The sequence below is a fragment of the Callithrix jacchus genome, chromosome 14, assembly GCF_049354715.1.
Source record: "Callithrix jacchus isolate 240 chromosome 14, calJac240_pri, whole genome shotgun sequence".
Classification (NCBI taxonomy): Eukaryota; Metazoa; Chordata; class Mammalia; order Primates; family Cebidae; genus Callithrix; species Callithrix jacchus.
Genome location: NC_133515.1, coordinates 34,698,339 through 34,842,517, shown reverse-complemented (window position 1 = coordinate 34,842,517; position 144,179 = coordinate 34,698,339). Strand labels below are relative to the sequence as shown.

At 35.1% G+C, this 144,179-nt stretch overlaps 1 pseudogene; it reads right to left on the bottom strand.

The window, feature by feature from the left end:
• Positions 1 to 106,695: 106,695 nt before the first annotated feature.
• LOC100393230 (PHD finger-like domain-containing protein 5A pseudogene) lies at positions 106,696 to 107,022 on the bottom strand (annotated as a pseudogene).
• Positions 107,023 to 144,179: the final 37,157 nt, after the last annotated feature.

The window sequence follows — 144,179 nt, the reverse complement described above, 5'->3', positions numbered from 1 at the left end:
AATATTTTTTGTTTGTTTGTTTTAGTTAAGGACAGTACAAAAAAAAACCCACAATAGCTCAATTTCACATTAAAAACCAGAGGTAAGTTGCAGATAAAATATTAGCTGAGCTAAATTAGAGAGTGTAATATCAGAAAATTATTTAAACACTGTATTATAAAATTGAAAGATAAAAATAATCAAATATTATGAAATGAAGAAAAAGCAATTGAAAATATTCAAAATATGTTCTTGAATTTAAAAAACTCAGCCAAGGACAATTAGAAAAAACTTGTTTGACTTGATAAAAACGTTTTTTTAAAAATAAAAACGTTAAAGTTTTGCTTGCTTAAGAAACATTCTCATCAAATTCAAGAACAAAAGAGGGTAAAACTGTCACTGGCTTATTGTGTAGCCTTTTAATTAACTAGAGAGCATCCGAAGCTCAAAAGACCCATTTACTAAAAATAAAAATGAAAATAAAAAAGATCAATTAGTTGAAAATTTTCAAACTTTACTAATTTTCTAAGAAAAATAAATTATTTTTGCAACTAGGATCATTTTACATGTATTGCATTTGCAAACCTGAAAGCATTGACAATATTATTCTTAGAAAAGATGGGTAAAACAAGAAGCCCTTACATCCTTGTATGAGATATCTAAGAATACACAGTAATATTGAAAATTATCAAATGAAGAATTCCCTTTATTTCTCTACACATTAGAAAACCATATAGATATGCAGACAATAACAAATACATGAAATTATGAATATTTTAAAAATTAAATATTTGAAAGCAACGTAAATGTCAATCAGTGTGAGCACTGATAAAGAAAATGTTATATATGTATAAGATTTTACTGGATAAAACATAAAAATGAATAAATTGTATATACACACACATATCTTTAAAATAATGAAGAGAAAATTGCAATTTGCAGGTTTATGCATATATTCATATACATATGTATGGTACATGATTCCAGCTATCTAAATAACAGTATATGTAAAACAATAATAAGTAATATTTATAAATATTTAGTAAAATATACACAAAAATTTTAAGTATTGAATTCATGGTAGAAGTTATCATTGAGGTGAAAAAGAAGGAAAGTTTAGATAAGAAAACACAGGTTCTCAATGATCTCTGTCATATTTTTTTTCCTAGAAGACCTGAAATAAATATGACATAATAACCAGTACTGGTAGAACTAGGACTGTGAAAGAGAGCTTGTTATATATATATTTTTTCAATCTTTTCTAACTAGCTAGAAATATTTCACAATGATTTTTTAAATGATTTATTTCAATTAAAATGTGTAAATAGTTTGTTATTTTTATTGGAAATAAAAATAAGACTTTTCTTCCAGAAAAATGGTGCTTGTAAACATTTGCACTGTCAGATTGCTGTTTTCGAGAAATCCTATTGGGATATCTACTATGATGCCAAAGAAAGCAGGAACAGATGTATCTGCAGCTGGAATAAGATACCCACACGTGCCGCATCGTCACACTTGGCAAGGAGAGAGGACATTGGAGTCTGCGTGGGCTCCCTCTTTTGTTTTTTTTTTTTTTTTATTATTTATTTTTCTCTTTAGTTAACAAGTGAGAGAAGCCTGAAGTTCCTTCCAAATGTCATCAAGTACAAGGAAGGCAAGCTGTGGTATCTAAGAGGGAAAAGTTGTCTCTTAATATTGCTTTGACTCAGTAATTTTACATTTTGGAGTATAATCCACATCAGCTGAGGAGTTAAGCTGCTTCTTCAGAAAGAATTAGCAACCTTTTCCATGTTATTATTTAACTTCTAAGATAGCTTATACTAAAAATGAGTAGAAGTAGTAATTCCTCCTATGCCAGTACCAAGTCCTCTTATTATTCTGCCCCCCACCTCAACTATGAAAGGAATAATTGGAGTTCTAGTATGTCGTGGCCTTGGCAAGAGAAGACTGTGCACCTGAGAGTCAATTTAAATAGTCATGGCGGGCGCAGGGGGGTGCACTAGGAAGGAGAGGAGGAGCTATTAGGCCAATCCATAGGGGCAACCACATAGAGTCTGGTTACAAATAATAAAGTTAAGAGTGATAATCCTGTTAATGCCAGGATGTAAGTTAGACTCATGAGTAGTTACTTTCCTGGAGATCTCGTTGGAAGAGCAAACGTAGATCCTCTAATGGCTTGTAGGTGTATGAAGTGTTGTCTCCTGGAACTTCAGACTGTCAAGTGAAAAGCCTATGATTTTCTTCAGGAGGTGTCCAAAGCTTCATTCAAGTGTGGTGAATCCACAAGTCAATTCCCACCACCTTAAATGCTGTTGGGGTAGATAGTATAACTGAAAATCGTCCTTCTCAAGATGCACCTAGAGAGGGACAGCCTGAGGGGAGAGACTTAACAAGCACCAAGTCTCCAGGGCAGAACAACTCTTTCCCTTTTTCCCTAGGGTGTCCTTCAGGTAAGGTTCTAAGATCCTGTTGGTACTTAGCCAAGGAGGTTGTATCTTTTATTAGATCTGCTGTTTCCTTGTCTAATATGAGATTATTAGTAAGAAAGGGCCATTCATACAGCATCTTATAGGGACTAAGTCCTATTTTCTGAGGGGAGTTTTCAGCCCTTAAGAGTGTTATTGGTAATAGAGAAGGCCATGGGAGGAGGGTTTCCGGTGCCAGTTTCTTTAAGCGTCACTTAAGAATTTTGTTCCTCTTCTTTACTTTCCATGAGAACTGAGGCCTTCAAGCACAGTATTCCTAATGCTTTGGAAATTGCTTGAGTCGCTACAGCTTTGAAGACAGGGCCATTATCGCTTTGAAGACAGCAGGGGAGTCTGAATCTAGGGATTATTTCATTAATCAGGTCTTTCAAATCCTCTTGGACTTTTTCTGTTCTACAGGGGAAACCCGCAACCCAGTTTATTTAGGTATCTACACATACTAACAGATATTGATATCCCTGACACTTAGGCATACCAGTAAAGTTCATTTGCCAGTCCTCACCTGTGTAATGACTGGTTCACTGTTCCCCAGGAGGAGCTTTACAATGTGCCAAAGGATTATTTTTCTGGCATATTTCAAATCATTTGACTATTTGTTGGACAACCTTGAAGAGACATTTTCCTGTAAATACAGATTTGGCCATTCTACATACATTCTCTATACCCATATGAAAGGTTTGATGTAGGGTTTTAAGTACTTTCCACTGGCTGGAGAAAGTAGGAATACTTTTCTCTCCTCCGTAGCTAGCCATCTTGAAGGAAGAAGATTATGTCCCTGGGAGGCTGCCGACTCTACCTCTTCTGATGAGTATTGAGGTCTAGTTCCCTGGAGAGGGTTTTCCCATATTAAAAGCCCTTCTATAAATTCTTGTTTAGCTGCCCTTTTTGCCTCTAGGTCAGCTCAGCCATTGCCCTCTGCTTCCTTCTCATCTTCTTTCTGGTGACCTGGCAGTACAAAACTGCTACCTCTTTGGGTTCTTGAACACTTGTAATAGGTCTAAAATTTTCCTATGATATATAATGAAAGTTCCGGATGAGGTTAGGAACTCTTTCCTTCCCTATGGTCGCATGGGCATGCAGAACCAGGTAAGCATATTTGGAATCTGTGTATATGTTTACTCTCTTTCCTTTTCCGAATTTTAGAGCTCCAGTGAGGGCTACTAGTTCTGCCAGTGGGGCACTGGTTCCAGGAGGAAGGGAATTACGTTCAAGCACTGTTGATCACTGACTACTGCATATCCTGCCTTTCAAATTCCATTTTCCATAAATGAACTTCTGTCAGTGTATAGGTTAAGGTCAGGATTGGATAGAGGAGTTTCTAAGAGATCCTCTCCAGCCACATAGTTCTGGTCTATAAGGTGCTGACAGTCATGTTCTTTGTCTGTTCCTTCCTCAGGAAGAAAAGTAGCTGATTGAGGGCTGCAAAGCCATAAGCCTCCTTTAGAGGCCAGAATTCCAGCTACATTATGTGAAGTCCATACAGTTAGATCTTTCCCTTGCACTATTTTTACAGCTTCTGAGACCAGTATAGCCACTTTGGCTATGACCTGCAAGCAGTGTGGCCAGCCTTTTGCTACTCCATCAACTTCCTTACTTAGGTATGCCACAGGTTGTGGTGTGGTCCCTCAAGTCTGGGTGAGAACCCCCATTGCAACTCCTGATGTTTCTGTAACATATAAGGAGAAGTTATTCCCTGTAGGAAGGCTTAGAGCTGGAGCCTGCAATAGTGCCTGCTTCAGGGTAAGAAAGGCTGCCTCAGCTGTAGGGTCCCATTGTATTAGATGGGTGTTAGCTGTTTGGGTTTCCTTAATCAGAGTGTTTAGGGGTTTGGCTATTTCTACAGATCTGGGAATCCACAATCGGCAGAAACTAGTTATTCCTAAGAATCCTCGAGACTGTTTTAAGGTTTTTAGATGGGGGAAGACCAGTATGGGTTGGTGACATTGTCCATTGAGGGCTCGAGTGCACTTAGACAAGACACGCACTAGGTATTTTCCCTCTTGCCTACAAAGTTGTGCTTTTAGTTTGAAAACCTTATATCCACAGATGGTTAGAAAGTTTAGGAGGTCCTGGGTGTCCTGCTGACACTGGGTTTCTAAGTTAGCAGTTAAAAGTAAGTCATCCATATATTGAAGAGCCAGGTTACTTGGATGTGAAAAATTACTAAGGTCCTGAGCTAAGCCTGGTCAAATAGGTCGGAGCTATCTCAAAAGTCCTGGGGTAACACTGTCCAGATGAGCTGAGAATTCTGGTCTAAAGGATCTTCAAGGGTGAACAGAAACTGGGAGTCACAACGTAATGGAACACAGAAAAAGGCATGCTTAAGGTCTAGGACTGTTAACCATTGTGCCTCTCCTGGTATTAGAGAGAGCAAGGTGTATGGGTTGGGTACGGCTGGGTATAAAGGTATTACAGCTTCATTAATAAGCCTGAGACCTTGCACCAGCCTCACTGTCCATTTTATACTCCTACAATTGGAGTATTACAAGGGCCGTTACAGGACTTTACTACAGTCTGAGCTTTTACGTTCCTTACAATATCCTGTAGCCCCTTTTCAACTTCCAATCTTAGGGAATACTGTCTTTGGTAAGGAAAAGAGGTGAAATCCTTTAGCCTTATTTGAATTGGGTATGTATTCTTTGCTCAAATTGTCCCCCCGTTTGACCAAACCTCAGGATTAATATCTTCTTTAATAATGGGCAGCAGAGAGGGATTGCCTCCTTGACAATGTTCATATAGATAATGGCTCCTGCTCTGGTTAACAGGTCCCACCCTACTAAGGGAGTGGGACTTTCTGGTCTGATAAAGAAGGCATGGGAGAAGAATATATCTCCTCAGTTACAACTTAGGGGCTGGGAGAAATATTGTGAGACTGCTTGTCCTAGGACTCTTCAGATAGTACCAGACTTGGAGGACAAGCATCCAGGACAGGAAAGCTAAACTGAGAAGGCAGCACCAGTGTCCAGGAGAAGATCAACCTCCTGGCCCTCTATGGTTAGCTTTACCTGGGGCTCGATTAGGGTGATGGCTTATGTAGCACTTGCCCCGGGCACTCTCAGTCCTACTGTTGGGTCATCTGGTTAGCCTCCCCAGGCCCTGGGAACCTTCATCCGCTGGGAGAGTGTGCTTTCCCGTGGTCCCCTTGGCACAGTGGGCAAGGACGAGAAGGTGGTCCATTCCTCTGAGGACAATGTCTCTCAAAGTGTCCTGGTAGGTCACAGTGCTAGCAAGTGCTGCTAGAGTGGTGGCTAAACCAAGCCTTTCTCTCTTCTGAGCCCCTTGGGTCTGCTTGCCTGAAGGCCATGAGTAGGTCTGTGGCCTTTCCCTAGTTCTTCCTGTTCCTTTCAGCCTGTTCCTCCTGTTCTTTATTATAGAACACCAAGGTTGCTAGACTTAATAATGAATCTGGACTCTTTTTGGGTCCCAGGGCCAGCTTCTGGAGCTTCCTCCTAATGTCTGCTGCTGATTGTGTAATAAATTTGTCTTTTAGCATTAGCTAACCTTTGATGTAATATTATGACAGGGGAGTACACTTTCTTAAGACCTCCCATAACTACTCAAGGAAGGCTGTTGGGTTTCCTTTCTTTCCCTGAGTTAGGTGGATAGCACTGCATAGTTCATGGGCTTCTTCCTAGTTCACCTTAATTCCTCAAGTATGCAGGTCAATAGGTGCCTATAACTCATCTCCCTATTCTGAGTCGGTATCCCAGTGAGGGTCCATGCTAGGGTCTGCTTGTCTACCTGTAGGAAATCTATCCTAAATGTGATCTAAACATAATATTTGAAAAGACCATTTAGATGATTAGATTACCCTCTGCATTAAACATAGGACTAGTTTAACCTTCAAGATACACAATAAATGTGTATCTTCATGAACTCATCTCTCAAACTGAGATTACTTTCTCACTATTTGAATATTCATAATTCTATATTTTTCTATTGATCAGATTGAATTTGCATTTTCTTTCAAAACCATTAATATGTTGTACAGTATACCAAAATGGTTGTCAAATATTTAAACAGCAAACTTTCTACTATTGGAGAAACTTTCTACTAATTGGAGGTCTTCAGTCATACAACAGAAGTTTATACAGCCCTGTGAAGAACTTTATTACTCAGACCTCGATCCTGTATGCACACTCTCAGTATCAGTGTCTATCCTCATAACGTAGTCAAATATATTAATCTATTTAGATGGTAAGATGTTAGGAACTTGGTAGAGGGTTTTTGTTCTTGATTTCAGGGCACTCTAGGAAAGAGTAAATGTGCTTGGCATTTCAATGTGCATAAATCTGTGAAACATATAATAATAATATTTGGAACAGAAAATATAAAAATAGTTGAAAACTCTTCATTTAACCTTTGAGTTTTTAGTGACTTGAGAATGACAGACAAATTAATTTATGAGTTCAGATGCAGAAGGTTAAGCATTTGACATAGACTAATGAGAACTTTCAAAGATTACTAGAGCATCACTAGCTGAAATAAAAAAATTAGAAGATTCAAATCGGATTTAGACCAAAGCTATTCCCATTGTTCTGTGCTGGAATCGTGGTAATTAGGTCTGTATATATGTTGTATTTTGTTATATTTAAAATACATATTTTGAATATGCCTATATGTATATTCTACATATATTACAATATATAATACTTTGTAATCATCTTTATATATAATTATTTGATTGAATGTATAAAGTTCTAAGCAAAGAGATATGTTAAAGAGAAGTACTTACATGAGTTCCAGTCAATATACAATTATATCAGCCTTCTGAGGTGCAGGTAAAAGTAAACGTTACAACTTTCAGACTATTACCTTAGCAAGATTAGTCCTTTTATCATTGTTTTCCAAGTTGTATTTACAAGAAAAAGACGTATGCAATGGTATGCATGAAAAGCAGAAAAATGTACAAATACATACACTTATTATGCCTCATACATTTAAGAAATATAGCAGAGAATGGTCACTATAAATGTCTCATCTTACACACACTTCTCTATTTAACAAGAAATGATCACATTATCATTTCGTATTAAATCAGAAGAGTCCAGAAATTTCACAGATTACCAAGTTCACAAATGAATCTTACAAGTGAATAACCAAGTAAATCTAATTAGGTATATACCAGAAATATGTATGAAGAACCATTATGATTTGGGAAACTCATAGGAGAAATAAATACAAATTGTTTTTATTTACAGGAGTATAAAACTAGAGGGAAATCAGACAAAGGAGACCATTTGAAGTAAAATAGAAGTCTACCTCTTTTAAGACTAAATTAATAAATGCTAAGGCTGAAGTAATAAAAAGACATCTTGTTGTAAGTGAACTAGAGTGAGAATAATATTAGCTAATCATAGTCAAGATTTTAGGCTATAGAAAATGCCTGGCAGGATTGCTATGGAACAGAATAAAAATTCCTTTTTTTCTTTTTTTTTTTTATTGGATTATAGGTTTTGGGGTACATAAGCAGAGCATGCAAGACAGTTGCGTAGGAACACACATGGCAGTGTGCTTTCTTTTCTTCTCCCCTTCACCCACATTTGGCATTTCTCCCCAGGCTATCCCTCCCCACCTCCCCCTCCCACTGGCCCTCCCCTTTTCCCCCCAATAGACCCCACTGTTTAGTACTCCCCTTTCTGTGTCCATGTGTTCTCATTTTTCATCACCCGCCTATGAGTGAGAATATGCGGTGTTTCATTTTCTGTTCTTTTGTCAGTTTGCTGAGGATGATGTTCTCCAGATTCATCCATGTCCCTACAAACGACACAAACTCATCATTTCTGATTGCTGCATAATATTCCATGGTGTATATGTGCCACATTTTTCCAATCCAGTCTATTATCAATGGGCATTTGGGTTGATTCCAGGTCTTTGCTATTGTAAACAGTGCTGCAATGAACATTCGTGTACATGTGTCCTTATAGTAGAACGATTTATAGTCTTTTGGATATATACCCAGTAATGGGATTGCTGGGTCAAATGGAATTACTATTTCTAAGGCCTTGAGGAATCGCCACACTGTCTTCCACAATGGTTGAACTAATTTACACTCCCACCAACAGTGTAAAAGTGTTCCTTTTTCTCCAGATCCTCTCCAGCATCTGTTGTCTCCAGATTTTTTAATGATCGCCATTCTAACTGGCGTGAGATGGTATCTCAATGTGGTTTTGATTTGCACCTCTCTGATGATCAGTGACGATGAGCATTTTTTCATATGATTGTTGGCCTCATATATGTCTTCTTTCGTAAAGTATCTGTTCATATCCTTTGCCCACTTTTGAATGGGCTTGTTTGTTTTTTTCCTGTAAATCTGTTTGAGTTCTTTGTAAATTCTGGATATCAGCCCTTTGTCAGATGGGTAAACTGCAAAAATTTTTTCCCATTCTGTTGGTTGCCGATCCACTCTAGTGACTGTTTCTTTTGCCGTGCAGAAGCTGTGGAGTTTCATTAGGTCCCATTTGTCTATTTTGGCTTTTGTTGCCAATGCTTTTGGTGTTTTGTTCATGAAGTCCTTGCCTACTCCTAAGTCCTGGATAGTTTTGCCTAGATTTTCTTCTAGGGTTTTTATGGTGCCAGGTCTTATGTTTAAGTCTTTAATCCATCTGGAGTTAATTTTAGTGTAAGGTGTCAGGAAGAAGTCCAGTTTCTGCTTTCTGCACATGGCTAGCCAGTTTTCCCAACACCATTTGTTAAACATGGAATCCTTTCCCCATTGCTTGTTTTTGTCAGGTTTATCAAAGATTGTATAGTTGTATGTATGTTGTGTTGCCTCCGGTGCCTCTGTTTTGTTCCATTGGTCTATATCTCTGTTTTGGTACCAGTACCATGCTGTTTTGATTACTGTAGCCTTGTAGTATAGTTTGAAATCCGGTAGTGTGATGCCCCCGCTGTGTTCTTTTTGCTTAGAATTGACTTGGCTATGCGGGCTCTCTTTTGGTTCCATATGAAGTTCATGGTGGTTTTTTCCAGTTCTGTGAAGAAAGCCGATGGTAGCTTGATGGGGATAGCGTTGATTCTGTAAATTACTTTGGGCAGTATAGCCATTTTCACGATATTAATTCTTCCTAACCATGAACATGGAATGTTTCTGCATCTGTTTGTGTCCTCTCTGATTTCGTTGAGCAGTGGTTTGTAGTTCTCCTTGAAGAGGTCTCTTACGTTCCTTGTGAGTTGTATTCCAAGGTATTTTATTCTTTTTGTAGCAATTGCGAATGGCAGTTCGTTCTTGATTTGGCTTTCTTTAAGTCTGTTATTGGTGTAGACGAATGCTTGTGATTTTTGCACATTGATTTTATATCCTGAGACTTTGCTGAAGTTGCTTATCAGTTTCAGGAGTTTTTGGGCTGAGATGATGGGGTCTTCTAGGTATACTATCATGTCGTCTGCAAATAGAGACAATTTGGCTTCCACCTTTCCTATTTGAATACCCTTTATTTCTTTTTCTTGCCTGATTGCTCTGGCTAGAACTTCCAGTACTATATTGAATAGGAGTGGTGAAAGAGGGCATCCTTGTCTAGAGCCAGATTTCAAAGGGAATGCTTCCAGTTTTTGCCCATTCAGTATGATATTGGCTGTTGGTTTGTCATAAATAGCTTTTATTACTTTGAGATACGTTCCATCGATACCGAGTTTATTGAGGGTTTTTAGCATAAAGGGCTGTTGAATTTTGTCAAATGCCTTCTCTGCGTCAATTGAGATAATCATGTGGTTTTTGTTTTTGGTTCTGTTTATGTGGTGAATTACATTGATAGACTTGCATATGTTGAACCAGCCTTGCATTCCCGGGATGAATCCTACTTGATCATGATGAATAAGTTTTTTGATTTGTTCTTGCAATCGGCTTGCCAATATTTTTTTGAAGATTTTTGCATCTATGTTCATCATGGATATTGGCCTGAAGTTTTCTTTTCTCGTTGGGTCTCTGCCGGGTTTTGCTATCAGGATGATGTTGGTCTCATAAAATGATTTGGGAAGGATTCCCTCTTTTTGGATTTTTTGAAACAGTTTTAGAAGAAATGGTGCCAGCTCTTCCTTGTGTGTCTGGTATAATTCGGCTGTGAACCCGTCTGGACCTGGGCTTTTTTTGTGTGGTAGGCTCTTAATTGCTGCCTCAACTTCAGACCTTGTTATTGGTCTATTCATAGTTTCAGCTTCCTCCTGGTTTAGGCTTGGTAGGACACAGGAATCCAGGAATTTGTCCATTTCTTCCAGGTTTACTAGTTTATGCGCATAGAGTTGTTTGTAATATTCTCTGATGATGGTTTGAATTTCTGTGGAATCTGTGGTGATTTCCCCTTTATCATTTTTTATTGCATCTATTTGGTTGTTCTCTCTTTTCTTTTTAATCAATCTGGCTAGTGGTCTGTCTATTTTGTTGATCTTTTCAAAAAACCAGCTCTTGGATTTATTGATTTTTTGAAGGGTTTTTCGTGTCTCAATCTCCTTCAGCTCAGCTCTGATCTTAGTTATTTCTTGTCTTCTGCTGGGTTTTGAGTTTTTTTGATCTTGCTCCTCTAGCTCTTTCAATTTTGACGATAGGGTGTCAATTTTGGATCTCTCCATTCTCCTCATATGGGCACTTATTGCTATATACTTTCCTCTAGAGACTGCTGTAAATGTGTCCCAGAGGTTCTGGCACGTTGTGTCTTCGTTCTCATTGGTTTCGAAGAACTTCTTTATTTCTGCCTTCATTTCGTTGTTTACCCAGTCAACATTCAAGAGCCAGTTGTTCAGTTTCCATGAAGCTGTGCGGTTCTGGGTCGGTTTCTGAATTCTGAGTTCTAACTTGATTGCACTATGGTCTGAGAGGCTATTTGTTATGATTTCAGTTGTTTTGCATTTGTTGAGCAGTGCTTTACTTCCAATTATGTGGTCAATTTTAGAGTAGGTGTGATGTGGTGCTGAGAAGAATGTGTATTCTGTGGATTTGGGGTGGAGAGTTCTGTAAATATCTATCAGGTTTGCTTGCTCCAGGTCTGAGTTCAAGCCCTGGATATCCTTGTTGATTTTTTGTCTGGTACATCTGTCTAATATTGACAGTGGAGTGTTAAAGTCTCCCACTATTATTGTGTGGGAGTCTAAGTCCTTTTGCAAGTCCTTAAGAACTTGCCTTATGTATCTGGGTGCTCCTGCATTGGGTCCATATATGTTTAGGATCGTTAGCTCTTCTTGTTGTATCGATCCTTTTACCATTATGTAATGGCCTTCTTTGTCTCTTTTGATCTTTGTTGCTTTAAAGTCTATTTTATCGGAGATGAGAATTGCAACTCCTTCTTTTTTTTGCTTTCCATTTGCTTGGAAATCTTCCTCCATCCCTTTATTTTGAGCCTTTGTGTATCCTTGCATGTGAGATGGGTTTCCTGGATACAGCACACTGATGGGTTTTGGCTTTTTATCCAATTTGCCAGTCTGTGTCTTTTGATTGGTGCATTTAGTCCATTTACATTTAGGGTTAGTATTGTTATGTGTGAATTTGATACTGCCATGTTGATGCTAAGTGGCTGTTTTGCCTGTTAGTTGTTGTAGATTCTTCATTATGTTGATGCTCTTTAGCATTCAGTGTGATTTTGGAATGGCTGGTACTGGTTGATCCTTTCTATGTGTAGTGCCTCTTTTAGGAGCTCTTGTAAAGCAGGCCTGGCGGTGACAAAATCTCTGAGTACTTGCTTGTTCGCAAAGGATTTTATGTTTCCTTCACTTCTGAAGCTCAGTTTGGCTGGATATGAAATTCTGGGTTGAAAGTTCTTTTCTTTAAGAATGTTGAATATTGGCCCCCACTCTCTTCTGGCTTGTAGTGTTTCTGCCGAGAGATCTGCTGTGAGTCTGATGGGCTTCCCTTTGTGGGTGACCCGACCTTTCTCTCTGGCTGCCCTTAGTATTCTCTCCTTTATTTCAACCCTATTGAATCTGACGATTATGTGCCTTGGGGTTGCTCTTCTTGCGGAATATCTTTGTGGTGTTCTCTGAATTTCCTGCAATTGAGTGTTGGCCTGTCTTGCTAGGTGGGGGAAATTTTCCTGGATGATGTCCTGAAGAGTATTTTCCAGCTTGGATTCATTCTCTTCGTCCCCTTCTGGTACACCTATCAAACGTAGGTTAGGTCTTTTCACATAGTCCCACATTTCTTGGAGACTTTGTTCATTCCTTTTTGCGCTTTTTTCTCTAATCTTGGTTTCTCGTTTTATTTCATTGAGTTGGTCTTCGACTTCAGATATTCTTTCTTCTGATTGGTCAATTCGGCTATTGAAACTTGTGCATGCTTCGCGAAGTTCTCGTATTGTGTTTCTCAGCTCCTTTAATTCATTCATATTCCTCTCTAAGTTATCCATTCTGGTTATCATTTCCTCAAATCTTTTTTCAAATCTCTTCTCAAGGTTCTTAGTTTCTTTGCATTGATTTAATACATGATCTTTTAGCTCACCAAAGTTTCTCATTATCCATCTTCTGAAGTCTAATCCGTCATTTCGTCACAGTCATTCTCCGTCCAGCTTTGTTCCCTTGCTGGTGAGGAGTTTTGGTCCTTTCTAGGAGGCGAGGTGTTCTGGTTTCGGGTGTTTTCCTCCTTTTTGCGCTGGTTTCTTCCCATCTTTGTGGATTTGTCCGCTGGTTGTCTGCGTAGTTGCTGACTTTTCGATTGGGTCTCTGAGTGGACACCCTGAATGTTGATGATGAAGTATTTCTGTTGCTTGGTTTTCCTTCTACCGTTCTAGCCCCTTTGCTGTACGAGTGCTGAGGTCCGCTCCAGACCCTGCTTGTCTGGGGTGCACCTCTAGCAGCTGTGGCACAGCGAGGGATGCTACCAGTTTCTTTTTCTGCTATCTTTGTCCCAGGATGGTGCCTGCCTAATGTCAGTCTTTTGGATATAGAGGGGTCAGGGAGCTGCTTGAGGAGACAGTTTGTACTTTATAGGGGTTTAATTGCTGAGCTGTGAGCTGTGTTGTTCATTCAGGGCTGTTAGGCTGCTATGTTTGATTCTGCTGCAACAGAGCTCATTAAAAAAACCTTTTTTTTTTTCTCAAATGCTCTGTGTTGAGGGGTTTGGGCTTTATTTTTGGATGTCCGTTGAGGTCCTGCCCAGCTAGGATGCAGACTAGCCACTGTTTGCCTGCCGAGGCTCCGCCCTGCTGTTGTGAGGCTCACCCTGGCTCAGCTGTTCTGCTGTTCTCCACCACGCCCTGCGGTGGAGTCTCTCTGTTGTAGCGGGTTGCCTCGGCAACGGCAGGCTGCGTCACAGTGGGTGTGTATCTCAGTTGGGGCGGGTTGCCTCGGTAATGGTGGCCGCCCCTCCCCCTCAGAGCGTCTCTGGCCGTCTGCACGTGGCTTGTTTGAAATCGCAGTTTTGTTCGTCCCACTGGGCCAATCCTAACTCTCTGTTCCTGCAATCCCCTGGGCTGGCCCACTGTCCAAGTCTAGCTCAGTCTCAAGTCCAGCCCTCTCACATCTCCGGTTGCCGGTTCAACGGGGCACCCGGACAAGTGCGCCCTGTGGGGAGCACTGGGTAGGGCCGGCCGCCGCCACCCCGGCTGCCGGCTTCGCCAGGTGGAATATCTGCCTGGCGTCCCGTGTCTCCTCTTCACTTGGGAATTTCCCCGTTCCGTGGGCAACAAAGATCAGTCTGGAAATGCAGCTCAGACTCACCTCTCCGCCGACGCAACGAGAACTCCCTTTTTTTCTTTAGAGACAGGATTTTGCTGTCTCTCAGGCTGGAGTGCAATATTGTAATCACAGCTCAGTGTAATCTGGAACACCTAGGCTTAAGTGAACCTCTCACTTCAGCCTCTCAAGTAGCCAAAACTACAAGCTAATTTGTTTTTCTTTTTAAGACAGTGTCTTGTCATATTGCTTAGACTGGTCTTGAACTCCTGGCCTCAAGTGATCCTCTCATCATGGCCTGCCAAAGCACTGGGACTACAGGTATAAGCTGATATTTCTGTTTAAATACTGGTGTTTTCAATGAGGCATGAGCCACTGAACCTGGTTGAAAATACTGGTATTTAAACATCAATTATTGCATTCGCTTCTTCAATATGAAGGTGGGTTAGAGCAGTGAGTTTATTTCAGTAGTTGCTGACTTTTTTACTTAGGAGATTTTTAAACATTTGTTTTAAAAAATTGGCAAATGTGTTTGTGTGGAAGAGATTTCAGTGAAATTTACAACTGATTTTTAATAAAGTGATAAATATTTGTTTTACCTTCTATGAACTGAGACTTGATTTTGGTGCAAAGGAGCCTCTAAATTTGAGGGAAAAAAAAGAATAAGTTAAATCACATCTTCAATAATAAAAATAATTTTTTAAAAACGTGTAAGAAGCATGAGTGAAGTGGGCCTGAACAGAATGTTGTCAAATAGGGATCCCACATCAGTGAGGGAAAAATTGATGAGATGTTAATTTAGGTAAAATACATGATTACTCCAGAATTGTCAAGATGCAAAGGCACAGGATTGCACAATGTACATAACGTCACTTTGAACAGCAGATATAACTGGGCATGGGGAGATAAATGCGGGATTCTCAACATAAGTTCTTTAGGACCAAAAATGTACTCAGAGAGGTAATTAAAATCAAACGTTTTGATAAAGTGCTGGAGACAGACTGTTAAATTAGTTGTGAATCAGAGTATACAAAAGAAGCACAAAAGTTGACACATTTTTGCCATGAAAGAAAATAAAGACAATTATGGTTGAGGTAAAAAGTTTCTTGTTTCTTGCTGGCTTTTTTGGTTGGCCGGTTTAATTTGTTTTCAACTATGGAGGAGACATTTTTAAAGAAGAAAAAAAAAAGGCAAATGATTGAAAAGTCTGGAAAGAGAATGTGTAATTGATGGAGCAAATTCCCTGAAGAGATAATAAGAGGTAGGGTCAAGAGATGAGGCAGAAAGTTTAGCCTTACAAAGGGGAAGGTTATACGAACGAGGGCTTACTTTGGGGTTGAGAGAGAAATGACTACAGCGGTGAATAAGGAGAAACCAGATGACTCTCGTTTCAGTAAGAATTTATTGAATGCATAAAACTTTGTTCTCAGCACTGTTGACACTGTACAAGTTCCAAGGAAGACTGCAGAGAAATAAAAGATGCGTTATGCCCTCATAATGTTTTCCAGTTATAATCTCAATCTTTTGGAGAGTTGAAGTGGTAGAGATAAGAGAAGTTATGGTTATTCAAAAGGGATCACAATTCAGATATTTGATTCAGTAGATGCAAGAAAGAAAAATAGTTCTAAAAAGTAAAGGTATTAATGACAACATAGCCTTAAAAATGGTCTGTAAGGGAAAAAGGGGCTTGCTTTTCTATTATTTACATCTTCTATCTTATAAAGTCAAGAAATATGACAGAGCTTTTCAAATGAATAGCCCTTTTTCCTCTCAAATAAAACTTTTCCATTTTGGAATAGATAATATCAAAAGTAAACATAAAATTATGGAAATGTGGGACTTTTCTTATTTCTATAGTATGACAAAAATGAATACTGGACCAAAGGTATTTTGTATCTTTGCTTTCTAATAGCTGAGTTTAAATTATAATTGTGTAAGGTCAAACTACATGTATATACAAATGTCTTCATCTTTTCTAAAGGGAATAGATTTAAACATATTTGTCACATGTTATCATGGACCGTAGCCTCACTATTCTAAATTATATTAAAATTTAAATATAGTAACTTTGCAAGACTCACTTAAAGCCACCAGATGTCACTGTTTTAGATATAATACCTCCATCACTATTCATATGTCCTAGGTATAAAGAAATTACCAAACTTTCCAGTAAAATAATTTTCAGGCCAAATCATGACAAGATAATTATGTTAGAATCTCATTAAAGGTCGCCCCCAAAGCTGTACATGATACTTATATACATGGGTCTGGAAAATCTCTGGGGCATTATGGTTTTATGATCATCTCAATTTTAATAACTATAGTCAGGGATTCTATCTAATTATTTGCCTTTCATCTTATTTTTCTATCTTTGTTTTTTAGATAGGGTCTCACTTTGCCACCTAGGCTGAAGTGCATTGGTGCTATCAGGGCTTACTGCAGCCTTGACTTCCCCTGCTCAAATGATCCTCCCACCTCAGCCCTCCAAGTAGCTGGAACTACAGGTGTGTGCCAGCACGCTGACTAATTTTTTAATGTTTTGTAGAGATAGGTCTCACTATATTCCTCAGGCTAGTCTTGAACTCCTGGGTTCAAGCTATCCTTCTGACTTGTGGCCTCCCAAAGTGTGTCTTTTATCTTAAAGAACATTTATAATAATTAGTCATTAAGAAACACTTAAAACAGTAGAATATTAGAAATGGGAAACCATTTTAAGGACTACTTAGAACAATTAACTCTTTTCCACATAGTAAACATAAAAGAGAGTTAGAACCGATCACTGTTCTAAAGGCAAAGATATATGAAAATTAAAATATTCAGCTAATTAGTATTCCTGACTAAATATTTTTTCTTGCATAATATATCACTTAATAATAAATTTCTTTTTATGAGAAACAACATGTTTGACCAGAAGAAAATAAGATACTGGCAATTAAAACATTTATAGATGCCATTAATATTTTCAAAATATATAAACATGGTTTAAAGAGAGGTATTTCTCATTTTTTATTATAAAAAATCTATATAGAACAATGGAGAAAAAAATGTTCAAAACTAGAAAAGACAAAGATATAGAGCATGATTAACATTTTCTTCTATATAATTCTTGTAAATTTTCAGGATTTAATATATGTATAATTTACTTATGTGGTTATAACATTCATATACATACACTGTTTAAATATCTACTTTTACTAAATAACAATATGACTACTTGCTCATGTTACCAATCTGGTCAAACCATCAACATCTCAGTTTTTGCCACTGACTAACTTATTCTATCAAGTCGGTAATTGTCTTTGGTCTTGCCATCAAGATGGAGAATTTAGTGTCTATGAGAATCCCCAAGCCAATGTATTATATGAAACTATTCAATTATTGTGAACATTACTTCCATACCACTCATTCATATGACCATATTTTGAGTGATTAAATAATCCTAAAATGTTTAAATCCAAAATATCACATTCAGTCATCTATTTTCTAAACCCATCTTTCTACATTTTCACCCATCACCCATTTGTTCTGAAGCACATAGGTCATCCATCCAAGGGGGTTCCTCATTCCCTTACCTCTACCTTTCTCCTAGTCAGACTCTCCTATTTTAATTTCTATACCTAGTTTGTAACATTGCTTTGAACAAAGCTCAACAATCCTTGTGTGAATCCACGACTTCTTGTTCCATTTTCCTTTTCTTTATATTCATCAGCAAACTTCTAGTCCTGGATTGATTTATTTGTCAGACACTCTGTGATTTCTCAAGATTCTACAGAAAATCAAGTACACATGCACATTGGATAATAAAAAGTTCATGGCCTACAGTTAGAGTTGAGATATGAATGTAATATGTCAATATTTGTATGGTCTTTGCATCATTTTTATCTCTTTCTATCCAGAGAAATATTTAAAACCATTAATGTGGATTGACATTGTGTTTCTCTCTCTCAAACAAAAAAACAATAGACTGAAAAAAAAAAAAGAGATCACTTCCCGAGAATGTCATGCTAATTCTCTATTTAAGCAGGTCAGAAAATGGAAAATATTAGGCAGATAAAAACTAATTTCTTGATGAATTATCAGCCCTACTGCTTGAGAATGAATCAACATGGCTCTTGGTTCTTCCCTTCTAGGATCTCGTCTCTACATCTTAAATAATCTATGATTTTTCATAAAAGATTATATTGCATTTGCAGCTAAGTTGTTTTCTCAGCTGGCTTCATGCCCATAGAAATTTGGGAACTCAAATTCTCTTTCCATTTTGTAATATCTCTTTCTCTTCAGTTCTACAGTTGGTCAGCATCATCTAACACAAAGGCAATTTTATAATACTGTTAAATATGTTGTGTAATACACTGAATACCATACTGAAAGTGAAAAACAAAATTGTTTTATGGGGAATCAAAGTACAGTTCTACTGAATGTGTATTACTTTCATACCATCATGAAGCTGAAAAGTCCTAAGATGAACCCTCATGAAGTCAGAGGCTATCTTTAATTTTGAGACTGTTTCAAAAATCTAGACTAAACATGGCCAAAGTAAAATACACTAACTAGATTCTACTAACAAGAAATTGACCCAGATAACAATGCGTAGGAAAACCAGAAAGGCAATGGGAAATTATTCAAATTTCTCATTAAACTCTGAGAGAAGTTTCAAGAGATAATAAATGTAATTGCAGATTAGTCAAAGTTGCAATAACTAAGAATATCTGAATTGATAAAACATAAGTTCATAGATGAGATGTTTATAAAAAGTGCCAAAAAATGTATGAAAAATAAACTCATACCTAGGTAACAAGGAGTGAAACTGAGAGTATCAATGTTAGAGAGAAAATATTGAAATCACCTGAAAAAAGCAAAATGATATGCAAAGATACAAAATTAGGATAATCACAGAATAATCACAGGATAATAGCAGAATGAACAATTCCAGATGTAAAATGGAGTATTGTCTTCAAAATGTTTAAGGAAAGTAACTATCACTTCATATTATATACTCAGCCAAATGTATTAATCAAGGTGCATATTTTCAGATATAGAAAAGCTACCGAAGTGTATTATCTTCAAAACCTCAAAGAAGTATTTAGTGTAGAATATATTTATAGGGAATAAAAAACAAAGACCGAAATATCAAATGAGAACCTAAAAACAACATGTGAAATAAATTCAATATAATTCAGTAAATCTATTTAATGACTATAGAAATGTATTTTGTGTTTATAAAGTAGAAATTATAATCTTATGTAACAATAACAAGATCTATGCGATGGGGAATTCATTGGGTAAATAAGCTGAATTAAAAGACATGACTAGGTTTGTGTACAAAGTCAAAGGAAACTAGAGTAAAATAAAGGAGATGTGTGAATAAAGAATATAAAGGCAAGAAGAGAAGAAAAGAGATGATAAAAATGTATGACAAAAAGAAAATAAAAATAAGAAAGTATGATTAAGTATATTCAGTAGTAATTGTAATATACCAAATTGATTACTTCACCTATTAAAAATAAAGGTTAATAAATCAAGCTAAAAATAAATGAAAAGAGAAACCCTGTTTTCTCTGTTTTACCTTAAACATAATAAAAGAACATAATCCCTGGCTTTGAAAGGAAAGTGATAGAATTTAAAAATTGGGAAAATACCATGGTAAGAAGAGGAATATTTTCCCATAGATGTCCATGTTCTAATTTCCAGAACATGTAATTATATAATGTTACATGGGAACGGGAAATAAATGTTCTGGTGTAATTAAGATTGCTAATTAGTTACCTTAAAAAGGGATTAACCTATATTACCCAAGTGGTTCCAGTATAATCATAAAAATCCTTTAAGGGAGAAGAAGGACACAGTAGAATACATTTCAAGTGATGCAATGTGAGAAAGACTTTACTGACTCTTGGGAACTCTAAAGACTGAGGAAGGAATCAATGAGCTTAGGGATGTAGGTAACCTCTAGAAGCAGGAGAAGGCACCAATATGAATTTTCCTCTGGAGCCTCCAGAGAGGAACATAGCTTTGCCAACACCTTAATTTGAGTCCACCAGAAGGCATTCAAGTGAGACCTCTTAGAACTATAAGATACGTCTTTTGTTGTATGCCATTAAGTTTGTGGGAATTTCATATATCAGTCATAGGTAACTGATACAAATAGCAATCAAAAAGAATAATATTGGGCCCGGCGCAGTGGCTCAAGCCTGTAATTCCAGAACTTTGGGAGGCCAAGGCAAGTGTATCACGAGGTCAAGAGATTGAAACCATCCTGGTCAACATGGTAAAACCCGGTCTCTACTAGAAATACAAAAAAATTAGCTGGGCGTGGTGGCGCAGGCCTGTAATCCCAGCTACTCAGGAGGCTGAAGCAGGAGAATTGCCTGAACCGAGGAGGCAGAGGCTGCGGTAGGCCGAGATGCGCCATTGCACTCCAGCCTGGGTAACGAGAGCAAAACTCTGTCTCAAAAAAAAAAAAAAAAGAATAATATGGTCAAATATTATCAAATATAATATCTTACAGCAAATAATATGTAACAGTAAATTAAGAAAAAGGAAAATGCTAATATATCATTTTCTTTAATTAAACACTAATCAGGCAAATCCCTTAGATGGTTAAAAATTAAATTAGAACATTTAAAATCTATGTTTTGTGCCATAAGGGTATATGTATGCATATTTGGGGATGGTAAGAGAGAGTACTCTACAGATAATGAGGTATATATTTTATTTAAGCCTCAAACACTTACAAAGTGTTGACTATACACTTTGTATAGATCCCAAAGTAAGTCATAACACACTTCAAAGAAATAAGTATATACAGACAATATTTTCTAAGCTCAATGCAATTTAACTGAAAAATTATGAAAAACTAGAATATGTGTTTGACTTTTATAAAGGTTTTTTTCAAATCTTATCAATTAAAAGGAAAGTCAAAATGTTTTAAATTTAGACACCACAGTATATATCAAAATTAATAGGTCCAAAATATCAGAATCTGTGCTCAACGTCCACTTTAGAACCTTAAATTAATTTATTGGAATATGCAAACTGAAAATAATGTTTTAATACTTCTCTTTTTAAAAGTTAACATTTTTTTAAAAAAGTTAACATTTCGTTGGAAGACTATGGTGTAAAGTGAACATTACCAATTTTCTGGAAATATTTCTAAAGCTATAATAATGAGGATGGAAAATACCTAATATAATCTGTAAACCAAATAAATAACTGATTAAACCAAAACACCCAAGAATGTTGTGATAGACATAAAATTATGACCAAATGTGTTGACTTTAAAAAAATATAAGTGAGCTATTATCTTTAAAAAGCCAGCAAAGTATATAACTAGGTATACAAGGTCTCATGTAGAAAATAGTGAGACACTGTCCAATGGCATGTGAACAAACAGAGGTAGCATTGAAAGAGATAGTATTAGAAAGACAAAGCATGTAAAGCTGGTGAAATGGGAGAGTTCCCTGACCCCCCTCACAGGATGTGTGACAGGGTTGTGGCCCATCTGTTTGGTCACCAAGCACCTCAAACTTCTTATGGGAGAGGGAGCACACAAAAGGGCAGGTGTAGGAGCCAGGGCAAGGGCCCTGGACTCGAGCTCCACAGCAGTGTTCAGGGGTGGAAGCCTGTGACTACCAAAGCCCAAGTGGGCACCTGTTACATTACACTGTTTTAGCCTTGCAGTCCATGGAAGCTTAAGTGTTAAACAGCTCAGTGCCCTCTTGGTATCCAGGTCCTTGTTTGGTGTCCAGGAAGAATCAAGTTGCATATGGACTTGAAAGATAAGTGTGGGGATTTTACTGAGTGCTGGAGGTGGCTCTTAGGGAGACAGATGGGCAACTGGAAGAGGGATGGAGTGGGAGGATGATCTTCCTCTGGAGTTTGGCTGTCCAGCATCCAGTCTCCTCTTTGACCATCCGCAGCCAAACTCCTCTTGGCATACATATGTTCCTTCTCTTTTCTCTGCGTGGCATTCTGCCATTCTTCTGCTCTTCTGTTCATCCTCATCTGCTTGTCTACTTGTGGAATTTGGGGTTTACGGTTTATGTGGGTAAAGGATAGGGACATGGTGGACCAAAAGGTAACTTTTGGGTGCAAAACAGGAATGCCTGGTCCCATTTAGGGCTGTGGGTTTCCAGGCTTCACAGTGGGGCTTTTAACAGGGAACTGCCTCTTCTATTCAGTATTTCCCTGTCTCCTGTCTCTATCAGTACTATAGAAAGGTAGTTTTGGAATGGTCACTACTAAGGAGAAAGAAAGGTACACAAATCATAAATTAGAATACTGAGCAAAATATTATGAACTGGATTAGGAAGAATTGGTAGATAATTAATATGTGCAAAGAAAATCCATCAGTAAACCACTGGAGTCTATCCATTGCCTCTCAAGAAAAGTAAATAATATATTAATACATAGAATATTTTCAAAGAAATAGAAGCTGAAAATCAACATGACAGTGGCCGTGGGTGTCATCAAAGCAATGGACAAGAAGGCTGCTGGAGCTGGCAAGGTCACCAAGTCTGCCCAGAAAGCTCAGAGGGCTAAATGAATATTATCCCTAATACATGCCACCTCAGTCTTAATCAGTGGTGGAGGAAGAATGGTCTCAAAACTGTTTGTTTCAATTGGCCATTTAAGTTTAGTAGTAAAAGATTGGTTAATGATAACAATGCATTGTAAAACCTTCAGGAGGAAAGGAGAATGTTTTCTGGACCACTTTGGTTTTCTTTTTTGCATGTGACAGTTTTAAGTTATTAGTTTTTAAAATCAGTACTTTTTCTTTTTTTTAAAATTTTTTTATTGGATTTTAGGTTTTGGGGTACATGAGCAGAGCATGTAAGACAGTTGCATAGGAACACACATGTCAGTGTGCTTTTCTTTCCTTCTCCCCTTCACCCACATTTGGCATTTCTCCCCAGGCTATCCCTCCCCACCTCCCCCTCCCACTGGCCCTCCCCTTTTCCCCCCAATAGACCCCACTGTTTAGTACTCCCCTTTCTGTGTCCATGTGTTCTCATTTTTCATCACCCGCCTATGAGTGAGAATATGCGGTGTTTCATTTTCTGTTCTTGTGTCAGTTTGCTGAGGATGACGTTCTCCAGATTCATCCATGTCCCTACAAACGACACAAACTCATCATTTCTGATTGCTGCATAATATTCCATGGTGTATATGTGCCACATTTTTCCAATCCAGTCTATTATCAATGGGCATTTGGGTTGATTCCAGGTCTTTGCTATTGTAAACAGTGCTGCAATGAACATTCGTGTACATGTGTCCTTATAGTAGAACGATTTATAGTCTTTTGGATATATACCCAGTAATGGGATTGCTGGGGTCAAATGAAATTTCTATTTTTAAGGCCTTGAGGAATCGCCACACTGTCTTCCACAATGGTTGAACTAATTTACACTCCCACCAACAGTGTAAAAGTGTTCCTTTTTCTCCACATCCTCTCCAGCATCTGTTGTCTCCAGATTTTTTAATGATCGCCATTCTAACTGGCGTGAGATGATATCTCAATGTGGTTTTGATTTGCATCTCTCTGATGACCAGGGACGATGAGCATTTTTTCATATGATTGTTGGCCTCATATATGTCTTCTTTCGTAAAGTGTCTGTTCATATCCTTTGCCCACTTTTGAATGGGCTTGTTTGTTTTTTTCCCTGTAAATCCGTTTGAGTTCTTTGTAAATTCTGGATATCAGCCCTTTGTCAGATGGGTAAACTGCAAAAATTTTTTCCCATTCTGTTGGTTGCTGATCCACTCTAGTGACTGTTTCATTTGCCGTGCAGAAGCTGTGGAGTTTCATTAGGTCCCATTTGTCTATTTATGACAAACCAACAGCCAATATCATACTGAATGGGCAAAAACTGGAAGCATTCCCTTTGAAATCTGGCACTAGACAAGGATGCCCTCTTTCACCACTCCTATTCAATATAGTACTGGAAGTTCTAGCCAGAGCAATCAGGCAAGAAAAAGAAATAAAGGGTATTCAAATAGGAAAGGTGGAAGCCAAATTGTCTCTATTTGCAGACGACATGATAGTATACCTAGAAGACCCCATCACCTCAGCCCAAAAACTCCTGAAACTGATAAGCAACTTCAGCAAAGTCTCAGGATATAAAATCAATGTGCAAAAATCACAAGCATTCGTCTACACCAATAACAGACTTAAAGAAAGCCAAATCAAGAACGAACTGCCATTCACAATTGCTACAAAAAGAATAAAATACCTTGGAATACAACTCACAAGGAACGTAAGAGACCTCTTCAAGGAGAACTACAAACCACTGCTCAACAAAATCAGAGAGGACACAAACAGATGGAGAAACATTCCATGTTCATGGTTAGGAAGAATTAATATCATGAAAATGGCTATACTGCCCAAAGTAATTTACAGAATCAACGCTATCCCCATCAAGCTACCATCGGCTTTCTTCACAGAACTGGAAAAAACCACCATGAACTTCATATGGAACCAAAAGAGAGCCCGCATAGCCAAGTCAATTCTAAGCAAAAAGAACACAGCGGGGGGCATCACACTACCGGATTTCAAACTATACTACAAGGCTACAGTAATCAAAACAGCATGGTACTGGTACCAAAACAGAGATATAGACCAATGGAACAAAACAGAGACACTGGAGGCAACACAACATATCTACAACTGTACAATCTTTGATAAACCTGACTAAAACAAGCAAGGGGGAAAGGATTCCCTGTTTAACAAATGGTGTTGGGAAAACTGGCTAGCCATGTGCAGAAAGCAGAAACTGGACCCCTTCCTGACACCTTACACTAAGATTAACTCCAGATGGATTAAAGACTTAAACATAAGACCTGGCACCATAAAAACCCTAGAAGGAAATCTAGGCAAAACTATCCAGGACATAGGAGTAGGCAAGGACTTCATGAACAAAACACCAAAAGCCTTGGCAACAAAAGCCAAAATAGACAAATGGGACCTAAAATCAGTACTTTTTAATGGAAACAACTTGACCAAAAATTTATCACAGAATTTTAAGACCCATTAAAAAAGTTTAATGAGAAAAAAAAATCAACATGTTAAAAGCAATTGCCTCATTTAAAATTACCCTCCAACACAGGCCAGTAAAGTTACTAAATTTTAAAACAAGGAAGAATATTTAGAACAACCAGACCAAATGAGGAAAAAGAGAAAAATGTATAAAGCTAGGTTCAGATTTCATCACAACATTATTTTGTATGAGAAAATAGTGGGACCATTCATTTAAACCCTCAAGAACTCTAACCCAAGGATGTTATACACAGCCAAGCTACTGTCCGTGGATAAAGGCAAGTGATAAGGTTTTGAAATGGGAAAATTCAAGACCTTTTAGAGGAGTCTTCTTCCTAAAAAAAATTATGAAAAAAAATCAGGGGTAAGCATCAGATTGTTTTCACTATAGGAAAAAAACTAAACAAATGTAGGATTATAAAGCAGAATTAAAGCCAAGCTCTGTATGAAAAACTGCATCAGAGCAACCAAAATAAAACAACATAGGATAATTCAGTAAGTTAAGTAAGTTAGCTACATAAACAAAATCGATAGCAATCATGTAATATAAATATATCTTTATCTCACTGTGCATACACAGAGAAAGTAAAAACCATTTTACCTATGTAATATGAAATCTTCATTTCAATATTAATGCAAAAGTTAATTCACCTAAAAAATAATGACTTGGCATAAAATGTATAAGCTCCCAATGAAGAAAAAATTTGATTGCAACTGAGGGCTGTCAAGGAAGACTTGAAAAACTAGAAAATTAAATCATTTTCTTATTCATGAAGACTGAAAACGATAGTATTAAGATAGGTCTAAGGGTATAATGGGACCTTGGAGAAAGGATAGAGTATGAAAATATTTTGGCTAATTACATTTCTTGATGGAACACATAAATACAATTAAAAATAAATGCTGTTTACACAAATAGTCTCTACTGTGGATATGTGGAACCTTGTCTTGAGAGTTAAAAGAAAATATTATAGAATGAAATACTGATAGAAAATAAAAGACATAATGATGAATGAATATACCATATATAGATGGACAAAATAAGTCATTGATTAAATAAAGTTTAAATATGAAAAAAAAACCTAGAGAGCAAAATGTTCATAACTGGCATTATGACTTAGTGTGGTAATATTTCTTAAGTGAGCACAGTGTTTCTTTACTGTTTAACATTTAATAGACATTAAATAGTCTCTTTATTATTTCCTTCTGGCTTTAAAGTGACTTCATTGACACTAAGTTAAAAAAGATTTTATAAAAAGTTTGGAATGGTAGTCTTTCCTGATAATAATGCAACTTAATTAGATAACACTTTTTTTTTTAAAGACTGCTTTCAGCTTTTTAAAGCTGGGGTTGAAAATTGACTCAGCATTGCACTGGTACTGTTTTTGTATGTGTCAACAACTTCTTCCATCATTCCCTATGGTTCACTGAGATCTCCTGAATCTATGTCCGATACATGTACTGTTCAGTCTTTATCTTGATTGTCTCCCACCTACTGAATTTGGCTTTACAGCAGTAATGATTCACATGTTTGAAATCCTATTCTTCCATATTGTTATTTCAGACTCCACAGGCAGGATGAATAATTTAAATATGACCTAACTAAAGGACATATATTGTAACTCAAATTTTGTAATAAACAAATGTGTGTGTGTGTGTGTGTGTGTGTGTGTCTGTGTGTTTGACTTAGGAGCCCTGATATTTAAATGAATGAATTCTGAATGTATAAATGTCCAGATAGATACCGGAAGTGATCCATATAATTTAGTAAAGCCTCTGATGATCCCACTGTTTTCAGAACACTTCTTTTGTTATCAAATAATAAAGTTAGATAGTAACTCATACTCATACACCTGCTTTGCACACCAACTAAAACGTGATGTGCAAAGCAGGTGTACGAGTAGGAGTCACTAACTTTAATAGATGAGCCCAAATATTCAAGAAATGTATTATATTATTCTCCAAAATATGTGATTGAATCGAATCGCATATTTTGATTCTATTGATTCTGCCTTGATATGAGTTAAGAACAGAAAACAGTAGTAACTTTACAAATTTTGAGAGATGGCAGAGTGGAAAGATAACTGGACTTGGGCATTATAAAACATGTCACCCTCACTCTGCCAGTTAGCAGTTGTGGACATTGAATAAAACCCACTAAACTTGGTTTCCTAACTTATATAATGAAACACAGGGAATACCTACTTCGCGTTTTTCACAGTTTTGCTGAGAAGATCAACTGAGAGAACATGAATGAAAATGTTTTGTCAATGAGACACATTAATAGTAGCATAGTAGAAAAGAGTGAAAGCTGTGGACTCAAGCTCCCTGGTTTTATGAAGCAGCTCAAACACTTTGATCAGGGCAAGAGACGTAACCTCTCTGGGAGCTAGGACTCTTGTGTACATGTATCCACCTCAAAGAATTAGTAAGATCATGGACTGAAAAATAGAAAACTTTCATATCAAGTACTAGATGTGCAGCCTGGAAAGCACTCTGTGGCTAGGCATGGCAATGTATGGGCAACTTGTGCATAATAGCTGTACTGTGCCTGTTGTAGTTGGGCACCAGGTGAAGGACTCCTCTCCTCTTACATGACAGATGTGTGTGCGTGTTGGTCTGCTTTTTATGTTTCCCTGCATCAGAATGGTTTGAACTAAGACTCAGGTTTGGGAATTAATGTAGGGGGAGATAACTAGAGCTTTGTCATGTTTAGTCCAAGATTGTCTAGGAGATGTCCCGGATGGTTGAACCTGCTTAATGTAGCTGTATCTCAGACTTTGGAGCCAAAAGCTCCAGCTAACAGTGTATTATTTTGCCTTGCATGGATTATATAGCTATCATCCCCCAAAACTATACAGGAAGTTGCTTATTTTGAAATGGAATTTGTACATTCTAAACTTCTGTAGGCAAAGCTGGAGAAGGGACATATTTATAGTCCCTTGAAAAGAACGCATTATTTGGACTCCTGGAAACTCCTGTACTTCTCACATTTACTTATCTCTCCTGAAACTCTGTTCTCCCCTAAACTGATTGTTTGGTATCTGGTGAGAGCCTCTCTTAGTTTCCAAGATGGCATCTTCTTGCTGTGGCCTCACATGGCAGAAAGGGCCAATGCTGTCTCTCCACCTGGTGGCTGACAGAACAGCATGGGGGATAGCTAGTTCCCTGAGTCTCTTTGATAAAAGATCTAATTCATCTATGAGGGTTGAGCCCTCTTGATTCAATCACCTCCTGAATGCCCCCACACTCACCTTAATACGATTGCCTTGTTGGTTAAATTTACAACATTAAGAATTTTAGATGGATAAATACATTCAAACTTCAGCAAACATTACATAGTACTCTTATTTAAGCTTTTGTTTTGGGCTTCAGGGACACATCTTCCAGTTGCCTGCCAATAACATTCACCTCCTCATTCTTTAATTACAGAATCTAGAACTTATTTAGAAATGCAAAAAGCCTGGCTAAAAGATGGCCCTTCCAGACACAATGTTCTCTGCCTCACCAGCAACAATGTATGGCATGAAACTACCTTCAGACCAATGAGATCTAAGCAGAAATGTGTGGGATTTGGGAAAAAGCCACATGTAGGACTAAGTTGGGAAGTGTGCTAACAGGTTTCGCCTACATCCTTCTTTCTGTCATTCTAGATCACAGAACAGTTAGAGCTTCCTCAGTTATCTATGAGCATCAAAGAACCTTTAAGATGGCAGCCAGTGCTGGGCTAGTGAAACAGAAATGAAGGCCCCTGATTTCCATAGAGCTGCTAAATCACCCTACTTTCAGTTTATTTCTTTTGTAAGAGACAAAAAAAAATACTTTTAAATTAATGTTAGTGTTACTTTGGGGCTAATGTTAACAACTAAATTAAAGCATACACAATTCCCCTGTTTATTTTGTCTCCACCTCCTATATTTCCAAAACAACACATCTCTCATTAGAGAAACTCTATATGACAATGTAGAGTTTGGAAGGGTCCTTCCTAAATGAATTTTTCAATACCCATTATCATTACTCTCATATTTAAATTTAAAATATTTTGTAAGTTTAACTTAGCATCTAATTCCTGGTCTTAAGTACTTGAGGGAGATAGCAAAGCTGGAAAAGGGAGAAGAGGCTTATACCTTCCTGTCCACTTTCTGTTCTAGTTAGTAACCCAGAAAAGGTTTTCCTTCATGATATAAAATTGTTATTTCATTTCCAACATTTCTTTGGTACTCCCATAATGAGTCTCATTACTTTCCCCAGTATTACAGTAAACTCTTGGGCAGATGTGCCTGTTGCGTGCGTATGTTGGGTTTGGGAAGAGCACAATGCAGCAAATTGCAATTTAATACACACCCAGGAGATTCTGATGCACACCTAGGTTTGCATACTGTCCAACCTGGACAATAATTTCTTCAATTTTTTTCTTTATGTATATCTGCTTAACATTTTCTAGACTTTTCTTTAACTCTCCCCAGTGTTATAAAAAGCCTCAAGCATGGCTACTTTCAGGAAGTTTCTGAAATCCTGGTCACATTTTATCTTGCTGTTTGCTTTTAGAATTTCTGAATGGATAGGACTCTGAGACTTCCCTTTATTTCAACCTGCATATCATTCTTCAGATTACCCATATTTATCTTTTGTGTCAATTCTCTTATTTCTCAGACCCTCATTTTACTGAATCATAAAATCATGCAACTTTCTGAAAAATAGTACATAGGCGGTACTTTGAGACATTAAATATTCTAAATATTCTAAAAGTTCTAACTTTACCTTATATATATGTAATTATTTTAAAAACCCTAAAATTCAAACCTAGAAATATCTTTTATATGTTCTGCTAAAAGGAAATATTACTTTTGAAACATCCAATGCAACTCTCCTTCACGAATGTTTGAAAGTAAACTCTTTCACCCCCTTCCCTTCCTTTCTGTTGTTTATCTTTAGAGAGATAGGTAGCTAGATCTTCTATCTTCTCTCTCTCTTTCTCTCTCTTTGTCTCTCCATATATATAGAGAGATATATCTATTTATCTATCTATCTATCTATATATGTATATATAGAGAGAGATAGAGAAGACAGATCATATATATGATAAGACATATATATATATATATATATTATCTTCTAGAATCTCATAATGGTATATTTGGAGATTCCATTTTTAGTTATCTTCTTGGGTCTTTTGAAGGTCCTACTGAAGTAAAGCCCCATATTTTTCTGTTACAGAATTTTTTTGTTGCATATTTTGTGATAATTTTATGATCTTCATTTTCTCTGTTCCTTCTTTCAAGCCTATTTACATGAGGTTAAACTTCTCCGATTGGATTTTTAGAATTTTTGCTTATATTGACAATGTTTGTTACTAGGATATTTCTACCTTCTGTGAAATACAGATTGCTTAAAATTCCAGCACTTCTGTGTTTTGGGGTAAGGGTTCAAATATTTAATCAACAAAATATTACTCTTGTTCTTTGAATATTCCAGATAAAATGTCTCTTTCTTTTTGGAGACTTTCCTGATGTTTTTGTAGAGAGCAGTGTGCTTTTAGGTTTTCTGATGATTCACTAATTTTCTCCACTTTGTTGTTCTTTTTTCAGGTATTTATTCTAAGTCATTATTTTCCCAGTTTGATGCTTCACTCAAATTTGGCTTACTATTTTCTTTTCCTTTGGATTTAATAATGGGTCACTAAAAAGAAAATCAGTTGCTGTTTATATGGGTAGTGTTTCTTGACTTCCTTTCCTCATCATATGTTAATTACCTATATTTTATTTTTATTTATTTGTTTTATTTTGTCGAAATGGGAGTCTTAATCTGTCATCCAGGCTAGAGCTCATTGCACAATCTGCAACCTCCGCCTCCAGGTTCAAGTGATTCTCCCTCTTCAGCATCCTTAGTAGCTGGGATTATGGGCACCCGCCATCATGCCTGGCTAATTTTTTGGTATTTTTTTAGAGATAGTGTTTCACAATGTTTACCAAGATGGTCTTGAACTCCTGACCTAAGATGATCTGCCCATCTTGGCCTCTCAAAGTGCTGGGATTATAGGCGTGAGCCACCATGCCTGGCCACGTCTAGTGTTTTAATGGGAAACCACTAAACATTAATACCTGGCTACTCACTTTTTTCCACCAATGACACTTCCAATTTCCAGTTTTGCACACTGCACTGTAGGAGTCAGTAAGATGAAATCAGCTCGTGTAAAATCTCACGACCATTCAGTATGCAGGTTTTGATTTACTGTCCCCTTTGCTTACTACCGTTGTTTTTGGTGTTCAAATTTCTATATTTTCTTAGGCACATCTTTTGCATATAGTAAATCTTTGTTATAGACCACTGCGAATGAGAAGCAATTATGTCTCTAGTGGGGGTTGTTTGTGGAAATCTTGGGAGTGTTAATTAACATACAAGATATCAATTAGATTTCTATTTTTCAGCTCCATGAACACTGAAGTTTCAGAGGTATTTTCTGCCACCAATTTCAGAGCCTATTTGGGTTCTTGAAATACAAAAACTTTTTGAGCGACCAGGTACAATAATCCAAGCACTTTGGGAGGCAGAGCCTGGCCAACATGGGGAAACTCCATCTCTACTAAAAATACAGCTAGAGGTGCTGCCACATGCCTGTAATCCCAGCTACTTGGGAAGCTGAAGCATGAGAATTGCTTGAACCTGTTAGATGGAGGTTGCAGTGAGCTGATGTCACGCCACTGTACTCCAGCCTGGGCAACAGAGACTCTGTCTCAAAGAAAGAACAACAACAAAAAAACTTTTTTTTAACTTCATTTCCCTGTAGACAGTTAAAACATTTCAACTTCCTCTGCTCTGCTCTTAGCAGGATTTACCTCCCTTTCTTCTATTTTCTATCCTCCAATCTTTTAAAGGAACTTATATGTTTTTGTCTTCTATATAGTTTTATTAGTCTATGTTAGCTTATACATTGTCTTGTATTTCTGGTTTATTATAATTTTTAAAAAAGAGGAAATGATTATATCCATTCTATTCAGCCTATAATCAATATTTTATTTCATACTTCTGTACATTCTTGATACTAAGTCTTTGTGGCTAGTTTTTCATTTTTATTACATTGTGGAATGTCCCATTCTGTGGTGGTAAGAATTTGAATCTTCATTGTTTCCTCAATTTTCAGTAATCTAAACACTTGGTAGTAATTTGAGATACCAGAGAACTTTCCATTGTTGAAAATTTATTCATTTTATTTTTAAATCTCATTTTTCTGTGCTGTTACAAGTGTGCTATTTGGAAAATGACAAAGGGGATAAATCCCACAGCTACTGTATTAAAGCTGTCTTTTTAAATATTGAGTCTGCAGAATTAATTCTAATAACCTTCTCTCCATGGAAGCACTTTTAAAGAATTAAGTTTGAGCCAAGACATTAGGTGTTGAGAAGTATGTAAGTCTTTCAGATGTACCATATGGTTCAGAATGCTCCTTATCTGATGGAAAAGGAGGCTCAAGTTTTGGCAACCACCATCTCTTTCATCTTTCTCTTGTTTGCCAAAATTATCTTTATTTGCCTTCCTTAATTATACTTCACTATCTAACATATTTATGACTATTTCTCATGATTCTTTTCCTTTTTGCTTATCCCTCACTTCATTTAGGTGACTGAGAAAATTACTGCTCTCAAAGGAGCTGTCTCTGATCCTGATGATTACATCTGAAATAGCACCTCTCTCTTTTCAATCTCTACCTGCTCACTCTGCCTTATTAACAGTACAACATAGAATGGGAAATGGTAGAGATTTATCAATATATTATATGCATTTCTCTCTCTTACACGTATTATGATGCCAAGGCCATTAGATTATAAAATTTGTTTTACTTGCTAATATGTCTTCAGCACTTAGAATAATGTTTGACACAAATGAGGCCACGATCAATAGTTGTTGGAGTGCATAAAGGCTGGGATGCATTTACCTCCATCTCACTTCAAAGTCTATCCACCCCCAACCTACATACACAAAACAAAAACAGAAAATAAGAAACACTGATGAATTTCTGGAAAATAAATAGAATACAAGACAAATTTGATAGTCACAACAGAGCAGAGAAAGTGTTAGCCCCAGAATAATACATATTCAAAACCAAAGAAACATGGCACACAGGGAAAAGGCAACTACAAATGTCAGACTATGTGATTTACTTGCTTAAAAATCCAAGTTATGAATACAGAGAGTAGAAAAGATTTTGGGGACAAATACTAAGGTAAATATTAACTACATTTTTTAAAGTTTTGCTACTGGAAAACTTCTCCTTAACTAGAGTCTGAGAATATGTCCTCAGGCTAAAGAAGTAGGAGCAGTAGAATCGCTCCATTAACCAACTCAATTTCTGTTCCAAATTGTGTTGTCAAAGGAGTTTGTTTGACAAAGAAAGAATCATCTTGGAATTCCTGACAAATTGTGATCTACAAAAATGTAGAAGAATTTTGTGTTAGGAAGAAAATGTTCAGAATGAAAGAAACAAACAAAAAACAATAAATAAGAAACACACAAAACATGACAAAAGGAAATTTCAGTGACTGTAATATATATAAATAAATAAAATTGACCTATTATAAAAATCTGTAGCTATTTATGTTTGCAAGAGGATCTCATGAAGAAAAAGAAGAATTAAACTAAAGCTAGGTCAGAAGAAAACATTCAACCTGAAGCACATAGAGGTAAAAGGATTTTTTAAAAAATAACTTTTTCACTGTAAAATAAAGAGGAATTATATTCCATAACTGTTAGGGCAAAGCAGAATAAAGACAAAGGAAATGTACAACAAAGAAGAAGTAATTAGGAAGAATACAGTGAATTTTCCTCATCCTTAAGTTGCTCCTATTATACTCAGATATATTTAGAATAGTTTGTTTTAGAGGTAAAATGAACCATGAGCAATCACTTACTATATCAGGTTATTTTTTAAGTAGAGGAAAACTTTATATGTGTTATTTGACTTTTCCAAAATCAATATAAGATGAGAGTAATTTTTAGTATCAGAAATTTTCAATTCTATCAGAGGCATCTTTCCTGGAGTAACATTATTCTAACATCTATGAGATTTGGAAGAAAAAAGGATTTTAGTAAAAGTAAATTCTCTTTGATGCAACTTTTCATCCTTGCTGAGATTTAGATGTTTAAAAAAATGACCTTCTTGGTTATCTGAAAAATTAATAGAAACCATATTTGGAAGCAATAAAGCTCATCCCCATGCGTTGAATTGCCAATTCAAGTCAGCTTTTACTACTTAAAGAGAATCCTGCCAGTTATCATCAGCTTTTCTATTCTCTCTTTTATGAAGTGTTTTGAAATCATTGTGATTTGTAAACCACCGCATACATGTATTTCACAAGCACATATTAATGGCTAAACATTATTTTTTTAATAGTAAATGAAAAGCAATGAAAAACAATAAATCACATGGAGAAGAAATAATGCACTACTAACATTTTAAATTACTTTGACGACAAATGAGAATTTGTATTTTAAATGTTACTTTAATTTCAATTCTATCCTTCTATAATAACAAAGAAAGAGAAGTCACCTCTGTACATGAGATGAAAGGAGTAGAAAAGAAAAAAACAACCAAAACAAAACAAAACAGTTGCTTAAGCAACTCATCAAATTAAATGATTCACACAGTGCTTTATTAGGTTAGGCATTCACTAAATAACCTTCCCAAGACCCAGTGGCATCTTTGTCAATTGTCCAGTGTCCTAAATCAGTGTGCAAGGATGTCACCTGAGGGAAGTAAATTAATTAAGAGCTCTTAATGAGTATAACAGATTGTTCATTTCACTAAGACATTTTATATGCTCTTTGAATACAATGTTACAGCCAGAAATATTAACAAAAAATTATAAAGCTGCATCTTACTCTACTTCATTGTTAATTTACATTTATTCCTGACATTACTGATTAAACTGTCAAATTGTTGAGGAAAGATATTCAAACTTATTCAAAAGTATGAATTTAAATATCACACAAGCTGGCATCAAGCACTTACACAGATTGAGGAAAAACATTATATAAAGTTGAAATCTGCAATTAAGTTAATCAATATAAATATATTTATTTTACTCCCAAACTTTGTTAATCATGTTTAAATGGCTTATTTTTTCTCTAACATTTAAAAGTTAAGGAGCAGCTTCTGAAGATATGTATTTCTAATAGATTAGATATCTGTTTTTAAAATGTGTATATACATAGAATGCATATCTCACATTGTGTGTACATTTGTATGTATATATATATATATATGTAGGTTATACATTAGATATATGTTTACATGATGTGAGGTATCAAATATATATATAATACACACACAGATACACACATACTTAACTTGTAACCATGAATTTGCAGTTTATGAGAAGAAATATTTCCAGAAGACTCACTTGAGTGTATTTACAATCAAGAATGATGTATACCCATCACAATATCCCCTTCAGTTCACACCTGTAGCATTCATGGACCCCATGAACTTTTACTTTTTAACTAGGAACCACTGACATGCAGGGAGAATTTCACATCTCTGCAATCATCTGTCACAAATTTTTGTCAACAGTCATATGTCTCTTATAACTGGTGAACTTCTCTTCATTCTGCCTATACAGACCAAAAGTTATTGACTGAATATATTGTAAATAATCTAATGTAATATTTTAGTTGCATTTTAGGTTTTAGGGTACATGTAAAGAACATACAAGATTGTTGCCTAGGTACACACATGGCAGTTTGATGTGCTGCCTTTCTCCCCATCTCTTATATCTGGCATTTAACCCCAAGCTGTCTTTTCCCAACTCCCCAACCCTTGCTGTCCCTCTCCTATTTCGCCCTGACAGATCCCAGTGTGTGATGCTCCCCTCTCTGTGTCCATGTGTTCTCATTGTTCAACACCCACCTATGAGTGAGAACATGTGGTGTTTGATTTTGTGTTCTTGTGTCAGTTTGCTGAGAATGATGGTTTCCAGGTTCATCCATGTCCCTATAAAGGACATGAACTCATTGTTTTTGATGGCTCCATAGTATTCCATGGTGTATATGTACCACATTGTCCCTGTCTAGTCTATCATTGATGGGCACTTGGGTTGGTTCCAGGTCTTTGCTATTATAAACAGTGCTGCAATGAACATTCATGTGCATGTGTCCTTACAGTAGAACAAATTATAATCCTTTAGATATATACCCAGTAATGGGATTGCTGGGTCAAATGAAATTTCCATTTCTAGGTCCTTGAGGAATCACCACACTGTCTTCCACAATAGTTGAACTAATTTACACTCCCACCAACAGTGTAAAAGTGTTCCTATTTCTCCACATCCTCTCCAGCATCTGTTGTCTCCAGATTTTTTAATGATCGCCATTCTAAATGGCTTGAGATGGTATCTCAATGTAGTTTTGATTTGCATTTCTCTAATGACCAGTGATGATGAGCATTTTTTCATATGTTTGTTGGCCTCATGTATGTCTTCTTTTGTGAAGTGTCTGTTCATGTCCTTTGCCCACTTTTGAATGAGCTTGTTTTTTTTCTTATAAATCTGTTTTAGTTCTTTGTAGATTCTGGATATCAGCCCTTTGTCAGATGGGTAGATTGCGAAAACCCATTCTGTTGGTTGCTGATTCACTCTAATGGCTGTTTCTTTTGCTGTGCAGAAGCTGTGGAATTTGATTAGGTCCCATTTGTCTATTTTGGCTTTTGTTGCCAATGCTTTTGGTGTTTTAGTCATGAAGTCCTTGCCTATGCCTATGTCTTGAATTGTTTTGGCTAGGTTTTCTTCTAGGGTTTTTATGGTGTTAGGTCTTATGTTTAAGCCTTTAATCCATCTGGAGTTAACTTTAGTGGTGTCGAGAAGGGGTCCAGTTTCTGCTTTCTGCAGATCGATAGCCAGTTTTCTCAACACCATTTATTAAACAGGGAATCCTTTCCCCATTGCTTATTTTTGTCAAGTTTGTCAAAGATCAGATGACTGTAGATGTGTGGCATTGCCTCTGAGGTCTCTGTTCTGTCCCATTGGTCTATATCTCTGTTTTGTTACCATATATGCTGTTTTGATTACTGTAGCATTGTAGTATGGTTTGAAATCTGGTAGCGTGATGCCTCCAGCTTTGTTCTTTTTGCTTGGGATTGTCTTAGCTATTCAGGCTCTCTTTTGGTTCTGTATGAAGTTTAAGGTGTTTTTTTCCAGTTCTGTGAAGAAAGTCATTGGTAGCTTGATGGGGATAGCACTGAATCTATAAATTACTTGCGACAATATGGTCTTTTCATGATATTGATTCTTCCAAATGATGAGCAAGGAATGTTTCTCCATCTGTTTGTGTCCTCTCTTATTTCCTTGAACAGTGGTTTGTAGTTCTCCTTGAAGTGGTCCTTTGCATCCTTTGTTAGTTTTATTCCTAGGTGTTTTTTTTTTGAAGACAGGTTTCACCATGTTGGTCAAGCTGGACTTGAATTCCCGACCTCAGGTGATCCACCCACCTTGGCCTCCAAAGGGCTTGGATTACAGGCGTGAGCTGCCATGCCAGGCAGGTATTTTATTCTCTTTGCAGCAACTGTGAATGGGAGTTTGCTCATGATTTGGCTCTCTGTTAGTCTGTTATTGGTGTATAGAAATGCTTGTGATTTCTGCACATTAATTTTTGTATCCTGAGATTTTGCTGAAATTGCTTATCAGTTTAAGGAGATTTTGGGCTGAGATGATAGGGTCTTCTAAATACATAATCATGTCATCTGCAAACAGAGACCATTTGACTTCATCTTTTCCTAATTGAATACCCGTTTGTTTTCTTCTTGCCTAATTGCTCTGGCTAGAACTTCCAATACTATATTGAATAGGAGTGGTGAGAGAGGGCATCCTTGTCTAGTGCTGGATTTCAAAGGGAATGCTTCAAGTTTTTGCCCATTCAGTAAGATATTGGCTGTAAGTTTGTCATAAATAGCTTTTATTGTTTTGAGATATGTTCCTCAATACCTAGTTTATCGAGAGTTTTTAGCATAAAGTGCTGTTGAATTTTGTCAAAGGCCTTCTATGTATTTATTGAGATAATCATGTGGTTTTTTTTTCTTTGCTTCTGTTTATGTGGTGGATTACATTTACAGACTTGTGTATGTTGAACCAGTCTTGCATCCCTGGAATGAAGCCTACTTTGCAGTGCTAGATAAGCTTTTTGATGTGCTGTTGCAATTGGTTTGCCAGTATTTTATTAAAGATTTTTGCATCTATGTTCATCATGGATATTGACCTGAAGTTTTCTTTTCTTGTTGAATCTCTGCTGGGTTTTGGTATCAGGATGATGTTGGCCTCATAAAATGATTTGGGAAGGATTCCCTCTTTCTGTATTGTTTGGAATAGTTTCAGAAGGAATGGTTCCAGCTCCTCATTGTACATCTGGTAGAATTTGGCTGTGAACCTGTCTGGACCTGGATTTTTTTTGGTTGGTAGGCTGTTAATTGCTGCCTCAACTTCAGCTCTTGTAATTGGTCTATTCAAGGTTTGAACTTCTTCCTGGTGTAGACTTGGCAGGGTGCAAGTGTACAGGAATTTATCCATTTCTTCTTGGTTTACTGGTTTATGTACATAGAGTTGTTTGTCGTGATCTCTGATTGTAGTTTGTATTTCTGTGGAACTGGTGGTGATATCCCCTTTATCATTTTTTATTGCATCTCTTTGATTCTTCTCCCTTTTTTATTAATCTGGCTAGTGGTCTATTTTGCTGATCTTATCAAAAAACCAGCTCCTGGATTTATGGATATTTCTGAAGATTTTTTTTTTTTTTTGGTCTCTATCTCCTTCCATTGTGCTCTGATCTTAGCTCTCTCTTGTCTTCTGTTAGCTTTTGAGTTTTTTTTTTTTTTTTTTGATCTTGCTCCTCTAGCTCTCTCAATTTTGACAATAGGGTGTTGATTTTAGAACTTTCCTCACTTCTCATGTGGGCATTTATTGCTATAAATTTCCCTCTAGACACAGCTTTAAATGTGTCCCAGAGATTCTAGTACGCTGTGTCTTCATTCTCATTGGTTTTGAAGAACATCTTTATTTCTGCCTTCATTTCATTGTTTATCCAGTGGACATTCAGGAGCCAGTTGTTCAGTTTCCATGAAACTGTGTGATTCTGAATCAGCTTCTTATTTCTGAGTTCTAATTTGGTAGCTCTGTAATCAGAGAGACTTTTTGTTATGATTTCCACTCTTTTTCATTTGCTGAGGAGTGATTTACTTCCAATTATGTGGTCAATTTTAGAGTAGGTGCAATGCGGTGCTGAAAAGAATGTATATTCTGTGAAATTGGGGTGAAGATTTCTGTAGATGTCTATTAGGTCCACTTGGTCCAGATCTGAGTTCAAGTCCTGGATATCTTTGTTAATTTTCTGTCTTGTTGATCTGTCTATTATTGACAGTGGAGTGTTCCAGTCTCCCACTATTACTGTGTGGGAGGCTAAGGCTCTTTGTAGGTCAGTAAGAACTTGCTTTATGTACCTGGGTGCTCCTGTATTGGGTGCATATATATTTAGGATCGTTAGCTCTTCTTGATGCATTGATCCTTTTACCAATATGTAATGCCCTTTTTTGTCTCTTGATCTTTGTTGATTTAAAGTCCATTTTATCAGAGACTAGGATTGCAACTCCTGCTTTTTTTTTTTTTTTTTTTGCTCTCCATTTGCTTGATAAATCTTCCTCCATCCCTTTATTTTGAGCCTATGTATGTCCTTGCACATGAGATGGGTTTCTTGAACATAGCACACCAATAGTCTTGACTTTTTATCCAATTTACCTGTCTGTGTCTTTTGATTGGGGCATTTAGCCCATTTACATTTAAGGTTAATATTGTTAAGTGTGAATTTGATCCTGCCATTTTGATGCTAGCTGGATGTTTTGCCCATTAGCTAATGCATTTTTTTTCACTGTGTTGATCGTCTTTACCATTTGGTACATTTTTGGAGTGGCTGGTACTCATTGTTCCTTTCCTTGTTTAGTGCTTCTTTCAGGAGCTCTTGTAAGGCAGATCTGGTGGTGGCAATATCTCTCAGCAATTGCTTGTCCATAAAGGATTTTCTTTCTCCTTCATTTATAAAGCTTAGTTTGGTTGGATATGAAATTTTAAGTTGAAAGTCCTTTTCTTTAAGGATATTGAAAATTGGCCCCCACTCTTTTCTGGCTTGTAGGGATTCTGCAGAGAGATCCACTGTGAGTCTGATGGTCTTCCCTTTATGGGTAATCTGATCTTTCTCTCTGGCTGCCCTTCACATATTTTCCTTCATTTCAACACTGGTGAATTTCACAACTATGTGCCTTGGGCTTGCTCTTCTTGAGGAATATCTTTATCGTGTTCTCTGTATTTCCTGGACTTGAATGGTGGCCTGGCTTGCGAGGTTGGGGAAGTTCTCCTGGAAAATATCCCGAAGAGTGCTTTTCAGCTTGGGTTCATTCTCTTCGTCACATTCAGGTACACCTATCAAACATATATTAAGTCTTTTCATATAATCCCATATTTCTTGGAGACTTTGTTCATTTCTTTTCACTCTTTTCTCTTTTCTTGCCTTCTCATTTTATTTCATTGAGTTGATCTTCAATCTCTGATATCCTTTCTTCTGCTTGGTCGATTCAGCTATTGAAACTTGTGTATGCTTCGCGAAGTTCTTGTGTGTGTTTTTCAGCTCGATCAAGTCATTTATATTCTTCTCTAAGCTATTTATTCTAGTTAGCATCTCATCTAACCTTTTCTCTAAGTTCTTAGTTTCTTTGCATTGGGTTAGCACATGTTCTTTTAGCTCTGAGAAGTTTTTTATTACCCACTTTCTGAAGGCTTTTTCTGACAATTCATCAGATTCATTCTCCAACCATCTTTGATCCCTAGCTGGTGAGGAGTTGTGATCCTTTAGCGGAGGAGAGGCATTCTGTTTTTTTGTGTTTTCATCCTTTTTGCACTGGTTTCTTCCCATCTTAGTGGCTTTATCTACTTATGGTCTTTGCAGTTGGTGACTTTCAGATGGGGTAGCTGAGTGGACATCCTTTTTTTACTGATGAAGTTATTTCTTTCTGTTTCTTAGTTTTCTTTCTAACAGCCAGGCCTCTGTGCTGTAGGAGTGCTGGAGGTCCACTCCAGATCCTGCTTGCCTGGGAATCACTGGCAGGGGCTGCAGAACAGTAAGCATTGCTGCCGGTTTCTTCTGTTGTCTTCGTCCCAGAAGGGTACCTGCCAGATGTCGGCCTGAGCTCTCCTTTATGTTGTGTCTCTTTGGGTATATGGGGGTCAGGGAGCTGCTTGAGAAGATGGCCTGTGTCTTATGTGAGCTCAGGTGCTGTGCTGGGATCTCTGTTGTTCTGTGCAGAGGTGCTGGGTGGGTACTTTTAAGTCTGCTGCAGTGAAACTCATAACTGCCTCTTTTCCCAGGTGCTCTGTCCTAGGAAGGTCAGCTTTATTTATAAGTTCCTGTCATGCTGCCTTTTTTCATAGATGCCCTGCCCTGTAAGGAGTAGTCTGGTCATAGTCTGCCAACAGAGGTGTTGCTGAGCTACCATAGGCTCTGCCAAGCTGCTGAGTGAACTACCTTGGTAGTGGTGGACTGCCTTGGTAGTGGTGGTCGCCCTTCCCCCCACTGAGCTGGACCATCCTGAGTCCAGCTTCCCTTGCTGCAAAACTCTCAGTCCAGAGCCTTTCAGATTGCTTGTTTTTTGGGGGTGGTACCGGCTGAGCCAGATACCCTGGCTTCCTGTCTCTGCCCGCTCCCTTTCTGTTGAATGGGCGGCTCTGTCTCCCAGGCATTCCAGACACCAGTTGAAACAGCCACCCAGATTTGTGTGAGTTTCTGTGTGCCAACCTGGCACCAGCTGAAACTGTGGCGCTGAAAACTCATGGTACTCTTCAGCCCAAGAATCTCCTAGTCTGTGGGCAGTAAAAATTTGTTTGGAAATGTAGTGAGCAGTCACCCTCTGTGTTGTTCTTGCTGGGAACTGCACTCTGGAGCTGTTCCTATCTGGCCAACTTAGATCAATCTCAGAAATATATTTTAACATTCATAGAATATTTTAAATTTACATAGATGCACAATTGATTTGCAGAGAAAGGTACTCAGACTTTTAAAATGAAGAAGAACTTATATTAAAAAATGACAGCAGAAATAATGTCTTGACTATATGATAGAACCTTTAAAGACCGTTTCTATTTTTTTTTTGAGTGAGTTGTTCAAAGGGCAAATCTCAAAAATATAGCCAGTGTATTGGATATGCTGACATTACCTGAACTGAAATATCATGATTTTAATATTGAAGTTTTCTTATTAAACTATGATGAAAGCTTTGGATAGCCAAATTTATATTATTTCTGGCACATGATGACTTTTTTGCTTAGAAAGACACCTAGTACATATTTAGAATATATTAAGAAACATTCAAATTCCATAAGAAAACATGAAAAAATGACTTATGAACTGAATAGAATGAGAGAATAATAGAAACATAATCATGCTGTCTCCCATATTGAAACAGTCAACCTCTTTGCCATATGTCCACTCTCATCCCAGCTGTTAAATATGCTACATTAGTAAAGTACTCGTGTGTTGAAAGAGCTAAAATTTCTCTTTACTGAGGAATACTCCTTACTTTCTGGTTTGTGTTCAACTAGAAAATAAAAACTATCAGGCATACATCTTTTATGATGAAGCTTAATGTGCAAGTACTTATTTAATATATTATACAAAGGAAACAAGGGGGTGTCAAAGATGACCAACAACTCAAGCAATTTATAAACATATATTATTTCTACCATATAGAATAATTTTTTCTGATTAGTTTATAAATATGACAATCTATGAACAAAGACATGTAATTTTATTTCCATGTTTACTTTTTTTGTTTTCTTTTTCTTTTTTTTTTTTTTTGAGATGGAATCTCACTCTGTCACCCAGGATGGAGTACAATGGCATGGTCTCGGCTAATTGCAACCTCTAACTCCCAGGTTCAAGCAATTCTCCTGCCTCAGCCTCCCAAGTTCCTGGGACTACAGGCATGTACTACCACACCTGGATAATTTTTATATTTTTAGTAGAGATGGGGTTTCACTGTGTTGGCCATGCTGGTCTCATGATCCGCCCACCTCAGCCTCCCAAAGTGCTAAGATCATACGCATGAGCCACCACACCCAGCTTGATTTCCATGTTTCTTAAGCAACAATTTATGAACTAGCAAACTTCCAAAAAAATATTAAGAAGGAATTAAGCAGGGAAAGGAGAGAGCCATCTTTGTCTTACAATTTTGCATGCCAATGCTACTTACCATAGTTATACACAAAAAATTATATAATCATAAATCATCTGGGCAGAGTGGCTCATGCCTGTAATCCTAGCACTTTGGGAGGCCAAGGAGGGTGGATGGTTTGAGCTCACAAAATCAAGACCATCCTGAGCAACATGGCAAGACCCCATCTCTACTAAAAATACAAAAATAATCTGGGCATTGTGGTGTGTGCCTATAATCCCAGCTACTCAGGTGGCTGAAGCAGGAGAATCACTTGCACCTGGAATTCAGAGGTCACCGTGAGCAAAGATTGGGCCATTGCATTCCTGACTGGGCTACAAAGCAAGACCCTGCCTCAAAGATAAACCAACAAACAAATATAATCATAAATACATGCAGTAAGTATAATATAATCATAAATAGACAACCTCTTATAAAGCCTTACAAACTTTTCAATCTAAATAGTAAAGAACTACTCTTTGTAAATTTATGTTCTCAATCTTTCTCTTTCTCAGAACAGGAAGTTTCCATTCTAATTGGATGTTTATGATACCAATAGTTTCAGTAATTGCGTGAACTAAAGAATTTGGTGTAAGTATAATAATAATGGTGATAAATCATGTGTCAAAAGTTTTTAAACAATTGCTCATATCTTTTAAGTAAATTATTTGTTTTTATTTAATTTTTATGAATATTCTAGGAGATTTTTTTTATTCAGAATGTATTATTAATGTGTGTGCCTTAGCCAAAATGTGATATGCTTAATGAGAGGTTTTAATAAGATTATAATTCTTGCTTTGTATGTGATAGAAACATAAGATTTGAAAATGTTTGAGTAAAAAATAATTAACTTCTTATAATTCCAAATGTGTTGTAGGATGATTTCAAGTAATAACAATGTACCCCGTGCTTTTGTTTTGTTTGTTTGTGGAGATAGGATCTTACTCTGTCCCCTTGCTGGAGTGCAGTGGCCTGATAATGGCTCACTTGCAGCCATGACCTGCTGGGCTCAAAGATCCTCCCACCTCAGCCTCTTGAGTAGCTAGAACCACCATATGCCCCACTACACATGGCTAATTTTTCTTCTATTTTATGTAGAGACAGGGTCTTGCTTGCTATGTTGCTCAGGTTGGTCTCAAAGTTCTGGGCTCAAGTGATTCCCCTGCCTTGGCTTCCAAAAGTGTTGGGATTACAGGTGTGAGCAGCCGTGTCTGGCCCTTGTGTTCTTTTTTTTTTCCAATTTATTTATTATAATTTAAGTTCTGGGGTACACATGTAGATTGTGCAGGTTTGTTACATCGGTATACATGTGCCATGATGTTGGACTTCTGCATCCATTGCCCTATCATCTACATGACATATTTCTACTAATGGTATCCTTCCCCAATTCCCCCACCCCCTGCTACTTCTCCCCTAATGCCCACCCATTAGGACCCGGTGTGTGATGTTCCCCTCTGTGTTCCTGTGTTCTCATTGTTCAACATCCACTTATGAGTGAGGCATTCTCTTTTTTTTTGAGACTGAGTTTCGCTCTTGTTACCTAGGCTGGAGTGCAATGGAGCGATCTTGGCTCACTGCAACCTCTGCCTCCTGAGTTCAGGCAATTCTCCTGCCTCAGCCTCCTGAGTAGCTGGGATTAGAAGCATGCACCACCATGCCCAGCTACTTTTTTGTAATTTTAGGAGAGACGGGGTTTCACCATGTTGACCATGATGGTCTCAATCTCTTGACTTTTTGATCCACCCGTCTCGGCCTCCCAAAGTGATGGGATTACAGGCGTGAGCCACCGCTCCCGGCTGGTATTCTTCTTTAAAGGTTACAGGTATGGTTTGACTTCTTATGGGCTGTTTTGCTGATAATTTATTTGAATACATAATGAAATTTTAATGAGAAAAATCTGAGAAAATTTGTTAATAGATTTTATCAGAATGTAGATTTAAGTCATAACCCTTGCTTAGGGTTGGAATGCAGGTAAAATTTCTGATTTAGGGTTTTCTCGTTTTTTATAAAAACAAACTTGTACTCTGCCAAAGATGAGACAATGATGTTATACATAGAATCTTACTACCAATACAAGTTAAACAAATCAAATCAAAACAGTAAAAACAGAAAAAAAAAATTATCAGTATCAATATAACAGTACGATTTCAGGTTTATGTCATAATATTTTTGAAATGGCATGCAGAAGTTAGAAAAAGAATTTGAAACCACTCAAACCAGCTTTTACCATCATAACCCTCAATATCTGCACACAGGAGTAATGTAAAAGTAATTTGAGTAGATAATTATGGTTTTATTTAGTAGTCACCAGTTTAGAACACTAGCATAAAGGAATGAAAATAAATAAAGCCAAATGCTAAGCAGAAGATATGGAAAAGAAGTCCTCGGTGGTGGAGAGAATCAGTCTTTATAGGAGAAACTAGTGAGATGATTCTGTGTTTTATAGCTATGGATTGTGGGCATGGTGGAAGGTTATGCAGAAGGAATTGAATATTGAACCACAACCTTAAACTTTCAATTAAAAGTAAAGATTTAAATAGGAATGTTGCTTACTGTAAATTATGATCCATGTGCCTTACTGAGAAAGATATTTAAGAGGAAACAGAAGTAAACATATGATAGAAAGCAAAGACTTGATTTATCATAACATAGTAAGGATGAAATTGAAGTTAGAGAGCCAGTAGAAAATTATTGGAAAAAGAAAATCATATTATATTAAAAAATGTTATGTAGAACTGAAAGAGAAATCATTTAGGAAGTAGAATTAAAAAGCACAAAAAGAGAAATACAGGGAGAACTTATGTGAAAATTGGTGTTTCAATCTAGGGGTTTCAGAAAGAGGGAACAGGAAAAAAAAAGATGAGCAGAAATTTGAAAAATTTAATATGCATCAAAATAATTATTAGTGCCCAGATTGAAAGAGCCTTCCAACCAATTGGTTTAATGAGAATGAAACATCTATATCAAGCTTATCACAGTGAAATTTTGGAACACTCAAATAAAAAGATCTTAAATCCTCAAGAGTGGTTTTTTTTTTTTTTCAAGCTACATATAAGACATATTAAAAGAAGTTCCCACAGTCTTCTCAGTAGTGTTACTGGAAGATGTAGGTTCACAATTCTTAAGAAGCTGTTTCCAATATATTCTTTAATCCTACAACTACTTGCAAAAAGCAAAAGCTTCTGTGTTCATTCTGAGTGCCAGGATACTACTCACTAGGCTTTAGCATTTTTCTGTCATCCACCTAGAGAGAAATTAATCATTTGAGGTGTGTCAAGTTCCTTGAGAATTCTCCTCCTCGATGTCTCAGAAAAAGTGAAATGTGAGTCACCCTCCAATTAGGTGAAATTTGAGTCACCCTCCAATTCTAAATCTAACATCACTTAATGTGTCCCTAGCAGAATTAAGCAGATAGTTCAGAGTATTTTGGTCTTGAGGACACTGGCAGTATCATGCTTGTCCAAACACAATTTGATGGGTACGACCACCATTTCTCCAAACTGCAGAAAATTAAGCTACTTTGGGTGAAAAGGGTAGGCAGAAGTTTGGTACCTCTTTTCTAAGTTAGAATGTTATTCAGTGCAATAGTTCCAAGTTCAATTTAGGCTGCTAAATTCTTGCTTTCTTAAATTATAGTTAAATTTTAAGTTATCATTAAAGTTGAAGAAATAATTTTATATCAACAACCATAATTTGCCCATGTTTAATAAAATCTTACTGTATGAATCTAAATAAGTATTATATTCTCATTGAGTATGTTAAAGCACTATATATGGAGTCAAATACTTAACAAATGTAAAGATCATTAAGCCTCATGTAAGCAATGAATTTTGCTATGGTTAGTAGTCTCAGACCTTTATTTCTCGGTTACCTCCCTGCAATGTTCTATATTACTGATGAAAAAGAATAACAAAAGATAAAACCATGACATTACAGGAAAATTTCCAGTGGAGTGTGTCTTTATTACAGAAGTTTAAGGCTTATTTTCAATCAAGTTCTTTTACTATCTTTCACGACTATTCATGGACAATAAATGGAACATCTCAGAATATTTTATTAATATTTATGAGCTTTTCACATGGCTAGTTACAAACCAAAGTCTTTCAATTTTTTAAACAAGAAAAGATCCTGCTATGAATTAGGTACTGATCATTTTATTTTAGCAAAATGGTGTAAATCAATGCTTTAGAAGTGAATGGTGTATTCAAATCATAGTGTTTATGCTTATTCAGATGCAGAACTGTAACAATTATCCACATCGCATAGATAGATGGCTACTTATACATTTTCTCCATACTTGGGTATTTTTTTCACCTCTACAATTTTATACCTTGATATAGTTTGCCCTAAAGCTGTTTTCCGTTTTCAGAGAATTATCAGTGCTGCTTGTCCATGGGAAAATCCCCATGAGTCTCCTGTGGCTGCCATAGTAAGTTGTTCATCCCTAATTATGACTGGAATTGTTGATCTTCAGCAAGAATATTATGTATACTGTTGATTATATTAGTAAAACATTAATCCATAAACATATGTATGTAATTCTGTAACTTAACTTGTGCACAGATGTTGCCAATCTATTTTAAAATTAAAAAACAACAACTATAAAATAGAATAAACATTAAAACTATTAAACCAAATTAAGGACTTCAAAAATGGATGTATTTTGTTGGATAAGAATTTTGTTGGTGATGGGCTTTAAAATAGTTTTTAATATAAGGCCTTTAAATCATATTATAATTTTATCACTGTGAATGACACAGATATACCAACATCATCTTCTTTATTAAAAGATTATAGCACATATAAGGACATTTTCAGTTAGAACTGAATCTTCTTTTCATAATAACCAATGTAATAACTGTATCAGGCAATTTCACTAATGGATGCTAACATTAATGGGCAAAAAATGTTGGGAAACCAGAATATTCACAAGGTCTCAAAGTATTACCACACAGATTACATTTAATTTTAAAAAAAGAAATATGCATTTACAATGGAAATGAAAATAGTTGATGGTATGGGCTTAACCTAACAGGTCTAGCTTGGCATTGCCATTGTGATGTAATGCAGTGGAAAAAGTACATGACTTATGTGTCACCCTTGCTGAAAATTATTGGCCTCAATTTAATCAAGTAAAAAAAAAAATCAGTTGAATTCCAATCGAATGTTGTCAGGAATACTGGCCTGAGTTTCTCAAAAGAAGTAAGCAATGGTGTTTTCTTTACTTGAGGAGGCAAATGAGACATAACACCAAATGCAATGTGTGGACATTGAATGAATTTTGAATTGAAAAACATGAAGGAGCTCTTGAAGGTATTTTGAAAAATTTGAATGTGGGCCATATGTTGGGTGATGACATTGAAATAATGCTGATTTTTTTAGATGCTTCATGTGATATAGTTTTGTAGAATAATTTAATTATTTGGGGGAACATTTAGGCATGGGCTATCAATACAGCTACAGTCTAACTTTAGATGAGTTAGCAAAAGGGAAGTGTTTGTGGGTGGATGAAAAGACATAGGTAGAGAGATAACGGGATAGGTAGATGCCAGATAAATGAACCTATATCTGTCATAGATCTATGTCTATATCTGATATACATAGGTACAGTTATTACATAGATGGATGTAGATATAGATGTAGGTACAGATAGAAGCATAGATATAGATAATATAGATTTAGCTATGGAGAGGTGGCAACATCTTAAAAGTTGGTAAATCTAAAAGACAAATGTTTGGGTATTTATTGTACTTTTCCTTAAACTTCACTGTGTGTTTAAAAATTCAAAATAATTCAATTACTGAGAAAATAAAATATCTGCTTTAGTCATTAGAATACATTACTCTTTAAGAAACGTTTACGTATACCATGTATCAGACAAAATATTAGCAATAAATTTACAAAGTGATCAGTTCTGAGCTAGAGAAGCAACCACCTGCTTGTTTGGTCAAGATTAGGGAAACACAAGAAAAAATCATATAGAATAAAATGAAATAAATAGTAATCTAAGCAAAAGGTAAATAACACTAGAAAAAAATTATGGGTCTTATTTAATTTCAATGATCTGGACTAAAAAAAGAAAAGAAAAACACCCATGAGAAAATATGCTCAGTACACTTCCAAATGAGGAAAAATACTGAAATACAGTCTCTGATTAGCAGAAATCCACAAATTTATTAATGTACTCTAATAAAGTATAAGGGCATAAATACCCTTCTGTATTGTAAAATAGAAAACCTTAATGATAAACATTTGACAAATAATATCTATCAATGCTCTTTAACTCAGCAATTCTCCCTCTAGGAAGTGGTATTATAGGTGCACTTGAAACTATATCTTAATGATTTATGCACAAATATGCAAAATGCTTAATTTTCACAGATATTATCACAGCATTTTTTGTAATACAAAAAGTTCAGAAATGACCTCAACGTCTTCCAGTAGGAGACTGATTAAATTCTGTAGTATTCATTTAAGATATTATATCGTTCTTTAGAATGTACTAAGTTGTTGATATATAACAATACTTGAGATATATAAATGCGTGTTAAAAAGCAAGGTTCAGACAGATGCTATAATTTCTGTTGTGACAGTCAAAAGTATATGTAGATATAGACATAGACATGAGATTGATCTACAGACAAAAATATAAACATAGATATACATATATATACACAATGGTCACTTATAGATATGTTATACAAGCATATTACTTTCCTTTTATTATTTTTCTTTCATTTTGTTCCTTTCAAAATAGTTAAGAATTTGAAGATAGGGTTGCTCTGTAGACAGAAATGGTCACCAGACAAAAGATATAGAAGAAAAATATTTTCCATTGAATTAGTTTATTATTATTTTATTGTACTTTAAGCTCTGGGGTACATGTGCTCATCCTGCAGGATTATTGCATAGGTACACACATGCCATGGTGGTTTGCTGTCTCCAACCCCCATCGCCTACATCAGGCATTTCTCCTGGTATTATCCCTCTACAATCTCCCCCACCCTGATGTCCCTCCCCTCCCCTGACCTCCCACCTTCTAATCTACCCCAGTGTGAGATGCTCCCCTCCCTGTGCCCATGTATTCTCATTGTTCGTCACCCCCCTATGAGTGAAAACACCCAGTGTTTGGTTTTCTGTTCTTCTGTCAGTTTGCTGAGAATGATGGTTTCCAGATTCATCCATGTCCCTGCAAAGGACACAAACTCATCGTTTTTTATGGCTGCGTGGTATTCCGTGGTGTATATGTGCCATATTTTCTTTGTCTATTCTATCATTGTTGGGATTTGGGTTGGTTCCAGGTCTTTGCTATTGTAAACAGCACCGCAACAAACATACATGTGCATGTGTCTTTATAATAGAACAAGTTATAAGCCTTTGGGTTTATACTCATTAATGGGATTGCTGGGTCAAATGGAATTTCTAATTATTTTTAAATAAAATGAACACATTTAACAGGCAGTGACTCATGCCTGTAATTCCAGGGCTGTGAGAGGTCAAAGTGGGCGTATTGGCTGAGCTCAGGAGTTTGCGACCAGCCTGGGCAACATGGTGAAATCCCTCTCTAATAAAATACAAAAAAATTAATCGGTTGTGATGGTGTGCGCCTGTAGTCCCAGCTACTCCAGGGCAGAGACAGGAGAATTGCTTGAACCCAGGAGGCATAGATTGCAGTGAGTCGAGATCTTGCCATTGCACTTCAGCCTAGACTCCATTTCAAAAAAAAAATGGCAAATATAAACATCAAGAAAGCACGGATGGCATAGAATGTCCAAAAACTTCAAGTATTGGGAGGCCAAGGTGGGTGGATCACCTGAGGTCAGGAGTTACAGGGCAGTCTGACCAACATTGCAAAACCCCATCTGTACTAAAAATACAAAAATTAGCTAGGCCTTGTGGCGCATGCCTGTAATCTCAACTACTCTGGACGCTGAGGCTGGAGAATCACTTGAACCAGGGAGGCAGAAGTTGTAATAAGCCAAATGGTACGATTGCACTCCAGCCTGGGCAACAAAAGTGAAACTTCATTAAAAAAAAAGTTGAAATAATTTATATCAAAAGAGGCATTAGAAATCAAAAGGGGACAAGAACGCCCAATTCCAAGACAGGTTAACCAGAGCAAAAAGTAAGTCTGGCACCAAGAAAATAAAATGGATGCTAATTAAATATAAACATATCATTCTCCCTCTTAGTTAAATATCTTAATTAAATATCTCTCTTAATTAAATATCTATGCATTTGCCCTCCCTCTTTTTGTTTTCCTTTGTTTGAAAATGACTGACTCTATTATAATTAAAATGCTATGATCCTGTACTATATCTTACTGTCACACTTTTTTAATATGAAGATTTTTCCTCATGTAAATTGTTGTTCTACTTTCAAAAATAGACATTTTTAAATCTCAAAAAACCTGAAATTATACATCTTTCCAAAATGCTCTTCTATTTCTTTATGCAGTGCAATTTGAGATGTATTCATTTCTGGTGATTCTTCAGGGCAGATCTATTCTTTGCATTATAGTCTTTTCCTCCAGTTTTCTAACTTAGAAGATTCTCTAAACCTGTTCTATCCATTCTGCCTGCTCTCAATATGAGGTACCAAATGAAGATGTGCCTGCCTGTGCTAGGAACACCACCCTTTGGAACTTACTAGGCCCTATTTGCCCAGGAGTGCTAAGAGTTATTCAAGTTTTTTAGTCAATTCCATTGTTTTGTTGTCTTCCTTTCCAAATCCCAGCACTCATCCTTGGAGGGGGAGAGGGGGATTTCCATAAGACTCACTGAAGGAGTATCACAAATATGTTCCCAAAGAGCCTTTCTGCTCTTTTCCTAGTGCACATGGATTCACTCCTCTGAGAGAGGATGTCAAAGAATTCGACATCTAGAGAAACAATTGTCAGAAGTCTGACCATCCTACCAATTTTCAGCATGGCACTTTTATCTTTGCTTTGCAGTATTTTCACTTTTCAGATGTGTCCTATGTAATATTTATTTGCTTTCTTAATGTTGGTACTTTTAGTATATATTCCAATATGTCAGAAATAGAGTATGGCCCCTCTCAGTGTTTTACTATTAGAATTACCCGTATTACAGTTTTCCAGACTTTCTGTTCACTTTATTGAGGTTCACATCATCTCTTCAGATCTGCAGCTGTATGACAGGTTGATATATGTGGCTTTTACTCTGATCCTGGAGTTTTCATACAGTGAAGACTCTGCTGGTCTCACTAATTAAATAAGTTGTTTTTTCAAAATTTGTGTGAATAAATTATATATCTATATCTATATTATATATATATATGGGGTACAAGAGAGATTTTATTGCAGGCATACAATGCATAATTATCATGTTAGGGTAAATGGGGTATATATCATTTTAAGAATCTATCATTTCTTTGTGTTATTCTAATTATTCACTTTTAGTTATTTTTAAATGAATAATAAATTATTGTTAACTGTAGTCACCCTGTTATGCTGTCAAATAATGCCTCTTATTCATTCTATCTAACCATATTTTTGTAACTGTCCAACATCCTCCCTACCCTCACCCCACTGCTTTTCCTAACTTCTAGTAACCATCATTCTATTCCCTATTTCCATAAATTCAACCATTTTAGTTTTTAATTCCCACAAGTAAATGTGAACATGCGAAGTTTGTCTTTTGATGCATGGCTTATTTCACTTAATATCCTCCAGTTACATCCATGTTGTTGCATATACTCCATTTGTTTGGCCTGGACAGCATCCAGATAATCTGCATTCTTAACGAAGTCCTCAGAAGATTCCCATTCAAGCTGATTTTGACCACAATTTGAAAATTATTGCACTCGAATGTTAGCTGATAATTTATGAACTGAGGGCAAGCATTATACACTCATGGATGATAATCCATGGATATTTAAAGCTGCTAGTTTGGTTTTGATGAAATTGCACTTGGAGGCTATCAGTGAGTATCAAGCTTATTACACCAATCCTATAATTAACTTTTATTTTAAGTATTACCTTTTTTCAATCCATACGTTATTTTAAAACAAAATTTTATATTTGGTGAAAGACAGGAATTGGTCTTGTTTTGGATCTTTGTGTTATAACTAGAGGACACAGAGAGCATCTGATTCAGTGCTGGTCTGCATACCAATACCACAGGTGTGGGATAAATTAAGGCTAAAAGACACTGTATTCCCTAAGGAGTTCCAGAAGGAAAAAGGTTTACATCACATTTGACAATAAAGAGATCAATGTCCTTCACATTAATAAATGAAAATTTGGATTTACCAAATTGGGTTAACATCAGGGAAAAGGAGAATTGTTTGTAAACAAGTTTTCTAACATACAAACCTCTGTGTAAAAAATTATTATAAAAATTATTATAACTGATATACATTGTACAGAAAATTATTGACCCAATAAAGAATATAAAATAGTAAACAATGAGATTTCTGAAACAAGAGGACCAATGAAACAACTACCTTTCAACCTTACTTTTATCATGTGACAAAATATAACACCGCATGTCTCCTGCAGCTGGCTATATAGCTTAGACGACAAAACAGTATCTTGCAGACAACCTGAGCTCTTTGAGAAATGTGGAAAGTAAACACAAAGCAATTATCAAAGTTATGTTGTAAGAATAAACTCCTTTGAAGAAAAGTCAAGGGCGTAAAAGACTGTATTATGATGAGATGGCAATGATAATGTGCATAAAAAAAACATGTTTATTAAATCATGCTTGCCAGTGAAGATCGTGTATAACTTCTATTGAAATAGCATGAGGCTACTCTCATTAAAGGTATTGAGGTGTAGTCTCTTGAAAATATGTCCTACTTCTAAATGCCTATAAAATGGAAACCACACTAACTCTTCTGAGTTATGGTTATAATTAGTGAGAAGTGTCTTATTCTGAAGTACTTCAAAAACAAATTATTCAGAGTGTCTACCAGGTGTTGTGGAAGGAAGTAAGTAAGTTTGGTTTTTGGTTTTTTTCAAGTCACCTTTAGGAGTTATTCCAGAGCTTCCGAAAGTGGTTTATCAGTGCACATTTGAATATTTTAATTATACACTTCAAAAAATACTTGAGAGTCATTTGACTAAAAGTGCAATTTGTGAATAACATTTTAGTACTTAAATCAACTATGAAATAGCATTTTAAATTAAAATCCAATACACTTTGCATTCACTCTGCTCCAAGAAAATTAAGCTAATTATAACTCTCAAATAAAGCAAGTCTAGGGGAGCTAACAATGTAATTTTTAGAATATAATACATTATTAGATGTAAAGATAACTATATTTGTATGCTAAACAAAAAGCCCAAAACTATCAGTGTGGTAAAGAAAAAGTGAAATGTAGGATGGAGGTAGAAACAAATCTTGTGAGAGCTTTGAAGAATAAATTTCTAAGCATTATGTGTGGAACTCAACTACTTGCCCCCTTTTCAAAGGTCCCTCTTTACTAGTTTACTAGGAGAAAACAGAGATTGATTTTAGCTCTTTACTAGGAAAAAACAAGGATTGATTTTTCCATATGATTCCACCTCAGTCCATGACTTAAAGGGCATCTCTGTTACTCAAACCTATGCTTCCAGCTAGTGTCATTACTGGTAAATAACTGGAAGTTGGTAATTTTATCCACACTTGAAATCCTGCTGCCCTCATAATTTTAACATCACTAGTGGTGTGCTGTGAGGAGATTACACTTCCCTGTATTGACTTGATTTCTCTTAACTACGCTATTGAACAATCATTGTTTATAAAAGTCTTTGTAGGTATTTCTAGTTGGTTAACTTCAATGGAAAATACCAAATGACTTTTCCAAAGTATGATAAAAATGTATACTTCACCCCATCTCTACTAAAAATACAAAAAATTAGCCGGGCATGGTGGCATGCACCACCAGCCTCTGCTACTTAGGAGGCAGAGGCAGGACAGGAGAATCCTTTGAACCCGGGAGGCAGAGGGTGAAGTTAGCAGAGATGGTGCCACTACGCTCCAGCCTGGGCGACAGAGCAAGACTCCATCTCAAAAAAACAAAACAAACAAAACAAAACAAAAACCAAAAAAACCTATATGCCACCTAGTAATATCTTATATTTTTTCCTTTACTTGCTTCCTTATTAACACTTCACATTATCGGGTATTTAAATGTTTGTGAATGCAGTGAAAGTATATTCTTACTGTCATTACATCAAATGTACTTTAATATTGATTAATATTTTATTACTCCTGCCTATTTTAAAAAATTACTATGAACTTATTATTTGGGCTGTTTTTATATTTTGTGTACAGATGGTTTATCCTTTGTTATATATAAATGTGTGTATATGTATATGTGTGATAGTATATGCACATACAATACAATATATGCATATTGTAAATGTATGTGTGTGTATCTATATATTTATATATGCATGTATATACACACATTTGCAATACATTACCCTAAAAGTGTTTAAATTTTTTTTTACACTTAAGTCCCAGTCCACTTAAATATGATTTTTGGATGTGGTGTCTCAATTGCCCATTTGGAGACAGACTGCATATGAAAACACACTATTCTATCTGTCTGCAATTTATTGACATCATACTTAATGAATATAATTTCATCATATTTTCTCAATATCTGATTTTATTCCCATATAAAAGTCAAAATCATGCATCAACGTCCCAGATAATGTCCTTTCAGATTTCAATTTAAAGTACATCAACTCTATAGAAAAAAATTACAGAGTATAAAGATCTTTATTATAATGATTCTTTATGATTATAGCATAACTTTTCATATTTAATTATTGCTAAATGTGTTTAATAGTTTTATAATTTTTTGTTTTACACATCCATTATTTCATTATTTTAAAAATGTTTTCTAAAGTTTCTTTATTGTTATAAATTATGATCTAGTAACCATATTTTTAAGATTTGTATCAAGGGTAAACAGGTGAATTTGAGACCTATTGACTGTGCTAGGCTTTATTATTTATTGTAGTATTTTCCCACAAATTTTGCATATTCTTTGTAGACAATTATGTTATATTTCCCAGTAAGAGTTTCATTTTCTCTTTTCAAATTTCTAAACTTTTTATTTAATTATCTTATTCTACATTGCAAACTGCAACTTCTGGTAACATGTTGAATAGATATGATGAAAACAATGATTGTTTTTTTCTTCTTGATCTTAAAGGGAATTCTTACATTAGATCACAATGCTAGATATATGAATTTTAAAGACCACTTTTTTTATTGATACCTGAGAGTTGTACATGTTTTTGGAATACATATAACATTTTGATACATTCATATAGTGTGTAAGGATCAAATAAAATAATCAGGATATCTATCACTTCAAACATTTATCTGATTTCTTACAATTTTAGGAACATTTGAATTATTATCTACTAGTTATTTTGAAATATACAATAAATTATTGTTAACCCTGGTTACCCTCTGAATTATGGATCACAAGTTCTTATTTCTTCTGACTGTATTTTTGTACCCATCAATCTACCTCTCTTCATCTTCCCTTTTCCCTTCTCTTCCCAGCCTCTAGTAAACATTCTATTTTCACATGAACCACTTTTTTAGCTCCTAGGTGTGAATGAGAATATGTGATATTTGCCTTTCTGTAACAGGTTTATTTCACTTAAACACATGATCTTCAGTTTTATTTATGTTTAGGCAATTATAGGATTTCCTTTCTTATGGCTAACTCATACTTGTTTGTGTATATATACCACATTTTAAAATTCATTCATGCATTGGCAGGCAATTAGAATGATTCTGTATCCTGGCTAACATGAATAGTGGCTACAATAAACAAGAGAGTACAGATATTTAGTCGATACATTTATTTATTTTCTCTTGCACATACATACAGCAGTGAGATTGCTTGATCCTATGGTAAATTATATTTTGAGTTTTTTTAAGAAAGCTTCACACTGTTTTCCATAGCTGAAATATTCATAATAGTATGAATACTGATAATCAATATGGTATGAATATTCTCCTCCTTCCTTCCTATCCTCACCACTATCCGTTATATTTTGTCATTTTAATAAGAGCCATTTTGATTAGAGTGAGATGATATCTCCCTATGGCTTTGATTTGCATTTCCCTGTCAATTAACATTGCTGGATATTTTATCATATACCTGCTTTCCATTTGTATTTTTTATCTTGAATATGTCTATTCAGATATGTTGTGTATGTTTTAATCAGGTTACTTTATTTTTCTAATACGTTTGAGTTCCTTATGTATTCTGGTTACTAACCCCTTCTCAGATAATTTGCAAAAATATGTTCTCCCATTCTATAGAATGTCTCTTCATGCTACTGATTGTTTCCTTTGCTGTACAGAAGATTTTTAGTTTGATGTAATTCCGTTTGTCTATTTTTTTTGCTTTTATTGCCTGTATTTTTTGAGATCTTATTCAAAAAATCTTTGCACAGTCATACTTTGTAAATCATTTTTCCCTATGTTTTCTTCTAGTAGTTTTATATACTTTCATGTCTTATATTTAAGTATTTCATTTACTTTATTTGATTTTTATATGTGGTGAGAGGTAAGGATCTAGTTTCATTCTTCTGTGAATGGTTATTCAGATTGTCTAGCACCATTTATTGAAGAGATTTGCCTTTTCCTAATATAAGTTCCTGGGACACTTGTCAAAAATAAATTGCCTGTGACTGTAGATTTATTTCTGAATTCTCTATTCTGTTCCATTGGTCTATGTGTCTGTTGTAAGCCAGTACTGTACTGTTTTGGTTAATATGGCTTTGTAGTATATTTTGGAGGCAGGTAGTATAATACCTCCAGCTTTGTTCTCTTTGCTCAAGACTGCTTTTATTATTCTGCGATTTTTGTGGTTCTAGGCAAATTTTAAGATTGCCTTTAATATTCATGTATATAATATCATTGACTTTTTGATAGAAATTACATTGAATCTGTAATTTTTTGTGCATTATTGACATTTTAATAATATTAATTCTTCCAATCCATGACATATCTTTCCATTTTTCTTTGCGTCCCCTTCAGTTTCTTTCATCAATGTTTTATAGTTTTCATTGTAACAATTTTTAACTTCTTTGGTAAAATTATTAGGTATTGTATATTTTTGTAGTTATTATAAATGAGATTGACTTTTTACTCCTTTTTAGATTGTTTGCTGTTAGCGTGTAGAAATACTACTAATTTTGTGTGTGATTTTTTTTTATTCTGCAACTTTACTAAATTCATTTATCAGTTCTAAACATTTTTGGTGGAGTTTTTAGGTTTGTCTAAATATAAGGAAATGAGGTTAGTTTGACTTCTTCCTTTCCAATTTGAATGCCCTTTATATCTTTTCATCTCTTAATTCTTCTGGCTGGGACTTCCAGCATTATATTCAATAAAAATGGTAAAAGTGGGTATACTAGTTTTATTCCATATCTCGAGTAAAGTTTTTCATTGTTCTTCATTCAATATGTTAACTGTAGGTTGGATATATGTGGCCTTTACTGTTTTAAGATATGTTCCTTCAATGCCTGGTTTTTAGAGAGTTTTTATCATGAATGAATGTCAAATTTTAGTAAATATGTTTTCAGCATCCATGAAATAATCATATACATTTTGTTATTGATTCCTGTGATATATGCCATTTGTTGATTTGCATATATTGAACTATCCTTTATTTCTAAGATGAATCCCATTTGATTATGGTGAATGGTCTCTTTAATGTACTAACTTTGATTTGCTTATATTTTGCTAAGGATTTTTGCAACTATGTCCATAAGTGACATTTGTCTGTAGATTTCTTGTGGCTTTGCCTGTTTTTGGTATAAAGATAATAATGGCCATCAATATGTATTATAAATTCAGAAATATCCCATCTACTTTGATATTTTTAACAATTTGAGTAGAATTAGTATTAGTTTTTTGTTAATTGTTAGGTAGAATTCAGAGTGAAGCCTGGGGTTTCTTTGGTGGGTGACTTATTGTTGCTTCAATCTCATTATATATTATTGGTTTGTTCAGGTCTTCTATTTATTTATGGTTCAATCTTGCCAGGTGGTATGTCTGCAGAAATTTATCCATTTTACCAAGTTTTTCCATTTTTTTGGCATATGGTTGTTCATACAATTTCCTAATGATTTTTTTTGTATTTCTGTGGCATTAGTTGTTATGTTTGCTCTTTTCATTTCTGATTTTATTTTTTCGTTCTGCTTGTCTAGATAAAGATCTATTGACTTTATCTTTTCAAAAAACCAACTTTTCATTTTATTATTCTCTCATATGGTTTGTTATTTAGTCTCAATTTTATTTATTTCTGTTATGAGATATATTATTTCCTTCTTTGTACTAATTTTGGGTTTAGTTTATTCTTGCCTCTTTTAGTTCCTTAAGCTGGATTATTAGATTGTTTATTTTTTTAAAAAAGTCTTTTTACTTTTTTGGCATAAGAATTTATTGCTATAAACTTCCCCCTTAGTACTGGTTCTTCTGTGTACCATAGATTTTGGTATGTTGTATTTCCATTTTTATTTTTTTCATTTTAAATTTGCTTCTTGCTTTCTTCATTGACCCATTAATAATTCAGGAATGTGTTGTTTAATTTCTACATACTTGTATAGTCTCCAAAGTTTTCTTTTGTTTTTGATTTCTGGTTATATTCCATTGTATCAGAAAACATAGTTGATATTATTTTTACTTTTTGTATCTGCCAACACTTGTTTTGTTATACGGTATATTCTGTATTATTATTGAAATACTAATGAAAGGAATGTGTATTCTGAGCTAGTTGAGTGAATTGTTAATTAAATGTCAAATGGGTTCATTTGATCAAGTGTGCAGTTTAACTTTGATGTGTTTTTGTTGATTTTCTCTCTGGATGTTGTGTCCTTTATTGAGACTGGGTGCTGATGTTTTGTATTATAGACTATTTCTCTTTAGATCTATTAATGATTTCTTTATATGTTTAGGTGCTCTGATGTTGGGTGCATATGGAGTTACATTTACTATATTCTTTCTTTGAATTTATCCTATATCATTATATAGTGACCTTCTTTGTCTCTTTTTACAGTCTTTGACTTGTTTATTATATCTGGTATGTGTACTCTTGTTCTTTTTTCTTTCTAATTGCATGAAATACGTTTTATTTTTATTCCTTCACTTTTGGTCTATGTGTGTCTTTTTTTTTTTTTTTTTTTAAATTTTTTATTGGATTATAGGTTTTGGGGTACATGAGCAGAGCATGCAAGACAGTTGCGTAGGTACACACATGGCAGTGTGCTTTGCTTTTCTTCTCCCCTTCACCCACATTTGGCATTTCTCCCCAGGCTATCCCTCCCCACCTCCCCCTCCCACTGGCCCTCCCCTTTTCCCCCCAATAGACCCCAGTGTTTAGTACTCCCCTTTCTGTGTCCATGTGTTCTCATTTTTCATCACCCACCTATGAGTGAGAATATGCGGTGTTTCATTTTCTGTTCTTGTGTCAGTTTGCCGAGATTGAGACACGAAAAACCCTTCAAAAAATCAATAAATCCAAGAGCTGGTTTGTTGAAAAGATCAACAAAATAGACAGACCACTAGCCAGATTGATTAAAAATAAAAGAGAGAACAACCAAATAGATGCAATAAAAAATGATAAAGGGGAAATCACCACAGATTCCACAGAAATTCAAACCATCATCAGAGAATATTACAAACAACTCTATGCACATAAACTAGTAAACCTGGAAGAAATGGATAAATTCCTGGACTCCTGTGTCCTCCCAAGCCTAAACCAGGAGGAAGCTGAAACTATGAATAGACCAATAACAAGGTCTGAAGTTGAGGCAGCAATTAAGAGCCTACCTCACAAAAAAAGCCCAGGTCCAGATGGGTTCACAGCCGAATTCTATGTGTGTCTTTACAGTTGATGTGGATTTCTTACAGGCAGTATATAGTTAAGTTTTGTTATTTAAAAATTTATTGAACCAAACTATACTTTTTATCTGGAGAATTTAGTTCATTTATATTCATTTTATTATTGACGATAAGGACTTAACCCACTGCCATTTTATTACTTGTTTTGTGGTTGTCTTATATTTCTGTCTTCCTTTCTTACTATCTTCATTCATGCTTAAGTGAGTTTATCTGGCAGTGTGTTTTAATTTGTTACTTTTTAATTTTATTGTATCTATGATAGGTTTTTGGGTTTTGTTTATGTAACGTTTTCCAATAATCTAATATACATAACAAGTTCTTTTAAACAGATGACAACTTATCTTTGATCACAGAGAATAGACACAGAGAAAAACTTAGTAAAATACTACAGTTTAAATACATATCCTCTGATATCTTGACTTTTTGTTGTCTCTATTTAGGTTTTTATATTGCCTATCTCTTAGTTGCTGTAGTTATTAATGTTTTTGATAGGTTTGTCTTTTAGTCTTTATGTCTAGAAACAAGTACATTACATACCACAATTATATTATTCGAATATTCTGAGTTTGTTTACTTTTATTAATGAGTTTTATAGCTTCAAATGTTTCCTTTTCGTATGTTAGTGACCTTGTTTTTCTGATTGAAATGCTTTCTTTAGCACTTCTTATAAAACAGGTCTGGGCAGTGATAAATTCTCTCAGCTTTTGTTTGAGAAACACATTATCTCTCCTTCCAGTTTGAAAGATAGTTTTGCTAGACAAAGCATTCTTAAGTAATAGTTTGTTTTTTATTTGTATTTTCATTTTTTCAGCCTTTTGAATATGTTCTTCTACTCCATTCTGGTATGTAATGTTAATTCTGAGAATTCCATTGCAACACAAATCAGAGCATTTTTTTCAATGTCCATAAATGCATTTTATTATTTTTTATTTTTAATTCTGTGACACATGTGCATACAGGATATGCACGTTTGTTACACAGGTAAATGTAAACGTGTGCCATGGTGGTTTGCTTCAGCTATCAAACTATCACCTAGATATAAAGCCCAGCATGCATTAGCTATTTATCCTGATGCTCTCCCTCCTCCAACTGCAACCCCTGACAGGTCCCAGTGTGTGTTATTTTCCTCCGTGTGTCCAGGTGTTCTCATTGTTCAGCTCTCACTTGTAAGTGAGAACATGCTGTGTTTGGTCTTACGTTCCTGCATTAGTTTGCTGAGGATAATGGATTCCAGATGCAGCTATGTCCCTGTAAAAGATCTGATTTCATTCCTTTTTATGGCTGCATAGTATTTCATAGTGTATGTGTACCATGTTTTCTTTATCTAATCTATTATAGGTGGGCATTTGGGATGATTCCTTATCTTTGCTACTGTGATCAGTGCTTCAGTGAACAGACATATGCACACATCTCTGTAGTAAAATTATTTATATTACTTTGTGTATACACCCAGCAATGGAATTGCAGGGTCTAATGGCATTTCTGGTTCTAGACCTTTGAGGAATCACCACACCATTTTCCGCAATGGTTGAACTAATTTACATTCCTACAAACAGTGTGAAAATGTTCCTATTTCTCCACAACCTCACCAGCATCTGTTGTTTCTTGACTTTTTAATAATCGCTCTTCTGACCATCATGAGATAGTATCTCATTGTGGTTTTGATTTTCATTTCTCTAATGATCTGTGATGTTGAGATATTTTTCTTTTTTCTTTTTATTTTAGGGGAATATCTGAACCAGGTTTTGACTGTGATGGGTTTGGATGACTGGGAAAGGAGAATACTCACAGTAAAGGAGGTGGGATACACACTAGTGAAATGTCTGATGCTAAACAAGAGTGAAGGAAACCTTCGAATTCCTAAAGAGGTGAGAGTAGGGTCACTGGTCCTGCAAATGAGAGCATCCTAATTTCACAAATGTTTTATTCTCTGGCATGATTGAGGAATAACATATTCAGATTAATCAAACATTCAGGTTAACAGAGAGTTGACATATGTACCAAAAAGAGATGCCAATGTTTAAAGTAGTAAAATATATTGGAGTACACAGAACCTAATTTCTTTCTTCTTTGACGAAGAAAGGACTTTGAGATGTGCCATGTCTCAGAGCCATGGCTTTGAGCACCTTTGGTTCCTTCTGGTGAGGTTCTGTGATGGAGCCTGAAAAGTTTCGTTTGTATTGACCTGTAAGAAGGGTATGTTCTCAAGCCTTTCTCCAGGGCTGTAGAATGAGAGCGTCCTAAGAAACTGATTCTTTTGGAGAGAATTTCTAAGTGGGAGAAATGCTTTCCCTTATAGTGCATTGAGTGCTTAAGAGCCCAAACTCATTTCCGCATCTGAAACTGGGGTAATAATACCAATCTCATATGGTTTTGGTAATTATTAAATGAAACTTGGTCAGGAAATATTGGTGCTCAATATTTGAATGAGCACTATAAATTAGTGTGGGCCTTGTAGCCAAGCATGCACCATTACTAATTTTTAATTTTTAAATCAGAATTACTAAACACCCTCTGATTTTTTTTCTTTCTTTCTTTTTTTCTTTCTTCTTTCTTTCTTTCTTTCTCTTTCTTTCTTTCTTTCTTTCTTTCTTTCTTTCTTTCTTTCTTTCTTTCTTTCTTTCTTTCTTTCTTTCTTTTTGAAAGAAAGAGACAAAAAGAGAAAGGGAAAGAGAGAACAGGAGTCTTGCTCTATTGCCCAGGCTGGAATGCAATCTAAAAATAGGTATTAAAAACCTCTTTTATGTCGATAGTTGTGCTTAACAGCAGAGACAGGAAGAAATAAGGGAAGAAAATAACAAACAGCCAACCAATATTTCATTTAAGTCTGTGAAATGTTCTGCAAATGCTGAAGAGTGATTTACTTCCAATTATGTGGGGTCACTTTCAAAACAGGTGTAAGGTGATACTGAGAAACATGTATGTTCTGTAGACCTGGGGTGAAGAATTCCATAAATATTTGCTGAGTTTACTTGTTTCAGGTCTGAGTTCAAATCATAGATGTTCTTGTTAATTTTCTATCTGGTTGATCCATCGAATATTAACAATGTGGTGTCAAAGTCTCCCGCTATTATTGTGCGGGAGTCCAAGTCTCTTTATAAGTAATTAAGAACTTGTCTTATGTATCTGGGTGCTCCTATATTGGGTGCATATATATTTATGATCATTGACTCCTGTTGATGCATTGATTGTTTTGCCATTACGTAATGTCCTTCTTTGTTTCTTTTAGTCTTTGTTACTATTAAAGTCTATTTTGTCAGAGATGAAAGTTACAACTCCTGTTTTTGTTTTTGTTTTTTCTCTCTCCATTTGATTGATAAGTCTTCCACCAACCCTTTGTTTTGAGTCTTTGTGTGTCCTTGGTTATGAGATGGATCTGAATACAGCGTACCAATGGGTTTTGACTTTTTATTCAATTTGCCTGTCTGTATCTTTGATTGGGGCATTTAATCCATTTACATTTAGGATTAATATTGATATTTGTGAATTTAATATTGTCGTTTAATGCTAGCTGGCTATTTTGCCCATTAGTTGATATAGATACTTCATTATGGTGATACTCCTTACCTTTTGCTAAGTTTTTGGGTTGGCTGATCCTGGTTGTTCCTTTCTGTGTGTAGTACTTCTTTCAGAAGCTCTTGTAAAGCAAGCCTGGTGGTGATGAAATCTCTGAGTGCTTGCTTGTTCGTGAAAAATGTTATTTTTCCTTCATTTATGAAGCTTAATTTGTCTGGATATGAGATTCTGGGTTGAAAATTCTTTTCTTTGAAGATATTGAATATTGACACCCACGCTCTTCTGGTTTGTAGGGTTTCTGCTTAGAGAGCTGCTGTGAGTCTGATAGGCTTCCCTTTATAGGTAACCTGACCCTTCTCTGTAGCTACCCTTAGAATTTTCTCCTTTATTTCAACCCTGGTGAATCTAATGATTATGTGTCTTGGTGTTGCTCTACTTGAGGAATATCTTTGTAGAGTTGAGCATTGTCCCGCCTTACTAGGTTAGGAAAATTTTCCTGAATAAGATCCTGAAGAATATTTTCCAGCTTGGATCATTCTCTTTATGACATTCAGGTACACCTATAAAATGTAAATTAGATCTTTTCACATAATCCCATATTTCTTGGAGACTTGGCTCATTCCTTTTTACTCTTTCTTTTCTAATCTTGCCTTCTTGTTTCATTTCATTAAGTTGGTCTTCAACCTCTGATATCCTTTCTTCTGCTTGATCTATTCGACTGTTAAAACCTGTGCATACTTCACGGAGTTCTTGTATTGTATTCTTCAGTTCAATTAATTCACTTATATTCCTCTCTAAATCATCTATTCTCATTAGGATTTTGTCAAACCTTTTTCAAGGTTCTTAGTTTCTTTACATTGGGCTAGAACATGTTCTTTTAACTCACAGAAGTTTCTTATTATCCACCTTCTGAAGCCTAATTCTGTTAATGGAACATGCTGATTCTCCATCAGGCCTTGTTCCCTTGTTGATGAGGAGCTGTGATCTCCTGTAAAGGGAGAGGCATTCTGATTTTGGGTATTCTCAGCTTTTTACGCTGGTTTCTTCCCATCATTGTAAATTTATCCACCTGTCATCTTTGTAATTACCGACTTTCAAATTTGGCCTCTGAGTGGACGTCCAGCTTGTTGATTCCCAGCACCAGAGTCTGAGCAACTCATTGCACCGGCTAAAACAGTGGCATTAAGATTCATGGTGCTTTTCTGCCCAGGAATCTCTGGTCTGATTTTCTTCTTGAATGCCTTTTTCAATCAACTGAATAGGCAACTCTGCCTTCCCGGAGCTCCAAATGTTGACCGAAAGGGGACCCAGTCCCATTTACCCTGCACCAAGTACTGCCACGCTGGGGCACTAGCAAAACTGCCGCACTGGCCATAAAAGTCATGCTGGCAACCCGTGAGGCTCCTCTACTGGGAATTTCCTGGTCTGTGAGCAACAAAAATTCATCTGAAAGTGTGGCATCCTTTCTCAGTCTCTGTGCTTTCACTGGGAGCTACAATCCTGAGCTGCTAGTAATCAGCCATCTTGCATCTCTCTCCCAAGATATTTTTCATATATTTGTTGGCTGCATGAATGTTTTCTTTTCAGAAGGGTCTGTTCACCCTTTTTGATCACTTTTTACTTTTTTTCTCGTTTGAGTTTGAGTTTCTTGTAGATTCATTTGTTTGAGTTTCTTGTAGATGCTTTTGGATTTTACATTTAAATTTTTAATCCATCTTGACTTAATTTTTGTATAAGGTGTAAGGAAGGGGTTTGGACGGGGTCCAGTTTCAATTTTCTGCATGTGGACCGCCAGTTTTCCCAGCAGAATTTATTAAATAGTGAATTCTTTCCCCATTGTTTGTTTTTGTTAGGTTTGTCAAAGATCAGACAATTGTAGATGTATGGTCTTATTTCCAAGTTCTCTATTCTGTTGCGTGGTCTATTTTTCTATTTTTGTACCAGTACCATGCTGTTTTGGTTATTGTAGCTTTAAAGCATAGTTTGAAGTTCAGTAGCAATATGCCTTCAGCTTTGTTCTTTTTGCTTAGCATTGCCTTGGCTATAAAAGCCCTTTTTTGGTTCTATATGAAATTTAATTTTTTTTAATTCTGTGAAGAATATCAATCATAGTTCAATGGGAATAGCATTGAATCTATAAATTATTTAGGGCAATATGGCCATTTTCATGATGTTGATTCTTTCTATCCAAGAGCATGAAATATTTTTTTTTTTGTATGTTTGTGTCCTCTCTGGTTTCCTTGAGCAGTGGTTTGTAGTCATCTTTGCAAAGGTTCTTCAGTTCCCTTGTTAGCTGTATTCTCTTTGTAGCAATTGTGAGACTTTATTTATGATTTGGCTTTCTGCTTGCCTGTTATCGATATACAGGAATGCTTGTGATTTCTGCACATTAAATTGGTATTCTGAGATTGTGCTGAAGTTGCTTATCAGCTTAAAAAGCTTTTGGCTGAGACAACAGAGTTTTCTAGATATAAGATCATATCATCTACAAACAAAGTCAATTTCACTTCCTCTCTTTCTATTTGAATGCCTTTTATTTCTCTTGCCTGATTGCCTTGGCCAGAAATTCCAATCAATACTATGTTGAATAGGAGTAGTATAAGAGAGGGTATCCTTGTCTTATGCCAGTTTTCAAGGGGAATGCTTCCAGGTTTTGACCATACAGTATGATATTGTCTGTGGGCTTGTCATAGATGAGTCTTGTTATTTTGAGGTATGTTCCTACAATCTAGTTTATTGAGAGTTTTTAACATGAAAGGATGTTTAATTTTATTGAACTGGGAATAAAACCAACTTGATCATGGTGGATAAGCTTTATGATGTGCTACTGTATTTGTTTGCCATATTTTAGTGAGAATGTTTGCATCGATGTTCATCAGGAATATTGGCCTAAAGTTCTTTGTTTTTTTTTTTTAATCTCTGCTAGGTTTTGATATCAGGATGATGCTGGCCTCATGGAATTAGGGATTTGTAGATTCGTTTACTTATTTTCAACATTTTGCAAACTTATTACTATAAATATCTTTTTAAGTTCTATGTTAGCTCATCACACTAGTTTATATAAAGCAACTCTGATAAAATAAGATAACGTTAAGATAATGTTAGCATTAAATAAGGATTGCTGCTGCAGGGTCTGGTAGACAGTCAAAAAATTGTGAGTGCCCAAAGTGTGAAAGGGGGATCGTCTGTCCCTGAACGAACACACATCCCACTGGAGAACCCTAAAGTCCAAACCATGGGAGAAGGATTTGACCTTACTTGGAGCTAAGACAAACATAAGAGAGTCATGCAAAATACAGTGGTAGAGAAAGCAGCAGGAAGAGACCTGAGGGCACTCTCCATCCCCAGGGAAGCCATTTCTGACTTTGTCTCACAGGTATCCTTCAGATGGGCTGCCAGTGGAATTGATGAAAGATCACAGACAGAAGGAAACCTCCAGTTTTACTTTGTAACAATTTCAAAAAATTGCAGAGTTTCATGGACAGAATTTGCAGGACAGTGTGAAAGGTGAGTGCAGACTCAGCTCAGAAGTTGTGGCAGACAGTGAGGTGCAAAACCTGAAAACCTTGCTTGCTTTCCCAGTGGGGAGGCCTGGAACCTGGGCCAAGTCCTCAGTCCTGCTCATTCACTGTCTGGCAATAAACTTGATGCTCTTGTGGGAGGCATGATGGAAGTGAGACTGGCCTTTCATACTGCATGGGAGCTGGATGAGGCCTATAACTGCTGGTTTCCCCCCATTTTCCTGGTGACCTGCGTGATACAGCAGAGGCAGCAATAATCTTCTCTGGGAACATAACTTGGTTGGCCTAAGAACCACACCCCATCCTTCAAAGAAGCCACAGTAAGCCAGGTCCAAGAAGACTATGAGCTCAGTCACACACAACCTTGCCCCCACTGGCACTGGATCATCTTTCTCTACCTGCCCTGGGAGCCAATAACAAAGGGTACAATTTTGAGGAGGTTTATGGCCCTGCCCACCACCTCAGAAACATATCCAGGCAACCCTAGGGCAAGATTATAGCCTCTTTATACTACCACAGCAGATGTTTTCTTGAAAGTGCCAACTTCTGGCTGGAGTCAAACCAACATAAAACTAGTACAATAAACAAAACTGCAACCAAGGACCCTCAAAAATCCATTTTGTATCCCTTTTACCTTCACCAGAGCAGGTGCTGGTATACACAGCTGAGAGACCTGAAGATTGATCACATCACTGGATTTTTTGTAGACACACCCCAGAAACAGCCCAAAGCCTGGTAGCTCCACGGGGCAGCTAGATCCAGAAGAGAACTAACAATCACTTCAGTTTGGCTCTCAGGAATCCACATCCCTGAGCACCCAAATCCAGGAAGCACCCTGTGGAATAAAAGAATGTGAAAAGCTGTTCTTGAGCCCAAGATCTTCCCTCTGATGTAGGCTACTAAAATGAGAAGGAATTAGAAAAACAATTCTGGTAATATATTGAAACAAGTTTCTTTAACACTCTCAAAAGATCACACTAGCTTATCCTCAATAGCTCAAAACCAAGAAGAAATCCCTGAAGTGCAGGAAAAAATATTTCATAAAGTCAGTTATTAGGAGGCACCAGAGAAAAGTGAATACCAACTCAAAGAAATTTAACAAAATAGCTACATGCAGTGGCTCATGCCTGCAATCCCAGCAATTTGGGAGGTTGAGGTGGGTAGATCACCAGAGTTCAGGAGTTTGAGACCAGCCTTGACAACATAACAAGACCCCATTTCTACAAAAATAATATAAAAATTAGCCAGGTACAGTGGCAGGTGTCTGTAGTTCCAGCTACCTGGGAGGCTGATGTAGGAGAATTGTTTTACTCCAGAAGCTGAGGTTGCAGTGAGCCAAGATCATGCCACTACAGTCTAGCCTAGGTGACAGAGTGAAACCTTGTCTCAAAAAAAAAAAAATAGTTATAGGATATGGATGAAAAAACCTCCAGAGAAATAGATAGCATAAATAAAAAACGATCAACTTCTGAGAATGAAGGACACACTTAGAGAAATGCAAAATAAACTAGAAAGTCTCAGCAATAGAATAAAACAAGCTAAAAGAAGAAATTCGGAGCTCAAAGATAAGGCTTTTGAACGAACCTAATTCAAAAAAGATAAAGAAAAGAGAACTTAAAAACATGAACAAAGTCTCTAAAAGTTTGGGACTATGTTAAATGACCGAATCAAAGAATAATTAGTGTTGCCAAGGAAGAAGAGAAATCTAAAAGTTTGGAAAACATATTTGAAGAAATAATTGGTGAAATCTTTCCTGACCTTGCTAGAGATAAAGATCTAGACATCCAAATACAAGAAGCTCAAAGAACACCTGTGTAATTCATCTCAAAAAGATCATCACCTAGGTACAAAGTTATCAGATTATCTAAAATCAAGAAGGAAAGAATCTTAAGAGCTGTGAAGCAAAGGCATTGGGCAACCTATAAAGGAAAAGCTACCCAATTCACAGAAGATTTCTCAGTACAAACCCTACAAGCTAGAAAAAATTGGAGTACTTTGCTTAGCCTCCATAAGCAATAATTATCAGCCAAGAATTTTGCTTCCTGTGAAACAGAAATTAAGCATCATAAATGAAGAAAAAATACAATCTTTTTCAGACAAAAAAATGTTGAGAGAATTTGCCACTGCCAAGCCAGCACTATAAGAACCGCTTTAAAAAGCTCTAAATCTTGAAAGAATTCCTTGAAATGCATCAAAGTAGAACCTCCTTAAAGTATACAATTACAGAACGTATAAAGCAGTAACAATTTTTTTAAAAAGTCTTCAGACAACAAATAGCAAAATGAATAAAATAGTGACTCACATCTCAATACTAACATTGAATGTAAATGGCCTAAATGATGCAATTAAAAGATACAAAATGGCAGAAAGGATAAAAATTCACCAACCAAGTGTCTTCTGTCTTTGTTATACTCGATGTTGTCAAAGTTTATCATAAGTTTGATGTCTCTAATAGATTGTGGGTATATATAATTAACAAACTGAGAGAGTACTATTCTGTCTTTAATTTATAAAGAATTATCTTTTTCATCATGTTAAGACAATTTAATTTTGCGTGTATTTTGTCATCTTTTAAGATGGTTTGCTTATTTAATCTGTATATATATATATATATATATATTACATTACATATGTGCATGTTCTACTTTAAACTTTGCTTGGTTGTAATGTAAAAATATAATGTATGTTTTTAAATTTAATTTACCAAGTGTTGTGTTAAGATTATTTGCATTGGCATTTATTGGAAACATCCTTAATTTCAGACTCTGCTTTTTTCAAGAGACTATGAAGGTCATAGAGTCAAAGAGATATATGTTCCAAACAATACAATCCCTTACGCTTTACCTGAGCTCTCACAATCTTTGAATGCCTTTCCGCAATGGCCTTGGTCATACTACCAGACTTGAGATAGCGTTTTCACCTATCTTTCCTCCTGAAGCTGAACTAATTTGTGGATGTGTATGCATGCCTGGATACAAGAGCCTGTACTTAAAGAACAGCTAATTTGGTGGTGTGTAGACAAAGCTTGCACGTGCAAACATGGATGTTGGCCATAAGTATATATAGAGCCATTCACTGTGCAATAAAGAAATGGTGTTGAAAGACAAGGGGTAGCTGATGACTAGAAAATAATTGGCTAGCTATCCCTAAAGTAATTTATTCCCACATGATACTCAAAAAAATTATTGAATTCTAAATATCAGTATAGCCACCTGGATCCTTACTAAAATGATATATCTTTTTCAAAGTATTAACAAATTAAAAATAGTAATTGAGTTTTTAAATTTGAGTTGTAGCTTTCAAATGTTTAGGTATATGTTACAGGTATTACCATTTGGATTATAGCCCAGAATTCCACAACTGTTAGTGGATGTCCTAATGTTTATTATTGAACATTAAAAAATACATTTTATCATATTGTTCTCATCAGCTTCCGTATCAAGATTACCTAATTTCATAAAATAAGATAGGCAACCTAAAATTTTATATCTCAGATATTATTCAAATAAAAATCATTAACTCTTGCTACATTTTTTAGTCTGGGCCAGTTAATTTTGGTGTGGAGGAGTTTGGTCACTAATTAAATATTTTAATTTATATTGACCATTGTAGAAAAATATCTTCTCTGTTGTGTTTTCATGTGTTCATGTATATATTTTAGTAGTATCTTTAATACATCTTGATTTTAATTGAACAGGTTTATGCTATTATAATTGAAAATATTAATTGTGTTTTTACAACAGAAAAAAACAACTTCTGATTGGTTACAAAACTGGATTACAATCTATTTTTACCACTAATCTACCTCATTATTTCTCTTTTCTTTCCACATTTTCTCCATTGTTCCTTTTTTTATTCTTGTCACTCTTACACCCTTTGGGATTATTTCTAAGAGTGTTTGGTGGTAATTTTAAATTGCATCTCCTTTTCTCTCTTGAATGCTAGTATTAGTAGGTATAGATTTCTGCATTGGCAATTATTGTCTCCCAGCCCTTTGAAGTTTTTACTTATCACTTGACATTTGACGTTTCTGCAGGAAGCCTGTTGTCTCTTTTCTCTTCCTCCATTGATAATCTGTCTTTTTACTCTGGATGCTTTTAAGGTTTTCTCTTTATCACTGATATTTTACAACATAGCTACAATGTTTCTGGGTGTGCACTTATTTTTATTTATGTGTGCTTTCTAACTGAGCACCTATCTTTCTTCAATCCAACTAACTTTATAGTCAGTTCTTCTTAAAATATTGCCTTTCCATCATTTTTCTATTACTTACTCTAGATATTTCACTCTATTTTTCATGCTGTTTCACTTTGAGGTTTTTCACCTCTTTTTTTCTATACTCCACCTTGAAGCACAAACATTGCCCTTTACATTATTAGCTATTCACAATTATTTTTCTTTCTTATTATAATTTTTAATCTCATTGTCTAACTACAATTCTGTCATTTATCTCTTGAAAACTTTGGAATATAATTATTGCAAGTCCTTTTCAGAGGCCTACCTTTTACATGCATTGCAATATTAATTCTCTAGCTTACTGAGGTTTTTACTTTTACTTTTTTTCTAAATTTTTTTTACATATTTTGACATGCATCTTTGCTAACATTCTGAATGACGTATGATTATTTCTTATCACCTTTAACTTTTAAGTCCTTTACATTTAATCCCCTGTTCTTACCAGCTCACCAATAGATATTAGTTTCGTGAACGATCTTACTTGTGAAAACTTCAGGAGATACTACGAGCTAAAAGCCTGTTTAGGGCAACCTCTAGATGAGTGGCTCTCTGCTTCTCACTACTCCCAAAAGAATTTTAGCAGCTGCAGAAATATCTGACAGAGGGTGCATTTCTTTTATGCCTGTTTGTAAAGCAGCTTCTATCCCTGGGACTTGAAATTTTCATTCAAGTCCCATGTTTGTATGAAGTTTGGTTGATGTCACCTCCACAAGGAATCCTTAGAGAAATAGAATTCTAAGTTACCTCTGCATAACTAATTCAATTTGTCCTGGAACTTCATACTGAATTATAACTTTTTACTGTGGGGAAGGGGGACAGGCCCACTGAGCTATCTGTATGGTATGGAGTACATAATGCTAGAAACATATATGTGTGTGTGTGTGTGTGTGTGTGTATGCACACAATATAGTGATTAGATCAGGGTGAATAGCATACTCATCAACTCAAACATTTATCATTTCTTTGTGTTGGAATCATTGAGTATCCTTCTAACTATTTGAAACCATATAATACATTTTTGTTAACTGTATTTTGTCATTCTACAATGCTATAGAACACTAGAACTTATTTCTCCTATCTGGCTGGAACTTTTTATCCTTTTATCCTTTAAAAAAAATCTCCCTATCACCTTCTTCCCAGGACTTTCCTCAGCCTCTTATAAACTGTTGTGCTATTTTCTTCTATGAGATCAACTTCTTTTAACCTCTGCCTGTGACTGAGAACATGCGGTGTTAACCTCCCTGTTCCTGGCTTATTTCACTTACAATGACCTCCATTTTCATTCATTTTGTTGCAAAAGACAGAATTTCATTTTTTTAAGTACTAAATAGCATTCTATTGTGTACGTATACATTTTCTTTATCCATTCACCTGTTTTTGGATGCAACAACATAAATTGTCTTCCTGATTTCATTGAAATGCAAAATATTTGTATTATGTTGTTTCTCCTGAGTATCCTTAAGATTTCAATGAAATCAGGAAGACGATCCTTAAGATACTCAGTGAGAAACAACATTTTTCTGGTATTTCATATATTTCCTTATGATTGGGGTCTGTTGTGTAGAATTATTGTGTTTCTTCAGAGATGCTCTGTGTTTTGTTTGATGTGTTGCTACATTGATTTCTACACATCTGGTGGAAAAGTTACCTTGTCTAATTATACGGAGTAGGTTTCACAGGGAAAGATTTACTTCTATGAATAGATCTGGGGTGTCAGTTTGGTGGATTACATTGGCTTTTTACTAGGTAGATGCAGTAGTGTAGTTTCCATGTAGTTTTTGTCAACTGTAATCCTTGCAACTGATGTTTGCATGTGTCTCAGTGGCTTAGGCTGAGAGAATTTGTGGTGAGGATGACATGGCATTTTTATGAATGGGCTTGTCATGCTATTTCCCAGGAGGGAGGCATGTGGGGCCCCAGAACTTGGGACCCCAAAGCTGTTATTGTGACCAGGAGCATGGGCAGGTGGTTGTTCAGTCATCCTGGTGGCATGCCTGCCATGAGCAGCCTGTATGGCAATTTCTCGGGTCCCAAACTTGATTGTACTGCTTTTTGACAGGGGGGTGGCCTGATGACAGTTTCTTATTAGGTTCCCTATGACAGCTAAAGAATGTTGGGCTTGCCTGGGGGCATGTCTACCAGGACTGACTCATGGAGCTTCTTCTTAGGCCTGCAACGTGGGGTGCAAGACTTCCAGGCCAGCCTATGAGTATGTCTACTAAGGCTGTTTGTAGTCCAAAAGGCTGTTTCTCAGGCTCAGGGTGTGGAAGCATACCTGTTCATCCAGCCTCTTCTCAAGTCTGGAACATGGGTGCAAGGCTGCTCCATTGATCTGGGAGCCTGCCCCAGAGGGGTGTCTGACGGGTATCTCTTTGGTATCTAGAGGTGGGCACACAGCTGTTTAGTGGTCCTGGGGGAAGGCTTATTGGGGAAGCTGCAGGATATTTTTCTCAGTCCTGGGGCATGGGTTTATGGCTGCTTGGCCTGAATGATTGAGTGTCTGCTGGGAGTGGCCTGTCTCGTCATCTGCAACTCAATGCTCTGAATAGCTACACACACTGCTATTATATCTTCCCATGTATCAATATTTACACACCTTATTCCAATGCTTTCTTAATATAAAATGCCTAGTACTTGCAGAACAACATCACATAAGATTTCTAGTACTTTTACAAATAAATATTGTACTGAATTTGTTTTTATATTTAAATTTACAGATGCATGTGCATGCACAGAATGTATATTTCAGAAAATAAATATTTATATTAATATAATCAAATTTATCAATCATTCTTATGATTCACTTTCGGAGTTTTGATTTAGAAAGCTCTTTATATCTTGTGGTATAAAGGCATAAAATCATATTTTTTTAAAACACTTTCTAATGTTGGTTTACATAGTATTACTTTAATAAATATAGATCTGCTTTTGTATGTAATATAAGGAATTAATCTAATCTCATGTTTTTTCATATATATAACTAATTTTTAATTATTTTCTGAATTGCTTTTCTTTTTCTCATTAGTCCACAATGGCAATAGTCATATATCAAATATACGTGTGTATGTGTTTGTTTATTGATTGATTAATTTCTGGAGTAACTATTTTACTTGGCTTTCTATTTATCTATCTCTGCATAATATGACTTTCAGGTGTTATATGACTTAATACATTGTGGTTTAAGCCACTGGTGTGGCTTAAAAATATTTTTGGTCCCTTGTATTTCACATGATTTTTATGTGTTGCATCAATATCCATTAAAATTAAGCTCTATCAGAATGTGATTGGAAGTTTCACATTTGCATGGGAAAAATAGTCATTTTTATAATATTGAGATTGCTTATCCATAAAAATGTTCTTTTAAAATTTTTAAATAGCATTTTAAAATATTCTTATAATAGTTATGGACGTATTTTCAACAAAGACATCAAAACAAGCCATTTCTGTTATACACAGGAAATATTCCTGTAAAAATTATTTTTTCTTTTACAATATAGTTATTTGCATTATAAGTACGAAACTGGTATGTGTAAGTTGTGAATGGTATATACAAAAGGGATGCAGGTAACTTCCACTTTATAATCTAAAAGAGGAAACTAAAGTCTCCTTGAACTAAAATGAAAAACTCGAATGAACTTATCAACCAGACAATGATTTTACATACTGTCAGTGATTGACAAAGAGAACTGGAAAAGTTTCTGTTTTTTAATTTCTATATTTAATTCTATTTTATAAAGATATCAGGGTTTGTTTACAATAATGATACACACCAAAATTGTAAATTCTCTCACAAGAATATCATATAAAAGTTTTCAGGCCGGGCGTGGTGGCTCAAGCCTGTAATCCCAGCACTTTGGGAGGCCGAGGAAGGTGGATCACGAGGTCAAGAGATCGAGACCATCCTGGTCAACATGGTGAAACCCAGTCTCTACTAAAAATACAAAAAATTAGCTGGGCATGGTGGCGCATGCTTGTAATCCCAGCTACTCAGGAGGCTGAGGCAGGAGAATTGCCCAAACCCAGGAGGTGGAGGTTGCAGTGAGTCAAGATCGCGCCATTGCACTCCAGCCTGGGTAACAAGAGCGAAACTTCGTCTCAAAAAAAAAAAAAAAAAAGTTTTCAGAACTTTAGGATAAAGTAGAAAGTAAATTTTACTGCTATTTTTTAATTAGTCATGCAATCAGAAATGCCAGTGATATTTTTCATGTGATTTGCTTCATTAAATGACATGAGCATCACACTTCAACCTCTTTTCTCACAAGTTCTCATCTGTTTCCTGATACTCCAGGCCTAGTGACCTTCAATCCGTTTCTGGAAGAGTCAAGTTGAATTAAACTCTATGCATGTCTATGTCTTGGAGCTATGTCTCACCACATATGCACGGGGCTATTTCCTTGGTCTGTAATACTCAGCCTCTAACTCTCTACACTTTATCTTGTCATTCAAGTCTCACATGAATTATAATTTCTTCAAAGGCCTCACTTTAGCCTCCAATCTAAAGCTGTCTCTCTGTCACTTTCCCTCTTATCACTCTGATTTATTTCTTTCATAGAATCCATCTCAGCCTGCAATTATCTTGTTCAATGACTCATTTATACATCTGCGTCTGATGTCCTCCTTCACTGAAAAGGAAGGGCCGTCATGCAGCACTAGATATATTATATTCACTGATGCATCCCAGGCACCTAAAGTGGTATCTGGCACATAAATACATTTAATAATTAACTTGTGAGTATATGGATAAAATTTCTAAATATTATTTAAATTAAATTACATATTTCATTATATTAGTGTAAGAAAGTAATGCCTACATCATAAATCCCAGAATTCTATTTTTGACACATCTGTAATTATTAATATACTTAGAGTATGTCTTTTCTTTGCCATGAACATTTTTTAAAGGGGTGATGAAAGGAGAAATTTTCTTATTCTTCTAAAAATATATATAAATAATAAATATGAAATATGTGTACAAATCCCCAAATTAATTAGAACAATGTGAAAAGTAATAATATGAGAAACAAATAACATAAAAATAATATTTTTAAAAGCTCATGTAGATTCTCCTTACTTCCCCCTGCATCTCATTGCTCTTTCCAAAGAATAAGTACCATGAACAAATTGATGTGATTGTTCTTGACATTTTCCTACAGATTTTTAACTGTGACTCTGTTTACATATATATCCATATATTTCTCTCCAAAGCCTTGGGGAGTTTAATATAATATATAAAAGAACAGTAAGAGATGAAAAATCAAGAAAGCAAACTATATATATGTATATGTATATGTGTGTGTGTATATATATATATATATATATATATATATATATATATATAATTTTTTAGAGCAAATGAAGCATTTGTTAAATTGATCAGCACCATTTTTGGCACAAGGTTTTAAAGAAAGCACGTTGGGAACTGGAGTGCACAATAGAGTTATAAGATTTCAAAGTAAATGGAAGTAATTTTCTTCAAATATGATTGAGTGAATGTGATATTTTTTCTAGTGTGTTAGTGTATTAGCATAAGGAAACTGACCTGAATGCATAAGTAATTTTTTCCTAAAATTTTTCTGTAATTGTCAGAGAAAGATTAATTAACTTTAAAATATTCCCTAAGCTCACATAAAATATATAAAATGCTGTTTATTTAGCGAGAGTAATTAATTTTCATCAGGGGCTAAAATCACATTCCCTAAAGCAAAATCATTCTGACATTATCAAATACCACAGTGTGTTTAAAGAACAATTATAAAGTAGGGCCGGGCGCGGTGGCTCAAGCCTGTAATCCCAGCACTTTGGGAGGCCGAGGCGGGTGGATCACGAGGTCGGCAGATCGAGACCATCCTGGTCAACATGGTGAAACCCCGTCTCTACTAAAAATTACAAAAAAATTAGCTGGGCACGGTGGCGTGTGCCTGTAATCCTAGCTACTCAGGAGGCTGAGGCAGGAGAATTGCCTGAACCCAGGGGGCGGAGGTTGCGGTGAGCGGAGATCGCGCCATTGCATTCCAGCCTGGGTAACAAGAGCCAAACTCCGTCTCAAAAAAAAAAAAAAAAAGAACAATTATAAAGTAATTTACAGAATAAATCTTATAACTTTTCAGAGACCTTTTGAATTAAGTGATAGAAAATGTTACCATATTTGATTTTCAGCCTTCTTTCCTCAAACAGTTGAACATGCAGAAATAAACAGTGAAATTTTGTCACCTATGAACTATTAAATTCTAATGACCTAAAAATAATACCTTTAGAAAATCATTGAGTATATTTTTTTCAAAACTTACTGCCATTTTTAAAATTGAAACTTCTAAAAAACCAAGATACTAGACTTTCTTCACAGTAATGTAGTTTTAATTTCTGAAAGGTTGTTAGGATTTAGTTGTCATCCATTGATTTCCTAAGATTAAAACAAATCAATGATTCATTAATTTGTCAATTGACTTTTTTCTATCAAAATTATTTGTTAAATATAGACTGTATTTAAAAACCCATCTAAAAAGCTGTGGACTGTTTAAAAAAAATATATACACTGTTGGGTGAGAATATAGATTAGTTCAACTCCTATGGAAAACAGTATTAAGATTTCTCAAATAATTAAAATTGGAACACTATTCAACCCAGCAATTCTGCTACTGAATACCTACCCAAAGGAAGATAAATTTGTTTTATGAAAAAGGCACCTGTACTTATATGTTAATTGCAGTGTTATTCAAACAGCAAAGACATGGAACAAAATAAGTGTCCATCAAGTACTGAAAATGTGGTGTGTGTGTGTGTGTGTATATATATATATATATACAAAATGGGATATTATGCAGCCATCAAAATAGAATGAAATCATGCCTTTTGCAGAAGCATAGATGGAGCTGGTGGCCATTGTTATGAGATAAATAACTCTCAAAAAGAGAATCAAATGCCACGTTTTTGCTTATAGGTGTAAGCTAAACGATGGTTACACATGGACATACAGATAGAAATAATAGACACTAGGAACTCCAAAAGTGGGGAATATGGGAAGGAAGCAAGGTTTTTAAAGGCTACATATTGGATACTGTGTTCATTGTTCGAGTGATGGGTTCATTAGAATCCCACCAGCATTATACAATATACCTATGTAACAAACCTTCACATATACCCTCTGAATCTAAAATAAAATAAAGCTAAATTTAAAAAAACAACTTGTATACCATTAAATAGTTATCAAACACTTGAAATAGAAGAAAGTTTTCAAATTTTAAATTATACATAGTTAAGGAAATAAACAGTTATACAAGGCAATATGTAGTATATATTAATAAGCAGAATGTTATTTAGTTGAAAATGAAACACTAAATTAAGAAGACTCAAAATATACATATATTTCTTAAGTGGTCTACCCATGATTTTCTTTATGTTTCCACTTTTTAAAAACATTTTATTTTTCTTAATTGGAAAATATTACTTATGCATGTTCCTGGGATACATAGTGATATCTCAATACATGTAATATATTTTGAATCCGATCAGCATTCACTCTTGTAATCATCATTAATGCTAATTTCTTATCACCTGAATGTTCACAATAAACTTCTAAGCTTTTTCTACATTCTCTTTGCAGTAATAACATTTGACTATAAAAAATAAATAAAATCAGAACAATAACTATACCATGTTCCTGCTGAAAATTTCATTGCTGTCATATAAATAAATGCTAACATTCAAGCCCTTACGTAATCTGACAAAACGTTGCTCTTTAATTTCTTACTGCATTCTTAGATTATAATAATAATGTCTAGTCTTTCTAAAGTGCTTGTATTTTCTAAGTTATACTATTTAACTCTTAGAAATGTTCTTTGATTAGTCATGTCTTAGTATCTTTTGGGGACTGGTTCCAGGACTGCCCCCTCCTCCACATCTACCACAATCCACAGATGCTCAAGTCCCCCACTCGGTTTCTGTATTCACAGATGCAGAACCCCAGATACAGAAAGCTAAATGTAATTACAATTTACAGACAAGTTAAGAAAATCACAGTATGAATTACTTGTCCAATAATGCCTAAACGTGCTAAGACTAGAAGGGAAATCTATTCCAAGAGAATTCACTTACTAGATGGCAGAAACCAAGCTTGTCCAACCCATGACTCATAGGCTGCATGCAGCCCAGGATGGCTTTGAATGAAACTCAACACAAATTTCTGAACATTATGGGATTTTTTTGAGTTTTTTTTTTTTTTTAGTTCAGCAACTATTGTTAGTGTTAGTGCATTTTTTAATGTGTGGCTCAAGACAATTCTTTCAGTATGGCCCAGGAAAGCCAAAAGATTGGACAACCCTGGTAGCCATGATTCTAAAAGTCCCTGTAGTGAGCAATTACTATCTGCTAAACAATATCTTAGGGAATAGAAATAGAAAGGAAAAAGCAACAATAGCATTGTGTAGGATACTCTTAAATATATTCAAATCCAGCCTAAAATGTAAGTAAATAAAATACAAATTTAATTGTGTAATTTTTCCAAAGTGAAAAGGAGAATGAAAAACTGCTGCGCTCACATATGGAACAGGGACAGTAGGTCCATTGCACTTTCTACAATCACTACTTGGGTTTTTCCCTCTCTCTCGACTCCATGGATTTAAAATGACCCAAGCTCACATATCTCACTTGTCTCACTTACCCATGCTAGTCACCTGGGATACGATTAAGGATCAAATTTAACCATAATTCTTATTATATCTTTACCAGTAGCCTTTTGTTATAACATTCCAGCAATTATATTCCATACTCAATTTTGAGCTGACGGTTAAGACATTGACCAAACAGCTGGTAGACATAATAACATTGTTTGCAGAATCATGATTTGTCCCTCTCCACAATTTCCTCATGGCCTAGCATTCTGACATTTGAGTCATTTATGATAAATGGTGGTAAGTAAGCAACCAACAAAGAGCACAGTGTCTTCAGTGGAAACAGCCTACTCTCTGTGCTAATGGTTGTTGCTGTTGTTTGTCCAAATATGTGTGATCATATAAAACCACAGTTATCCATTTATTATTTTATCTATTTAATTAACTTTCACTGAGAATCTATTAGGTTGTTTTAAGAGTAATTGTGGCTTTTACCATTGAAAGTAATGCAAAACTACAATTATTTTTGCACCAACCTAATACCATGAATCAGTCACTGTTCTAGATTTTGGTAAACAAATCTGTGTCAGGGCCCTCAAGATGACCCCCAGTTTCTGTGATTTGCTAGGAGGGCTCACAATATTCAGCATATAGTTGTACACATGTCTATGATTTATTGCAGAAAACAGAAACAAAGAAATACCAGCAAAGGGAATAGGTGCATTATGAAAAGTCTAGAAAAGACAAGTGGAGTCACACAGAACGCAATTTCTACAGCAGAGTGTGACAACACATGAGAAATATTGCCTATCAGGGAAGCTCATTAAAGACTCAGTACCCAGGGTTTTTATTGCATGCTCCTCACAAAAGCACACTCTGTCTAACAAATACAACATTTCAGACACCCCGAAGGAAAGTAAGTAGTTAGCATAACCCATATTGCTTGCACAGTCTAGACTGAGTGAACCATTCTTATCAGTTATGAAATCGTGGGAACCATTCTGAAATCCAAGTTTCCAAATACCAGACAAGAGCCTAGCTTGCAAGCAGATTTTATAATGATGGCAATCTCAGGTCTGCTGAGTTAGCTATTTTCTGCATAAAGTCACATAAATAAACCTTGTTCTGTTAGAATTTATTCTCTGGCATATGTGTGCTTGTGGTTGTGGAGGGAGAGACCAAAAAAAGCAATAAGTTATATGTGATAATATATAGTAGACCCTGTCACAGCTCTTAAAAAATGTCAGGGGCTACTCTAAGTGTTTTACCTATATTAGCTCACTCAATCCTTAGAACAGTGTTTAATATGGATACCCAATGTAATTATTCCTATTTTACTGTGAAAACTAAATCACAGAGATTAGATGCATTGGTCAGATAGAAAAAAGTAAAGTCAGACATTCAAGGTAAGCAAGGAAACTCCAGAATTTGTATCTGTTATCATTATATAATTCCCTTTCTAAAACAATAAACAAATAAAAAATATCTAACAGTATTAAATGCTAAGCTGAGAAGTAAAATGAGGGATTATACAAAAAATGTATGTTATGTGCAGTGATGGCAATTGGCTGGCATCACTAGTTGCCTCTCCAGCTGTTACTGTACCTTCTCTGCAATGCTTCCTGGGCTGATGTCATAAAGGTGATTTGGCAATAAAATGGAAAAAATGAGTCTCTGATGACAGAGTTACTAGCAATTCTACTAGAGCTAGCCTCAATTTAGGACTCTCTATCAAGTGAATTACATATTGTTATGATAAAAGCCACTTGAATAAGGTTCTTTTACATATAGCTATAAACACTTGAATTGACATAAAAGATTATGTTAAATTAGATGATAAGAAAAGGGTTTTCTTAGTCAATGACACTTAAGTTGTAATCTCAATGACAAGGAAGATGTCACTATGTAAAAATAATTTCAGGCGGAGAAAATCATCCAAGTCAGGCATACTAGTAGGTCAGTGTATATGGGAAACTACACAAATGCTAGAACTGATAAACCATAATGTGTGAGTAGGAGATGGTGTAAGAAGTTGAAGTGGTGAGTAACAACATGTTAAGCTTTGGAGACTGTGGTATGAAATGTAAATATTATCTTATGTGCAATTGGAAGCTACTAAAGAGTTTTAAGCAGAGATGTGGATTATGTTTGTGCTTTTAAAATCACTCAGCTAACTGCAGAGGATAGAAATTTGAGGATCCACATTGGAAGCAAGAAAACAATCTGGAGGCAATTAATAATGCTTATGTAAAAGATGGCAACATTCTGTATTAGATAACGAAAGTACAGAGTAAGTGAATAGATTTAGGAGATTATCTATTTGTTTATATATTAATTTTTAGCTATGGGGTCTAACTCTGTTACCCAGGCTAGAGAGCACTGGCACAATCATAGCTTAATGCAGTCTTGAACTCCTGAGATCCTCCCATCTCAGCTTCCCAAGTAGCTAGGACTACAGGCACACATCAGCACACCAGTTAGTTTAATTTTTTTAAATTTTATTTATTTATTTTGTAGAGAAAAGATCTTGCTGTCCAGGCTAGTCTTTACTCGTGGGCTCTAGCAGTTCTCTCACCTTTACCTCACAAAGTATTGGGATTACAAGCATTTGCAACAGCACCAGGCCTGAGGTAATGTTTTGTATATACAGTCAGTAATATGAATATTAGAGAAATAAATTATGTCAAGTAGTAGAGAAATAAAGTATATCAAGAACATCTTTTTTATTGGATTATTTGTCTTTTTTTACTGACTTGTAGTGTTTGGTTACATGTCCTTTATCATTAATATGTTAATATATACTGAAAATATCTCCTTTCCATTGACTAGCAATTTTTTTCTACACACACACACACACACACACACAGACACATACACACACATACACCCTATGTGCAAATGGCTGAAAGACATAGTACATATTCTCAACATCATAAAAATTAGAAATATATAAGAGATTTTTCAGTGTAAACAAGATGTAAAGGTGATTAAAATTGTCTATCCTATTCTTGTGTACTTGAAATAAACCCCAATTAGTTGTGGTATACAATTCTTTTTGTACATTTTTATTCAATTTTGCTAATAAATTGAGAACTTTGGTATCATGTCCATTATTGAGAGCTTTTGTATGCATATTCATTATTGATACTGGTCTCTAGTTTTCTTTTTTGTTATGTTTTTATCTAGTTTTATTGTTGAGGTAATACTAGCATCATAGGATAAGTTAAAAAGTATTATCTCTACTTTAATCTTCTGGAAGAGATTATAGAGAACCAGTAACATTTCTTCTTAAATATTTAGTAGGATTCATTAGTGAACCCATCTGTGCCTGGTCCTTTTTGCACTGGAGGGTTATTAATTAGTGACTCAATTTCTTTAAAAATAAAGGCTATTCAGATTGTCTAGTTCTTTTTGTGAGTTTTAGAAGGTTGTTTTAGGTCTGAGGCCATTTCATCTTTGGTAGGCCATTTCAGCTGCATTATCAATTTTACGAATAAAGAATTGTTCATAATACTCATTTATTGTTCTTTTAATGTCCATAGGGTCTTCAGTAATGTACCTTCTTTATCTTTGATTTTAGTAATTTGCATATTCTCTCTTAGACCCATCAGAGAATTGATTTTGCAGAAAGCTGGGGAAGCAGGAACATCCACAAGACATGCTGAAATTTGGCAGGAACAATTAAATTATCATTTTGATGATTCCTATAAAATGCTTATGAAATCATGTGGCAGTGAGAAAATACTGGGTGTAGCAGTCATAGTAGGGCTTCCATATATTTGTGGGTTTCATCTCTAAAGACCCTACCAGATTTATATGGTGTGAAAAACAGCAAAAAAAAAAAAAAAATACCTTCATTTGTCTGGCAGGGGAAGGGGAATATAATCATTGTCAGATACACCCCCTAGCATTCTCCATGTAAAAAGCCTGCTGTCCAAGAGAAAAGACATACCGAACTTATGGAAAGGTTTTACTTCCATTTAAACTTCATCTGATATCCTATCTCACTTAAGGTGAGAAAGGTTATTCCAAACGTTTGTGAAGGTACATGCTAAGGACACAAGTCCATAAAAAAGATTGAGATGAGTCAGATTCTCTCTGAGGAAGGATATGTAGGAAAGCCCAAAGCCAAAAGAATAAGCAAAACAAGGACATTAGAGCATTTTAAAGCTGATGGCACCTGTACCTCAAGCAGATATTTAACTAAATCCAACTCCTCACCAAATTAATACAAATTCTCATAATAAGGAAATATTTTACCTCAGATTTTATTGCCCAGTATAACTTGCTTGGCTTTCAACCCACCAGTGTGTGAGGTACTCCTAAAGATAAGAAAAGATATTTGGAAGAGATAAAGGGGACATCAGAAGCAGAATCAAATTTGACACAGATATTACAATGATAAACTGTGGAATTTAAAACAAGTATTTTTTAATATGCTAATGACCCTCATATAAAACAGAAACAACATGTAAGAACAGATTGCTAGTGTAATCACAGAGATTAGGATTCTAGGAAAGAATCAAAAGGAAATGCTAAAAATAAAAGCATTGTAACAGAAGTGAAGAATTTCTTTAATGAGCTTACCATTAGACTGGACACAGCCAAGGAAAGAATAGTGAGCTTGAAAAGTGCTTCAAAAGTACTTCCCAAACTGAAATGAAGTTTGGATGACATTGGTCTGAAGACTCAATCTGATATAACCATTATTTACAGAATTTTATTATATATATAATTTGTACATATTATGTAGTATGTGTGTGTGTGTGTGTGTGTGTGTGTGTGTGTAAAGTTTATATAGATCCCTTACCAAGATAGACCACATTGTGGGTCATAAAACTTCTTAAAGTAAACATAGGAAGAAATCTATATAACATTGGGTTTGGTGATAAATTTTTAAATAAAACAAATAGCACAAACTATACATTTTAAAAAATGATCTTTGGGGGGGTGCAAAAGAAGATGTCATGGCAGGAGCGACTCAGGACTGCAGCTCTCAGTGAAGACACAGAGGGTGAGTGCAGGCCGCATTTCCAGACGGATCTTTGTTGCCCACAGAACGGGGAAATTCCCAGGTGTAGGAGAGACATGGGATGCCAGCACAGCCGTTTCGGCCGGCACTGCAGCGCAGTGGCACTCCACACAAAACGCACTGGTCTGGGTGCCCTGTTAAACCAGCAATCTGAGATTTGGGAGGGCAGATTAGCATATCCATCTGATTAAACGGGACTTAGACAGTGAGCCAGACCAGGAGATTCCCGGGAAGCGACCTTTGAGCCGGCACAGTGTGTCGCTGCATGGGAAATCACGCAGATCCTGGTGCCTTATCAGCAGGTGACTGAAACACCTGGGAGAGAGTCAACGTTCAACTTGAAAAGGGAAAAAAAGGGCTCTGAGGCAGGGAGCCAAGTGATCAGGCTCGGCAGGTCCCACCCCTACAGGGACAAACAAAATGGCAATTCGTAACGCTTGGGGCTGAGAGTTTCACTGAAGGCACAGCTGAACCCAGGATGGTGCAGCTTGGTGCGGGAGGGGCATCCACCATTACTGAGGCATTCTGCCCCTACTGAGGTACACTCCCATTGCTGACATAGCCTGCTGTTGCCGAGGCAACCCGCCATAACAGAGGGACTCTGCCAACAGGGGGGAGCCCACGACAGCAGGGTGGAGCCCACCACAACAGGGCGGAGACCACAACAGCAAGGCGGAGACCAGAGCAGCAGGGCGGAGCCCACAGCAGCAGGGCAGAGCCCATGGCAACAGGGCAGACCCCACAGCAGCAGGGCGGAGACTCAGCAGGCAAATAGTGACGAGACTGCCTCCTAGCTGGGCAGGACAGTGCAATGGATACTCATAAAGAAAGCCCTAAAACCCCGAGACAGGTCATCTGAGGAAAAAAAGGGGTTTTATGACTTCTGCTGCAGCAGACTTAAACGCAACTGCCTAACAGCCCTGAATGATCAACAGAGCTCACAGCTCAGCACTTGAGCTCCTATAAAGTACAGACCGCCTCCTCAAGCAGCTCCCTGACCCTGTATATCCAAAGAGTCACCTCAAAAAGGACTGCTCAGACTGACATTTGGCTGGCATCATTCTGAAACAAAGATAGCAGGAGAAGAAACTGGTAGCATCCCTCACTGTTCCACAGCTGCTACAGGTGTACCCTAGACAAGCAGGGCCTGGAGTGGACCTCAGCAGCTGTACAGCGGAGGGGCTAGACTGCTAAAGGAAAACTAAGTCACAGAAATACTTCATCATCAACAATCTGGGTGTACACTCAGAGACCCAATCAAAAAGTCAGCAACTACTCATATGACAGGTGGATAAATCAACAAAGATAGGAAGAAACCAGCGCAAAAAGGAGGAAAACACCTGAAACCAGAACATCTCACCTCCTACAAAGAACCAAAACTCCTCACAAGCAAGGGCACAAGGCTGGACAAAGAATGAGTGTGATGAAATGATGGAATCAGACTTTAGAAGGTGGGTAATGAGAAACTTCCGTGAGCTAAAAGAACATGTTCTAAATCAATGCAAAGAAACTAATAACCTTGAAAAAATATTTGAAAAAAGATTAGAGGAAATAATAACAAGAATGGACAACTTAGACAGGAATATGAATGAATTGAAGGAGCTGAAAAACACAATACGAGAACTTCACGAAGCATGCACAGGTTTCAACAGCCGAACTGACCAAGCAGAAGAAAGAATATCAGAAGTCAAAGATCAACTCAATGAAATAAAAGGAGAAACCAAGATTAGAGAAAAAGCACAAAAAGGAATGAACAAAGTCTCCAAGAAATGTGAAACTAATGTGAAAAGACATAATCTATGTTTGATAGGTGTACCAGAATGTGACGACAAGAATGAATCCAAGCTGGAAGATATTCTTCAGGATATTATCCAGGAAAATTTCCCCAACCTAGCAAGGCAGGCCAACACTCAAGTCCAGGAAATACAGAGACCACAAACATATTCCTCAAGAAGAGCAACCCCAAGGCACATAATAGTCAGATTCACCAGGGTTGAAATAAAGGAAAAAATACTAAGGGCAGCCAGAGAGAAAGGTCAGGTCACCCACAAAGGGAAGCCCATCAGACTCACAGCAGATCTCTCGGCAGAAACTCTACAAGCCAGAAGAGAGTGGGGGCCAATATTCAACATCCTTAAAGAAAAGAACTTTCAACGCAGAATTTCATATCCAGCCAAACTGAGCTTCAGAAGTGAAGGAAAAATAAAATTCTTTGCGAACAAGCAAGTACTCAGAGATTTTGTCACCACGAGGCCTGCTTTACAAGAGCTCCTGAAAGAGGCACTACACATAGAAAGAAACAACCAATACTGGCCATTACAAAAACATACCAAATGCTAAAGAGCATCATCAAAATGAAGAAACTGCATCAACTAATGAGCAAAACACTGAGCTGGCATCAAGATGGCAGTATCAAATTCACACATAACAATATTAACCCTAAATGTAAATGGGCTAAATGCACCAATCAAAAGACACAGACTGGCAAATTGGATAAAAAAACAAAACCCATCAGTGTGCTGTATCCAGGAAACCCATCTCACAGGCAAGGATACACAAAGGCTCAAAATAAAGGGATGGAGGAAGGTTTACCAAGCAAATGGAGAGCAAAAAAAAGCAGGAGTTGCAATTCTCATCTCTGATAAAATAGCTTTTAAAACAACAAAGATCAAAAGAGACAAAGAAGGTCATTACATAATGGTAAAAGGATCGATACAACAAGAAAAGCTAATGATCCTAAACATATATGGACCCAATACAGGAGGACCCAGATACATAAGGCAAGTTCTTAATGACTTACAAAGAGACTTAGACTCCCACTCAATAATAGTGGGAGACTTTAACACTCCACTATCAATATAAGACAGATCAACCAGAGCGAAAATTAACATGGATACCCAGGGCTTGAACTCAGACCTGGAACAAGCAAACCTAATAGACATTTACAGAACTCTCCACCCCAAATCCACAGAATACACATTCTTCTCAGCACCACATCACACCTACTCTAAAATTGACCACATAATTGGAAGTAAAGCACTGCTCAGCAAATGCAAAACAACTGAAATCAAAACAAACAGTCTCTCAGAACATAGTGCAATCAAGTTAGAACTCAGAATTCAGAAACTAACTCAGAATCACACAGCTTCATGGAAACTGAACAACTGGCTCTTGAATGTTGTCTGGATAAACAATGAAATGAAGGCAGAAATAAAGAAGCTCTTCGAAACCAGCGAGAATGAAGACACAACATACCGGAATCTCTGGGACACATTTAAAGCTATCTCCAGAGGAAAATATATAGCAATAAGTGCTCATATGAGAAGAGTGGAGAGATCAAATATTGACACCCTATCATCAAAATTAAAAGAGCTAGAGGAGCAAGATTAAGGAAACTCAAAACCTAGCAGAAGACAAGAAATAACTAAGATCAGAGCAGAACTTAAGGAGATAAAAACACAAAAAAAAAACCTTCAAAAAATCAATAAATCCAAGAGCTGGTTTTTTGAAAAGATCAACAAACTAGCCAGACCAGTAGCCAGACTGATAAAAAAGAAAAGAGAGAACAACCAAATACATGCAATAAAAAACGATAAAGGGGAAATCACCACAGATTTCACAGAAATTCAAACCATCATCAGAGAATATTACAAACAACTCTATGCACATAAACTATTAAGCCTGGAGGAAGTGGATAAATTCCTGGACACTTATGTCCTCCCAAGCCAAAACCAGGAGGAAGCTGAAACTATGAATAGACGAATAACAAGGTCTGAAGTCGAGGCAGCAATTAAGAGCCTACCACACACAAAAAGCCCAGGTCCAGATGGGTTCACAGCCGAATTCTATCAGACATACAAAGAGGAGCTGGTACCATTCCTTCTGAAACTATTCCAAATAATCCAAAAAGAGGGAATCCTTCCCAAATCATTTTATGAGACCAACATCATCCTGTTACCAAAACCCAGCAGAGACTCAACAAGAAAAGAAAACTTCAGGCCAATATCCATGATGAACATAGACGCAAAAATCTTAAATAAAATACTGGCAAGCCAATTGCAATGGCACATCAAAAAACTTATCCATCATGATCAAATAGGATTCATTCCATGGATGCAAGGCTGGTTCAACATATGTGAGTCTATAAACGTAATTCACCACATAAAAAAAAAACAAAAACAAAAACCACATGATTATCTCAATTGACGCAGAGAAGGCATTTGACAAAATTCAACAGCCCTTTATGATAAAAACCCTCAATAAACTCGGTATTGACGAAACGTATCTTAAAATAATAAAAGCTAATTATGACAAACAAACAGCCAATATCATACTGAATGGGCAAAAACTGGAAGCATTCCCTTTGAAATCCGGCACTAGACAAGGATGCCCTCTTTCACCACTCCTATTCAATATAGTACTGGATGTTCTAGCCAGAGCAATCAGGCAAGAAAAAGAAATAAAGGGTATTCAAATAGTAAAGGAGGAAGTCAAATTGTCTCTTTTTGCAGACGACATGATAGTATACCTAGAAGACCCCATTGCCTCAGCCCAAGAACTCCTGAAACTGATAAAAACTTCGGCAAAGTCTCAGGATATAAAATCAATGTGCAAAAATCACAAGCATTCCTATACACCTATTCCAATAACAGACTTAAAGAGAGCCAAATCAAGAACAAACAGCCATTCACAATTGCTACAAAAACAATAAAATACCTAGGAATACAACTTACAAGGAATGTAAGGAACCTCTTCAAGGAAAACTACAAACCACTGCTCAACGAAATAAGAGAGGACACAAGCAGATAGAGAAACATTCAATGTTCATGGTTAGGAAGAATCTATATCGTGAAAATGACTGTACTGCTCAAAGTAATTTACACAATCAATGCTATCCCCATTAAGCTACCATTGACTTTCTTCACAGAACTGGAAAAAACACCATGAACTTCATATGGAACCAAAAGAGAACTCACATAGCTAAGTCATTTCTAAGCAAAAAGAACACAGCAGGAGGCATCACACTACTGGACTTCAAACTAGAACAGAGGCATTGGAGGCAACACAACATAACTACAACCAATCTTTGATAAACCTGACAAAAACAAGCAATGGGGAAAGGATTCCCTGTTTAATAAATGGTGTTGGGAAAACTGCCTAGCGGTCTGCAGAAAGCAGAAACTGGACCCCTTCCTGACAGCTTACACGTAAATTAACTCCAGATGGATGACAGACTTAAACATAAGACCTGACACCATGAGAACCCTAGAAGAAAATCTAGGCAAAACCATCCAGGACATAGGAGTAGGCAAGGATTTCATGAACAAAACACCAAAAGCATTGGCAACAAAAGCCAAAATAGACAAATGGGACCTAATGAAACTCCACGGCTTCTGCATGACAAAAGAAACAGTCACTAGAGTGAATCGGCAACCAACAGAATGGGAAAAAACTTTTGCAGTTTACCCATCTGACAAAGGGCTGATGTTCAGAGTTTACAAAGATCTCAAACAGATCTACAGGAAAAAAACAAACAAGCCCATTCAAAAGTGGGCAAAGGATATGAACAGACACTTTACAAAAGAAGACATACATGAGGTCAACAAACATATAAAAAAATGCTCATCATCACTGGTCATCAGAGAGATGCAAATCAAAACCACATTGAGATACCATCTCATGCCAGTTAGAATAGCGATCATTAAAAAATCTGGAGACAGATGCTGGATAGGATGTGGAGAAATAGGAACACTTTTACACTGTTGGTGGGAGTGTAAATTAGTTCAACTATTGTTGAAGACAGTGTGGTGATTCCTCAAGGACCTAGAAATAGAAATTCCATTTGACCCAGCAATCCCATTACTGGGTATATACCCAAAGGACTATAAATCATTCTACTATAAGGACACATGCACATGAATGTTCATTGCAGCACTGTTTACAATAGCAAAGACCTGGAACCAACCCAAATGCCCATGGATGATAGACTGGACTTGAAAAATGTGGCACATATACACCATGGAATATTATGCAGCAATCAGAAATGATGAGTTTGTGTCGTTTGTAGGGACGTGGATGAATCTGGAGAACATCATTCTCAGCAAACTGACACAAGAACAGAAAATGAAATACCGCATATTCTCACTCATAGGCGGGTGATGAAAAATGAGAACACATGGATGCAGGGAATGGAGTACTACACACTGGGGTCTATTGGGGGGAATAGAGGAGGGACAGCAGGGGGCATCAGGGGAGGGACAGCCTGGGGAGAAAAGCCAAATATGGGTGAAGGGGAGGAAGGCAGCTAAACACACTACCATGTGTGTACCTATGCAACTATCTTGCATGTTCTGCACATGTACCCCAAAACCTAAAATGTAATAAAAAAAATAAAAGAAATGATCTTTAGACTTTATTAAAATAAAAATTTCTTTGGAATATATAATGTAGGAGACTATTTTTTACAAAATCCGACCAGAAAAACTGTTTGCAAAACACATTTTTAAAGAAAGACTTGTAACCAAATTATAAAAGAACTATTTAAATGTAACAAAGTGAAAACAAAGCATACAACTAACATAAACAAAAAATCTAAACAGAAAATATATACACACATATATATATAAGCTTCTTATGAATCAGCTTGTAATAAAATGTTCAATATCCTTTTTATTAGTGAATTGTAAATTAGTACAATGATGAGATAAAATTACACACACATTAAAATGACTAAAATCCAAAAATCCAACAATGTTAACTTTTGGAAAAGATGCAAAGCAACAGACATTCGCATTTTTGCAGATAAGAGTGTGAAATCGTACAAAAACTTTGGAAGACAATTTATCAGTTTTTTTGTTTTGTTTTGTTTTGTTTGTTTGTTTTGAGACGGGGTTTCGCTCTTGTTACCCAGGCTGGAGTGCAATGGCGTGATCCTGGCTCACCACAACCTCCGCCTCCTGGGTTCAGGCAATTCTCCTGTCTCAGCCTCCTGAGTAGCTGGGATTAGAGGCACACTCCACCATGCCCAGCAATTTTTTTGTGTGTTTTTAGTAGATACGCAGTTTCACAATGTTGAAAAAAATGGTCTCGATCTCTTGACCTCGTGATCCACCCACCTCAGCCTCCCAAAGTGTTGGGATTACAGGCGTGAGCCACTGCGCCTGGCCAGTTATTTTTTTAAGTTGTACTTTAGGTTCTGGGGTATGTGTGCAGATGATGCAGGATTGTTGCATGGTACACCCATGGCAATGTGGTTTGTTGCCTCCATACCCCCCGTACCCACATCTGGTATTTCTCACAATATAGCAGTTTTCTTAAACATGGTCTTATCATGCTTCATCTGATTTTATATATTATATTCACACAAAGCCTGCACCTGAAGTTCTATACCATCTTAATTTATTTACCCAAACTGAACGGAATCAAAACTGAAAGCAAAATGTGGTATATAATGGAATATTATTCAATGAAAATAAGAAATAACATCAAGTTTTAAAAAATGCAGATGAATCTCAAATGCATACTGATAAGTGAAAGAGGCCATCTGAAAAAGCTATGTATTGTACAATTAACAGTTTGGAAATAGAATAACTATACAGATAGTACACAGATCACTGGTTGTCAAGACTTGAAGAGTGGGAATGTATTAAATAATTAGAGCACAGAAGAGTTTTTCAGGATAGTGAAACTACTCTGTTGACTTTGTAATGATGAATAGAAGACATTAAAATCTATAAAACTTTACAGTATAAAATAAAAATATTACTCCATGTAATTGAAAAAGATGTCACTTAAGATCTCATGAAATTTCAAGATAAAATGCAGAATGTAACAAAACACTGTAACTCTATTGCGGATGTATGAAACAAACTTACTGAAAGAGTTAGAGGAATGGGGATGACCTAATGAAAACAGTATGTAAGACTAAAGGCAAAAGAAACTGTACATAAGTACTATATTCTAGTTTATAAAGTTGTTTTCCATGGAGGTATAGATTATCAATTCTTTTACCATCTTATGTGTGTGCTGGTATTTAACAATTAAATAATAAATGGTGAAAGATAAGAAACCTTTTTTTTTACTATTGAAGTGGGAAGTTGCATATAAGGGAAAGAGGCTAGAATGATATATATGGTAATTAATTAGAGTTGGTGACGTCATTATGAACTCATGCTCAGGTGAGTATACATAGGTTGTAAGTACCTATAAGTATCTGTTTTTGTGATTTTTTTCACTCTATCAGCTGATGGAACCTAGAATAAAGCATAGCACAGGAGTACAGAACATATTATCAAGGAAATATTTATTTCTAATGCTAATATTCAATACAAACAGCCAAGGTTCCTCCCAGAAATGACTGAATTATTCTAAGACTTTGGCAGCACATAAAATATATACTATATGTCTGAAGCATCTCATAATGCCAGAAAGTAAGGTTATGTTTAGCATGTGCACACACACACACAAACTGCATATACCCCTACTTCAGACAATAATGAAGCTACTTAAAAAAGATACTGAAGTCACCTGAAAGAGCTCCCAATGGGCAAAGCTAGAATAATTTGAGCATAAAATACATTATGTTGTGTTGGGTTATAAACCTGAATTAGTTGGCTTGGGCTGCTGTAACGAAATACTATTGACTGAATGGCTTGAGCAGTAAAGATTCATTTTCTCACAGTTTGGAGTCTGGAAAGTCCAAAATGAAGGCCCAGCAAAGTTTGGTTTCTGAAGATTGTTCTGTACCCAGATTGCAGATAGATGACTTCTCCCTGTGTCCTCACATGGCAGAGAGAGAGAGAGTAAGAGAGAATTTCCACTTATTATTAGGTTGGTTGGTGCAAAAGTAATTGCAGATTTTGTCATTACTTTTAATGGTGAAAACTGCAATTGCGTTTGCACCAACCTATATAAAGCCACATACAGTCCTAAAAAAAGGCTACAAATCCTATCAGATTAATTCTCCATATTTATGACCTTATTAACCTTACTTATTTCCTAAAGGCCCTATTTTCAAATACAGGCACATTGGGTGTTATAGCTTCGGCCTATGAAATCTGGAGGGACACAGTTCAGTCCATGGTGAACTGTAGTCCTGGCCCCAAAATTCATATTCTTACATGAAAAATATATTCATTCCATCCCAACAGCCCCAAAGACTCAACTCAATCAGCATCAATTCTCGAGCAAAAATTCCAAAGTTTAAATATCATCTAAATCAGATGTGTGTGATACTCAAGGTGCTGTTCATTCTGAGACAAAATTCCTCTCCAGCTGTGAAATTGTGACATTAGAAAAGTTGTGTGCTTTAAAAATACAACTGTGGAGCAGGCATAGGTTAGATATTCTTATCCTAAAAGGGGTAAGTCAGATGCAAGAAAAGGGTGATAGGTTCTTAGCAAGTCCAAAACTTAGCAAAGCAAGTCTCTTTAGATTTCAAGTCTTCAGAATAATCCTTGGTTCAGTATTCTCCTTCCAGAAGTGATCTCACTGCCATATTCCCCAGATTTTACTTATTACCCAGTTCAAAACCACTTTAGGTATTGGTTACAGGAGCCTTGACTAAAATACAAAATAAATATCCAAGCGTTTATACCCATATAAATACATGATTGTCTACATAAAAAAATGGAGGAAGATGAACAAATTTCCTGGACAGAAGAATTTCAAATAATTTATGTAAACACTCTGTCCATCAGGTTTCAGAGTATAAATTCTCATGTTTTAAGTATAACCCAAACACAAGGAATTATTTTTCATGGGTATAATAAGAAAGGAAGGGGAGGCCGGGTGCGGTGGCTCACGCCTGTAATCCCAGCACTTTGGGAGGCCGAGGCGGGTGGATCACGAGGTCAAGAGATGAGACCATCCTGGTCAACATGGTGAAACCCCGTCTCTGCTAAAAATACAAAAAATTAGATGGGCATGGTGGCGCATGCCTGTAATCCCAGCTACTCAGGAGGCTGAGGCAGGAGAATTGCCTGAACCCAGGATGAGGAGGTTGCGGTGAGCCCAGATCGCGCCATTGCACTCCAGCCTGGGTAACAAGAGTGAAACTCCATCTCAAAAAAAAAAGGGGGGTGGGTAAGAAATTGAGACTTGTTAGAAGAAGCTTGCTAAACACCACTTCTGCCCAGCCATGTTAAAGGTTTTTCCCTCTCCGACTACAGTAGAAGTCACTTTCATTTCTGCACTTTCTATTCAATCTTGATGTTTATAGCAGATTTTCCATTGGCAAAAATGCATGGGTCTCTTCCAATTGTTGTCTTCCCCTTACCCCCAGGGACTACTACAAACTACTTGCTCAAATATATACTTGACTGCACCAATCTTGTAAATATTTCCTGAAGATCCTTCCATCATTTCATGTAGATTAAGCATATTGCTGATACTAATTACTACTATAACTGTTACTGTATGTGTATGTGTGTATGTGTGTGGTCATTTTAAAAGGAATTTTAAAAAGGTATACATAGATGTGGCAGAATATTTTTATCATACATTCATCTCAGATTGCAGGGCTCCTTATATTATTTTAAAAATAAATCAATGGAGAGAAAACAAAATGTAATTTTCAGAATAATACATCATTCTATAACATTTCAATAAAGTAAATATTTTAATAATAGATTTTTGTGTCTTTTGAATTCTCTTTTAAAAGCAGAAAATATTTCAGTACACATAAATATGATTGCTGTACTTGAGGAGTAGTTGTTTCATGTTAGATTTAATTGTTGACTTTGTGTTTATTTTTTATATATCAAGTCTTTCATTAAAGCTAATATGTTGATGAAGTTTCTGTTCAATGTTGGAAATGTGTTTTCAAACACAATACTATGAACTATACCAACAGAGTTTTACTTTGAAAAATTGTCAGGAACATTTAACATGAGATGTCCGTCCTGACTAATTTTTTAAATGCATAAAACTGTGCTTCTAACTATAGACATGATTATGTACAGAAGAGTTGTAGAACTTATTTATCTTGCATAAATTAAACTTTATATCCACTACATGAAAACTCTCCCTAGTGACTTCTGGTAAGCACCATTTCATTCTCTACTTCGATGAGGTTGATTATTTTAAATACTTCATATATATAAAATCATGCAGTATTTGTGCTGCAATACCTGCCATTTTTCACTTAGCATAATGTCTTCAAGTTTTATCAATGTTGTTTTACATTGCCTGCTATAGGCTGAAAGTTTCTATCCCCCTAAAATTGATATGTTGAAATCCTTCTTCCCAAAGTGATGGTATTAGAAGGTGATTAAAAAGTAGACCCTTCAAGAATGGAATTAATGTTTTTGTGTCAAAGACTTAAATCAGAACATATTAAAAACAGAAATAAAATCGCATTTATATGGATAAAAACCATGTTTATGTAATTCCTGTCTGTAGAATGGCACCAGGCAGGCTTCTTGGATCCTATAGTTTCCTCTTCTTGGAACACCTAAGGTAATCTTGTTACATGTCTTGGTTTCTGTCATCTCAGCTTTTCTCATCCTATATACACACAAAAAATGGGAAGTTCCTAGTATGGTCCATGGGTTACTGAATGCTCTGGCTTCCCTCCCTTCTCCTCTCTTCTGTGCATGTTCCTAGAATACAACAAGCAAGGCCTCAGGAACATTGCACTATCTTGTCATAGAACATAGTTGTAGCTATGTGTTTCACTTCTTCACTACATTTACGCATCTACACAAATAGCATTCAGAAAGTTCTTTCTTGCTTGTTTAAAATGGCTGTCTTTTCTATCTATGTACCATGTTTAATTTTTTCTTAATATCATTTATACCTGATTGTAACAAATTACCACACGTGCGGTGGTTTAAGACACATTTGTTTTCTTATGGTTCTGAGGGTCAGAAGTCTGAAATTAAGTTTACTGGACTACAACCAAATCAACAAACCTGTATTTCTTCTGAAGACTCTAGGGGAAAATCATTTTCTTACTTAGTGTCACTTAGTTCCTAGAGGCTGCTGTTCCTTGACTCATGGGTCCTTTCTCCATTGTCAAACCCAGTGATGTATCTTCCCTCTCTAACTCTGCTTCTTTCTGCATCACTCTATCCTACCATAGTTCCTGCCTCTTATAGGGATCCCTGATATCACATTAGGCCTACTTAGATAATTAAGGATATGATTCCCTTCTCAAAATTCTTAACTTAATCACAACTGAGAGTGCCTTTCACTATGTAAAGAAGCATAGTCACAGTTTCCCGGGATAAGGTTAAAAATATCTTTGAGAGGACATTATTAAGTCTACCAAAATGATATAAATAGTATATATTTATTTGTTTATTCATCATCTGTTTTTTCCAATGAGAGGCAAGCCCCACAAAAACAGACACTTTGTACGTTATGACCATTACTTTTGCTTCATCTCCTAGCAAAATATCTGGCAGTTTATGGATTCTCATATGAAGGTAATAAAATGCTAATTGTTTGTGGATACATACCATAAAGGTATTTCTTAGTACCGATGCTTAATAAACAATTTAATTAAATAATCAAGGAGGCCAGATTGCTTGTCCTCTAATAAAACATACTCACTCACAAGATATCACTACCCCAAAATAAAGCATATGATAGTGGAGATAGAATGAGAAACACTAATATAGACTAACATCTGATAATGCACTGATGTGGATTTCTGTGTGCTAAATCTGCTGTTTTCCCTCTTTGTTATATCCTAGTCATGTATTTCAGCTCATAAGACAACTTTCTCTGATCTCAAATTTTTTCCATGTCAAAGATGATATGCCATGTCAAATCTCATTAACAAATACAAATTAGAAGTTTTTAAGATTGTTATCCAGCTCTTTGGACCTTTTTCTAACAGTATGTCAGTTTCACAAGGGAATATTATCTTTGTTTCCTCAGATCGATCATATTTATTTGAATGTCTCAAACTTTTCTTTGTATACTGACTTTTCTTTTTGAATTTGCTATCATGTAAATCTGAGTACAATATTAAAAACTAATTAGGTCCTATGAAATGTCTTTTTTTCAGTTTCTATCTAAACATATCAATTCCAAATATATCAAATATAAGGAGTAAGAGAGAAACACATAATTAATTTGATTAATTTCAATTAGTTATTTTACAAGAAAAGAGGTCAAGATGTTTAGAAGATGCAATACACATAACTCTATTTTTGCAAGTCTTTTTGCCCAAAGTGTTGAGAGAAAAAAATAAAACCTACACGATAATATTTTACTGTTGTTGGCATAAATAAGGAATATAGATTTGTTTGCTCCATTTAATAATTAACTAGGGAGTAAATAATCACTAAAATTAATTAAAACACAAACTAATAAGGCCTATGAGGGACTAAAGGAAACACTGGCAGATTCACACTAGTTTTGTTTCTTTATGTCTGTGCTTGTATCTTAAGATTCCCTGTAGAGAAGTAGAGAACATAATACACTTAAAAGAGCTACATAGTAGAGCAACAAGGGAAAATCCCATACAGTATTAGACTGATGGGAGATTTTTCATCTTCTATTGTGGGTCATTAACTGCTTATCAAAAATTAAAAAAAACCCAGCTTCCTCAGCTAAATTCCTAAATATCTCAGGACCAACAATTAATCTTACAAACATGACAATATTTGAATTTTCAATTATGCCTAATACCTATTTTTTATTTTAGTTTTGCAAATCTAGCAATTCACTTCCCACAGGGACCATAATATCAGTTTCTCACTTAATAGTGAGAATCACTTAACACTTACTTAAATATGTAAATATCTTCTAATAATACAGTATGATACGTTTCATAGTCTTCTACAATACTTCTAGAAAAATCACCATTGATTTATTGAATGTCTGCCAATCACACACATTGAATAACTTAGGAGAGATTGGATGTACAAGGAAGGAGGAGACTGAAAGGAGAGACAAGGAGAGGGACAGGGTAAAAAAGAGAAAGTAGGGAAAGAGAAGGATCTCTTAATAGGTTTAGCTTCTCTTGTGTACTCAACTTTCTTCTGTATGTAAAAACTCAGAACCGGGTGTGCTGGTGCACCCCTGTAATCCAAGCGACTCAGTAGACTGATTCTGGTACTCAAGACCAGAATGGGAAACACATTAAGACCCCTTTTCTTAAAAGAAACAAACAAACCAAACCTCAATTTGAAGTAATTTATTATGATATACCTAAAAGTGTAACTCTAATATTTTCATATCTAGGGGAGAAATTTACTATTGGTATAGCTTGACTTCCTTTGACAAAATGTAAGCGTTTGTGATGATGATGTCAGTTTCCTTAATATTGATGCAGGGCCTCCTCCCTTCTGAGAGAGGTAGAGGGTCTGCTCTCTACTAAGTGTAGCTGAACACTCCGTGGGACGACCTGCCTTCAGAGAGTTGCTACCTACCGTGGGTCTTCCTTAGCTGTTTTAACACTAAATAAAATTCTTCTTCATCTTCTTCAGCCTTCACTTGTCTGTGTACCTCATTCTTCCTAGATGCAAGACAAGAACTCAGGCAAAGGCGCCATGGCCACAGAAATTTCCTGCCAGAAAAATCGACATCCCAGAGATACCTTAACAGTATGGTCCTAAATGTATGCAACATTTTTCTTAGCATAATCCTACATATAAAAGTTGTCTAATTTCTTTTTTCATGTCTACTTTCGTTTTTACCTTTCTTTTACTTCCAAGATTAAATAGGTATTATTTCTGCCTGGAGATTAATTATCTCTCTCGCTTTCTCTTTCTCTTTCTCTTTCTTTAACAGGATAACTCAGATTTCTAACGATCTACTCTTCAATATTCAAAGTATGCATTTCCCATAATAGACACCCCTGGCTAATTTTACCATTAAAAATATTAGTAGAAATGTGTGTGTATGTGTGTGTGTGTTTCATTTGCTTCTATTTTTGCAATGCTGCTGTCTCTGGCTCTCGATTCCTTCAGCCTTTACATTCATCATATCTGAAGAATTTTAACATTTAATTTCTAACGGTTCCTAGCTGGTATTCACCACATTAAATTACTGAATTGAGAATGCATTGCTGTGTATCCTAAAGCTCTAAGAAGCAGCATGTTCCGTGTGTACTTCCTTACACAGTTGTGTACCTGAATATCCAAGGCCAGGAAGAAACTTTCTCTTACTAAAAGTAGCATCCACGTGTATATGCCCACTGTCTTTTTATGTAGCAGAAACTTTCTGTTACATTTCATTTCTAAATACTGTATATCTGCCTTCTTTATGAAAGTTTATCTATGTTTTAAAATTTTTACCTCTTTCTCAAGTTGGTCCCTTTCTTCTTCTACCACATGTAGGTTAAAAGAATTGTTGGATCCTCTTTTCTCTTTCTAGCCTAGAATTTTTGTCTTGACCACAAGATCAAAATTTGTTTTTAAGTTGATCCTATATCTTCCTGAGTTTCTGATGTTCCTTTTTTCAAAGTCTAAGCTTTTCTTTTTACTCGCTACAAAATTCTGAAGACTTTTTTTTTTTTTTAACTTGCTAACTGTGGTTTTCCTTTTGCCTCTTGGCAAATCTAATTCTTTGAGATAAAGTGTTCCAAAAACAGGTCTTCTAACTTTTTCCTTGATTCTTAGCTTTGTGATAATTCCACTTTTCCTTTGTATTCTCAATATATAAAATATACATAGTAATTTTCACATTAAGTTTATTTGTTTATTTCTTAAAAATATTATTTTCCCAAATATATTATGTTTGCATTTATATTTCAAATCATAAATATATATAAAAATATTGAACGCTTGGTGCCATTCAGTGTCTCAGCTACATGACTGAGTTACGTTACAAAGCAAAGGTTTTTAGATATCACTTGGTTGATTGCTTGATATTATATGACTCCATCTAAGCAGATTGAAGAGAGAGATTACACCTGCTTGTTTAATGAAGTAAGTAAATACCATGTTAAGAAGTCATTGTGTAAAAGAATAAAAAACAGCCTGATTAGTAAATAATATATTATCCATCAGTTCAAATGCTTGTATACATAAACTGTGCATCCTCTAACTGAGGCTGCCCTGATCCTTAAAATTAATTCAATTCCCTTACAAATAGATTACTGGTAGTGTAAAAAATGCACTATATGTGCAGATATGTCTTTAAGTGTCCTACCAATATCTCACTCCAATCACATCTTTTTGTCCTAATTTTGAAATCTTACTCTCCTTGTGTGATTTTGCCAATTTTTTTATCCTGCTTTCAACAACTCTCCCTCTCATAAATTATAGTGTTTTATGCCTACATTGACCTCAAACTGATGATGTACAGCAAATGTTAGGAATGCTTCTGATGAAGAGATGATCAGGATGCAATATCAATGATGTTAAACCAACCAGGAGCTGGCAGACAAACTCTTAAGTGTTCCCATATTCATACCCTGTATAATGCCTCCCCTTGCAGGCAGGTGGGCCTGTGACTTGCTTCTAACCAGTCTATCATGGCAAAGGTGATGGAATGGCTTCCATGTGACTGACTTACATTACAAAGCAAAGGTTATTAGATATTACTTGCTTGATTGCTTGGTATTATATGACTCCATCTAAGCAGGTTGAAGAGAGAGATTATACCTGCTTGTTTAATGAAGTAAATAAATACCATGTTAAGAAGCCCTTCTTGAAAAAGATCTACTGGAAGCCTCTAGAAAGTCTGGTAGCCCCTAGGATCTGAGTGTAGTCTTTAGCCAGTCAAAGAAATGCTGGAGCCCTGAGTCATATAGCTAAAATGAAATGAATTCTGAAAACAACGTGGATAAGCATGGAAGTGGATTCTTACTCAGTTAAGCCTTGATATGAAAAAGCAGCCCAGTCAATTCTTTAACTGCATCTCGTGAGACCCTGAGGAGAAAACCCAGATTACTTCTGCCCAAACTCATTATTCATGGAGGTTTCCAGATTATAAATGCATGTTATTTACAGCTGCTAAATTTGTAGTAATTTATTACACAGCAATAGAAAACTACCTTTACCATGTATTCCTGAGAGCAATATGTTGCTGAAAGACCACTAATGAATACAGTCATTTGGCTTTAACCTGAAAATGATCTCTTTCTGGAGAACTGGACTGGGGAAGGGAATATATGATCCTGAAGTATTTCTTTAATGAAGACTAGAGGCCACACTGGGACAAACTTCATCTAAAAGGAAGGCCAAAGTTTTTACAATTATTCCAGTCATACAGGCCATTAGTTCTTAGAGATGGAAGCCACAATATAATAAAGAACACAGGGAAAGCGAAATCTAAGCCTTTTCTGGGCATGCAAGAGTGTTGAATCTTTTATCTCTTTCACTATGTTATCCTTTTAGTGTTGTGACTAAATTTTCTGCCCTTGAGCCATATTAGAATATAAGTGTATGTGTATGTCTATGAGTCTCTGTGTGTGTGTCTGTGTGTGTGTATAATTCAGTTATTCAAGGCTTGCATGTGTATTCAAAGACATTTAAAATTATTTCTGATTTACTCATTTTGGTTGATGATTATAGGACTATGAAACGTTTCTTAATGAAAGTTGTTTCTGATTTTTTTGCCAAATAGAAAAGTATAATCATACCAAATTATGTTTATACTCTTCCATCATTTAAATAAAATGTTTTAAGTATGCTATGATTTTTTGAGTAAATAAATAAGAGACTGCTTTAACTTTTTATTTTCCATATCTGGACATAATCATTTAGCTTATGGTGGTATTCAACCTCGTTCCCTTGGACACAGTGAGATAAGCACGCTAAAAACAAGGGAGTCCCAGTTTTTCTGATGGGTATTTAGGAGTAAAAGGCTCACTGAAAACATTATAGTGTTACAGAGCTGGGAGAAATGGACCAGCAAGTCCCAGGCTTTGTGTTCCAGGACCAGAGCAGAAAGAGGCCTAAAAGGTGTTTATTGGCACATCAGATGCATGTAGACGCTGTCTGAAATCGGATCACAGCTTCTATAGTTTTTTCTAAAAAGATAAATAAATAAAGATACCAGCAGTAAATTTGAAGCCCAAAAGGGACCATTATGAACATTACATCTATTGTCAGGCATATTGGTCTACATGAAGTTAACCCAACGGAATCATCCTGCTGCCTGCACCAGATGTGTAAAAACAGAGAGGCAGGGGTTCTTGGAGGAAGAGAAAAATTGTTGAAGAATATCTGATATTAGTAGGATAAGAACTTTGTGATTTAGAATTACTTATTTCTGCATATAACACAGAAAATAATCTTTGTTTAGAGAAGCTTGTGTTAAGAACTTAATGTGAACAGGCCACACGAGTATTGATTTAGATAGCCTGCCTTTGATGCTTCAATTCTCTTCATAGCCATTTGAAATGTTATCTATATTGGATTTATTTAACATTATGTTTTTCACTTGGCACTATGTAGTTTGCAAATATGAGAATGTGTGTTGTAATACCTCAAGAACTTGCAACCTAGGAAGAAAGGTGACATATTTGTGCACAATGATATCATATATCATTAAGGCTTGCAGCTACAAGTGGAGAAAACAAAATGTGCACAAACAATAATAACGTAACACGAGATGTAACATGTGATTCTATGTTAATATTTTTGAAGCCAGGAACATAGTATGTCAGAGAGTCAATGTCACAGCAAGTGTCATTATTTTCTTTCTCATCAAACTTTGGGATAATTTTGGCTGTAAGTATACAATATGACTTAATTATAAAACAAAAAGTGGTCAAATAACGTCACTTGAATTCCTATCAGTGAGAAAAAGCACAAAGTCCTTTTGCTTCTATTCAACTCAACTTTGTGCAAAATACAACAGCAAATATAAAAGTATGGACAAATCCCTGAAAACAAGGATAATACTGTGGTGTGTAAATAGGAATGGAACATTTGGGGAGGTTTGGAGGCGGAGGGGAGGTAAGAATGATAAGCATATTTCCAAAAGCTAAAAAAGAGATTAAGCTTGCTTGCAGATTATTTAAATCCTAATTTTTGAAGTCCTGAATACTAGTAGGAGAGAAAATAACTAAAGAAAGAGAAGCTGAATGTATGAGCATAGAGTGAGAAGATGCCATAAAAACAGTTCTATTAGTTTGAAGTCTGTTAACAAAAGTTTATTACAATGCCATTAATTACTTAGATAAATATCAAAGAGATTTTTATAAATAAATACAATTAACTACCTTCAAAAATAATTCTCTTGGTATGGTATTGGCATTGCTAGAATAATTATCTCCTTAGTCTAGCATTTGAAGAGACTCAGTGTAAAGGAGAACCTCTCAATTTTTGAAGACTTATGAGTAAATTTCAAATGTTCTCATTTAACAAAAAAATGTTAAACATTTGAGGTGATGTATGTGTTAATTAGCTTGATTTGATTATTCTGCATTATGTTTAAAAATTATAACATTATTTTGTACCCCATAAGTATATACAACTATAACTTTCAATATGTAACAAAAATAAGTTAAAAAATGGAAGTTCATGAGCCACCATGCCACTGACCCACGACCCTTTGATAGAACCCCAATTAGATATTCTAATTCATCAAGAAATGTTTGGGGCAGAAAATGCTTACATAGTAATAGAAAATCTGTGCCAATAAATAAAGTAACCAATGAAGTCCTTCTTTCTTCAATAAAAAACAGATATATCAGGCCAGGTGTGATGGCTCATACCTTTAATACTGGCACTATGGGAGAACAAGGTGGGAGGATTGCTTGAGCCCAGGAGTTTAAGACCAGCCTGATAAACATATAATATTGATCTCTACAAATAATTTTTTAAAAATTAGCCAGGCATGGTGGCTCACGCTTGTGGTCCCAACTATTTTGGAGACTGAGACAGGAGAATCAATTGAGCTTTGGAGGTCAAGCCTGCAGTGAGACATGTTCACACCACTGCACTACAGCCAGGGAAAGAGAATGAGACAATGACCAAAAACAAAGCAAAACAAAACAACAACAACAAATATGTAAATACTATCACAAGATCGTGTAAGAAAAACGTATACCAAGAAAAAGAAACACTGAGATAAACTAGAGACATATAATTTTTTATAAAAATGCCAACTTTATTAATATAATAGCAACAGAAAGGATTTCTAATTTCTCAGAAGGAAAATAATATGACAGTAGCACAAGTGTTAAAGGAGTAAATGTCTACATTTCTTGTTCTGATAGCCTCCCACCACACACCGAAGGTTCCTCAAGACAGTTACCACCAGAGTTGCTGCAAGAACATGTTTTTCACTGGGCGTAGCTTCACAGTCAACTCCTCAAGGAGAAGACTAAAATATTACTTCTTTTTAGAAGATCTTGATTGAGGGAGAACATATCAATATGGAGAACAGATATTTGCTCCTGAAATTCAAGAAAAACCATTAACCAATCTATGAATTTTACTTTGATACAGTGTGCCGGAGAGCTCTGTGAAGAATCCTTTTCCATCCATACCACATGTCTGGGTGAAGGGACAGGAGGGGGTGGCCACCCACCATTACACGAGCAGACATTCCTGGTGATGCTCTGTGCTCTGCTCCTTTTCTGCTGGTAGTAGTAGGCATCTTTTCTGGCAGCCGCAGCAGCTTGATGTAGGGGGTAGAAGGAACCACCCACAAATCACCTCTTCTTGAAGCCACATTTTTTGCATTCATAGAAGAGCTCCCCAAATATACAATCTTTGGGCAGCCGTCTCTATCATCCTGGTTGGTGCACTCCTGTAAGGCATCAGAGATAATAGGCATCAGAGACCCCAGGACATCCACAGATCACACAGGGCTCCTAGTAGGATCCATAGTTACACTCATCACATGTGCACACCAGAGTGTACAGACGCACATAGGTGTCACAGATTACACACTTACCATCACATTTTTCATACAGTCTTTTGGAGGCAACACTAGCCTGCTTGTGGCAAAAGATAAAATCGGGATGCTGTTTAGCCATAGTTCCCAATGAAGTTGGCCACCGGGAAATATAAAACTTTTATAGAAACAGATTCTGCAAATTATCTGCTTAAGAATTAAAGTACAGACTTCCAATTTCAGCTTCAATATGTAAAATGTTTGGAAGCCATTACTCCTATTTTTACATCTTTTCAGTCCTGCAAGATATATTAAAATATTTCTTTCAGCATAAGGAAAATGACATAAGTCAGAAACTTGGATCTACGTAAAGAAAGAAGGAGTGTAGGAAAGAATAAAATAAAACATTTTATTTTAATTATTTTAATAAAATATAAAGATAACTGGTAATACGAGAATAGTATTAATGTATTAGGTGATGGTAGCTTATGAATAAGTCAAATGATTCATAGCAACACTGTAAGAAAGGGATGGGAGAAATTGGGAATTATCTGTGTGAGGTACTGATTGTGAAGTGGTATAGTGTTATTTGAAGACAGACTTTAATTAGGTTAAAGTGTGCATTGCAACATCTAGGGTAATTTCTAACACCCTGGAATTATCCTTTAGTATAACTGTTATGCTAAAGGAGGAGATAGAATGGGATCCTATAAAATATTCAATTAAAAGTAGAGAAGGCACAAAAAAGGGAATAGAAACAAATAAAATCAAAGTCAATTAAAACCAAACAGAAACATTGTAGATGTTAATAAAACTATATTAACAATCACTGTAAATGTAAATAATCTAAATTTGCCAATTAAATGACATATTGTGAATAAGAGGGAAAACAACCCAGCTAAATTTGCTCACAAAAACCAACTTTAAATGTTAATGCTCACAAAAGTTAAAAGTAAAAGATGAAGAAAGTTGTATGATGCCACCACTATTTTAAAACCCAGTATTAAATACAGACTAGAATGGCTGAGATCCGTAAAGATTACTGGGGACAAAGACAAGTATTATTTAATGATAAAGAGATCAATTCTCCAGGAAGATGTAATAATTCTATGTCTACATAACTAATCATAGAGTATCAAACAAGTGAGGCAAAAACTGATAAAACTGAAAGATGAAACAGACAAATTTGTTATGGTCGTAACTTCAACATTTTTCTTTCAGTAATTGATAAATCGATTAAGCTAAAATCAGTAGAATATAGCTAATCTGTACAGTATTTTCAAACAATTGGATCTAATTGATGTCTAGATACTACCACATCCAATGATAACAAAAAAAAAATACTCATCTGAAGCTCTCATAGAAAATTTATAAAGGCCACATTCAGGCCCTAATACATATCTTACCAAATTTAAAAGCATATATATTTTACAGAGTATATTCTTACCAAAACAAAATTAAACTAAGAAATTAATAGCAGACAGATAACTAGAGAGTAGCCAAATATTTGGAGATTACACAACGTCTTTCTAAATAACACAGAGGTCAGGAGAAATTTAAAAGTATTTTGAAATGAATGTTAATAAAAATACAACTTATCAAAGTTTGTAGGATGTGAGAAGATAGTCATTAAAGGGAAATTTATAACATTGAAATCACTTATCAGACAAGAAGGTTATAAAATAAAATAACCTAAATTTCCGACTTAGTACACACTACTGAAAATTGTAATCTGACAGGTATCCTTATAACAAGAAGAGAAGAGAAATAGACAAATGAGAGAATACTATGTTACAGTGGAGGTGGAGAACAGAGTGCTGCATCCATTTACATATATTTTAGATATAAAACGAAATACCAATATGAATATATTAGGAAATATACTGACCAAAAATATTTAATGTACATTTTGGTACATTAAACACCAAGTTGAAGAACCAGTAAGAAATGCAGACAACATCTAAAAGTAAGAGAAAGAAATGGAACAGATTTTCCCCTAGAACCATCAGAGAGAGCCCGGTACTGTTGACACCTTGTTTTTGGATTTCCAGCCTCTGGAACTGTGATAGAATAGATTTCCATTGTTTTAAGCCATCCAACATGTAGTTATTTGTTTTCGCAGCCCTAGGAAACAAATATAGATAGAGCAACTAAAGAATACATGAATAGTAAATGTAATTTGGCATCTTGTACAGCATTTTGGAAGATAAAAAGAACTTGAGGGAACACTGAGGATATAGGAGTAATTAATGTGTGAGCTTCAGTTAGTTATGATGTATCAATACAGGTTCACTAATTACAGTAAATGTACCATACTAACTTAAGGCATCAATACTGGAGAAACAGGGCATAGAGTATATGGAAACACTATGTTTGTAATAGTTATGTAAATCTAAAATTTTTCTAAATTTAAGAAATTATGTATGTTATATATTTTATATCTCCATAATATAACTCTATGTATATAAAATGAAATGCCAACATAGTAGAATAAGAAAAAGACTCACCAAAAACATTTAATGTTATCTGATATGGTTTGACTGTGTCCCCTCCCAAGTCTCATCTTGAATTTTTGCTCCCATAATTCCCAGGTGTTGTGGGAGGGACCTTGTGGGAGATACTGAATCATGGTTGTGGTTTCTCCCACACTGTTCTCATGGTAGTGAATAAGTCTCAGGAGATCTGGTGGTTTTATAAGGGGTTTCCCCTTTCATTTGACCCTTATTCTCTCTTTCCAGACTTCAGGTAAGACTTGCCTTTTACCTTCTACAGTAGTTGTGAGGCCTCTCCAGCCACGTGGAACTGTGAGTCCATAAAACTTCTTTTTTAAATTATCCAGTCTTGGGAATGTCTTTATTTGCAGTGTGAAAATGGACTAACACATTATCTCAAGAAACAGAGTCAACTGAAGTCAGAAATTTTTCCCATTATAATATAAAATTTGCAAATAATAATATGCAGTTTCGACCAACCAGGTCAACTGAAACCCTGGCGACTCAAACTAGCTAAAAGTCTCGATATGTTTTTGTTTTCTCTGGCCCATTGTAACCATAATGAGTCAGATTTAATTATAACATTACAGTGAGGATATTGAATCTGTGGTTGCTAATCTATTTCAAGATGCCAATTTTAATATTAAAAGCACACACAGCCATGGATTGGTTCTCTGGTTAAAGTTGTCAGGTTTCACAATGTGCTAGCCATTGATCATATAGATGTTATGTGTAGAGAATATCTTCATAAGGCATTATTAAAATTACTATTAGGTATACTAGCAAAGTTTCCAGAAAGGAATTTCTATAAGCTATTCAGATAAATGATATATGATTATAAAACAACTATGCAGTGTTATAATTGGGTGCATTCAATTATTTATGCAAACTAAGAGAAAGGAAAATGAAAAGTATTTAAATTGGGAACATCATCTAACCTGGGAAGAAGTAGAAGGGCTGCAGCTATTACAATATTACCACTTCAGAAGAGAATCAAAAATGTTAAATTTTTATTGTTAGGACATGTGGAAGCCAGAAATCTTGAGATGTTTAGAACAGTTATCTGTGTTGATTATTTTACATAACTATATACTATCAGCCATGCCACGTCATATTACTTCATATATTAATTATATCATATCAATCATATCACATCATCATATCATTGTATCATCATATTACATTCCTCAATGTACGAGGATTTATTCAATACGTTATCTCATGACTTAGATTGAATTCAAAGCATACAAAAAATAAAGGCTGTACCTAAATTGGCACCAAACGGAAAAATATGTGGAAGAGATCTTTGGTCCACTATAGATGTGCCACTAAAACCAATATTGGAATTTCATAATTAAGGCATTGTATGTGTTAACGCTGACAAAGAAAAATTAAATAGAAAGAAGGAGGCAAGTACATCTATGCTCAATTGAAAGAGGGCTCTGGAGAGAAGAATGATTTTGGAGTTTAAAAGAAGTGACAGTCTTGCCTACCAGATGCAGCAAACAAGCACCATCAGAACTCAGCTTGTGTACAAACGTTTCACTTTTATTCCAGATTGAAATTTTCTCAACATTCTGTAAGTAAAGACTTTGAACTAATCATGGATAACAAAAGTGTCTAGAAGCCTTGAGGATAAAATCTGATTATCATCTTACTGTAACATCACACTAGTCTATGCCAAGGATTAGAACAAGTCTTGAAATTATTGCTGTCAATTTTATTAAAACAACAGGCCTAAAATATTATTTCTGAAATGAACAGTTGTGGCTATCAAAACTAAAATGGAACACTTTAGTTTTCTGGCTAAGCTCTTCAGTTTTTGCTAGGCCATATGTATCACCTTCACTTTCTGTTCTAGATAGAAATGGAAACTTTCACAGACCATGATCAGAGGTAGGGATACTGAAGAAACATTCATATCACTGTGGTGGACACTCAACTTGAGCAATTCAAATTAAATATCACAGGTTTTGACAGTTTTTTCACAGCTTTAGTGTTGAAGGACAACTTTAGAAAGTACTTTGCCTCTGTTTAAACTCATAAAAATTTCAAATTTCTGTATTAACTAGATAAGGACAAGCAGTTCTTTTTGAAGATGGAATTTCACATTATTCCTTTAATATTTCATATCAAAAAGAGAACCTCATTTATCTGTGCTAAGAAATAGAACTGAAGTAAATATAAAAAATTGTAAATGAGTCATACTTTAAGTAAAATACAATGTTAAATTTATTCTGATCAGTTTCACTAACATTTAATAAAATTTTGGCTTTAAATCTGTCATGTGAAAGAAATAATTTATTTTTAATCTATTGGGAACAAGAAAACAAAATTATTAGGTAGGATTTTGAATTTGGAATGTTCAAAATCTGACTAGAAAGCCATGTATATGTACAAGACCTTTATTTTTAATTCAATAAAAAGTGTGTCAAAGATAGATAATGATAATATCAACTTATGAAATTACTGATATAAAGTGCTTAGTCAAACTCCAATATAGCAATACTTAATAGATGTTAGCTATCATATTATTCAAAAAGAAATAATTTTGGATAAAAAATAAAACACTAAAATTGAATTCTTAGAAGTCTGAATTAATAGAAAAAAATAATGATATAATTATTGCTTCAGCAGGTATAATTGGTCAATTGTTTATCTGTTTCTCTTGAATTTAATAAACAATTATCTGAAAATAATATGTTGCCTCATTCATTCAGATTTTTATTCACTTTTAATTGCTCTCTTGTCAAAATAAATTAACAGGAATGATCCAAAATTTTTCAATAATAGTAGTGATAACAGATATACGTTTTTTATTATTTGGTGGGAATGTACTTGTTTTCACACAAAAAGCAAAATGCCGGTATTAAATTGATTATGACATAAAAATCATATGGATATAACATGGACTACAATTCTTTCTATGAAGAAATTCTAGCAATTTTTTTATATTAAATAATTTTAATATTGTAGCATTTTTACAACTTTATTAAAATCATGCCTTTTCTTTAACAAATTTAAAATTAACAGAATGCCAAAAGCATCATATTACCTGACTTCAAATTATACTATAAGGCTATAGTAATCAAAATAGTCTGATAGTTGTACAAAAATAGACATGTTGAATGATCGAAGAGAATAGAGAACTGAGAAACAACCAACTGATCTCTGACAAAATTGAGAAAAAATACGCAATAGGAAAAGGACACCTCATTCAATAAACAGTGCTGGGAAAGTTGAATAGCCTATGCAGGACAAAAAACTGGACCCATATCTCTCAACATATACCAAAATTCACCCAAAATTTCTTGAGGAAATAGATGTGAGACCTGAAATTATGAATATCTTAGGAGAAAACCTAGAAAAAAAATGCTTCTGGACTTTGGCATAGGCAAAAAACTTATGACCAATACCTCAAAAGCAAATTCAACCAGAACAGAAATAGACATATAGGACTTAATTAAACTAAAAAGCTTATGTACAACAAATAATAATTAAAAGATTAAACAGACAACCTATAGAATGTGACAAAGTATTTGCAAACTATGTATCTGACAAAAGCCTAATATCCAGAATCTACAAAGAACACAAACAACTCAAATTTAAAAAAAAAAAAACAAATTACCCCACTAAAAAGTGGACAAAACACAGCAGTAGATATTTCTTCCAAAGAAGTTCTAGAAGTAGCCAACAAACATATAAAAAAAAAACTCAGCATCAAATCATCAATGAAATGAATCTTTAAACCAAAATGAAACACTGTCTTATAGATCAGTCAGAAAGGCTATTATTAAAACATAAAACAAAACAAAAATATACCAGATATTGTGAAGATAAGGAGAAAAGGGAATGCTTTTACACTGTTGATGGAAATGTAAATTAGTATAACCTTTATGGAAAACAGATATCTCAAAGAACTAAAAATAGAGCTATCATTCAATCAGCAATTCCTCTGCTGGGTATCTTCCCAAAGAAAAAAGTATTGTATGAAAAAAACCCAAACGCCTGCACTCATATGTTTATTGGAGCACTAATCCCAATAGCAAAGTTATGAAATCAACCTAAGAGTCCATTTGTAGATAACTACATAAAGAAAATATGTTATATACACATCATAGAATACTACACAACCATAAAATAGGATGAACTCATGTCTTTTGCAGCAAGATGGATAGAGCTAGACACCATTATCCTAAGTGAAATGACTCAGAAAGAGAAAATCAAATATATGTTCTCATTGTTAAGTAGGAGCTAAACAATAAGTACCCATGGATATATTGAGGGAAATTATAGACACTGAGTACTCAAAAGAGAGAAGGCAGGAAGAATGTTGAGGGTTGAAAAATTTCTATTGAATACGATGTTCACTAATTAGATAATAGGCACACTGAAATCCCAGACTTCACCACTATGCAACTTATCCATGTAACAATCCTGCTCCTGTATCCCCTGAATCTATTTTTTAAAAATACAATATTTCATGTTTGCAAATTTTTAATGTCTAAACATGATATGGTTTGGCTCTGTGTCCCTACTCAAATCTCATCTCAAATTGTAATCCCTACATGTCCAGTGAGGGACCTGGTGGGAGGTGATTGGATCATGCTGTTTTCCTGATAGTGAGGGAGTTCTCAGGAGATCTGGTTGTTGGATAGGTGTCTGGTACTTTCCCCTGTGCTCTCTTTCTTCTTTCCTGCCACAAGGTAAGACACCCTTGCATGCCCTTCACCTTCCACCATGATTGTAAATTTCCCGAGGTCTTTCCAGCCATGCAGAGTTGTGAGTCAATTAAACCTCTTTTGTTTATAAATGACCTAGTCTTGGGTAGTACATTTAAACAGTGTGAGAACAGACCAATACATTTCTGAAATATCTTATAGGGTTGTTTTTTTTTCTTATATAGCTGAGTGGCTTTTGCTAATATTTTATTCATAATATAGTTGTTCTACAATAGCTTTGTGGGAAATAATTCTAATCATTAACTCTCTTTTAGGAAGAGAGTAGAGCCTTTGCTTGAAAGAATGGTGTAATAAGTACTTCTGTTAAAAGAGGAGCCCTTCATTCACAATTCCTAGAATTCTTACAACCTAATGTCAGGAAAAGGAAAGAGAAATAAGGAAGACAAAGACAACACAATGAAGTGTAGACAAATTGAGAGATGTGTGCAGTTATATAGTTTGGAGCTGCTGATGGATGTTTTAAGGACTATGCTTTAAAAACCTTTAACAGTGCTTTCTCTTGCCATGATCCACCTCCCTAAAAAATATTATGAATTTCAATGCACTCATAGATGCTTTGTGGGAATATGTATTTTGAAGACTTTAAGAAGGTGTTACATTTTGTTCTTGGATCAATATTTATGCTCAGCAAAGTGGCTTATCTGACCACAAGTTATAGGAAACCAATGACAATTTTTTAGAGTAGATGGTATTTTTTTACATTTATAATTATTTTTTCTTTTCATTATTAACTATTTTAATTGTAGTAAAATATACATAAAAAATTTACCATCTGAAGTATTTTTAGATGAACAGTTTGGGAGCATCAAATACATTCATATCGCTGTGCACCAATCTCTAGAACTTTTCTTGCAAACTGAAACTCTATGTCCATTAAACAGCAACCCCCATAGCCCCTTCTTGCTGATCCCAGACAACTGTCATTCTACTTTCTGTCACTACAAATTTGACTATGCTATGTACCTCAAGTAAGTGAAATCATACAATATTTGTCTTTTTATGATTGACTTACTTAGTATAGTGTCCCCAAGGTTCATACATGTAGCTTATATCAGAATTTCCTTCCTTTAAAGGCTGAACAATATTACATTGTACGCATACACCATAGTTTCCTTATCTAGCCATCAGTTGATGGACACTTGTGTTGATTATATGTTTTGGCTATTGTTAATAATGCTGCTTTGAACATACATGTACAAATTTCTCTATGAGACACTACCTTCAATTCTTTTGGGTATATATGCAGAAGTAAAATTGCTAGATTATATGGCAGCTCCATTTTACTATTTGTAAAAACCATTGTCCTGTTTTCAATAGGTTCTCTGCCATTATATCTTTCCAGACATTGAACAATGGACCTGATTCCTCCATGTTATCTCTAACATTTGTTATTTTCTGTTTTTTTCTTGTAAGTATTCATCCTTGAATACAGTAAAGATTTATTGAGAAGTCTGCTTCCAGATATACTGGAGTTTCCTTTTTTCTTGCTGGTTTTAGAATCTTCTCTTTGTCCTTTATTATATGCCTTGGGGTGTTCTTATTATTGTAACCACTTAGTGATATTGAACCTTCCTGTACCTGGATGTTTATGTATTTCTCTAAGTTTGAACAATTTTCTATTGGTATTTCTTCGAATAAACTTTCTCCTTTTTTTCTTTTACTTTAATTCACCTGTGTACTAATGACTTACATTTGTTCTTTTGATGCTATCATATATATATATATATATATATATATATATATATATATATATAATAAGCAGTATTTTTTCCTCCATATTCTTTCTTTTTTCTTATCTGACTGTATTTTCAAATAGCCTGATTTTAACTCACTGATGCTTTCTTCTGCTTTATCACTTCTGGTCTTGAAATCTTCTAGTGTATTTTAAAGCTCACCAATTGCAGTTTTTACCTCCAGAATTTCTGTATGATTTTTAATATTATTTCAATCTCATTATTAAATTTTACAGGTAAATTTCTTAGTTGCTTTTCTGTGTGTGTGTGTTTGTGTGTGTGTGTGTAAAATTTACTTAGCTTCCTCAAAACAACTATTTTGAATTCCCTGTCTGAGAAATAATACATCTTCATTTTTCCAGGGTTGGTCATGGGTTTTGTCTTATGGGTATGCTATTTAGTCCTTTTGGAGAATTTATATTTCCCTGAATGTTCTTGATGCTTGTACATGTATGGTGATCTCTGTGTGTGGAATAATTAAATATTTATTTCAGTCTTCACAGTGTGCCCTGCTCATACCCTTCCTTGTTTAGGGGGCCTTCTAGGAATTCAAAGGGGACTGACTGTTGAGCCCTAAGACTGTGGTCATACAGTCATGTCAACCCTATAGGGAATCCTAATTCCCTGTTTGCTGGGACTATAGCATACTGAGATCTCCATCCCTGAAGAACATGGGTAGTAAGTTCAAGGAGAGTTCTCTGGGTTAGAATGCAAAGTCCATCACTCTCTTCCCTTTCCTTCCTCTCAGCTCTCTGTACTGTGCTACCTGGAGTCAGGAGATAATATACTGGGATTTTCTGTGTATAGCACAGCTGGTATCAAGCTGGGCTGCAGTCAAAACTCATGGCCTCCCAGAACACAACACTGAAGACACTCAAGGGTCATAGTCACTATAGCCTGCCTGCCATTGAAATTTATTCAGAGCCTGAGGCCACTTTAGACAGCTAACAGGAAAGTCAGCTAGGATTCAGGTTTATCCTTCTGGGGCAACAAATTTACTTTTGGTATCCATGGGCACCAGCCTGGAATAAAGGATATGCAATGTACATCCTGGCACTATTTTATTGAGGCAGGGCCAGTTCCAAGGAAAAGTCTCCTGAAAACTTTCCTTCCTCTTCCCCAAGTAAATAGATTATTTCTCCACACTGTGCTGCCTATGGTTAGGTGAAGGGATGTGTAAGCATTGTGAAGTGTGTTTTCCACTCTCTTCAATGTGTCTTTTCTTGTTGTTATGCTAAAACAAGATCCTGTGGTCTCTCACCTGGTTTATTTAGCTTTTGTGAAAGTGCTTTTTTTTTTTAATATAAAAAGTTGTTCAATTTGATGTTCCCGTGGGAGAGATTAATAATAGAGTATTCTATTTTATTAAAATTTCACTAAAATTCTTACTTTAGACAATATTTTGATTTTACTGTAATTTATTTTTAAAGGCATCAATTATCTGTAAAAGACTAAAATTCATACATATCCACAGGCTAGAGTTTTTGAGTAATATTAAATAGTGTCCCCATTTTAATTTAACCTTTGCTTTATTTTTCAAATAAATATAAATATATTTATGATATATTATGAACATATTACAGTGTTCTTCATAAATATATTAAAATCTTTATGGCAAAAGCAAATAATTGTTTTCTAACATCTTGTATTATTTTTCTCAGTAATAAAATGCTGGCTTAAAAAAAATAAAAGAAACCAACAACAAAAAGGGAATAAAAGTATATTATATTGTTCATAAGAGGCACATCAAAACATAAACATTCAGAAACATTGAAAACCACAAGATGAAAACTGACAAAACTATTACATAAACATCAAACAAAAGCTAAAAAATATTGTTTTATTAAAATAGGCAAAATAGATTTTAATGCAAAATAAAGTATTACTAGAGATAAAGAGGATTAGTTCATGATAATTAAAGCTTCGTTTGATCAAGATAGATAAAACAATCTGTAATTTTTATCCAACCAGTAATCTAAATAGTAAAGCACTTTGAGAATAAAATAGGAGAAATGTGTACTTGCCTTACATTATAGTGGGAGGTTTTAAGAAACATTCCTAGTAATTTATAGAATTACCTGACCAAAAAAATCTCAAGTTATCGATTTGAACCCTATAATTCACAAACAACCATAAGATATGCATGCTTTACAAGCATACGTATAACCTTAACTAAAATTAATATATATATTGGGTCATAAAGCAAATGTCACCAAACATCAGAACAGTCAATAAATTGCCTTATTCAAAGCAACACTTAAAATCAGCAATGAAGATAATGTAGAAATATTTTAATCTTGAATATTGAGAAACACATTTCTAGTCACCCATTGCTCAAAGAGATCACAATAAAAATTTTTTTAATTATCTGTATGGTAATAAATAGTCTATGTATTAAACAATGTAGGATGCATCCAAGTATCTAGAACATAATTTATATACATGTAATTTGAGACTACAGATGCATAATTTTTAAAAAGAAAATGTTTAAAATTAATGAATTAAATATTATTTCACGTATACTATAATTGTTCCAGTAAAAAATCTAAAATCTTCTTTAGATACATTATTAAAATTAAGAGAGTTCAGCAAATTTACTAGACATAAATTTGACATGCCATAATGAACTGCAGCAAAATACAGTAAATACGTGTGTTCTCTTAAAATAATAAGACCCAGAAGTTAAGTGTATAAAATATGTGCAAGATCTGTACAGAAAGATAGTACTTAGGGTACATAAAAATAGAGATATATACTAGATTCCTAGATTCAAAGGTTCATTGTTATATACATAGTTCTCTACTTATCCTTTATAGATTAGTGCATAATTCATAAAAATTGCAATATCAGTCTTTTGTCAACACGTGTGTGTATTGACATAGTAAGGTGGAGTGTGTATGTGTGTGTCATGTTCAGAAAGGCAAGCCAAATCTGAAATGGATACAGAAATGTAAAGAACTAAGAATGTCCCAGACATTCTTGAAAATAAAAATGTTTGGAGATTTACAAAGCTAAAATTACTGAAATTGCTGTGGTAAGGCTGCAATCTTAGCTAAAGATTAAATGAATAAAAAGGAGAGCATAGAAACAGACCCATAGATAACCAGATATACAATAATTAAAAAGATGGTAATGGAGTAGGAACAGGTTTTTCAACAAACTATTTGGGCACTTGATATATACATGGATGAGAATAAAATCAGAGCCATACTTCATATCATAAATATAAAATATATTCCAGTTGAATTATGTACATAAATGTTAGACTATTATATTAGAATTGGAGTACAGTAAACTTTGAAAGAAAAAAATACAATCACTTCCAAGAAAAAGTTTAGTAAATGAGATAACTAAAATTAAAATCCTGCAGTCATCAAACACTCCATCAACAGAATATACTGATGTACCACAGAGTAGGAAGAGGTATTTATAACTCAGGAAATTAACAAAGGGTCTCATTCAGTATAATTTTTTAAAGTCTTAACTCCAAGTACACGGCATACAATCCAATAGAACAATCCACCAAAGACTTGACCACAATTTTCACAAAGTGCAGAAATTCAAATGACCAGAAAAAAATATAGAAGGTGCTCTAACTTCCTGACTAATCAGGACAAGATATCAAAAATTATCCAGCGAAATTGAGGATATTGTGTACTATGATTTGACAATTCTACACGTTACCTACCCTATGGAAATCAGTGTTTGTGCATACCAAAAAAAAATATGCAAGATATCTCATTACCTAGTCAAAAAGAAAGCAACTAAAATGCCCAAATAGATACATTGTGGCATATTAGCCACTGCAACATTATACAAAAACTACAGTGAAACAAAAACAAGACATATAAATTTACCAACATAGTAATCCATGACGAGGGCCAGGCGCGGTGGCTCAAGCCTGTAATCCCAGCATTTTGGGAGGCCGAGGCGGGTGGATCACGAGGTCAAGAGATCGAGACCACCCTGGTCAACGTGGTGAAACCCTGTCTCTACCAAAAATACAAAAAATTAGCTGGGCACGGTGGCGCGTGCCTGTTATCCCAGCTACTCAGGAGGCTGAGGCAGGAGAATTGCCTGAACCCAGGAGGCGGAGGTTGCGGTGAGCCGAGATCGCCCCATTGCACTCCAGCCTGGGTAACAAGAGTGAAACTCCGTCTCAAAAATAATAATAATAATAGTAATAGTAATAATAATAATAATTCATGACTTCATTTATTTAAAATGCAGAAATAGGATGAAAAAAGAAGCAATGTTTTTTAAAATGCAAATGGATGGTATAACCATAGGTTATAACCTATAGATATATGATGAAGGTAATGAAATATATATAGGTGTTTATATGTAGATATAACCATGATGAAGATGATGAAAGGAAATATTACAATAAAAATCATGATACTGCTGCCCTCAAGAAATAACAGAAGCCTGTGATCAGATTGATGTATAAAGAGGGATTTTGAGATATTGACCGTATTTTATTTTTTGTATGCATGGAAGGTAAAGATGTTACCTTTATGATAAATCATTGACGTTTTATTGACTGTTTAGTAGGGGTACTACAATGCAACTTATCAAAAGAAGAAGAAAACCTACATGAGAACAATTGCCTTTTACTGTGTCTTTTTGTGTAAACATTAGCATGTTTAGGTTACAATTTTATTAAAACAAATTTAAAATAAAAATTTTGTAACAACAAATACTGAATTTATTTTATTATCCTATTTTTTTTATTGTTAACAAGTCTGCTGCCCAGAAGATTATTTTGAAGGGCTGGGAGGGTGGTGAAAGGAGTTAGATAATCTGTTTTATGTGTTTTAATGCCTGACTGCTCACATTATTTTTTCTGTGCAAAAATATTTAAGATTTTATCAATATGTTTATACTATGCAATATTTTTTTCGTGAAGCATATGGGTATGAAATTTGTACCCCCTTTTACTCCTTTTTTCGGTTCAGGATTAGCTCCTTATCTTACAGTTCTGACTACTACTTTTTCATTTGTGTGATCTTTTAATTTATTAGTTCCTTATAGTTTCAAAATTCTGCCTCTAAATGTTAGCGTTTGTACCTATAGTCCTGTCTCCTCCTCTAGCTATAACTCTGTCTTTGACTAATCACAGATTTATTTTTAATGAGTCTGTATTCTTTTGCATGCTTTTGGAGAAAATTTTCTAACATGTCTCCAAATCCCATGTGTAGATTCTTTATAGTTTCTGATAATCGCATGTGCTCAATTACAACAATTTTCAATTGAGATCATAGGTAATACAAATGTTCACAGGATTTCCATTAAAAACAAAATATTTTCAAAAGATTTATTTTGTTTTTTGCAAAATGATTTATGAAAGTATATTTGTTCTAATTTTCAGGTTATTCTACTTATATTTAATTGTTTATTATACTCATATCCATAATGCTATGTTTTATTTGAATATTTGAAGGTACAAAAATATAATTGCCAGCATTATATATTGTTGTGGGTTCTTTTCATATTCAAATCATTTTGCTTAGATGAGGTAAGAATCAGATTTTATATCTGAGGTATTTTAGTTTAAAAAGTTACAGCTTATGATAAAAAGCACCTTTGAATAATAAATAGATATTTCAAGTGGACAGGAAATAAACTTTGTATCCATAAGTGACCAAACCTTAAAAGCCTACTTAAAAGGTGCACTGATAACATATATATGAAAGGTCAACTATGCCTTTGAAAGATGATCATATTTATATGCAAAAACAAAGGAAGTTATAATATCTGTTCTGAAGAACAAAGAAGATATGACATTGAAGATCTGTAAAAAACTCATGAAGCTTGTTCAAGGGAAAAATACATCAAAAATATCTTTCTTATTTGATAATAAATTTTCATGCATGTGTCATACCTCCCTGTTGAGTATTAGACTGTCTCGTCTTTCTCAACTGAAATTTAAGAGTTTTCTCCAACCCTGCACATCATTTGGAAAAATCTTGAAGAGAGTCTTGGTCATACTCTAATAGAAATTAAAACCTGACATTTTGTTGAGATAAAGAACTTTGGTGTGCTGTGTGTGAGTTTCTGGTTGATGACTTCTTTCCTTCTTCTTTCTTGCAATATAACTTTTTAAACAGTAAAACCTGGTTAAAATACACTGTAGAAAAGCTTTAATGTTTATTAATATCAGTCATGCTTACCTGGTTTCAGCTGTGCATAATATTTTATTTTTAAGCTCCCATAAGCCATTATTCACCGTCCCTCCACTGTGGTTCCTCTCATCTGGCCTCTCCTCAGGTGAGTGACCATGCCTACCAGTGACCAAGAGGCACAAAGCCTGTGACAACTGAAGTGGGAAGCCGCAGAGGAGACCGTGAGGTGGAGAATAACAGTTATCCTTTAAATTAGTGGTTTTGGCCACGCACAGACACTCATGCCTGAAATTCCAGCACTTTGGAAGGCTGAGGCAGGTGGATCACCTTAGGTCAGGAGTTTGAGACCAGCCTGGCCAAATGGTAAAACCCCATTTCTACTAAAAATATAAAAATTAGCTGGTGTGTTGGCGTATGCCTGTAATCCCAGCTATTTGGAAGGCTGAAGTAGGAGAATCACTTGAACCTGGAAGGTGAAGATTGCAGTGAGCAGAGATCGGGCCATTGCTCTCCAGCCTAGGTGACAGAGGGAGACTCTGTTTGAAAGAATAAAAATGCATAACAGTTTTATTTCATACACTAAAACACATTATAAAAGCATGTTTTCAAGTAGGTATCATGTTAAATGTGAAAAATGAATATTCCCGTTTTTTTTAAATTCTGTGGCCCTGAGTCCTGCAAGTGATGAGGCATAATGTGTGCATTCTTTCTTCCTAATACATTTAAAATAATATATAATGTAAAAGCCATATGCCAAGTAAGATTCAGTGCTTTGAGTCATTAGTCCAGAAAAGAATTGCAAGTATAACATATACTTTGTGAAAAACAAAAGATTTTTAAAATCCAGGATTTTTGTGAAGAAACAAATTATATATTAACTGAGGAGTTTTGTTTCTGTTTGCTGGTGTTTAGGTTGAGGCAATCATTATAAAAGCAAAAGAATTACACAAATGTAATCACATTTTGTTAGGGACATATTTGAACATCTCTTTCAATCACTAGTCATGAATTCATTCCAAGCATCAAAAAGTGGGAAAAGTTTAAAAAGTTGCCCTTCAATCATAATATTCTTTCCTTTTTCAAAATAGGGCAACTTTTCCTAACTTTTATATAATTCTAGCTAAGATAACACCAAATATAAAAACTCTGCGGTGTAATTCCATAGAGAGATCTGAAATGTTAACTTGGAGAATGACACTGCAGAGGTTCTAAGAGGAATGGGTAAAATATCCTTAGCATTTTCTGCATTTTAGACAGATAGAAAACTTTTTCAAGACTTCCTGTCTCCTGGGTAATATGTGAGCATAACATTTTCTTACATTTTCTATTCATTTTATGCCTCCCCTTCCACTTTAAATTATTTATTTTTGGACTGAACATTTTTGCCAGTTGTTGACTCAGCTAAGAAACCTCCAAATAGAAATTTTTGTCATCCATAATTAGCCATTACAGTGACACTTTACCGTTTATAGGGTTTTCCAATCAAAAGGTAAACTTCAGAATCAAGTCAGTGTATAAGGAATCCAGATGCTCAATGATAAAGTGATACCTAGAGCTCAAAGATCCCCTATGGGTAGTTTGCTGGCAGGATTACTTTGCAAGTTTGTCCTTGTATATCAAAGTCTGATAGAGTGTGCCTTAACCAAGGTCAGGTGCATTGGCTTGTAAAATAATATACAGTAAAAAAGATGATTCTCTACTATCTGTTTATGGAGAACATCAATTAAAATGATATAGATTTGCCTTTGATGGAGTCAGACCTTGGAGTCTGGCAAATTTCCTTGGCAAGATCTGACCATTTTATTCAGCAAAGGCCTGGCAATGAATCAAAGATGCTTTTTTTCTTACCCACAGTATTTAAATAGCTAAATTTTTGTTTTCATTCTAAGGTTCTGATTAAGCTATCTCCTAGTAATATTAATCTTGATTTCCAAAATAATATCGAACATTATTTTCCATTTCCATTAGGCTAGCCAACCTTTTTGCTTAGACAAAAATTTTCTAGCTGCTTTTATCAGGTGCACACATAAATTAATTCATCCTCATGAAAAGTCACTCTTTAACCATATGCAAACAATAAAGTTAGCCAATTTGTTACTGGGAGATTGTAGCACTAAGAAACATTAGAATGAATTAAGATAACATCGAGAACAATGAAAAATCCTCACCATTCAATTTCTTAGGAAAAGTAATGGCTGATACTGGTCTTAGTGCAAACTCTGTCTAAGGACTGCAGATTATACACACACATACACATACACACACACACATTTCTTCTGTGGACAGTTACATTATCAAGAGAATATACATCAAATAGAGAACGTATTTGAGTTGTTATTTTGTTTTGCAATTGCAGCTGTTTTAGTTCAGTTTGTCTTTCTGTCTTTATCAAGATTCTTCTTAAATCACATTTCCTTAGGGATAACTAGATCTGCCATCCTTGGTCATCAGCATTTCAACCCATCTGTTACAGTTCCTATTATAGTAGTAGTAAAATAGCATGCACAGCCTAGCTTGAAATGTATGGATCTGAAAATATTTGACTTTGTGACCAAGCATTTAAACCTTACTCGATTCCAAACTGTAAAGAGCCTTGAACGGATTTTCTGTAATTGATTTTTAATGACACCCTCCTTTTCCATGCCCCTGTCTCAGTTGTGATCTGAGTTGTTGAAAGTTGTTTGAGAAGCAGTGAAAAGAAAGCACCCACTTTAATCCCACCTGCCTTTTTGAAAAACACTTTGAGAAAGCCAGTTACCTCTTCAGAAAGAATTACAAATTTAGAAGTACCAAAGTGGGGGAAAAAAAAAAGCAGAAAACAAGCACTAACTTTGGATTATAGGCTTTAGGTTCAGTAGGTATTCTCACTTCATACGTTTGCAAAGTTTGCAAATTACCTTGGGTACTTTAACTACCCAACTACTGCTTTTTTGTTGTTGTTGTTGTTACATGGAGATAAGAAAAACCTTCCTGTAGAGCTGAGGGGAGAATAACATATGCTAACCTTGAGGTTATGCAGCATACCTTAGACCTTTACAAACGTAGATGTCAGAGGCAACCCTCCCCTCAGAAAAAAAGTTTCTTATTTTCTCTCTGATGAAGACTGAAATTAGTATCGATTTCAAGTAAAGAAAGGCTAATTTGCAGGGGAAAAAATCCAAACAACAACCACTTGGAGCCTTGGGCTAATTATTTCCTGAGATAATTAAAAGTAAGTTTGTATCCCCTAAAAAATTTCAGTGAAAGATGCTGTTATGGGAATTTTAGTAAAATCCAAGGGAAATTTGGAGTCAAAGTCCAACATTCATGGCTGAACTTTCCTACTCATCAGCACTACTAAATGAGGCAATGAAAAAGTAGGCTTTGGGGTCTATTGGGGGGAAAAGGGGAGGGCCAGTGGGAGGGGGAGGTGGGGAGGGATAGCCTGGGGAGAAATGCCAAGTGTGGGTGAAGGGGAGAAGAAAAGAAAGCACACTGCCATGTGTGTACCTACGCAACTGTCTTGCAAGCTCTGCTCATGTACCCCAAAACCTATAATCCAATAAAAAATTAAAAAAAAAAAAAAAAAAGAAAAAGTAGGCTTTATAACACCCAGTCACCATCATGAGACTCAAAGTGAGAGAAGGAAATAGAGTTCACAAACTCCACAATAAAATAAATACACACTTTTAATGTAATGGAAAGTGTTGACCACAAATGAAATAGCAAGAAAACATAATTTAGTTATGTGGAATACAAGAGCCAAAAAAATATGTTTCAAGGCAGGTCAAGAGACACTTATAGAGACAAACAGAAAAAAATCAATGGACTTAAAAATCCATGTTAGATGGAAACAATAAAGGAAACAATTATAAATGAGATATATAGCAAATAAAAGCAGAGAATTTCAGGCAGTAAATGAAACAGGAATTGTATCTAGACAAATTTAAATTCCAGGTAAAATGTAGAGCCGATTTCTCCTTGTCACATTAAGAAAAATAAATGGAAAACCATAAATCACTGTATATTTATAAAAAGCCTAAATCATGTGAAAAAATGGTGAAGTGCCCAGATAACTAAAGAGAATTGGTAAAGTTGGAAAACATAAGACAAAGCTTTTTTCTTGGTAATTAAGGGAAGATTAAAGACATTAGTACATCTATTAAACAAGATCAATATAATTTCTAAAAGGAGGAACAAAACAAAAAATGTATCATTAATTAGAAATATGATTTTCAATTTTTAAAATCAGTAAATGGTTAGAAAATAAAGTTAATAATGGGTCTCGAAGTAAAGAAATAATAGAATTTTTTTAAATTTTCTTTTACTTTCCAGGGTACAAGTGCAGGTTTGTTAAATAAGTAAACTTGTGTCACAGGGGTGTGTTGTACAGATTAGTTCATTACCCAGTTATTAAGACTAGTACCCATTAGAGTTATTTTTTTCCTGATCCTCTCCCTCCTTGCACTCTCCATCCTCCAAAAGGTCCCAGGGTGTGTTTTTTTCCTCTATGTGTTCATGTGTTCTCATTATTTAGTGCCCACTTATAAGTGAGAACATGCGGTATTTGATTTTCTATTCCAGTGTTAGTTTGCTAAGGTTAATGGCCTCCAGTTCTATCCATGTTCTTACAAAGGACAAAATCTCATTCTTTTTTATGTCATCATGATATTCTCTGGTATACAAGCACCACATTTTCTTTATCTAGTCAATCGTTGGAGAGTATTTAGGTTGATTCCATGCCTTGCTATTGTGAATAGTGCTGCAATGTCATTTGCACACATGCATCTTTATTATAGAATAATTTATGTTTTGGGGGGTATATACCAGTAATGAGATTGCTGGGTGGAATGGTATTTCTGTCTTTAGATCACTGAAGAATCGCCACACTGTCTTCTGCAATGGCTTAACTAATTTACACTCCCACCAACAACGTAAAAGGGTTTCTTTTTCTCCACAACCTCACCAGCATCTGTTACTTTTTAACTTTTTAATGATAACTGTTCTGACTGGTGTTAGATGGTATCTCACTGGGGTTTTGATTTCCATTTCTCTAATTATCAGTTGTGTTGAGCTTTTTCCCATATGACTGTTGGTTACATGTATGCCTGCTTTTGAAAAGTGTCAGTTCATGTTCTTTGCCCACTTTTTAATGGAATTGTTTTGTTGTTGTTGTTGTTGTAAACTTCTTTAAGTTCCTTAGAGACACTGGATATTAAATTTTTGTTGGATGCAGAGTTTCCAAACATTTTCTCCCATTCTGTAAGTTATCTGTTTAATCTGTTGATAGTTCATTATTCAGTGGAGAAGTTATTTTTTTATTTACACAGGGTCTCACTTTGTTGTCCAGGCTGTAGTGCAGAGGCGCAATCTCAGCTCATTGCAACATCCACCTCAGGAGTTCAAGTGTTCCTCCCACCTCAGTCTTCCAAGGAGCTGGGACTACAGGTGCACACCATCATACCTGACTAATTTTTGTATTTTTGGTAAAGATGGGGTTTCACCATGTTGCCCAGGCTGGTCTCAAACTGCTGAGCTCACATGATTTGCCTGCTTCAGTTCTAAAAGTGCTGAGATAACAGGCATGAGCCACCATGCTCTACCTAGAAGCTTTTTAGTTTAATTAAGTTCCATTTGTCAATTTTTGCTTTTGTTGCAGTTTCTTTTAGTGTCTTTCTTACAACGTTCTTGCCTGTGCCTATGTTATGAATGGTATTGTCTAGGCTGTCTTCCAAGATTTTTATAGTTTTGAGTTTTACACTTAAGTCTTTAATTCATCTTGAGTTGATTTTTGCCTATGGAATAAGGAAAGAGTCCAATTTCAATCTTCTGCATGTAGGTAGCCAGTTTTCCTAGAACCATTTATTGAATAGGGAATCCCTTGTCTTTGTTAAAGAACATGTAGCTGTAGATGTGTGTTCTTATTTATGGGTTCTCTACTCTCTTCCATTGGTCTATCTGTCTGTTTTTGTACTAGTACCATGCTCTTTTTTCTTTAGTGTATCTCCGTATTATAGTTTGAAATTGAGTAGCATGATGCCTCCAGCTTTGTTCTTTTTGCTTAGGATTGCCTTGGCTATTCAGTGTTTTTATGATTCCATATGAATTTTGAAATAGTTTTCTCTACTTCTTTAAAGAATTTCAATGGCAGTTCAATAAGAAGAACATTGAATCTATAAATTGCTTTGGTCAATATGGACATTTTAAGGGTATTTATTCTTCCTATCTATGAGCATGGGATGTTTTCCATATGTTTGTGTCATCTCTGATTTCTTTGAACAGTCATTTGCAGTTCTTATTTTAGAGATCTTTCACCTCCCTTGTTATGCATATTCCTAGGTATTTTATTCTTTTTGTGACAATCGTAAATGTTGGTTCATTTGTAAGATAGCTCTTGGCTTGACTATTGCTGGTGTATAGAAATGCAAGTGATATTTGCATATTCCCTGAGATCCTGCTGAGGTTGTTTATCTGATTAAGAAGGTTTTGAGTTGAGACTATAGACTTTTCTGGGTATTTTATTATGTCATCTGCAAACAGGGGTGGTTTGACTTTCTCTCTTTCTATTCAGATGAAATTTATTTCTTTTTTATTGTCTGATTTCTCTGGCCAGAACTTCTAATACTATGCTGAATAGGAGTGGTGAGACAGGGTATTCTTGTCTTGTGCTGATGTTCAAGGGAAATGATTCCAGCTTTTGCTCATTCAGTATGATGTTGTGTATGGGTTTGTCTTACACAGCATTTACTATTTTGAGGTATGTTCCTTCAGTACCAAGGTTATTCAGACTTTTTAACATGAATGGATGTTGGATTTTATCAAAAGCCTTTTCTGCATCTATTGAGATAATTGTGTGTTTTTGTCTTAAGACCTATTTATGCAATGAAACCCATTTATTGATTTGCATGTATTGAACCAACCTTGCATCCCGGAGATGAAGCCTACTTGATTGTGGTAAATAAACTTTTTGATGTGCTGGTGAATTTGGTTTTCCCATATTTTTTTGAGGATTTTTGCATCAATTTTCATTGAAATTATTGGTCTGAAGTTTTCGTTGTTCTTGTTGTTGTTGTTATATCTCTGCCAGGTTTTAGTTTCAGGATGATGCTGGCCTTATAGAATGAGACCTTAATACTCCAATGAAAATATTACCTCATTGAGACAGAGAATTAAAAAAGATATTCTGGATCTGAAATCAGCATGAAATCAAATGGACCTGATGGCAATCTACAGAACTCCATACCCTAAAACAACAAACGATACATTTTTCCTCATTGTCACATGGCACATTCTCTATAATCGATCACATAATTAGAAATGAAACACACCTCAGCAAGTACAAAAGAACTGAAATCATAACAGTTTTTTGGATACCAGGGCAAATCAAATTATAGGTCAAAACTAAGAAATTCATTACAAAATCATATAATTACATGGAAATTGAATAACCTGCTCCTGAATGATTATTGAGTAAATAATGAAATTAAGGCAGAAATCAAGAAGTTATTTGAAACTAATGAGACCAAAGATACAATGTACCAGCATCTCTGGGATACAGCTAAGTCAGTGTCAAGAGGGAAATTTATAACACTAAATACCTATGTCGAAAGTTAGAAAGCTGTCAGGTTAACAGCTTAACATCAAAACTAAAAGAACTAAACAACCAAGAGCAAACCAGTCTCAAAGCTAGTGCAAGATAAGAAATAACCAAAATTAGAGCTGAACTAAAGGGGACAGAAATAAGATACAACCTTCAAAGAAATCAACGAATCCAGTAGTTTGCTTTTTGAAAAAAAATTAACAAAATAGACCACTAGCTTGACTAATAAAGAGGAAAAGAGAAGATTCAAACAAACACAGTCAGAAATGACAAGGAAGATATTATCACTGACCCCACAGAAGTACAAACAACAATCAGAGAATACTATGAACACCTCTATGTATATAAAGAAGAAAATCTAGAAGAAATGAATAAATTACTGCATGTATACACCCTTCCAAGACATCCAGGAAGAAACTGAATTTCTGAACAGACCAATAATGAGTTCTGAAATTAAGGCAGTAATACATAACCTAGCAATCAAAAACAAAAACAAATAAACAAACAAAAAACACCAAAGACCAGACAGATTCACAACTGAATTCTGCCAGATGTACAAATGCCAGAGTTAGTAACATTCCTACTGAAACTATTTGAAAAAATTGAGGAATGACTACTCCCTAACTCATTCTATAAGGCCCAAACAGAAAAAGAAAAAAAACTTAATCAAAAGAGAAAAAAAATATAGAGAAGCATTAGAAGCATTGTAGAATGTCTAATGTTGAACTACTGGGAGTTCTAGAAAGAATTGAGAAAAAAAGGTAGAAAGTTTTCTAAAGAAATAAATTTAAAAAATAGTACAAAGAAATTTACTTAGACAATGAAAGAAGTAAATATTTACAAAAACAATAATAGCTTTCGAAGCTATTATTTGGAAGAAAAGAATCAACTTTTAAAAGACGATAATAAAATCATTTAAAGAATGGATTCTAGATCCTTGAAGAATCATCATACTGTCTTCTGCAATTGTTGAACTAATTTGCTTTCCCATCTGCAGTTTAAAAGTGTTCCTATTTCTCCACAGCCTTGTCAGCATCTAATGTTGACTTTTAAAAATCGCTGTTCTGACTGGCATGAGATTTTTTCTCATTGTGGTTTTGATTTGCATTTCTCTGATAATCAGTGATATTGAGCTTTTAAAAATATGTTTGTTGGCTGCAAAAATGTCTCTTTTTTGTTATTATTGTACTTTAAGTTCTGGTATACATGTGCAGAATGTGCAGGTTTATTACATAGGTATGCAAGTGCCATGGTGGTTTGCTGCACCCATCCACCCATTATCTGTATTAGGTATATCTCCTAATTTCTTCTTTTGAGAAATATCTGTTCCTACACTTTGCCTACTTTTTTATGGGGTTGTTTGTTTTTTTCTTGTAATTTTTTCTAAGTCCTTTATAAATTCTCGATATTAGACCTTTGTCAGATTAGTAGGTTGCAAAAATTTCTCCCATTCTGTAGGTTGCCTGTTCATTCTGATGATAGTTTCATCTGCTGTGCAGAAGCTCTTATTTTAATTAGAAAAACAATTTGACCTACTAATTCCATTACTACTTAATACCCAATTGAACATAAACCACTCTACTATAAAGACATGTGCACATGTATGTTTGTTGCAGCACTGTTTGCAATAGCAAAGTCATGGCACCAACCCAAATGTCCATAAATGATAGACTAGATAAAGAAAACGAGGTACATACACTCTATGGAATACAATGTAGCCAAAAAATGAATAAGATCATGTCCTTTGAAGGTACATGGATAAAGCCGGAATCCATCATCCTCAACAAACTAATGCAGGAACAGAAAATCAAACACTGCATGTTCTCACTCATAATTAGGAGTTGAGCAGTGAGAACACATGAACACAAAGAGGGGAACTAGGAGAGGGAAACTAGAGGGCAGGTCAATGGATGCAGCAAACCACCATTGCACATGTATACCTATGTAACAAACCTGCACATTCTGTACATGTGCCCTGGAATTTAAAGTTAGAAAAAAAAAGAAAAGAATGAAGTGAAACGAAAGAAGAATCTGACTGATATCAGTGTTTTCATTAGCAATGTTGGATCTATTAAGAAAAGGGCGTGGCTTTCAACTTTCTCAGTAAAAGAAAGACTTTTAGTAGCTAGTTAGTAGGAAAGGCACTCCAGAAAATGGAAATCGATGTTTAACAATGTAAATATAAATGAAAAAAGTGTTCTCAAGAAAGATCAGCAAGCTACTGTTGACATTTTACAAATTTCTAAATTATGTGAGATTTTATTGCAGAGAGAAAATAATTTTTAGAGCTATTACAAAATTTTCCGACCATAGTATAATTTTAGTGTCCTAATTAACATTTTGAGGATATGCTTATAAGTGGGAATTTTGAGAACTTTCATGTATTGCCTGAAAATAAAAGCTGTATCTTTCTCCTTTTTTCTTCCCAGACAATACCATATCTAGCCTATATACATTGATAAGTAGGAGAATTGTGGCTCTGTCCCAAATTAAGTATTGATTCTCAAGTCATAACTTTGGTTTGAGCGTCCTGCTATTATATAAAGTTGTATAGAATGTTAACTTCTCTGGTATTCATGTTTGTTGCTAAGGATTTGCTTGCATTTTCTAAATTAAGAGGTTGTGAGATGACAAATGGGACTTTTCCAGGCATCACTACGATATTCTAGAACTTTGGAAAGTCATGATATAGAGATAATCTGGTTTAGAGATTTAAATATAATAAAGAAATTGTATCAGTTTTCTTTGAAGAACGACCCGTATAAGGATCTCTTTCTGGAAATAAAATGGTAAAGAGACAGAGAAAGAAACAGACAAAAAGGAAGAACATGAGGATAAAGGAAGCTCTCTTGTGTTTTTAAAATACAAAGCAATAACTGTTCTTTGAGAAAATAAATGGTAATTTAGTTTCAGGAAAAAGATTTTTTCTGTTGGATCAAGGTATTTGCTTTGAAAGGACTATAGGAAATTTGAAAAAAAATTACTGATATTGTGGTATGTGCACATAAAGCACATTAAGTTAGTGTTCACTGTAAACTAGCAAGGTAGGAAATTGAAACAAGAATGAAGTGGTTGGTGTATTGATCTACTGTACAGTGTGGCTTTGGATTAAAATGAATTGAAGCAATACCCAATCCTGGTATCTTTCAGGTTTCTGAGGGAAAAATCAAAGAGACTCCAAAATGGCCTCAAGAGACTGAATTTTTCATTTCATTGACTCCAAGAGGTTGTATAGCAAGTTGACCCATGAAATCATTGGTAGACCTAGAGATTACAAAAATACATCTAGTAAACTCTGACCCTGTGTAACAGACATATTGGTATATTCTTTTAAGAAAAGAAAAGAAATTGAAACACATATATTCTTCCCTCCCATGTTCACTTATTTATCTTCAAGAAAAAAACTGAAGTGTCTAATCTCTCCTCAGTGCTGTATCTCAGTAAAGTCACATAAACCAGTGATTAAGTGGGGGTAGAACTTATGTATTCTGTATTCCAGTTTTATCTCAAATTCTTTTTAAATCAAATATATAGGTTGCAAAGACTTTGTTTATCTAATCCTAACACTACTAATTGGTAAATCTAACCTCATTAAGAATTAGCCAGAGTTAAGACTTTTCCCCTTTTCTAACCATGAAGTTTTCATTTGGGATAAATCATTCAAGGTCTAAAGAAATTTGCACCTTGCTGCATTTAAATTACTACTCATATACCCATATTGCCATTCCTTTCTCTCCTCAGCTTGACATTGTTATTGGAATTCTGCTAGGGTCCCATTTCCTTACCTTCCACATGGTTATGTACATAACAGAAAATACCTTCTAGTGGTGTCTCAACAGTAATATGTCCTGCTAAAATTACTCCAGGGTTTGAGAGTGTAAATGTCACCTTTCCTAGATTTCAGGCCCTAATTTGTGATAGTGAAAACTTTAATGTTTTTGTTTTATTTCTTATCCTAACTTGAATAGCAAAGCAATCTTTAAAATTAAACTCACTTTTGGCCAATACTGGAATATTCTAATGCAGTATGGGATAGAGTACTGGAATGTTCTAATGCAGTTCTCTAATAGAATAATCCAATACGGGAATATTCTAATGCAGTTCTCTAATTGAGAACTGAGGATTTTTCCAACACAGTCTTTGGTTTTAGAAGTTATTCTAAATACCTCACCTGAAATGAAAATGTTTCTTATTCTACTATTAAGTAGAATTTAGGCCAATTTAGAAATCTTTTCTGGGCCTCACTTTTCTCATCAATAAAATAAATGTGCTCAGCTAGGTAATTTGCAAGGATGCTTGCAACTCTAATATAATAGGTCTATATTGAAATTTCCACATTTGTTCAGTGGGATGTGTCATTAAAATGGCTCATTGTCAAATAGCCTGAGAAACACAAAATTCTCCTACTCATCTTGGAAATTCAAATTGTACTTCAGAATAGAAAATCTTTGAGAATTACAAGAGAAGAGAAATCTGCCTTTCTTTAACTTCTTGATTCCTGGAACTATTTAAGTATATATAATGCCCATTAACATGAACAGAACACATTTTAGAAACCACAAATCCTTAGACAGCAAGTGAAAAATCTTCTTTACCTATTTCTTGTTCCTTCACTTTATTTCACACACAAAAAAAGCTAATGTGCATTTTTATTGAATTTAAAAATTGTCTTGAAAATGAGTTAATTATGACTTTCAAAGGTCATAATTAGGCAGCACATGCTGTAAATGAAATGGAGAATAATCTTACTTTGTTTCTCCAAGTAGCAGTGGTTTATCAGAGACTTCAAAAAAAAGGGAAATAATAGATAGAAGTATGACAAGAGTAGACTTTGATATAGAAATAGAAATTGGGCTGTTTATATTTCTTACATTTAACTGCATATCTATATTCACACTAACATTATTAAGTCTATAATTATTCACAATTATGTGTAATGCACATATTTATTTGTATTACAAATTTCAATTACACAAGTATAAGAATACAAGACCTAATTTCTAATTCATTGTTCTTAAAAGCAATATAGTTTTCTAATTCAACTGATCTTCTGTCAAACAGAGTCAGAGTCAAAGGTTACTATCAAGAAACAGTTATACTTCGAAAAATACTCATACTTTTGCTGGCAGTCTTAACTCCTCATTTGATAACACATTAGGGGCTGACCTCAGTCCTGTTGAAAGTAGCACTTATGATAAATTATAAAATTAGACTGAATTCAGAGTTACTGGAAATATTGGAAGATGTGAAACCAAAATATCTACATATAACATATGTCTCAACATGCATAATCATTAAAGAAATTTTTAAATTATAATACACAGTATATTTTGCAAATTCCTCAGGACCTCATTTTGAATATTTGCCTACCATTTTAGACTAGCCCTTTTAATATAAAACAAAGAAATAACTTTCTGTGATATGAATCACAAGAAAAGATAAAGTTCTTTAAAAATGAGAAATTTCTCACCTTTTATTTTGTAAAATAATGTGTGCAGATTCAAAGACCTATGATTTGGATATCCTGGGGGAATTTTTACCAAAAATATGTAGGTTCGCACTACATAAAAAAAAAAAATGTTAACAGAACCTTCATTTGGGGGATGAAATGAATTATTAGAAGACAACATTGTAAGATTTTTTAAGAAGGCATACAGCATAGATAAACGATATTGCCTGTCCTCATAATCATCAATGGGGGTCTCTCTCCTACAAGTAGTTCTTTTGTATCCCTCATTCCCAATATTTTAATACTATGAATCTCACAGCTATTAGATGAAGGGAAACAATCCTATCTGTGGTGGGATTTCTCACTATTTTGAAGGAGCAAGGACTTCAAATAAAATGTTGATTCCTAGAAAATAAAATAATATTGATATCTTCTCACACACCCACATTTGTAAGTTAAAAAACATTCTTGTCAAAGGCTTTCCTCCCCTTTTAACTAAATATTGTTTTATACGTAATGTATAAATAAGTTTTTAAACCCTGTTTGGGGATATTGATGTTGATAATATTTATCTCTTAATCATCACTTGCCAAACAATGATGGACAAAAACGAGAATCATCCTGGCAGTGTAGATTTGAAACGGAGTCACATAACTTGAAAAAGTTGAAGACAGCTTCTTTTGACAAGGGTACATAGTGTTATGGTATATAGTGGGGGTGTTTTGGGTGTAGGTATGCATATAGAAAGAAGCGTGTAGGAATGCTTGGCAGTCATGAGAATAATGTGGTATATATAAAATATTTGTCAAGCAATCTGCAACACGTGGGTCTGATGTGAGTCATCTTCTTTCACTATCAGAATTTTAAGGAGCTGCCAAGCATACAGAGATGCCTGCTACTACCACCACATGGAGAAGAGTTAGCTCGCCTGGCCAGTTGGAATACTTTAAGTGACTCCCCAGATAATTATTTCAAAAATGGGCAAAACACAAAAAGCATGACCAGAGGTTTACTTGTAATTTTCCACAGAACATCTCAAGATATTGTCTTGGGAATATTCTATCTCATTACCAAGAGAGCTTGGGTATCTCACTGTTTTAATTTTATTGATTGATTGATTGATTGATTGAGACGGAGTCTTGCTCTGTCGCCAGGCTGGAGTGCAGTGGGGTGATCTCGGCTCAGTGCAACTTCTGTCTTCCAGATTCAAGTGATTCTACTGCCTCAGCCTCCCGAGTAGCTGGGACTACAGGTGCCCACCACCATGTCCAGTTCATTTTTGCATTTTTAATAAAGTCGGGGTTTCAGTGTATTGGCCGGAAGGGTAGTGATCTCGACCTCGTGATCTATGGTCTGGGCCTCCCAAAGTGCTGGGATTACTGGCTTGAACCACCCTACAAGGCCTAAACTATATTTGTTTTTTACTATGAGAGATAAAAAGCTAGTGATAACTATATTCCTTATGAAGAACTGTCTTTCTGAGAATTAATTTGATTTACTACAAGAGGAAAAATCAAGAGACAAGAGAAAGAGCCAGAGTAAATGAATCTTTAAGGTCCATATCCAGTTATATTAGCGTACCTTTTGCCTTTAAAATGGCAAAACTGATTTGAGTTGGTTTTTTGTCACTTGAAATCTAAGATACACAGTAATATTGACTCAGAATGATTAAGTATCTTCAATATATTAACCTAGCATAAAAATGAAATGAGGTTTAAATGTGGAATAGCTTGCTCCTTTTTTATCTACCAGTGATTTAAAATCCTTTCAAATGAAGGGAAGTTGAGATTATACATTTAAAAATAACACAGGATAACAATTTGGTCTCAGAATTATTGAGCATAATTTTGACTGCAATGTTTGCAATTATGTCATTAAATAGCTTATTAATTATCAATACATAAAATATTATTTAATTAGTTACTTGCTTTCTAATCTTCTTAATAAGAATGATGGTCATATTCTTACCAGTATAGTTCCTTAATTGATCAAATCAATTAATCCTTGTGGAAATATTTTCAAAGCTATGCAGCATCACATTTACAACAAATTTATTATTTACCTATTTTTAAAAATTATTATTTGAAATATTATTGGTGAAATTGACACCTTTTCTTATTTTTGAAAAACGTTTTAAAAGCTATTCTTCTCCTGGAAGTTCCTTTTAGTAAATATGTTGTCAAGGCATTTCATTGCTGTCAGAACAGAGAATACAGAGGTCTCTATAATCATGTCATACCATAAAGCAACAGCTTAATTACCTGACAGTTTAAGCTGATATTTGAAATTAATTTGTAATACTCTTTGGGTACATTGATTTATATTTCAAATTATGATTTTGCATATTATCCAAATGTATGATTTCTTTAACTCTCATTTTCTTTGACTAAATATGGAAAGGGTTCTAATTGTAATACAAATCATTCTTGTTTATTTGTATATGTGTGTTTGCCTGGAAGAAATTATGATTTAATTTGCTTTTAATTAGAAAAGTAATTTGAGCACAAAGCTTCAGAAAATAGAGGGAAGTAGAAACGAAACTTCTTGATCCTGTAGGATTCCGTAAGGAAAACGGGGACATAGCTTATCCCTTTTGGGTGTGTTCATTTCAGAACATAAACAATGTTGTTCCACATGTCACATTTTTGAAAATATAATTGTGCCTATAAATTAATAAGATTGATTATTTTATTACATATTAAATTATACAATATAAATATGTATGTGGTATTCATCATGGAGAGTCATATGAAAACGTGTGTGTGTGTGTGTGTGTGTGTGTGTGTGTATTTAAGTTTCTTATAACTATTCTAAATTGTATTGTTTCGTTTGACCTTAAATGAACTGGCTGTATATGCTCTCATTCCTTCAATATTAAATGTTTAAATATTTTCTGAACTTTTACAACATTCAGAAATTGACTTAATATTATGTGAACTGGAGAAACACCTGTCAAACAATGTTTCATAAAATACTAGTTATTAAAAATTATTATTTTTGATACCGCCAAACTCTATAAGACTTTGGAACATCCTCTATTAGTCAAATTCTCACTATGCTAATGTGTTTAAATATTATTTGAGTTAAAAGTATGTCCAAAAATAATTTGAAAGCAACCACAAGAAAATTCAATTTATCTTTAAAATTCCAAACTTTTGTTCTTAGCACAATTTTTGTATTTAATATGAGACAACAATATTTCCTTTGAGTTCAATATGAAGAGAAAGTATTTGAAGTAGAAGCTGCATTCTCATTCAGAATTGTTCAGTAGTTTATGCAAAATGACCCAGAAGAGAAAGGTAGAAGTGAAGTCTGAAGAGTTTCTCATTATTAGTGTAATAAACTCTTCAAGGCACAGGTGGAGCTTTTCTGGAGCCAGAATTCCAGCATCTCCATGTTTGCCTTTGTGTGCTCTCTCCTTGACATACCTTGCTCATGTAGTCAGAGAAGCAGTTTCTTAGAGGGGCCATCAAGAGACATGAGTGAGGGAACAGAAGAAATGGAAGAATGAGATAATCACCCTCAACATGGAATGACATAGTACATTCACATTTAAGGATCGGGGGGGAAGCAAGAGCAGAATAGCTAAAGCAGCACTAGAGGATGTTCACATACATTTTCAAACACTGTTAACATAAAAATAAGAAAAGAAAGGGAGACCTGGAGGGACCTTGCAAACAAATAATGAAGTGGAACCGAGTGACTTAAGAAAACACACTCCTCTTTTGAGACAAAAATACATGACAGAGGTCAAAGAGGACTAGGTAGAAACAGGGTTATGAGTCTTTACTCTTGGCTAAATAAATCTGCAAACATTTCCTATATTTATGCTGAAAAAGTGAATACTAAACTGAAAATTGAACATTTACTCTAATTTCTCTAATTTATTCTATTAATACATTTTGAAATTGCTGCAGATGACAAAAGGTTAGCCTATGTAAACCTCACAATCTACATACTAGTTTCATAATCTTCATGCTAGACTAGGTAGAGACAGGGCTATGAGTCTTTGCTCTTGGCTAAATAAATCTTTGAACATTTCCTATGTTTATTTTGGAAAACTGAATAGTAAACTGAAAATTGAACATTTACTCTAATTTCTCTAATTTATTCTATTAATACATTTTGAAATTACTGCAGACAACAAAAGATTAGCCTATGTAAACCTCATAATCTAATGCTAGTTTCATGCATCAGTCGTTTTCTTTTGCAAATTGTTTATTTGTGTTTTGTCTCTATTCATTATTGATAGCTCCATAAATCAGTTACATTCTTCATAGTCTTCTAAGATAAATATTCCTTTTGTGTATTTGGGTTCTGCTCCACATCAATATACCACAAATTTGAAAAATAAATGAAAAGAAATAAATTATAATAGTTTTAAGTTAAAAGCAAAATAAAATAAATTCACTAATATTAACCATTTTTGTTTATATGATACAAATACATCCTGGATTTCACTTGTGTTTTGACTGAAATACAAACTTTTAGACAATAGTATTAATATTTTTCTTAATGCCTTGCTTTTGATGTGTTTAATGTCATCACAAAAATTGTTCAACCCATTAGATTCTTATTTAAAATGTAAATTATTAGAAGATATTCTAGACGTAAAAATGTTCAAAAAATAATCTAACACAAAACAATATGCTCATTCTCTGTGTATTAAGAAATAAAATGTTGCCAGCATACGTTCAATGCTTTGTAAACTTCTTTGCAGTTTCATTCCTCTCCCGTGTAGCCAGAGGTAGACACTCTGGAATTTGCAGCTTGATGTTTATTACTCCCAAACGTTAATTTTACAGTTTTATTGTGAATGTATGGAGTGTAACTAGGGCAGCTACCATCCAGGGGGTAGCCTAAATAAATGTCATAATTTGTGGCTTTTCAGATCACTTGGATTATGCAACTTTGAACCCTAAATGTATGCTGAATGTTCCTAAAGTCCTGTTCCCTGTCTCCGTAATATTCATTAAAATTAGAATCTTACTCCTAAGGTTAGTTTCAGTCTGGTTTTGATTCTGATTTGTGGTTTCCTTATTATTTTCTTTAGTATTTCTTTCATTTTCCTTTCCCCCCTGAAATTCCACTTTATGAGGTTGGGAAAAATAATTATTTGTTCATAACATCTAGTTTAGAGCATTAGCCTTCACTCCTTGGTATTTTTATTCATTGAAATCTATCTTTAAGGAAGAAATGCAAAATCCTCCATTCTCACCTCCCCTTCCACCCACTCCCCACCCCAAGACTTTATGAAATTGTTGTTAGAATTAGAAAATACTATTTAGTGCCAGGGCTATAAAGAAAAAGTTCTGGTGGTGCAGATTTGGCTAATGACATAGCAGAGCATGTATAGACCATTGCTCCATGCAGGACTTGTAAAAAGAGCTCCCTATTTTAGATACGAAACTACAAAGAAGTGAAGCTTAGTTCAAAGGTATGGAGGTTCCAAGTAGCAGGAATGTCCTTTTGAGCAACGGCTTCATCAGTGAATAGGCTAGACTATCTGAGAATAAAAAGATGGATTGCCTCCTTCAGCGTTTGATTTTGTCAGTACAAAAATTATATATGTTTGGTGATATCAGTGTCTTATTTATTCTAATTATATATACAGTGAAGAGTAAATTAACTATTGGTGAAGGAAAATAGATATAATATAAGTCTCGCGTTTTAAGCATTTTAGTTTAATAGTGTGAGTTAATTTTTATGGTAAGTAAAGTTATTAATGTTTTAAAAAAGATGTGATTTGAGGTGATGTTTAGAAATCTGTATCAAACAAGAGGAACTTGGATTGCTTTACTGAAAAATTAGAAATAAGAGGAAAGAGATCATCATCACAATTTAGTTATTTAAAGCCTTTTCTACAAATGAAAACCTTTTTTACTATTACCTAAGTACACTTTAAACATTTCAGAAACTACATTTCAGAAATTCCAACAATCTACTCCAAAACTGAAGTTCCAATATCCACTAAGCTCAGCAATAGAGTTGACTGTATTTGCTTCAGATCACTTCTTCTACAATACCCCTGAAGACCTATCACATTACTCCTGGGATATAGATATATATATATAGACATATGTATGCTATATATATATATATATATATATATATATATATATATATATATACAGATGTGCACACTATGTATATAATTACACACACACATATATATATATATACATATATATGAACTTAAGAGCAATTATCTCTAAATAGTGAATATTATATATATATGGTGAACATTTATATAATAGTCACCATTTAGAGATAACTGCTCCCAAGTTCACATGTATACATATGTGTGTGTGTGTGTGTGTGTGTACATAGATATATGGTATATGTTTTTATAGAACACACAAATATAGGAATAAAAATATATGAATTTGGAAATTTTCATTTAGAAATACTTATCACTCTGATTTTACACTTTGTAAGCATTTATTGAGCATCAAAATAACTTTATGATGTCCATGAGTGTAAATGGAAAACACTCCTCAGCTAATAGCAATCTCATGATAAGAGGATACGAAAATAAAATTTAAAGTATTTATTTTGCAAAGAAAATGAGTTAGATTTGGTTGACTAAAACCTGAGGTAGTGGTAGAAAGACCATGAATAAGATTGTAGTAATTTGTGATCTAAGTATGACATCGTCAGTGCAAATATTGCCTATGGCAGAGAATGACTGATGGATGTTAGAGCAATGGTTGCTAAAACACAATTTCAAGTTATTTTGCTGGACTGCATTTACCTTTTGTTATCTCACAACTAATAAGGATCAGCTACTCTTCCTTTCTTCAACATGTTTATTGTCTACAATATAACTAGAATTGTGTTGGCTATAAAGTGGTGAGCAAAAGCGGATGAGAAACTTACCTTCACAAAGCTTGCAGTTTAGCAGGAGAGACAGAAATTAATCAAACAATTACACAAACAAATATAAAATAACTCTCAACAATTTTGCTAAGTTGGGGTATAATATGCTCTGAGAGCACATGACAGAAGGATTTGAACTATGGGAAAAATGAGCTTTGTGAGAGAAAGAAGCCCTACTTCCACATGAGGTGGAGAAGTGACAGACATCGGGCCACATAAGGTGGGGAGAAAAAGCTGTGAGCAGATCTCCAGGATGCCCACTTGCCATGGTCAGGGGAGCAGATGTGATGAGCAGTAAGATCTGTCTCTCCCCGCTGCGCACACTGCCTTCTGTCCTTACTTCTTCTGGTCCCTGCTGTTATAGAATGCAAGCAAATAGTAAAAGAAAAGATGGGAACTTCTCACTTGTTAATTGCAGTACACTCCCCTTTGGTACCCAATGAAATATGTTTGGCTTGTGTTCCATTTTTCTCAGTTCACCATGAATCTTTTATTTTGAAAAATAGTTCTTTAAATTTTAAAGAGCCAGAGCTTTTCTACTTTCCAGTGATGCTATTCAATGACTTTTTATATTGATTGAGTTATTTAAAAGTGAAATTTAGATATCTAAGAGAGTGGAGTGTCTTGTCCCAGAAGAACCACTCTTTACATTTGATTTTTAAAAACATTTTAAATAGAAATATTTATGAAGAATTTGTGAGCTCATGGGAAGGGAAGTAATAATAAAAGCAAGGAGCAGGGAAGTAAATCAATTTTGAGAATCATTTCAAATCTAAAGAAGAATGTCCTTTCTCTAAATTTAGAGGACATTCTAAATAGAAAATCAAAAAGAGGGAAAATGTTTTCACAAATTGATTGGATGATTATTTTCTTGTTGGGAAAAAATGATACTGTCAAAGGAGTAGAAGCTATTAAAGTCTCAAAACCAGCTTGAAAAGAGAAGATAATAACCCATTAGTGTCTTTGATAGTGATTCTGTTAAAATTTTTAAAAGGGAAACTTGATGTGAAGAAACATAATTGCCTCCATGGAATTTAAGACTTCAATTTTAAGTCATCTAAGATACAAAAAACTCCCTAGGCATCAAAATTAAGCCAAGAAAAGTGCCTGCAAACACAGCCATCTATCATTAATTAAAAAGTAAACATTTCAGTTGGGTGTGTCATGTTTTTCTCTAACATCATAAAGTAGTCGAAGAGAGGGCATTTTCTTTTTGCAGATAAGTTAAAATATAACTAAAATATGTAGACCTCTTTTAGAGCAATGAAAATTTATCTTTAATATTTTTAAATTCCCAAGTAGTGTATAATGAATATAATACTTCTTTTAGAATGTTGAATTATCTTAAGTAGAATTTTGATTAAAAAAGCTTCCTTCACAATGCAATAATTCTGTTGGATCTATCTTCACTCAGTCCAGTCTGACTAAGCTTGCTTTATCCATGGGAAATTCCAACAATCTACTCTGTAACTGAAGTTCCAACAGCCACCAAGTTGAACAACAGAGTTGACTGTATTTGCTTTAGATCACTCCTTCCATGAGGCTTCTAATAACCTACCACATCACTCTTGGGAAAAACAAGGAAGTAGCTGATGTAACAAATATGAAAAAATTCAAAAACAAACAAATAATGCTTAATTCATGATGCTGTGTATTACTCGTGATGGGGTTTTGTATCTGCATTTTTTTCTGCTTTTTCACTACTGACATTATAATTAAATTATAAATTCAACCAAGGGAGGAGAGGAAGAGAGGTTGATTAACAGGTATCCAAAAACAGTTCGATAGAAGACAAAAGTTCTAGGGTTCAATAACACAGAAAGGGGATTATTGTTAACAATAACTTAATGTATATTTCAAAATAGAGAAAAGATTTAAGGTGTTTCTAACACAAAGAAGTGACAAAGATTCAAGGAGATGGATACCTTAATACCCTGGTTTGATCATGATACAATGCATGCGTGTATCAAAATATTACAGGCATCCCATAAATATGTACGATTATTATATGTCAATACACTTTTAGAATATTTAAATGACTTGGGAACTTAAAATAAGCACCAACTAGTCAAAATTATACGCTTCTAATATTTACTTCCTAGTCACTTTGTGTGATGTTTTGATATGTTGTTATAACTTTGAATGACATTATCAGGAATATCTAAGCTAGTTGAAGAAATATTTAGTCCTTGTACAGTATGACATGTCATTTTATCCTGAGCCTGATTAAGTTTCACTTCAAACAAACAGCATCCATTTTTCAATTTTGTATTTTATTTTATACTTGGTGATCATTTTTC